Below are 141,479 nucleotides of genomic sequence, written 5' to 3' on the forward strand. Positions count from 1 at the left end.
GATTGGGTTTTTTTTACCTATTTGGCCGTTCGGCCGGAAATAATATCATCGCTAGCCAATATGCAAAAAATATACGTTAATGCTGTATATAAATTTACTGGCCATTATTAATTTGTTAAGATGCTATATAGTGCATAATTTCTTTTTGATTCAGACAATTTTAACCAACCCAAATTTAGTCTAAAATTGCCACTTGCCACCCTTGCAAGAAAGAAATAATAAATTTATTTTAACAGTCGAAGGACTGCAATGTCAATATCATAACTAGATATTTTTGGAGTGTCAAAGTGCAAGCCCATTGCCTATTGAAATGTGCGAGTGTCATGTTCAGTAACAATAGTCCGCATGTAATGTCAATGTCCCCTAAAAAAAAAATGTGTTTTTAGGTGTCAGGTGCAAGAACAATGCCTAATAACATGACAGGAGCAAGTGCAACACCTGAAAATGGCTGATCATACAATGAAAAAGCATATTGGTGTGGTGGACGATGTGCTCGTACCGGTCGATAAATTTATAGATTTTTTTATACTTGATTGTCCGATAGATCATGGATGTTGTAATCTGTTTCACGATTGGATGAAAAATACGTCATAATACACGGCAAATACTTTGAGAATCAACAATATAACTATGACCCACAAAAAAACAAATTATACCATATATTGTTAATGTATTTCTTTCTTGGCTTTCTTTCGAGCGCTACCGTTCCTATTCTCTTGGGCCTTGGGTCATGCATATTGCTCCATCTGTGTCCTCTTCGATAAGCTCGACCCATGAACTAAAAATTTAGGACAATTTTCATAAATAGCACTATTTATTCTCCTAATAACAAATTATGGCGATACCCAAAGGATGTCTGCAGCAGATGGAGCTGCTCCTCCCTTAATCAGAGGTCTCGGGTTCGAGCCTTAGATATGAAAAAATTCTTAGAAAGGAGCGCTTCCCCCGAATGGGCCTACACGGTGCGAATTCAGATTTAGCCGGGCTTCAGTGCGGGTACCGAACACCAGGTTGAAAACAAACAAAAAACAAATTATTGTAGTATTATTAAATTTTCAAAACACAACAACAAATTTTTTCCCCCAAAAGAACATCATATATACGCACATACACTAGTGGGCATACATACAGACAGTTAGACATGCATGCGTACATACACTAGCCATTGTAAGTACATTGTCACGCCCCGAACCATGGTCTGGGAGAAACACGACACTCAGTGTCTGACTGCATGTGACCGAGCGAACCACATGGCTTACTGAATCATCATGAGGCATAACATGAGTGGAAATATAACCTGAGAAAATGATGGGCTTTTAAGAACACACATGAAGTCATAAAAATTAATAAAATACTCGTTATAATATGAATGCGGAAATAACATGAGTTGAGCCAAAGATGGCTAAATGCCATGCATGTCTAACATAACTAAACTGACTAGTCTATGAAATCTCTAATCATGAGTCTTGACTGGAAAACATACTTGCTGGGACAAGGCCCCCAGCATAACTTTAAATGCATAACTAATAAAATAAAGATAACTGACTAAAACTCCGAATGAGATGGGGCTCACCAATAAGCTGATACGAGCGAATCCTACTGAGCAGATGTGGCGACCTGTAAATCCGTACCTGCATCGTGAAACGCAGCCCCCGGGCATAAAAGGGACGCGCACATGAACGTCTTTGGTATGTAAAGCAACTGAATGAAATAACATGGGACATGGAAATAACATAATAGAGACTGAACTGAAACATGATCATGAACATGAGTACATATACATATATAACATGTGTAAAGTATCGTGAGCAGGGGCGGATGCAGCCATTGCCCAGAGTGTTCGGGTGAACACTCTGGGCAAAAAATTACAGTGTATATTTAGAGTAAATTTTCTGTGTTTATGTACATATATTAACTTTTGAAAATCGTGAACAAATACAAAAGACTAGCTCAAGTGATTTAGTTGTTTTTTCCGAATAACCTGAATGAAAATCCTAGATCCGCCACTGATCGTGAGTAGGGAGAGCAGTAAATATAACCGACAACATCGTCTGGTACTTGCATCCTACCAGCAGAACACTCATACCTTGCTAGGGACATGAGATTTAATAATATTATGAAAGGATCCAGTCATTATGAGAGATCGTCCTAAGCATGGGTGGAGCGATCCTCATCCTACGGTGGCTATGTAGTTTTAGGCTGTTTGAAGCCTTTTCGGTAATTAATGCAACTCCCAAAAACATGAACATGGAAAATTGGTGGCACTTGAGCCCATGGTTTTCATAAATCATAACTTGCATGTACATGGGTATCACTTCATAGTATTCTTGCATGAAAACGTGTAAAGCATGTAGAGTATTTTCTTGAAAATAAACATAATAAATTATAACTTGCATGTAAGAACCCATCGAATGCAAAGTATGAGTTTTCATGGATTACAGATAGATTCTCAATAATCATAATGATGTATCAAAAACACAATGGAGAATTTATAACAATTTAATACATAATATAACATGGGGCATGGACCTAGGGTTATCATGAACATGGTTAAAAATCCTAGTTCTCGTAAAGCTTCATACTTTATGGAAGAAGAAGCGTGGGGAAGAACAATGATGTTCCCACACGTAGATAGCAACCCTAAATACCTGTAAATGCTCCAATCCAACGAACTAAATTGCTTCTCTGACGAAGAACACCAAAACTCTAGCTTTGAATCGCTTGAGATAGATTTACCTTGGAAATTCTATGTTTTGGTTGAAGAATCATGTTACAATTCAAGAATTAATGTTATTATTACTTAGGTTAGAGCGATCTTACCTTGACGTGGGAGGACGAGGAGAGGAGGAAAATGGCTGCTTAGGGCTTTAGAACGAAGTTGGAATGTCTGATAAATGAAATTTTGAGTTAAGTGTTGAATTTATAGCATGAGGCATTTTGGACCCCCAGGCTCGCCGAGCGCGGTCTATGGCTTGCCCCTGCCTCGCTTTGAGCGAGCTCCCTTGTCCATTTTACGCTTAGACGATTTTCTTGAAATTTTTCCACTTTTGGACCCCTACCTCACCGAAGCGCGGCCCCGGGCGAGCCCTTGCCTCGCTTTGGGGCGAGCTCAACGAGCTCCCTATCACTTTTACACTCGGTCAACAAAGATTCGGTAAAATGGGCATAACTCCTAATCGTGAGCCCGTTCGAGCTCCCAGAATATACCGTTGGAAAGATATTTCAAAGGACTACAACTTTCATGTTTTAAGTTTTCTCAAATTATCAACGGATTTTCCTGTAATTGGGATGGAAGGAAGACATATTGAAAACTTAGTCGATTCTACTGAATCTTAAGCACCTCTCTATTAGCCATTTTGAGATGATAATATCTCCTTGCTTCGAACTCCAATTGGCCTGGTCCTTATATGCCTGAAAAGATATTTCTATGTATACTACAACTTTCATTAGGAACCTCTTCCAAATTCTCAATGCATCAAGGGGTTATGGGTGCCCGAAATAGGCTTGTCAACCACTTTCATAATACGTACAAACTTTCAAATTTTTTGCTAAAACTCTAAAGATACGAGTCTAACCTTAGTTCTAAGATACGGGGTGTAACATACATACGGTCATATAAATACACTGATTGTCATACATACGTACATACATACAGTAAACATCTGTTATAAAATGAAAATCTAGCTATTTTTTGTATATAATTGAAAAGTATTGCTAAAACACGTAATTAATTGGATTAAATCGTTATATCACGTAATTTTAATTTATTAGTAATTTTAATTTATTAGGGTACTCAGTGAATACTCCATTATATTGAATCTGTGAAGCAAAGATAAATAAATCCAAGAAAGCAGATCACGCCTGGAAGTACAGACGGAAAATAAGTAATCCAAAATAAGGTCAAGTCACAATCTCAGGAAAAGGGAAGAATATGAATCCTGAAAAGTTAGATGGAAGACAAATACAAAAGTTCCTTGGAATTGATATCACCGTACATTGTAGAGATCTTAAACATTCTTACCTGCCAGTCCTAAGAGGGGAAGGACAATTAAGTCATGGAGGAAACATATTACTCATGGAGCTATCGTAGGTGTGTACGACCTCGGATTGTTGTCTCACACTTTTGGTTCGTCATTTGGAGATATACACATATGTTATTTCACAATTGAATCAATTTGAAAAATTTAAAAAGACCTAAAGTTAGGGATTCATCATAGGTAATGTTTTGCACCAATGCCATACAAGGAGACCATATTCGTCATACACAAAATCAACTTGGGAAACTCCACTCCCCGACAAGCCCAGACTACAACTAGAGAGTTGAGAATATAACATAAGAGCCTAATATAAGGCATGTTGAAGATGGAAAGAAGAAAAGAAGATCATTTAAACATAAAAAATGGGAAAAATTGAATACGTGGCGTCCATATAAAACTCCAGACACAAAAAATTTATTGTTGACTCGCCTCTTTTGGATGTAAATCAAGTGCATGTCAACTAAGTAAAGTGGCGTGTTAGGGGTGTTCACGGAAAACCAAAAAAACTAAAGAAAAAATCGATACTTTTTTTGCTTGGTTTGGTTTCAGCTCAAAATTGACAAAATTTAGTTTTGTTTTTGTTTTAAGCAAAAAAATAACTGAAAGAACCGAATTATTTATGTATATTTTTATATAAATTTCTACGGTACATATTAATCTTTTTCATTCTTGGTTCATAATCTACGTGTTTGTCTTTATGTTAATCAAAGTCTTTGCCTTTACTTTCTAGTTTGATTTATAGTCTTTATTTTGATAATTCACCAAGAATCTATTTCATGCTCAAAATAACTTGTCTTTGAGTAATATTCACCATTGTTTAATTCAATTATCGTCAAGATATCCTGGTAAGTCGCAACTCTTTAATTTTGCAAAAAAAAAAAAAAAAAATTCATTGTAGTAAATTTTTATTAAGGTCCTTGAAAATGGCTAAATTCTTGGACAAAACATAAGATTTGTTTGAGGAAGCTACATACTATATAATTAAATTGATTACATATATAGTTCCTCCTTTTTTTTAAAAAGTAATTTATTTGATAGTGTTATGAGTATAGTCAATCTAATATGTGCTTCGAAGTCTATTGCCATATATTTTAAAAAAAAGGACAAAAACCGAAACGAAGAAAAATCGACTGAATTAGCTTAGTTTAATTTCAATATTTAAAAAACCAACTTAATTGGTTTAGTTTCTTTCAGAGGAAACCAAATCCATGAACACCCCTAGTACTAATGTGTATTAGACACACTTTGAAAAAGTTAAATATGTAAAAGACTGCCCTGAACATTTATATCACGGGGATTCAATCTCAAAATCAGGGATAAACTATGTATGCTCCCTAGTTTTAAACATGTTCATCAAGAAAAAGTTGGAATGCATGCCTCCGATCCTCTCAAGCATTATTACTGGAGCAGTATTAGTACGGCTACATTTAGTGAAAGATTTTTTATATGAGTTACTATAATGTACTGCAGCAGCTTTTTTTCCCATGTAGAATCATATCATGTGACAAAAGCAAACGACAGTGAGCGCTTTGATCACGTCACATAGAGCCAAGTTAATAAATATTGATTCATTTTTTTTGTCCAGATGTGTGATGAATTGTCTCTCTTGATCACTGCAGTGATTTGGCAAGGCATGAATTGAGCAGTTTCTTCAAAGTCTCCATCAGGCAATAGACAGACACCTCTTCCATGAAGCATGATCTCAAACTTCAAAAAATGATTAGAAGCGGCATCCTATTGCCTATTGCTATAGGTACTAGGTAGCTGAAAGATTCTACACCTAGCTACCCACGATTTTAACTACGCGTTCATGTGGAAGAGGGATTGTTTTTAGTTTACTGCTCTATAAATAGTAGGGAGGAAGACTTGGAAGTCCTACACAAAAAAGAACTGAGAAATTTTTAGAGAAGTCTTGCTTATCTATATTTTGGAGTAAGTCAAGAGTGTGTAGATCTAGCGAGGAGCTCCTTTCAGTCCAACAACGAGGATCGAGGAGCGGCAAGAGCTGCCATGTCATGCATGTTGGTTAAACTTAACTAGCGTGCAATTGTTAAGAATAACCAGTTGCATGACAGGGGAGCAACTACTTCCGCTAACTTGATCCACTTATTGGACTGAAGGGAGCTCCTCCTTATATGTCATACAGTCCTAGTTAAACACCATAATTCACATATGATATCACGTACAACTCCCAAATTCCTTTGTCGTAGTTACTACGCACTATCTTTTATCTTGTATTGATTAATTGTTGTGTATATTCTGCTTGACGGCGTTAGTATTTAGAGGTATATGTATGTATTATCTCCCCAACAGTCTTAAAATCCTTTCTCACAAACCTATTTCCTCAATTTAAATATGTCTCGTATTCTTGTTAAACATGAAAGAATAACTAATTCAATTTTCTCTTATACTAGGAAGGAGAATGATTGTGGTCGCATTTCATTTCAAGACGTTGGAACCTGGAAGAGACATCAGCAATGAGTCGTGCGCTTTTGGGGAACACAAATTAATTAACCTGAGGCCAAATACTCCAACTAATTGCCACTCTAGGCCTCTTTAAGTATCTGCTCTTGCGGTCAATTTTGACACTTTCAGTTTTCCTTGTCCCAAATAAAGAGGCTGTGTTGCCCGATTACTTATTACTATTATAAATTTCTTTTGCTTTCTTCTCTAGTTTTTCAATCGTTTATGCTTCATATTTTCCCATATTTAGCCTTTGTAGTTCTTTCGGTCCATATTAATTGGGTATTAAATTAAAAAGAGAACAAGAAGAAAGAATCCATCAACTAAGGACTTGCTCTTTGTAAACCTTTGTGCTCTGCTTTATTGAAGTGCCTGTGTTGTACTCCCTCCGGATAAAAAAGAGTGTCCACTTAGCCATTTGCACACCTCTTAAAAAATAATAACTCCTAGATAAAAAGAGGTAATTTGATTATACTGCTCCTAATTAAATAGGTATTGGGATTTGATCACATAGCACTTAATAGGGGCAAATCTGGAAAAATAAGGTTAATTCTTTCGATTGATAAGTCTAACACTTTTTTTTTCAACAAAAAAAAGCGACACTCTTTTTGATTCGGAGGGAGTGTTACAAAAGCCCCATATTTAGTTGGAACTGAATGGAACAACTTTCACAAAAGCATTTACTATGGGTTTGTGCATGTGAGGTGTTTTTGGGCCTAGTCAGTATTTCTCGAGGCATTTGCCACCGAAACATTTAGATTTTTGGATGGATTAACACATACAAATGCACATTCAAAGCCCAACTCAGTGGGTTCTGCAGAACCCAGTCTTTACTACAATTGGATGGGATAGGAAACATGTTGAGAGCTCATCGAGTTGTGATCACATTTCTTTCTGGAATATAGCATCGTTGAACCTACACGTTTGACAAAGAAAATTTGTGCTAAATCCAAAGTCACTATACAGATTTAACTAGACTAGAGGAGAAACCAGTCGACATACAAAATAGAGTTAACTACGCAATAATCTGGGTACAGTCTTCATGTATTACCAGATTTGCATTGGACAAAAATTCGTACACTAAACCAAGAATAAAAGGTTTAACCAGAAAATTCAGAAGGCGGCAAACTTAGTTTATAATTATTGGAAAGAAGTTCCATGAGAAACAATTAAGAACCAATTACATTAACATATTAGTGATTTGCCAAAAAAAAATGTAAGGGGAAAAAATATTGATAGTTTGATACGAGCTATTTGGGTAAAGCAAAGATTAATTAAGTATTCTTAATTGCCAACAGAGAACGCTGTCCACATATATGTTGGAAATGACAAGTCGTATTTGTTTAGTTACCTAACTCTATTAAAGGTTAGATAATGTCAGAATATTTGTGATATGTTGCATGATACTGATGATTGATCAGAAATTTCGAAAAGAAAGTAGATTGATCAGAAAATTTGTGAAGGTCTCTAATTAACTAATAAACCAACTACCAAGAAAGTGAAAGCTAGCTAGCTATTGAAAACACACCTAAACATTATTCTAAACTTCCTAAGGTACATAAGAAACAGCTATATTCGAACCGAAGTTATCCTCTCAACGGTGTATAAAATTTCTACTCCCTATATTAATCTTGCCTTCACATCACTTGGTACCTATTTAGTTTATTCAAAATATTATCTTGAATGAATGTCAGGTCATTCCTACTTCAATTAACAAGAACTCGTGTGAAGAATAGAAACAGCCCAAAGTACCAGTATGTAAATTTAAACGATTAGAAAGAGCATGAATTGGCACGAAATAAGATAAAATAAATATGGCAATAAAACCTTTAAAAGTTACTCAACTTAAAGGTGCCAAGTGTTTAAAACGATTAGAAAGAGCATGAATTGGCACGAAATAAGATAAAATAAATATGGCAATAAAACCTTTAAAAGTTACTCAACTTAAAGGTGCCAAGTGTTTAAAACGATTAGAAAGAGCATGAATTGGCACGAAATAAGATAAAATAAACATAAATTAAAGGTGCCAAGTGACGATTAGCATGAATAGCACGAAATGTATTTGCAATAAAACCTTTAAAAGTTTCAACTTAAAGGTGCCAAGTGTTTAGATCATAAGTTGTGTTATAAAAATAAAAAATTTGAATTTAAAAGAGTATCAGTTTGTTATAAAAATAAAAAAAATGAAAAAAACATAAATAGCTCGAAACAACGAAAGGGCAGTCATAACTTCAGATCTGTATATTCACTTCTCTGTATCTAACATTCACATTCCACGTGCACCTCTTTCCCGCAAAAAGAATTAACAAAAATACAAACCTACTAGGAGTAAATATAAATAAACTCTAATAAACTAAAAACGACCTCACAAAAATTGGGGCTCACATAGGATTGTCTTAATCTTTAATATAAACCCGTCAAAACAAGCTCAAGCTAATCTACAGTCCCATTATACACGTGTCCTCATCCAAGCCAATCAGTTTCTTCATCAACGGCTTTACAACCCCAGCGTTAAGTCCAATCCAACATCCTCATCCAGCTTTACCGGCTCGGCTTCAACAGTTTCCACCGAGCCGCCACTTTCAGCATCACCACTTTCTCCTTGTTGGCTCAGACCCGAATCTCGGCTCGGCGATCCGACAACATCGTCATCCTTATGAGACCAACTCCACATAACCCGAGCCGCATCATCAACCTCAGGCGATTGTTTCCTCACGCGCTTGAACCGGGTTCGGGTCTTAACCTTATGTAGATCCGAACCAGAATCGTTTTCCTTTGACACGTGGCGAATATCACATGCTTTGAGTGAAGGGCTTGTGGTATTTGCAGCTGAGTCGGGTGAAAGTTTAGCGATCGGCGCGCCGGTTAGAACGGCTTCGACGGCTGCTTGACAAAGTTGCCAGTTGCCGGATGTTAACAAACCAGTTGAACCGTAAATTGGATTTACGATACGTCCACATGCTTCGTACAGTAAGGATCTGAAGATAGCTGCAAATAAGTAAACAAAATACGTTAAACACATACAGAAAAGAATATATTCTACTGTCCCAATTTATGTCAAGAAGGTGTACTTTTAAAACTTAGGATCGCTCGGCACGTCGACTAAATCAACCCGGCAATATAGAAGTATCTAAAGTTTTAAAAGTACACCTTCTTGACATGTAATTTAAATATCTAAAGTTAAATTATTTTTTGGACATAGATTTGAAATTATGTTTAGACATGTAATTTAAATATCTAAAGTTATATTATTTTTTATAGACATAAAAATTTTATAAGTTGTGAAAAATTATAAAAAAATTCTAATTCTTATATTATTTTTTATCAAATGAGCAAGTCATAATTCATAACAAAATTAATACGTTACTAGAAATTTTTTCTAAAAAATACAAAATTAATTGATCAAATTTTAATTCATTAAAATAAAAAATTAAACATAAATTGTAACGTAAATGCTCTTTAATATAATACTCCAACATGATTGATAAGAGTAATTTTGTTATAAATATATTACCAATTTATAGATCAATTAATTTTTGATATAAATAACTGATAAATATGATTGATAAATATATCTACTTATAAAATATAAATTTATGGGTCAATTTTTATATTTAAAAATTTAAAATTATGATTTGAAATTTCAATTCATACCTTTTTGGATAATTTAAAATTTCATGAAATGAAATCACATGTCCCAACACCAACGCTTACATGGTGTAGAGATTAATTTATCCCATCTCAAAGAGTGGGATAAAACAATACAAACAATTCAAGATTTAAGCTTGAGATAAAATTGACACCTTATTTAATTCAGGGAATAAATTTTATCATTTCTATGGTCTAAATTAAGCTTAAAATTTCAATAACCTGCCTATAAATCATTTCATTAAAAGAATAAAATAAAAAAATTAAAATTAAATTATTATTAAATATAAAAAAATATTATTTTTTTTGGACTAACTAGAAAGGAAAGAAAGAGTGTCACTTAAATAAATTGAGACGGAGCGAATAGTGCATTTAGTAGAAAATTTTGAAAAGTATGGAAATTAATTTACCAGGACGCAAATGATTAGGGCCAGAGTTGATGAGATTAAGGAGACCAGCACGGCCGTAAAATTTAGCGAGGAAGAGGGTGGCGTTGGATTGGGCTTCAGGTGATTTGATCCATTGAAGGCAAGGTTTAATTGAGCATTTTTCATTGCAACCTTTCCGGAGAACCCGGCAACCATTACAGCTTAAACGCATAGCTAATTATCACTCTCTGATTATTTTTTAGAATATGAGAAAGTTTTACTGGTTTTTTGGAGTTGCAAGTGAAAGAGTTATATATGGAGGAGGAGTTTCCATGTGAAAGGGAGTAGTTATAAGGGGCGCCCGCAAGTGGTTTTTAAATAGTGGTATCCTGGGAAATTTCAAATCATTTGGCTGATTCTAGTATTTGGGAAAGCTCATTCACCTACTTCTTCATTCTCCATTTTACCCCTGCTCCTTTGTTGATCAACTATAATTTGGTCTACTAATTGTTCATTTATATGGATTAGCTATGACAAACATTTTTATTATTTTAATAAATCTTAAGAATCAGAGTTTGATGTCTCTTTCATTAATCATCAGATTTTTTTTGCAATTAGGATGCTTATATGTTATTTATCTTGTTTATGTGAATTGTGATGTTCCAAAATAGAATTGTATTCTATCTCAACCTGTTCCTGTTATATGTTGCACAGAGACATCAAATATATCTACGAATGTTAATGTTGAGGGTACTTTGGTCATTTGTATGAGAAAAAACAAACAAAATTCTTTCAAAATCTGAAGAGAATGACATGCCAGTTGGTTCAAAACCAGGAGTTGTATGACAGTAACACGTGTAATGCCAGTCCAAAGGCCCCAGACTCATGGCGGCTCGCCACATACTCCTTCTTTTACCACATGTTCATTTCACGCGCTCTACAGTCGTTTGAATGGAAACAAGTTATCTCAGGATAATCCTGAGATTAATTATTCAGGGATTAGTTATTCTACTCTATCATAGAAATAAAATAACATTATAATTTTGGGATAACTAATCTACGAATTAGTTATACAATGATTTTTTTCCAACCAAACGTGAGATAAACTCATCACAAATATAATTTTTGGATTATTTATCCTTATCCCTTGTACCAAATGAGCCCTAACTAATTACTACTAGGTGGTTATCGTGTGTATGATTCTTTGCATTGTTCACTTGTTCGTATCATTTTTATATGCCTAAAATAAAATAAAATTCCTTTTAACTAGAAAAAGAACAACAAATTACTCATGATCCACTTTTTACATATTTAAGTAAGTCTTTGGGAAAATGTAGTAGTAAATTAAGGCCTAAGAAATCAGTAAGGGCAAGAGAATTTTGCATGATTCTTCCTCGACAAAATATGTGAGGCCAACTGGCCAAGGGTAATAATAACTCATTTTTTACATTTTCTTTTATATATATTTTACATGCAAGCAAGCAAGGTAGTCCCTTTTAATTTCATGTTTATGTTACAAATAGTCAAGCAACTTTAATTGATATGTTCACTTTCTGTTTGGTTCAGTTGTTAAGATAATAAGCTATTTAGAAGGCTACCTTAGTCTTGTTTATTTGATTTATATAGTAGCTATCTAGTTGTTGTTAAAGAGAGTCGTAGTAGCAATTACTTGCAATTTTTATAAACTCATTTTGGTTGAATCATGAATGTTTCCATCAACTTAAGTAGTTTTGAAATTTAATTTTCATATAAATTTGAAAGAGAATCAAATTTGAAAGTGTGTAGAGGAAGAAGTAGAGGATCTGCCTAAATCAATGATTAACGAGGAGGGTGAGAAAAGAGAAGAATGAAGCGCGTGGGAGATGGGTAAAGTCAAAAAGAAAGCCAGTCTCCCGGTTTAGTGGAATGGTTTTAGAGAAGGGGGGACTGGACTATGGGCGCCCTTAGGACTGCGTCTCTGGTTTTCCTCACCTTTCTATCTTCTTATCCTATTTTCCTGGAACTGACCCCATCCCCCATCATTTTCCTACTCATTTCTCTTTTCCCACCTGTTGCTTCTCCTCTAAACCAAATCCACTTTTCCAAATTATTTTTCCATTTCCCTTTTTTTAACTTCCATGCTTACTCAAATTGGTAAATATAATTACCTCACGTAGTATTTACATTAAATCAATCTAATTTATTATGATTAAGTGATTAATGAAGTAAACATATAAATTAACTAATTATGGTTCGGTGATAATTGTATATTCTAACACATGTAATATATTCATTGGTTCGATGTAGACACTGGTATGGGTAAATTTTTACCAAAATAGAGTAGATTGTTTTGACGTAGTAGATGAAATAATCACGGTATAAAATTTACATTATTGTTTTGTTGGAGCAGATTCGATCAACCTCATGATCAAAAGGAGTCTTTTTGGATATTAAAAAAATAGTCATGATAACTCAATTTGTTTGACAAATTTTTAACATATATTACCATCTGAACTTAATATGTTTCAAAATAAAACGATTCCTATCAATATAAAAAAATTGAATTATCTATGAATTTCGTGCTAAATTTCTCATAACTAATAACTTTTTTTTATAATCAATCGCTAATTAAAGTTATTAATGAATTTTGAAGTTTAACTACAAAATTTGTCAATCGCTAATTCTTATTTTTTCAAGAATCTTCTTCAAATTTGGGTTACCTTCTCTTTTCAATGTTTTTTGTTCATTTTTGGGTTTGCAATAAAGGACTATCTCTCCATGATATTGACTTGTATTACCGACAGTTCTTTAAAAAGAATTTCCATATATCACAATAGTGAAGTGAATACAGACTTACAAGAAGAAAAAATAATAATCACGTAAAAAATAGCATATATATAGGACAAACTTTTCTTATTATTTTTTGCTCTTTTGTATACGTACGAAGTAAAATGTATTCTAGTAGGCAGCTGACATACAAGCGCAGATTCATATCTGTACTTCATGTTTTTAGGGAAAGAAATTGTCTTGGGTTGAACCATGATGTAAATTGTCCCTCAACATTCATAGACTTTTAATGACACCCAAAGGTTACTTACACTATTTCAATGCTATGAAAAGTTGGGTCTTCAATCTACAACTAAAATGTATTAAAGTATTGGATAATTATCCCTTGTTTTTGTTGCCTTCATTCCAATAATTATCCCTTGTTTTTGTTGCCTTCATTCTTTTTCATCAGAACTGATCATGGTCTACATTTAAATATAATCAGAAATTCTCACAACTTTCCATATTTTTTCTCTTCCACAAGCTTAAACTAATCATAACTCATAAGTGACATTTCTTAGAAGTGTTAATACAATGTATGTTGAACAACTTATTTAAATAGAAATATAAAAAATAACGACTGAACGAATTCAAAATAAGTTGGTCTTCTCTGCTTGCAATGTTCATGGAACTCGTGTTGAATGTTGTAAAGGAAGGTCTGCTGAACTTTAAACTACTTTATTGATAGTTAAAATCACAACGATATGATGCAAAATATAACTCAGGACCACTTGAACAGCAATTCTCTTATAGCAGTAGAAGACATTTAACTAATGTATTCAACTATATATAGACTAATAGTTGATATAAAAAACAACAACAAAAAAAACTAACATAGACTAACATTATAATTGTTTTAACAAATGGGCAATTCGCAGTATTGCCCTTATTTTGGGGTGATCTTTAATTTTTGCCCATCAAAATGAAAGTATTTAACTTTTGTCCTTCGGCTGCTCAGGCGAAAATTTAAAAAAAAAATCGCTAGGCAGAAGTTGCCTACAAACCTTGGCAAACTATGCCTTAAGGTAGAGTTTTGCAGGCAAACTATGCCTTAGCAAACTCTACCTTATGGCAAAGTTGGGCAAAACTCTGCCTTGCGAAATCAAGTTCTACCTGGAGAATTTTTTTTTTTTAATTTTTAACTGAGCGGGTTCGAACCCGGAACCTAGGAGTTTTAGGCGAATGGCAAAAATTGAAGACCATCAATTTGAGGGGCAAAAATTAAAGACTAGTGCATTTGAACGGAACTCCACACAAAAAAATGTTAACAAATCCATCAAAAATGTAGGAACATTGGGTTGTAGCGGTAAGGTAAAGGAAGGGACAACTACGTATGTATACATCTTAAGGAGAAATATTTACGAAACGTGACGATAGTTTTATATTTACAAAACATAACATTACAAACCCTATATAAAACATGCTTTATATATATATATATATATATATATATTATTTTTTAAAAAAAATTATTTTTTTCGCTCAAAATTTTATGTATGAAATGTGTATATCTCGCTTAACGCTTAAAAAGTTCGCTCAAAATTTAGTGAATGAAAACGGTATAAAAAATGTAAGAAATATGTATATCTCGTTCAAGGATTAAAAAATTCGCTCAAAATTGTGTGTTTGAAAACAATATGAAATTTGTATCTCGCTTAAGTCTTAAAATTTCGCTCACATTTTTGTGTATAAAGTTCATGTTAGATTTCTGTAAAATTAATACAACTACAACAACATTATATGCAACTTTGATACAACATTCAAATATACAACTTTGATACAACATTCAAGACTTAAAATAATTTCTCAAATTTTTGTGTATGAAATGTGTATATCTTGCTCAAGGCTTAAAAAGTTCGCTCAAATTTTATGTATGAAATGTGTATATCTCAATCAAAGTTTAAACATTACGCTCAAAATTTTATGTATGAGAATGGTATGAAATGTCTATATCTCGCTCAAGACTTAGAATTTTATTCACATTTTTCGTATATAAAGTTCATATTAAGTTTCTGAAAAATTAATACAACTACAACAACATTGTAACAACTTTCATACAATATTCAAGGCTTAAAGTTTTTGCTCACAATTTTGTGTATGAAAATTATATTAAAAATTTCACTCACACATATACATTTCATACACAAAAATTTGAAGTAATTTTTTAAGCTTTTGAGCGGAAAAAAAATTAAAAAAATATATAAAAATAATTTTTTTTTTTAAATATATATTTTCTAGAAAAAAAATAAAAAATAAAATAAAAATATATGAAAATCCGTAATGTTTCGTAAGATATCGTTATAATTTATAAATAAGGAAAACTATTTATATATTTTGTAATAAATAATCTTAAGTACCCTGTGTAATTTTCCCGTAAAGGAATGGACTTGACATTGCTGGACTAAGAATTTGGAAGATGAAAGGACCTGTGGCCTATTTACTCGTTTGTAGTAAACTAGTAATACAAAATGTACAAACTAATAGATTCATATTTTCCTGTTAACTGAATTTAATTATTTAACAAATTTAAAATCGAACCGAATAACTGAATTATTTAAAAACTAAAATAATTCCCAAAGTTTTCTTATTTGTGAAAACCGAACTGCTCAGTTTGAAATATTTATGAAAGAGTGGATTAGTTTTAAACAATAGCCTTAAAAGTGACTATTGGTGTTATTTACTTGACCCAGCAACTGTCCTGTCTAAAAAAAAAAAAAATTCTCTCTTGTTCGCAAGCCCAATTGAACTGGCCCAAGTAATTAACTCATATAAGTGTTGGGTAAAAGCAAATTTAGACGGTGAAAGAACCCATATATACGGCCCACGTATCTAGTTTACGATGTTGCCCACTGTATCATCGTTGTATAGACAATGTATCTGCTCTTTATAGACATTACATATACTCTATATATAATGTATATGTTTTGTATAATCATGTATAAACACACGAAACCAACTCAAATTACAGTGTATAGATAATGTATGGGTTCTGTATAATTATGTACAAATAATGAATCCACACTACTATACGAAATCTAAGGTGAACCAGATTGTCTTCTTTTCAAATTTTCAGCTACTCGAATAGGTTCGAACAAGTTCCAATAGGGCAAACCCAGATTCTTCAAAAGATGCGATAATGAACTGTATTTGGTCTTTTGACATTTCTCTCCATTGAAAAGTCCCTTGCATTTCAATTTGGTCTACTTTATATTAGAACTTGGAGAACATTTTCAACTTTTAAAAAAAAAGCTTCAACTAACGAATTAATGAGCTACCTGGCTAATAACTAACGAATTGGATCAAATTTGATAAACTAGATCACTATGGGTATTGGGATCCCAATTTAGACTACTACCAGGCGATAGGCGATTTTAGGCTAGACCACTTAACGGAGTAAATTACTTTATAAGGAAAATGAAGGATAAAATTTACAAAAAAAGTCACATTTCAGCCTAATGGAAAAATAACCATCGTCACAGACTTCCAAATTTCGCAAATGAAACTCTAAGATAGTGTCATGAATGTTATGGAGTTCAACATGTAGAATTTGAAACTTTATAACAATTAATATTTTTCAAAAATAGAATTAAAAAGTATACAAAGGACGCTACTTATCGAAAATGAAGCAGGAGGCCACTCCATATGCCCAAATAATTTAGCTCGCAAAATGTTAGAGCCTTAAGAGGTAAAAACAAACAAAAATGACCTAATAATACCATCTAAGACACTATATTACAAAACATAAGAATATTGTTTCTTATTTACAAAACATAACAACTTAATTACAAATCATACAAGATCTGAAAAATTAAAAGCCCACTCTTCGCTTCCCTTTCTCCCCCCCTCTACTCAACCTTTGCTTCAGATCTAAGAATTATAACAGGTGACTATATCCAGCTATGTTAGAACCTCGATAAAGAAAATCGCAAGATGAAGGAAACACAGTTTTTGAAAATTGCAAGATGAAAGAAACATAGTTTTCAACTGATATCCAAATGTTGGAAGTGGCAGCAACAGAGTTTTCCAAAGGAGAATGTTTTAATTAGTACCTATAGCTGCTCTTTTTATGAACTACCTTCTCTCTCTGTGCATTTCATAAGAAGAAAATTTGTATTAAATTAATATTAATATTGTATGAAAGTTGTATACAATGTTGTTGTAGTTGTATTAAATTTCATCCGAATTTCGAAGCGAGATTTAAAATTGTGTTAAATTTGAATGAATATTATATGAAAGTTGTATAAAATGTTGTTATAGTTGTATTAAATTTTCAAAAACCTAACATGAACTTGATACAAAATTTATACAATTATATACATATTTCATACCTTTTTCATACATGACAAATGTGAGAATTCTAAGCTTTGAGCGAGATATACATATTTCATACAGTTTTCATACACAAAATTTGAGTGAAAATTTTAAGTGTTGAGCGAGATATACATATTTCATATACAAAATATTGAGCGAAACTTTTAAGCCTTGAGAGAGATATACACATTTAATCAGTTTTCATACACAAAATCTTGAGCGAAAATTTTCGTATATGTTTTGTAATAAATCTATCGTTATGTTTTGTAAACTAAAAAGTATCATCTTATTTTGTAAATATATCATATTATTATGTATATATACGTCATTCTCCCAAAACAAAATTCGTACTGTTCTGGGAATAATTTCATAAAGGATATAGGAGCCAATTCTGAGCCAGGTATGCGACACAAGCTTTTGCGCTATTACTCAACTTGTCCAAGCTGTAACCATGGCAATCTGGAATACAATTCTGTTGTTATTTCTATGGTAGTCAGTCATTTCAGTAACTTATGGTCAGTAATGAAGGAATTTATAGACAATTCTTTGTGCTAGTCCCATTCATGAGTTAATTAAAGAAAGGAATGCAAATTCTTGCCCACTATATAGCTGTCTTGCAAGTGTATGGTAACTCTTTTTCTATTCTAGCCAATAACTCAATATGCTCATTTTCTATTTAGTAAAAATGCTTCACCTTTTTCACATCAAGTTTTGTGGTCCAACAATTTCCCTAGCAAGTTGCCAAGTGTAAAATGTATGTCATAGACCGAGCAGGAAAGCCAACTCAAAAGACTAGCCAATTAGGTGAAAGTGCTTGTTCGACCTATAAACCAATACCAATACTCACCGCATCACTCTCCTCCGTTAAAAGGAAATATTCCGCCGATTTTATTTTCTTTTTAAAAAAAAAAAAAAAAAGGAAAAGGAAGCATCAGTGTAGAGCAAATAGAGGACGAAAGTGTGAATCATTTATTTAACCAAAAATAATAATTGTAGATGCTGTCGTCCATCTTTGACAGCACAAAAGCATTGATGCTTGCAAAATTATTAGCTATAACAGTGTACGGAGGATCTAGATTTGCAACCATATTAAGTAAATATCTTTGAGTAAAGTTGAGAAAGAATTGGAAGTAAAAAGTAGTGGGAGGGAATTTGGTAGTTGGCTAAGTAGCTGTCACTAAAAATGATAAGCAAAGTAAAAGGTAAAACAGCGTGAAATCCACCAAATTTAGCAAACTTTCTTGTGAAAAACACAAGGTGGCTACAACAACAACAACAAATCCGGTGTAATCTCATGAGTGGGGTTTGAGGAGGGTAAAATGTATTTAGATATAGAGATATTGTTTCTGATCGACCCTCATCTCAAATAAAGAAAAGAAAAGCATTTTTGACGCAAAAAGTGTCTATAGAGGCAAATATAAGACATGCTCCCTAGTGGTTTTTTCCTTTATATTGAGAAATTCTTGAAGATTGTGCACCGATTCAAAATTCAGTGAATAATGAGTCTATTCCTTATTTTTTTCAATTAAAATACCAGATTTTTAGTTAAACAACATCAACATGCAAATTAATTCATACATCATAGTAAACGCGTGATCCTAAACAGTGATATTAGAATCAAGATAATGAGTTTGATTTCCAGGAACATGTTGCGTGCGGCAAGTGATGAGAGGGAAATTGTTGGGTAATACCAACATCCTGCTTACGGCAAGGCCGAGGTGATGAGCCAGGGATGGCCTAGGCTGGAGCCATAGTCGAATATGGTGTTTCCTATGTATGGTTAAAAACTAAAGTTTGAGTCCTTACTATCAACTATAGCTTTTGATACGATGGTAAACATGTAAGTGTCAACAAACGCCATGTGCTATAGCTTTGGGGGCTAAGACATGTCCCTAGTTTGAAGCAACATTTGATAATACTACTACCTTACAAAAGCAAACACATGGGAACGATAATATCATTAGTGAATAGTGGTGACTCATAGTCGGCACACGGCATTCTCCACAGTTAGTTATTTGGACAATAGTTTGACAAGGACACTTCTTGGAAAGTGCAGAGGCCACCAATTTGCCATTCTTTTATTGTGTCTGTAGCAAAGTTATGACCAACACATGAGCAAAAGCCAGCCTAGTCTCTACACAAAACTAGTCAGCAATCAACAAAATAACCCTTTTATATTACCCTTTCATCCCTAAAATACAACAAATTCAAAAACATAATACCCCACGGTCTACCCAACTTTTCTCCCTTAATCTTACGTGAGGGTCCGTCTTTCACCTGACTAATCAATTCAATTATATCAAGATATCAAAGTTATGTAGTCTCCAATGTTTTCCCATCAAGTTGCCTTGTTCAACTTGGCATCTTCACTGATTCTTTATACCAAACAAATCTAATTAGATAAGTACAAAATCCTCGTGCTGAATCACATAGTTAGTGGCGATGATAACGCCATTAAATGGACTTTTTATAAAGCTAGCTATGACTAAAACATTATAATAACATCATTGATGATCAAAGCTTGACAATGAAATTAGCACTGCTAATAGTAGAATAATTACAAGATAAAAAGAATATGTCTAAGAAGACCATCTTCTCTTTTCCTTCAGGTTACAATTACAATGAAGGATAAGAGTGACCAACTTTCCAGTCACAAAGAAGAAGTCTCACTGTTTGACTCTCTCACACTACAATAGATACTCAATACAACCTTAGCCTAATGCTAAAAATAAGAACCCTAATTTAATCCCAAAGGAAAGTGGACAATCTTTTGACCTATCTTTCCTCTTTGAGTATTATTTTTCCGCGATATTAACTGAACACTCACTCATTCATCACCTAATAAACATATTCACAAACAGGATTTGAATGGTTTTGGAAATATAACTCATCGCGACTCTCTCTTTCTTTTATCACTCTATATATACAAAGCTAAAACGAATTCGTTTTGGTAATAACTCACCTCACCTCAAAAATCTCACATTTTTATCCATCTTTGGTTGATTTTTTCGTCAACTTAAGCTACAGCAGAAATGCTGCTGCGGCAATTGAAGCCTTCGATCCTCACAGTAGCTGGCTTGATCCCGAATTTCACCTGAGCACAGCTTCCTCCATTCTTACGAGTGGAGGCGGAGGGTGGTGGTGGTGAAGGTGCAGCTGGTCCTTCTGGAATTGCAAGTATAGGAACAAAATTGCTGTTGCTGAACTCTGAATCCTGAATTAAGGGATTCGATGCCCTGCTTGGTGGAGATCCAAAAAAGAACGGTGGAGATGAAGCCATATCAAAATTGGGCGTTTCCATATCATAATTCCCCTGTTTATATATAAAAAAATAAAATCAAAATTTGTCTACAGAAGTAATTGAATTATAAACAATTCACATCACAAACTCGAAGCGAAAGCTAAAAATTGAGAACGCATCATATTATGAAAAGCAAAACGCCAAAAAAAAAAAAAGGAAGGGGTTTTTTGATTTTTCATTATTGGGCCGTCCGCCGAAATTAATTACAGGCGCTAGCCAAAACATACAAAACCTATACACTGACCTATGTATATTTTGTGTATACCATATGTATATTTATACTTCATATACAAAACTTATAGATTTGTTGGCTATTATTCTTTTGAGCGGTCCAAAAATGTAATTATCCCAAAAAAAAGGGGGTTACCTTGGTGAGGATGATATCAAGAAGTTCAGTTCCGGCTTTCAAATCGCAAGGCTCAGATTGCTGATTACTGCATTAAACCAAAAGATAAAACGAATTAACAAAAGAAAAAAGAAGGAGAATTCATCAGACAAAAAAGATAAAAATGAATTAACATACTTGATTTGCAGGAATCGAGAAGGTCTGATTGGTTCATTGGGTTGAACATATGAAGAATTGAATAACCCGACCCGACGAGGTTTGGGACAAACAACACCATCACAACCCACCAAGGCCTTTTGTTGATAAACGCACCTATTCATTTTTTTTTCTTTACACAACAGATCTAAAAGCCTGAATCAACAAACAAGAAAATAAGAATATATTATCAAACACTTGAGATCTCTATAACCAAATCTACAAAAATATATTGGTATATATATGTTTGATATTACTAAATATAAACATGATGATGATGATGATAAGAAGTGAGGGAATATGCTTATGGAAAAATAATAGGATTATTAGAAAGACAAATATGGAAAGGGGGAAGGGGTGTAGTTAGTTACCTAGGTGGGTGGGGAAATTGGTGGTGCCTGTTAAAGGCAAAAATGGAGGAGAGAGATTTTTGGAGTACAGAGAGAGAGAGAGAGAGAGAGGAGTCAAGGGATTGGGGACACACCAGTCATACAGGTGCAGTAGGAGAGAAACATAAATAAAATGTAAGAAAAATTAATTAAAATTAAAAACTGTGTGTATAAAATTGTTTTGGTGGGATTCTGTACGGTTTTAGTGTATTGCACGTGGATAAGCTCACCAGTATTTTTCTCAACTAAACTGGTTGAAAATTTCAAATATGCCGGAACTACAATTCAAAGATAAACTTTTCTGACCAAAAAAACCCAATTTTTTAATAAATTATTCTCTGAGAAATTAACTTTTACAGATTTAACAAAAATAGTCTACGGAAACATTGTAAAATCTACGTACACTCTATCCTTCCAAATCCTATTTGTGGAATTTAACAAAAACAAAAATCCGATGCTAACTTGAAAAATGCTGAGAGTAACATTTTTTAGGCAACACGCACTGTTCGCCCCCAATCTGTTGCAGATAGATAACAACACAAGATCACATCAAATAACTCTTTGACCTAATAAATAGAAATGAAAAAACATCTTCGAAAGAGTGTCTAATGCAAACTAGATGGATTTTTGTATACTGGGGTATGCAGGATGGCGCATAAATTAGGGGCAATTTTAGCCCTTTTCCGCTATATGAATAATACTGTTTGCAATTTTCAGATGCTTCAAGAAATCAAATTCATTAACATTCAATATTATGATCATGGTGTGAAATATTTGCCATCAAAAAGATTTATCAACTATCCCTGTAGTTTGTTCGGTTCCATTCTGTGATACATTTCTGTTGTTCTTTGACTGTCTTATCTAGGTTCTAACCTGTTCTTCTATTGGAATGAGAAGTAGCTATGCTGGCCTGAAGAACAGCAGATTGACAAACTACACATTTAATTTTTTGATCAGATGCTTAGTGACAAGGTGTGTATGGGTAGCAGGGTAGGTATGTATTTACAGAATGAGTAAATTTGATTTTCCAAAAGTTATACTCCTACTTTATCTCTTCTTGGTTAATCCACCAACATTCCTCCCAAGTCATTTGTTTGTTCTCTTTAGTCTTCATGGAAATTACTCCATGATTACATTTAGGGCTTGTTTGGAAACCATACTGTAATTACTATTCTCCATCATCGACAGGGAAATATGGCTGTGTATTTGCTGTAAGCACATGCCAAAATTTGTTTGATATCAGGAATGTCTGGTAGAGAATCTAGAGATAGAGTTAAAGAAGGTAAAATATCATTCTTCCCTAGCCATATCATCCCACGATTGGGTACTGAATTTCAAACTCATTAGAAAAAAGGCGCTGCTAATAATTCATTTAGCTCATGTAATGTTTACAGAAACTGCTAGCTATTGAGAAATATTACAGGTCTACAATGTAATAGTAGTATTATATATTACAACAATTTATCTTGGAAAATTTACTGGAGGTTCCAGGCTACTGACAAGTATGCCGAGATCAATGTCTTTGTCTTCGAACTTCTTAATGAAAGGGTGACTCTGAAATTCATATTGGCGTAATGTGGGTGAGTCAACACATTTAAAGACAGTAACTAAAAGGAAAAACATGAAAGATTATGCACTGAGTAATACTTACCAAAAGGTCCAACGCTGAAGATCTATCCCTTGGATCCTTTTGAATGCTGTGTTAATAAAGCAATGCAGTTAGCTAGATTATCATTACCTAAGTTTAAATCCTTGCACAACTTGAGACACAACAATTAAAAACTTTAGCCTAATGTTTCCAAACAGATTCTCCTTAAATCAGGCAACACACATGATGTGAATAGATAATGAGGAAACTAGGAGCTCTTTTTCTTGTTTTGGGAAATTAAATTTAGGGTGAAAAATTTAGTCAGATGCCAAATTCTCAAAAACAATGAAGTATGCCGTCTTAATTCAATAATCGACAAGGTGATCGAGAAAGATAGCAACATAAGTAAATGTGGGGGGGTTGGGGGATCCATTATCAGCTCCATCTTTGCTGATGTGGAGTAAAATAATTGGTGAGTGGAGGGCCAAAACTCCAACATCAACTTGCTTCATGAGCGCTATTCAAAATGTTAACACATAAGCAAAAGAAATTATATCCTTACCAAGCAGAAACAAATGAACAGAATTCTGGGGAAAATTGATCTGCTGGAGCAGAAGGCGGTGGGCTGCTAACAATAGCCTCCAGAAGCTCGTAAAAGCTCGGCCGCCCTTGCTGGTCCTCCGACTGTATGTATGGGAAACGCCCAATAGCACATTCAAGGATGACCATGCCCAAGCTCCAGATATCACTCTTGTAGTCATAGGTACTTCCACTTATTCTTTCAGGCTTAATCAGGGTAAAGAATGAGTCAGTTTATAGTTAAACACATTCAATCGCGAAACTATCCGGGAAGGAATTGTTCACAAAATAGCTGAAGTGATACTGTATTAAAATAGCAAGTACCAGAGCACAGAATAAAACGACTCTACTTACTGCCATGTAATTGTAAGTCCCCACAAATGTATCCCTTTGACCCATAGAGCTGGCTAGCATTGCACTTACACCAAAATCGGTAATTTTTACCTCTCCTTTGTGGTTCACTAGCAAGTTTGACGGCTTTATGTCTCTGTGGATAACATGTCTCTCGTTATGCAAGTAGACAAGACCTTGTAAAACCTGAAAGAAAAGATTAATCAGTGAAGCAAATGTTCATCGTCTGGGGAGCAGAAACTTGTTCAAAGATTAGTTTCTAGAAAGCCAAGAACCTGTTTGCAGACAACAGCAAGATATGGTTCAAGAATAGTCTTGAGCTGCCCGATTACATCAACTAAAGATCCACGGTCCATATACTCCAAAACCAAAGATATAGCTCCATTGTGATAAAAAGAGTGGTAGCATACAACAACATGTGGACATTGCGATGCTTGATTTATTTTAAGTTCTTGCACTATCTGCTTACGAATTTCTTCTTGTATATTCATCTGGATAACCTGGATCAGAAGCAATCATCCATCAACATTAAAGGAGGTGACCAGGATGAAGTTAAATCAAAATACAACTTCAGTGCACCACTGCAACTAAAAGTGGCAATGGATCAAATTGCACCAAATGGCCAAGACATGAGAGTCAAATTGCACCAAATTGACCGTGAAGTGAAAGATTTTGTAAATTGTTATTCCAAGTAACTAAGAGACTTAAGACGCGTGTGCTTGTTTGGTTGCTTTATCCAAATGCTAAAAAGGTTCTCTAATAGGTTTTAGAATCTCTTTTTCACATTAGTGCAGTCAGTCTTGGATGCTACACCTTGAACAAGTAAAGTTTGTTCTTCTACAATTCATCGATGGAGGATCACTACCATAGCCAATATTGCATGATACCAATATGGGAGACTTTTCTTTATATAGTTATATGCACTGGAACTATATATTATTATAAGTTGCCTATATCGTCCTAATTGCAAGCAAACATCAGTAACCAATTAAATTGGAGAAAAGAGGCTTGGTGATTACTGACCTTCAGAGCAAACAAAGTTCCAACCCATTTATGACGGACAAGTTGAACAACACCGCCACTTCCCTTTCCAATGACTTTGATTGTTTCAAGATCTTCCAACGAAAACTGAAGATCTATCTCCTTAGTTTCTGAGGGCTGTGAACATTACAGCACAAGACATTGAAACTTTCTATCAGATCACAGAAATGTCCAACAGCGAATTCTCAATTAACCTAAATCTAATTATATATTTGCTCACTAACTAAACAATTAATCCTTAGATGAAGCTAAATTCAAATTTTGAGGAAATAATACATTAGACACAAATATCTCAAATCCACAAAAAGTTAACAAATTGAAGTTTCCAAAGTATAATGTCAAAGCAATTAGAGCTAAATAATAATTAAGCCATCTCAGGTTGGAGCCACAGCTGAAAATAATTGTAATACGAAAACATTAACTACAACAAAAATGGGGAAATTGCAAGAAAACTCAAAGTTATTTAAACTGAAAAAAAACTAACCAGAGATTCATTCTCTTCAGAAATCAATCTGAGTCCTTTTTGGTTCAAAAGTAAATCCCCATCATGAAAAGTTCCACTCGCAGTCCTGAATTATAAATACCAACAAGAAAAATCATCAATTATCACTTTTTTACTAAATAACGGGATTTAAAAAGAAAAAGAAATTCTAGTAGGCGTATGACGCATAGCATAAATTTACTAAAACTGCAATAAATAGTAGATATAAACCATAACTTTAAAAATATAACGGGTCCAATACTAATAATCTTAAAATTAAACTCATAGAGTTTAAATCCTGGATAATCATGTGTTATTAGTATATAAGTAGATTTGAGGAAATGAGTAAGAAAGGTAGTTACAAGAAGCTGGAAATGGGAGTATCTTGAGCAGGTACAGAGAGCTTAAGTTGCTTCAATGGCTTCGTCGTCTTCATAATTTGATTTGATCACCTAGGGTTTGTTTGGGAAATGGAGAGTTCAGATTTTGAAAAGTGAAACGAACCGCCCAAATAACCACTTATTTTTCAAACTCAAACCAGTGCGGCAGTGCTCATATAACGTATTCCCCAAATTATATATTCTATCTATTCTATTACAGAGTACAGACAAGTTAGAATTTTTAGGCTATAAATCTTTTTTGTAAAAAATAGGCAAGGGTACTAATGCACAACTACTTTAATCATTTTTTTATTAGTACTTTATTTAATATTATTTACTTCTGAACTTCTAATTTTTATTCTTTACAAGAAAAAAAATGTACTTTCTAGAGAACATACTGAATTCACAGTTAATTCTTTTTCATGTTAATCTATCAAACTGCAATCAACGGTTTCTTTAATTTGAAAATAAAAACCCAAGTCGTTCCATAATTTGAAAATAAAAACCCAAGTCATGCCCACTTATTTTTAGGCATTCTGACGTGAAATGGAAAATTGAGGCACAACTAGAAGAACATAACTATGACAAATCGGTTGGAAAAAAAGAAAGTAGAATAACATAACCATATATTAAAGGAAAAAGGGTAAAAAATGACACTAAACTATGACATGCACTTATGTGAGAATAAGTGCATTTCGCTTGAATTTGGACCTAGATATGCACTTATGTTAGTGGACTGACTCAAATTCTGCCTCAACTATGTGAGAATTGAGATAGAAAAAATTTGCCCTTTGTTTTCAGATATGTCATTATCATTGAAAAATTTGCTCATATTTGACCCATAAAAAAAATTGGTGTGTCAAATTTTTATTCACAACCGTCATATCCGATCCGACCAACCAACCAATTTACCCATATTTATAACCCGTCGATATCCGATCCAACCAGCTATTTGCCCCTTTTTGTCACTGAGCCACTAGTAGAATAAAGTAAACGTGACTTCTAAGTTTTGGATTTTGTTTCAAGTATATATGGCCTGAAATCAATTTGATTTTGTTTCAAGTATATATGGCTTGAAACCAATTTGATTTTGTTTCAAGTATATATGGCTTGAAATCAATTTCCAGCTGTCTAATCATTAGATTTTGCAATCTCAGGCTTTTGCTTTGGCTAGTAGTTTGAAGTTAGAACTCTGAATCGTGAAGGGGAATATACACAAAACAAGAATGCTTTTTCAAATCGCTAAGTGTATCTACATAAACATTACACCTCTTAAATCCCTCTTTTAAAATCTTACTGTAATAATTAGTTCCTTAGTAACCAAAATTACGTAAAACAAGAAAGGAGACGGTAGATCACATAAGGTAGTGCTCTAAACAGAATGACTATCCCCCCAACTGATCTTTCGTTGTAAACATGAAATGCTTTGATTGGAGCGGTTCGAACCTGCCATAGACAAAGACAAAAGCCTGGTAGAAGAATAGATGTGTGGTTATTCGTCGAGTTTCAAACTGTGCCATTGACCCTCGAGAATAAACCACCCCATTCTTCTCGATGAAGTCGTGTTGTGTGATGAACCACCTTCGCATGATGTACAATAGATCAACACATTACACATCCACAAAAGAATTGATGCATTCATTACATATTAACTTAAAAACAGCTATTCACTAAATAAGGTTTTATAGGCCAGGAGCCCGAGGACCAACTTGATGGTGTCTGCTTGCAGATTGCACAGTTTATTTAATGTAAATTGGCTCTTTACGACTGTTAAAAACCAGCATAAGATATCTAAACATATTGCTGAGCCATAAATAAATAAATAAAAGTGTCCCCCTCACTAAATGTTTAAACTTTTTAAAAAGGTAAAAAGTGGTGATCCGAACATTTCAATGTTATACCAGAGCAAACAGAAGAGTTCAAATCTAACAATCATATATCAACAAAATACTTCTACGAGCTTAACCCAAGAAAAAGAATTCGGTCTTCGCGTGGAAGGAGAGGAGGGCGTGTTGCAGCCCATAAAAATATATAAAGAAAAAAATGTCATCCTGTACCAACAAAACAGATGACATGGTGCCCAAAGAAATGGGAGAAAAAAAAAGATGCTGAGTTTCCGGCCTTCTCAAATATCAGCTTTGCTTATATAAATTTCTCACAGCAGATCCTGTTTCTGAAGCCTCTTCTAGAGGAATTTCTTTTCTAAAAGCTTTGGCTCATTAAAGCTTCCTAGGGGCTACAATCATAACTCCTTTTATCAACAGAAGCAACTAGGCTTAAAAATTAAGATCCTATAACAACGAAACTAATTTTACCAAGAAAAGTAAGGGGGTCGTTCTCCTGGTTATTCAAAACAATATATACATAATGCATGTAATCAAAACGGAAAAGGGCCAAATATACCCTTGTACTGTGAGAAAAGGGCCAAATATACCCCTCGTTATACTTTGAGATCAAATATACCCATGTCGTTATACTTTGGGGCCAAATATACCCCTCATCCGTTAAAGTTATCCAAGGTGGACATCCGATCTTACGTGGCTGCCACACATTTGATGAGATGGATGCCTCGTGGCATGCCACCTCAACACCCCTAACCCATTTTACCCTCCCCTCTATTTATTCTTCCGCCACTAAAATTTTCTTCCCCTCCACCACCATTACCGCCACCATGACCAACTCTCCATTCGTCCCTTTATCTATTAGATATTGGATCAGAACCATATTTTGACATAAAACTCAACATTAGATAGTTAGTTGTTCAGATGCTTGAAACAGAAGAACAGTGATTGTCCTTAAAGTGTAGATAATACCAACGAAGACTACTTTACCTGGGGGTTGAGGGTGGAGTAGAAAGGATATTCACCAAGAAAATCCCAAAAGAGAAACATCGAAGAGAATTCTTGTCCGAACGAAAAAGGCTTCTATTGGCTACATACTGAAGAAGAAACAAGAGTACTTGTTGTGGACTAAGGATAAAAACCCATCAGGATCCTTTTGTTGTCCTCTTCCTTGTCTCCCAATTATGTTCTTTTTTATACCATAATATATATGCAATGGTTCATATTCACCAATTATGAAAGAAATCAAAGAAAACTCAACATTATGTTCGTGGTGGCGGTAATGGGTGGCAATAGTAGCGGAGGGGAAGAAAGTTTTAGTGGGGAAGAACAAATAGAGGGGAGGGGTAAAATGGGTTAGGGTGTTGAGGTGGCATGCCACGTGGCATCCATCTCATTAAATGTGTGGCAGCCACGTAGGATCGGATGTCCACCTTGGATAACTTTAACGGTTGAAGGGTATATTTGACCCCAAAGTATAACGGTAGGGGTATATTTGACCCCAAAGTATAACGAGGGGTATATTTGACCACGGGGGTATATTTGGCCCTTTTCCGTAATCAAAATGTATAAATGTGAAACAATTCAACTGTAACAGGAGAAAACAGGAGCTCCTTACATTAGTATTGTTCGACTCCAGATTGTAGAAGTTCATCATATCATGTGTAAATAATGCCCCAGCATCCCATGTTCAATGATTCATCTATATAAACTTTGGACCTGAAATTCTGAGTCTGCACAAAGCTCAATTCACTTAATATCTCAGTAACTAATGTAGCAAACAATATTTGGAGAAATAAACACCAAAAAAGGGAAAGAGGACACTAAAAGGGGAAAATGAAATACAAAATCCTTGAGAAGTTGTAAGTCACGGGATTTGAAATCTTCTATATTAGTCCCATCTCACTGATAGACAGGTACTTCTTGTAATGGTCCTCAGAACACATGCATAGCTACATAATTTAAAAGGTTGCCAGTCAGCAGCTTTAGTTGTTTAGACACGTTCTGCATTTAATTAAAAGGAGTAGCTCTCCTCCACAACCATTAACTAATTTATCTAATGATGCAATCAGGTAAAGAACAAAGAGCAACCAATAAAACTTGCTGTTTATACGCTAACTTCATGGAAACAATTTGAAATTCTGTCTCCTTAGACAAGCCCTCCTTTGGTCTCTTTGGACCTGTTTTTATTTTTTTTGGAGGACTTTATTATCTTGAAGTGTTACATGTTGATTTATCTTATTAAAAGAAAGAGTCGATGATGCGATTTACATAACTGCAGAAAATGAACATATGAAGATACATTTCTTTCCTATTCAAGACTACATTCATTCCTCAAAGCGACAGACTTTTTATACAAACTAATGTTATCTGAAGAGCACTGCCCTGGGAATGCCACGGCTGAAGTCATAGATAGCTATAGGATAAGTTTAAAATCCTCAACCAGAATCACATACAAATGGTAGTGGCAATTATAACGCAATTAAATGCACCTTTCGTAAAGATATGTCGTGTGTGAAACAATACTATAATTACATCTTGATAAACAAAGCTGGACAGGAAACAAAAAAACCCTTATACATGCTTCCTCTCAACCATACAGCAGAAATAATAAACAAATCAGTAGCACGCAGGAAAAGAAAATAGCACTATTAGTAGAATAAATACAAGACGAAAAGAATTTGTAAAAGAAGACCATCTTCTCCTCCCCTTTGAATAACAATTACAATGAAGGATAAGAGTGACAAACTTTTCAGTCACAAAGAAGAAGCCTCTTACGAGTCTTTCACGCTACAGTAGATACTTATTACATAACTTAGCCTAATACTTGAAAAGAAAATCTGACAATCCCAATAGAAAGAGGGTCAATCTTTTGGCCTCTCTCTACTCTTTGGGTTCCTCGGTTTATTGTTTTCCCGATTTCAACTTAACACTCATTCATCACCTGATAAACATATTCACAAACGGGATTTGAATGACTGGATAACACAATTCATGGTGACCCTCTTTCTTTCACTCTATATATACAAGGCTAAAACGAATTTATTTTGGTTTCTCACCTCTCCCTAAAAGTCTCACATTTTTACAAACTTTATCTTTGTTGTAGTTGTTTTTTTATCATCTCTTCGACATGATTTACCTAAGCTACAGCAGAGATGCTGCTGCAGCAATTGAACCCTTCAATCCTCACAGCAGCTGGAACGCAGCCACCTCCGCTCTTACGAGCTGAGTTGGAGGTAAAAGAAGGTGGAGGTGAAGGTGCAGCTGGTCCTTCTGGAATTGCAAGTAAAGGAACAAAATTGTTGTTGCTGAACTCGGAATCCTGAATTAAGGGATTCGATGTCCTGCTTGGTGGAGACCCGAAAAAGAATGGCGGAGATGCAGCCATATCAAAATTGGGCGTCTCCATATCATATCTCCCCTGTTTAGAGAAAAAAAATCAAATTTGTTAGCGCGAGTAAATAATTGAAGTACTTATAAACAGTTAACATCACAGACTAGATCATTTGCAAACATGAATCTACTATCAGCAACAAAAGAAACAATTTTCAGTTTTCCACTTGAAGCGAAAATTAAGTAGGCGTTTGACCATAGATTCCAACAAAAGTTGGAATTGGAGACAGATTAGCGTTTGATTATACTTTTTGTAAAGGAGAGAAGAGAACTTTATTTGGAATTAATGAAGATTGAGTTGTAAAACAGGTTTGAAGCACTTTTCTAAATTTGAAATCCAACTCAAAGTTGGATTTGAAAATTTTATAACCAAAGAGCGATTTTGCAATAAAGTGAGAAAATATTCTGGAAAAATATGAATAATTATCATGGCCAAACGACTCATCATCCAGGAGTTACCTTGGTGAGGATGATATCCAGAAGTTCAGTTCCAGCTTTCAAGTCATAAGCCTCCGGTTGATAATTACTGAAAGAACCCAAAAGAGAAACACAAAAACGAAATAATTAACGAAAGAAAAACAGAGTAGAAAAAGGAGAAGATAGCAGGAACAAAAATAACATCTAACAGGTTACAAAGAACATACGTAATTTGCAGCGATGTAGAAGGTCTGATGGGTTTGGGGCAAACAACACCATCAGACACATAGATATCTCCCCGTCTAATTTCTGCAACTCCAACACAACCCTCCAAGGCCGTTTGCTGATAAGCGCACCTATTCATTTTTTGTTTTTTTCACAACAGATCTAAAAGCCTGAAGCAACAAATACAGACAAGAAAATATACTGTATCAAACACTAGAGATCTCTATGACTTATACCTACGAATATGTATTTGTTTATATATGTTTTATATTACTAAATATAAACATCATGGCAGAAATAGAATATTCGGATAAGAAAGAGCAATACGGAAAGGGAAAAGGGGATTTTACCTGGATGGGCGAAAATGGAGGAGATATATTGGGGAAGATACACACCACTACTGGTACAGCGTACATGAGAAAGAGATCTATAAAAATAATTTGCATGTGGGTAATCACCAACACAACACTCGATAAAACTTTCAGGTGTTAATGTACTTATGATATAGTTATTAATATATTTTTGAATTTTAAATTAAACACTTAACATATACTAATAATTTAGTTAAACTCCATATATTTTAAAATCAAATATTTACAACTTAATCAAACCCTAAGAACTCTTCAATCTCAAACATCTAAATTAATAAAACAAACACATAAAAACAAAAGGTATTGTTAATTTGACCAAGTTGTTGACTGTCCGTCCCAAGGTCTAAATCAGTACATACTATAAATTTCTTCACTTTTTACTAGTATTTTTAAATTATTGTTCGCTTTCATATATTAAGAGAAATTAATCTTGTTTTTAATTCATTAATTAACTTTATAATATATATCAATTAAGATGAGTATCATGATAAATTATAAATTTAATATATTTAAGGGATTCCATCACTAAAATTTAGTGGAGATTAAAATGAGTAGTAATCATAGTATAGATAGAAATTAATTTTTTTTTTTTTTGAAAAAAAAGTAGTCCTTGTTTTGTATCATTAATTAACTGAAGCTAACTATTCAAAGTTCAAACTAGAGTAGATTGAAGAGACAATAAATAGTGACGGCTAGTGCCAGTTTGTCAACCTCATGCGCTCATATTTCTCAATTTTATGAAGCATTATTGTGTAAACTTAATATATAAATAAATAAACTATTCCATCACTAATAATTTAAGGAGATTATTGCAAGTATGAAATTTAAAGTTCACAGCATTTAAAACTGCAAAATTTTGGCATTGAAGACTGAAGAGAAGGAGAAAAGGTAATGATCCAAAAAGGTGATGAAATGGTAGGTGAGCTTCCAACCTACCACCACACTTTTGGGTTTACTGTACACGGTTAGTCCAACTGTCGTGAATTTAATAGGTTTTACTTTCCTAATTTATGAATCACTCGTGAAATACTAAAATGTTAGTGATTGCTTTTACAAAAACACACAACCAATTAAAGAAAGAAAACTATACCTTAGGAGGTATCTGGCACACGTACATAGAGTGATAGGGTAAATGATTTTATGTAATTTAGTACTCCATGTTGTAATAAGTTGGCCATTGTATTTTGAACTAATTCTACTTAATTACTTTTGAATTCTATTTATAAGTTAATTTTTAGGTGGCGTGGTAGAGTATAGGATTTAAATCCATAGCCATGGTGACTTTCAAGTTCTTGATGAAGCCATTATTAACGCTTATACATTGGTGATTTGATTCTAGTAGTAGTAATTAGGTCAAATTAACAAAATGACTACCTTTTGGTAGTTTCCTATCATTTATAGCTATCTTTTAAAAATTATCATTTGTAGCTATGTTTTTTCAAATTAAGGTATTTTTTTTTTTTTATAAATTAGAAAAAAATAAAACATATCCCTTGATTTAATGCCATAACGGGGGGATCAATTAATTAGCTATTAATTAGTATTTTTTACCATATCCATCTACAAAATCAAATTTTAGATTACCTTTCCATAACCATTTTCTATTCCTCCATCCAATCTTCAAACATTCAAACATGCTGAAATCAAAAATTCAAAATTTGAAAACATTGGGAGTCATTATATTTGAAGTTTTCAATATTGTTCTTCTTGATTTACCCATGTATATATCAATTGAAGTTTTCAATCAAACCACATATATTTTATATATGATTTGTGTGTATCATGATAATGTATTTGAAGTTTTCAAATTAATTTTTCGTTTGATTTATTATTTGATAGCATCACCGTTTTAAATCAAACCCAACATATTTTTAAATTAAATCTCATGTATTTGTATGAGTAACAATTTGCATCACACAGTTGATGTCAATACACAAATATATAGAAAACACATGCATCACTCATGTATTTCTCAATTTTAATTTGAACAAAATACACAAAAATATAGCATTATTGTGCTATATCATATAACATACACAAATACATATATATATAAATAAATCAAAACAGTATTCCTTGTCAAAAGTCTTGACATTTACAACTAATTTAAGGAGATTCAAAGTTTCATTCTAGTTGGAACATAATAAAAAAGAAAATTGAAAGATTAATTGCCTTTTTAAGTTTAATTTTCAGCTTGAACTGTGGAAACTAAAAAAATTTGAGAGAGAAATACATTGGTGGTGGTTGATAGAAGGAGAGGAATTTTTTTAGGGATTTGAGAAATGAAAAATTTGAAATGGGTAGTGAGTGAGAATAGAGAAAGTCAAAAATTTATGAAAAAGGAGAAAGAATGGTAAAATATATTAAGTGATTAATATTGTTACTATTAAAATTGGGGGATATGGGCGCTAAATTTTATGATCCAAAAAATTTTAGTTAAATTGATTTAGTTATTCTTAGTAATTAAAACAAAAGGTGTACTAAAAGTAAACACGTAATTTTCCAGTAATTAAGGTGGTCTCGATGGGTTCTTTGAATACTAAAGACTTGTTAACCTTCTTGTCTTGTAACCCAATGCAGATGAAAGAAGAAGGAAAATTACGTGTTATAGCTACTTTTAGTACATAATTAGTGTACACTAATATAGCTACACGGTAATTTCGATTCTTGTGCACAAATACACCTAAAATTTACATCCCTAATCCTACATCCCCCCTTTAATGGTAATATTAATCACTTAATATACATTACCATTCTCTCTCCTTTTTCATAAATTTTTGACTTTTTTCCAACTTCTCAAATCCCTAAAAAAATCTCTCTGAATTTAAATTTTTTTTTTGATTTCCATGATTTCAAGCTTTATGGGACAAATTAAAAATAAGAAGGCAATTAACCTTTCCATTTTCTTTTTATGTGAATGATGTTCCAACCAGAATGATCATTCAATTTTATGAAGATGGAACTCGTGCATTTGATACGCTAGGGTTTTTTGGTGGTCTAGGGTTTTAGGGTTTTTGAGAGAGATGAAAAATATATATATTTGTGTATGTTCTATGATATGCATCAAGTGTGGTTGGTGGTGTATTTATGCAAGTTTTTCTATATTTTTGTGTATTTTGTTTAAATTAATTCCATCAGTTCACACACAACAAAATACATTGTAAGTTTCTATATATTGTGTATTTTGTTCAAATTAATCCATCAATACATGAAAACACAAATACATGAGATTTAATATAAAAATGCATGGGTTTACTGTAACTTCAAATACATTGGTTATGCTATCAAATACATGTGTAAATCAATATTGAAAACTTTAAATACATTACCGCTAAAATACATGCGTGATGCAGAAATACATGGGTAAATCAAGAACAAAATCAATATTAAAAACTTCAAATATAATGGTTGTTGAATGTTTTCAAATTTTGAATTTTGAATTTTTTGCTATTTGTGAATTTAAAAAATGGTTATGAAAAGGTAATCTAAAAATAAAGGATTTTACTGTAATTTATTTTTGAAAAATTACGTGTTATACTCTTTTAGTACATAATTAGTGATGTTAACTACCTTTTGTTTTAATTACTAATAATAACTAAAAGAATTTAACTAATATAGGCTTTCATTGTGCACAAATCACACCTAAAATTTAGCACCCCTAATCTCATATCCCCTTTTAATGGTAACAATATTAATCATTTAATATACATTACCATTCTCTCTCTTTTTTCATAAATTTTTTACTTTTTCTATTCTCACTCACTACCCATTTCAGATTTTTCACTTCTCAAATCCCTAATAAATTCTCTCTCTCCTTCTATCAACCACCACCACCACTGGTAGCGGCCGCCCCTCTCTCAAATTTTTCTTGGTTTCCATGATCTCAAGCTTTGTGGACAAATTAAACATAAGTAGACAATTAACCTTTCCATTTTCATTTTTATGTGAATGATGTTCCAACTAGAATGATTATTCATTATGGTTGTGGGCTTATCTCCCATTGTGGGCAAGTTGTAGCTGTAAATGTCAAGACTTTTGGGCTATGGACCAGTGCCCATAAATTTGGACTGAGTTGCATTTGATCTGCGGCTAGGGTTTTTTTGGTGGTCTAGGGTTTTTTAGAGTTTTGAGAAGATGAAAAGTATATGTATTTATGTATGTTTTATGATATAGCTACCAATTGTTGTGGTTGTATTTACGTGTTTTTCTATATTTTTGTGTATTTTACTTAAAATTAATTCCATCATTTCATCTAGTCTCAAATACACAGTGAAAATACATTGTAAGTTTTCTATATATTTGTGTATTTTGTTCAAATTAATCCATCAAATACATGGATGCAAATTGTTACTCACACACAAATAAATGAGATTTAATATAAAAATACATGTGGTTTGATTGGTAACTTCAAATACATTGGTTATGCTATCAAATACATGTGGAAATCAATATTGAAAACTTCAAATACATCCATGGGTGATGCAAATTGTTACTCACACAAATCAAGATTTAATATAAAATACATGGGGTTTGATTGGAAACTTCAAATACAAGTTATCATATCAAATACATGGATAAATAACGAAATCAATATTGAAAACTTCAAATATATTGGTTGAATATTTTCAAATTTTGAATTTTTTATTTTTTATGTTTGAATGTGAAAGATTGGATGGAGGAAGAAAATGGTTATAAAGGTCTCAGTTTCAAATGGTAAAAATACCAATTAATAACTAATTAATTGGCCTTAAATCAAGGGATATGTTTTATTTTTTACTCACATTATGTATTTATGCATCAAATACATCCGAAAATACCTTAATTTGGGAAAACATAACTATAAATGGTAATTTTTAAAAGGTAGAATGATAGGAAACTATCAAAAGGTAGTCATTTTGTTAATTTTACCTTTATTTTTTAATCGTGTTACTATGTATTTATAAGCATCAAATACAGAATTTGGGAAAACATAGTTACAAATGGTAGTTTTTAAAAGGCAGCTATAAATGATAGGAAATTACTAAAAGGTAGTTACTTTGTTAATTTTACCATGGAATTTTTACTCATTGTAGCTTCTTTTAAGACATAATTATTAATATTAACTATCCTTTTATTTAATTATATTTAGTAGCTAATTAACTTTTCTAAATTACAAACGGTAGCTATATAAAAAATACATATCCAAACACATATATCTTTCTTTTTTCCTAATCACTACCCATTTTAGATTTTTCGTTTCAAAAACCACCACGCACCCCGCCGCGCCCTCTCTCTTCTCCCTCCCTCGTGCTCACCCCCTCTCTCTCTCTCTCTCTCTCTCTTTCACTTTATCCATGCGAGGATGGGCGGGGGATCCGACCATGTATTGTTGGTAAATTTTTGAGGCGGCAGGAGAAGATGACGTGGAGGTGGAGAGAGAGAGTGGAAAGATTAGGGTTTTTTGGTGGTGGTGTCTCGGATTTTGGGTTTTTGGTGGTAGTGGTGTCGATTAGGATGGTGGTGGTGGCGATAAAAAAATCTAGTAGTGTGTATTTGTTAAAAGCCAAATACAAATACAATAAAAAATCTGCATCTCACAAATACACTATGTTTAAATGTATTTGTCTTTGTATTTTTTGAGTGTATTTTTTAGTGTATTTTGTTAATGCCAAACATAATCGTTTTTTTGAATGTGTTTGTCATGCATTTGAATTTTTTTCCCTGGAATGTATTTGTTGAAATCCCATTCAAATCAGAAAATTTAAATATATTTGGCTTCATATGTAGTTGGAATGTACACAATGTATTTGAAATATATCAAAAAAAGCTACTGAAATACATAAAAAAAAAATCAGTAAAATTTATCAAAAAAAAATCATTTTTATCAAATCAAAAAAAGAATCCTTTTTTTTTTTTTTTTCCCATGTTCTGGGTATTTTGACAAATACACGCGAAAACTTATACATAGCCAAATGGTAATATTTAAAAGGATTCTACAAATGAATAAAGGAGAAATTGCACGGTTTCAAATAGGCTGGTCTTTACTTTTTGTCCTTAGCAATTGAACTTATGCACCGCTAGCCTAGTGGAACATAAATTCCCAAAATATAAACTTAGCTTCGCGAAAAAATGGGAAAATGAAATAGGAAAAGTGCAAATGACCCCAGATGAATCAGATCACAGGTCCTGAACAATAAAATGAAGGTGGCCAACAAGGATCTTTTATATCAAAGACGGCCCATAGACAAAATCATAGCCATGAATTGAGATAATACTCAAAATACCCCCCAACGTTTGACCAAAATCCCAACTACACACCTTTGCGTGGTCCTATTTCTGACAAATCAAGAGATTAAAATGCCCCTTTTGCCCAATATGACAACCCCCAATTATTAACAAAATACAAGGTCGCCCCTGCCCACATACGACACATCTTTAATTTCCCCCATTTTTTTTATTAATTTACCTTTCCTCCATCCATCTACTCTCTTCTTCTTCAAAAAAAAAAAAAAAAATCTTCAATTTTTCATACTCCATTTTTAGTATAGGATCAAAACCCATACCCAATTTCTTCATCTTCATATCATCATCTTCATCAACATCATCTATCATCTTCTTCATTTGAAGAAAAAAAAAAATTCACACCAACTTCCTCAAATCTAATCCAAAAACCCAAATGTGAAAGGCAGAACAAAGTTCATCCATTAATTTGATCAAATAATTAGAAAACTTGGTGTTCTTCATAGCTTTCTCCAAAATTCCTATAAGTTTAATTTCCTCCCCAAATCAACTCAAAGAATTAGTGCTTATTCAACTCCAACCAAGCAACAAGAAAGTAACTCCAAACACGCAACTTCCACCTATTTTCTTTAACAAGATTAGATTTTTTTTTTTTCGCATTTTTTTTTTTTAATTTGATTTGGAAAAACAATGATTATAAGAATAATCACTATCCTAGCTCTAAATTTATAATGGGTATTATTTTAAACTAAAAATGGAGGGAATTTAAATAATCTTGCTCAAAAACAGAACAGCAAAAGGAAAAGTAGGACCAACGTAAAGGTTAAGCAGATTAGGATTTTGGTCAAATTCCATGAATTCGTACTTCTTTCAATTTGAAGTTTGTCTTTGCAGAGCCTAACTTTAGAAGCGAAAGTCTGAAATTTTCAACTTCGAGCCCGGAAATCAGTGAGGCAAGTAAACTTTAAAAACTTTATAACAAGCGGCTATTCCTTAAATATGAATCCTAAAAATGGCTATTGTTGCACTTCTTCCAACATATAATTGAAGAAAGAAAAAAATAAGTTCCATTGTAAAAATGATGTAAAATGACTATGTATAGAAGTGTCTGAATGGTACATTACATTTCTTGATCAATAGCATAATACTGATGATACAAATCAAGACAATCTTTCATAAGCTCTCCAGATGCATATGTCTCTCATTTGTTGATAATTTTGTTTATTTCCCTTCAAATTTCAAAAAAAAAAAAAAAAAAAGGCGATCAAATTAAGATCCTATATATATACCATGTGATGCTGCTACCTTTTACTTTTATTCTGGTGCACAATCTGCAGCTTTGCCTTTTAATTCAAACTTGGATGAACCCCTAATGTTTAAAAAGAAGTAAAGCTACGTACCCATGTCACTATATATCCTCATCCATCTTTTTTCTTTCCCTTTGCTTATACTGTAATTCACTATTTATCAAAATTGTTCATAAAATTCTCCTGTCATCCCCACATCATTCAACTTACTTTTAACTCTCCATGGGCCACCCTTATTTCTCTTTTTGTAGTAGTTATTTACAAAACAACATCTACTCATCAAATTAAAGTAATTTAACTAATGTTTGCTGGGAAGAACAGTGGTGAAGCATCTCTAAATAATTTGCCATCAGATACCCTGACTTTGCTCATTTTGTCCTCGCACCAATGCAACTGCTCATCATTCACTTCACTCATTCTTAATACTCTTGATACCACTTTTAAGTCTATTAATCCCATCAATATCTCCATTTCTTCTTCTTCTTTTAGTCTCCTTTTAGCCAAGCGGCATTTCCCTGCCCGACCAATATCCTTCACCCTTGACTTTTTCTGCACACACACATAAAATTTAATTTTCAGGTTAGTCACCTTAAAAAATACTAGGATTTAGAATCTTAAAAGTAAAACATGTTACCTGTGTAAAGGTGACTTGATGATGTAAAAATCCTTATAGTAATGGTGCATATAATTTAAACTCACAGGAGTATAAAATAGATACGTGCCTTCTTGTTTACTTTCTTGAGTAAGAGGAGAAGAGTAGGGTCAGCAGAGCCTCTTTTGTTTCTCTTAAAGAAAGCAGTCATTAATACTTGGCAAGGATTCTCCTTGTCCGCCTTGAGGAAATGCATAAATGTTCTGATTGCTTCTTCCATTATCCGAAGAAATGAATCTGATGATATTCTCGAGCACAAATTTTCCTGTCCTTTTTCCTCATCCGAATCTAGTCAACAATGTAGTAACACTAAACATCATTAATTATATTGTCACAAAATTATAGGAATATGTATTCATCAAAATTCAAAATTGTTTCTTTAATACACATAAGTTTTCATGAAAAGTGAGATTTATAATCTTAAAAATATGTCAGATTATCTACTACAATAGGTAAATGTGACTTGATAGTATAAAACTTCTTTACACTGACAATATATATAACTTAATAATTCCTTGGTCATCATTATAAAGCAAGATGTGTCTAGTCAAACAATGTCCACCATCGTGGCCCATGAAATGTTTTCACTGTTAGTATATACTACTCCCTCCGTTTCAATTTATATGAACCCATTTGACAGGACACGACATTTAAGAAAATATGGGCTTTTGAAACTTGTATTCAAAATAAGCCTTGAAAATTTGTGTGGCTATAAATCATTCATAAAGTGAATTTATTTCAAACTGAAAAGAGATCATTCATACTAAGTTCAAAAAATCAAGCGAGAGGAGTATTATGCAATTTTTATCATGCATGTTTTGTAGTTCATGCAATTGACTATTGTAGCAAGTTAAACACTTGTAAAAGGCTTTTAAGTGAGTACTATATTGTATAAAACATACTTTATACTATCACAGATTAAAATTAAAAAGATAGAAAAAGGGTTAATTACCTCGATATTCAGGCACTTGAAGCAATTTAGGAGCTAAGCTTCTCATCCTAGCATAAATCTCAGGCCTCTTACCATGTTCATATGGCTCATTCTCTACATATCTTTGTAAAAGCACTTGAAACTGTTGAAAATGCTGAGCTACGTAAGCAGGACAACCCGAATCCTCTTCAAGACGCGAAGCTCTTAGGCTTTTGAAGAATTTGTAATTCCAGCTCAGTGCCTCCCATGCTAAGCATACCTACACATGTAGGCCGGGGTATTCATGATTTAAATTTAGTAAGTTTCTACGTATATTTATTTATGTTTGGTGGGACTATACTGCATCCGCCTCTGCGTATGTACCTGTGCTACATAAGCAGCCTCTAATTCGTGATACGGGTTGTGTCGAAAATCCGATGATTTCCTGTTCTTTGTTGCTAATTTATAAACAATCCTGTCTGATATTGATCTTGGACATGATTGAATGGATCTTAGTGATTCTGAAAAAAGAAAATAAAGAATTTAGACAAAGTTAAAAGGCATAATTAAACAAATAAAAGTGTGATATTTATAACAATTAATTTAAACTTTTAGATAAGAAGGTCACACGTTCCAGTATCACCCATCATCCATTATCAAAAAGAACTTTCACGTGCTTGATCCGCAAAAAAAAAAACTAGGCCTTACTTGACAAGCTTGATAAAATAAGTGTAACAGCTTAAGTTTTTAGATGATCATGAAAAATGATGTCAAACATAATTAAAGTGGGTTAAGTTAAATGTTAGTACCTGTTTCATGGAGTTTTTGTACACTGATTCTATCTAAAAACAGCATTTCTTCATCATATTTTTGGAAGACCGTGTAAGATTCCCACTTGGGGCAACTTCTTCTTGAAGAAGAAGAAAATGGATCTTCACCCGAATCTTTAATGGAGCTTCTCCATTCAGATGAACTCTTAGAAGTGGAGCCAACACTATAAGCATCTCCAAATATTTCATCAATAGTATTGTCCTTCTTTTCTTGAAATTGAAATTTCTTGCTCTCTAACTTTGATGGTGCATAAACCAAGAAATTTTCCTCTCTACAAATTTTTTTACTCTTCATTACTTTCTTGTCCTTCATGATTTTCCTATAAACTTTTCCTGTATAAAAAAAACAAGAATTAAGTAACAAATTTTTCTTTAATGTGATCAACAAATTAATTAAACATCGTAATTAAGTACGTACCATGATTAATGTCGCTATCCATCATGTCCAAATCACACTTGTAAGATTTCAAATTGAGAATCTTCTCTTCAACATCATCATCATCACTATGAACAGATTCTGAAGCTAGTGATGCATAAATGGAGTCTCCTTCATCAGCGACATTGCTATTTAAGCTATATTCAGTTTTTCCATGTTCGCGAAATGCGCATGCTACATAATGATTTTCCTCATTTGTTTCAACTTCATTATGGTAATATTCACTTTCTTCATCCGAAAACTCTGCAAATTCATATGCATTATCTCGATTCCTGCAAAGTTCACAATATTTTATCAACATGAAATTTGAAAACATCGAATTAAACAAAAAAGAGGGTAAATGAAATTAAAATTGAAATAGGACTATATATATACCTCCAGAAAAATGGATTTCCACCAAGAAAATAGAAGAGTTTGGCAAGTAAAATGGAAGTGAAGTAGGAAAAAATGAGGACAAGTTGAAAGGAACTGGAGACATTGTAGAATAGCCTTGCAATAGTTTCTTCAGAACATTGCATTGTTTTTTTTGGTTGAAATTATGAAGATTTTTGAGTTTCTACTGATCCTCCTCTTTACTTAGGTAAAGCGCAAAAAAAAGGAAACCAAAGTAGCACTAAATATAAAAAGATCAGTTCTTTAATTGCTTTCGCAAATTTCCTTGTTGGTCAAGATGGTCCCTTGCTTTTTTCAGTTTACTTATATATTCCTTGCACTTGAATATTTCCTTACCATACTTTAAGCAATATAGTGTATGATTTTCTAAAAATATTTTTACTATGAGCATCGATCCTCCATAGTAAACGCACAACAAAGGGGGACAAGAGAGAGAGACCAAAACCCCGCCACACGCATCTGAATACAACTTGCTCTTTACAAAAGAATTAGTAGTATTAGAATACTCTGGTGCAGCCAGATTTTAAAAGGCCAAATCTTCAAAAGTATTTATGAAGTATGAAGGCCATATAAAAAATAAAAAAATAAAAAAAAGAGTTAATTTAATCGAGTGTTAAGCTCAAGTGTTTTGTTGGAGCAGTCTAAGATTTTTATTCTTTGCATCCTATAGGAAGAAAGAGTCAGGAAAATAGTTAACAATACATTTTAAGCTTCTCATATCGACTTGTATTCTTAGAATTAGATTATATACTTTGACAATATAATTTACGGGTAATGTTTTTAACTTGTTATAACAAGTTATTTACTTTATTTTCTATATCAGCGATCAAATTAATTTTTCTATAAAGAGTTATCTATTATTGTTGGTCTAATGATGATGTAAAAAAATAATAATCTTGAAGTGCATTAGTTAAACTTTCATTTCAATGTATGGCCCATGGTCGCATTAGCTAAACTTTCATTTCAATGTGTGGCCCATTGTCTCTAACTTGGCCCCAAAGATTTGTCTGGATTACAAGTAGGATGTAGTAGTTCGTTGTGGGACAGCATCATATCCTAACCGTGTTTAATGAAAATTTATAAGATCCTTCAAATAAACAAGTCAATGTTAATTAAATCCAATACTATTGAATGCTAAAAGAAAGAGGAAAGGAGTTGGTCTAGTCATGCAGATAACTAAGCAGGAGTTTGGAGTTGGTCTAGTCATGCAGATAACTAAGCAGGAGTTTGGAGTTGGTCTAGTCATGCAGATAACTAAGCAGGAGTTTGGACACGCATTTTGAAACCATGAGATGAAATCAGCGTTTGGATATGCATTTCATCTCATGGTTTCAAATAATGGTTTGAAATCCCAAATTATCCAAAAAAACAGGATTTGGGTTTCAAACGATGGTTTCAAAATTTTTAAATATAAAACTTATCCCATAAGTTTATATTTTGTAAAAAAAGAACCATAAGTTGGTAGATATTTTTAACAATTACTCCTACCAACCATTTATCAACCTTTATCTACCAAGTGGGAGAATTATACTAAAGAGTAGTTACATTAGTTAATTTTTTTTTTATTGAACTAAAGTTTGATCAATTGATGTTGTATTTTTTAGAAAGGCCTTCTAATAACGTATTAGTTTTGCTATGAACTATAACTTGCTCATTTGGTAAGATTGTATAAGAATTGAGAATAATTTGATAGTTTTCACAACTTGTGGGGTTTTTATGTCTATAAGAAAAAATATAACTTAAGAAATCCAAATTGCATATCCAAACATGATTTCATCTCATGGTTTCAAACCATGTCCAAATGGCTCCTAAGCTAGAGTCAATACCTTAACTAAGATTTTATGGTGAAACCTCAAATTAAAGCACTTGTGATGTATGACAAACAAAGTAAAAATGTTTTTGAGTGCCTACAAAAGAAAATATGTATATTCACGGTAATTGTCATATTATCATTCAGGGGTTAATTTACTATCAAACATTCACTTTAAAGGAGTAATCAGAACAAAAATAACTCAGGTATGCACAAATAAACGGGTGACACCCTATAACCTTTAAAACTATACTAAATTAAGTAAGAAACTATGTAAAGATGGACCAAGGGACAAATGATGAGATTAAACACAAAGACGGAACAAAGTAAAAAGTTGCATATTTTAGTTTCTTTACATAATTAACTGGAATGTCATATTATTTCTTTGGGACTATGAGAAAAAATTTACTCTAAACACCATTTCATGACTCAATCACTTAAACTAGAAATAACCGTAGGATCTATAATTCTTGTATAATATATGAATAATGTATAATAAGTATATAACTGTGTATGATCTATATATAATGGGGCAATTTGCAGGATTGCCCTTCGCTGGGGTGGTCTTTAATTTTTGGCCCTCAAAATGGTCTTTAACTTTTGGCCTTTAGGCAGAATTTCGCTGCAAATTCTGCCTTAAGACAGAATTTTGGGATAGAATTTGCAAAATTCTGCCTTGCATGGACAGATTTGCAAAATTCCGCCTTGCGATTTTTTTTTTTTACTGAGCTAGAGTTCGAACCCACAACCTCGGGGTATTAGGCGAAGGGCAAAACTTAAAGACTACCAATTTGAAGGGCAAAAATTAAAGACCACCCCAAATGAAGGACAATCAAAAAAAAAAAAAAAGTATATAATGACTACTGAATAAATTTAATTGCACGGTTTGTCCTTTAATTTTTATTCTTCAAATGGGTTGGTCTTTAATTTTTGCCATTTAAAATCGAACTTATGCCTAGTAGAACATAAGTTCTTTAAGTACGCGGGACATAACTTGTGTGACATTATGATGCAAAAATACCAAAAAAGTTGTTTGCCTTGAGGACAAAATTAAAGACAAGCACAAAATAGGGTCAAAAGTGCAAATGACCCTACTGAAAAATATGTGTGGCCCATTTTATCAATTTCCAATAATGGGCTATTATGATGGGCCAACAAAATGGCCCATGAAATAAGTAGCATCAATCTCCCCCTTCTCTAAAAGAATGAAAAATTGCAAAGGAGATTTGAGAGTTGGGTGGAAGAATTGGGAGCAATGGCAGGTGATGGCTTATCGGCGAATATGGCTGGAATGTCCAAAAATCAGCTATACGATATTATGTCTCAGATGAAGGTAACTCATATATTTAAACGTGTGTAATAATAATACATACATAATTTTCGTTGTTGAAGATTAATTCAAGTACAATTGTCTTTCATTTTGTTTGTTACTTGTATTCTCTTCGTAATAGATACTTGATAAAAAATTGATGTAAATTGTTATGGGCATTTTTGTAGGCGCTAGTGGAACAGAACCAGCAGCAAGCAAGGCAAATTCTCATACAAAACCCTAACTTGACTAGAGCACTCTTTCAGGTCTTTTTTTAGCCTTTACTCATTCTTCTAGTGTTACTCGTTTGGTTTACTTCCACCTAATTTGTGTAAGTATTACTTTTCTTGGTTCTTACTCTGCTCGTCCCAATTTAAGTGTCGTAGTTTGATTGGGCGTATAATTTAAGAAATAAATGGAGACTTTTGAATCTTGTGGTCTTAAATTAAAGATGTGTGTAGTCCTTTAAATCTTGTGGACTTAAACTTGCCATGTAGAATGGCTGAATAGGAAAACTTACTAATTGTAGAAAGAGACACTTTTTTTTTTTGAGACAGTCCAAAAAGGTAAGTAATACACTTAAATTGGGACGGAGGGAGCATCTCGTTTTGCTTGTTACTGGTTGTTACAATACTGAAATTAGTGTTTTAATTCCTCTAATTCTTGTAAAAGTGTAATTACACAGGCTGGTGTTTTCAACATTCTTGTCTTTGGATACCTAGTGTGCACTGAAAAAGCGTGGTTTGGTTTAAAACTTGAATTCAAATATCCATGAGTAATGTGGGGGATCATAAAGCTTAATATTTGAAAATTGTATGCCTTGATTTTTTAAAAGTTTGACGTCTTATATAATTTAACATTTAGAGAAGTGTGATGTTTTAAGAATTGCTGTCTGTCTTGTATTATGAATAAGATTCTGGGAAGATTGGGATGATTAGCTTTCACAATAGGAACCCAACATATGAATATGGAGTTTTTTTGTTGATTTCTCATTCTCTAATCTGGTTTTTACAATGATGTGTTTACCAGGCACAAATAATGCTCGGGATGGTGCAGCCCCCACAAGCAGTAAGTTGGTGTACATATCTTTTTGACCTTAATGAAATATCTATTTTCCATGTCTACAATGCGATGCAGTTGCTGATATTTACTTTTTTCTACTTGTAGATTCCGACCATCCAGCCGACAGGAGCATTGAATCCTCAGCCATCAGCATCTCAGCTTCCACAGTCAAATGTTCAGACCACTCCATCGTTGCCAGGGCAAATTGGCATTCAGGAACAAACAAGAAAGCAGCAGCAGATTCAACCTGCTCCAATAGTGCCATCCGCTTCTCTTCCACCCTCGAACCTTCAATCCCCATCCTTGCCATCTCATCAGTTGCAGTCGGTGCAGCAGCAGAAAGGACATATTGGTCAAGCCCCACCAATCTCTTTACCACAAACCTCTCAAGTTCCTAATATGGCACCACTTCCTCGTCATTCTGCTGCACCACTGCCATCTCATCTTCAACAACAGATGCCTCCGGCATCCCCCAAGTTGGAGCCACCAATGCAAACTAGTGGAACTCAACACCTGCCTATGCAATCACAGCTACCACCACAAGTGAGACCACCGATGCAACCCTTCCCTCATCAAGTTCATCCTCACATGGGGCCCAATGTTGGTTATCAGCCGCAATCTGGAGCAACTCAGCACCACCATTCACAACCTCCTTATCATGTAATCATTATGCCTTTAGTAAATTTAAGGTTTTCCTATTCCATGAATAAGATGTAAATTTCCTTTTTATCATTCAGCCTGCTATGAGGCCTCCAGCAAGCATGGGACCTTCTTTTCTACCGGGACAACCACCAGGTCCAAGTCAGCTGCCACCCCAGTCTCTATATCAGGTGACCTAGTTTTTAAAATCTACGTGACTGAAATTTATGCTACCTTTGGATGGTCTTATGTTAGCCTGACCATTCTGTTTCTTGCTATACTAAACTTGGTTGATGTTAGTAAGGACCATTGTTAAACTTTAAGTGCCTCTTAATAGTTACCACTTTACCAATGCATGAGTTCCGTACCAATTTTGCTGTTGAAGATTTTCTACATAGCCGTATTAAATACGTTAATGTCATGATAATTAGTTATGTGGGATAATGAGGTAGGATAGGCTTAGGGGTTTTTTAGTCTTAGCTAAAAATAGTTAATAGGGATAGATGTATGCTATAGTCCTTGTTTGCATTCTAATGTTGCTCATTTATGACGTGAATGATGTTTTACTGGTGCTGCTTTGTTTTGACAATTTTGGGTTACAGACTTCCTAACATCCCAAATCATTCCTACTCCCTTGATCTCTCCTGCCCAAACAAACTGTTCTATTCTGACTTCTATTGTCAGTATTATTATTTGACTATCAAAAAAAAAAAAAAAAAAAGGTTAATCTATTTGGTATGTGAGACCAAAATGAAGTATTTACTGGTACCTCTACCATATTGTCATGGACTCAAAGTCATTTATCAGTTTGAAATATTGTTCTCATTGTTTCTTTTGACTGTACCTACAACATTTAAGTTTGATAGATTGTGAGACCATCTCATTTAAGCTGCTTAAACCAACTTAGTTTTATTTTTAATATGCCCCTTTAGGTTTGATTCACAAGCACGTGGATATTATTTTTATGAAGGGTGGTAGTTAGACGCGAACTAAGGACCTTTGCCTTTTCTAATACCATGTCAAATTGTGTGAACACATCATATAAAAGTTGAAGATGTACAGACGGCACACTTCATATAATTACTACGTTCAGTAAAGTTCAAACCTTGACATAGTATAACTTGATAGTCATTTCCAAATCCTCTTTCTGTAACATGGTACTTCCAAGGCAGTCTTACATGTTAATCTTGGCAATGGTCCAGCACAGACGATAGTTTTTGGTGTCTATTGTTTGAAAAGAGAATTCCTAGCTCTTACTCATTTTAGAATTTATGTCAACTGCTATTATCATAGGATTGACATGCTTTTGTATGTGCATATATCTAGATGGGAGGTTCACATTTGAGACCAGAATTCAATCAAGTTGGAAGTTCAATGCAAGCAGATCGAGCATCTCCTTGGATTCCCAGCTTGCCAGAGAATACATCAGGAACACAGCTCCCAGGACCACCATCATTCCCTGCACAGATGGCCCCGAGCAATCAGCCTTCTAGACCGGCAGCAGTAATATCTGAAGCCCTACTGTTTACGTTTTAGTTTGAGAACAGACTGTTGGTTTTACTTTCGGTTTCAGACAGAATATAAGTTAATCTTGTTGATGTGCAGCTGTCCCCGGAGATGGAAAAGGCACTTCTTCAGCAAGTAAGGAGTCTGACCCCAGAACAGATTAACATGCTACCTCCGGAGCAAAGGAATCAAGTGCTTCAGTTGCAGCAAATGCTCCGTTAATTAGAAGCTAGTGTTGCAAAGGACAAGTTTGCGAAGAAATTGGAATCTTACTGACTGGCTGATCAGTTTTTCTATTTATGCATTCCCATTGGGTGGTGTAGATGGACAGCGCGCCCCTTGTTAAATTGTGTGTTTCCTCCTTTGTGAAGGTTATTTTCCTTAGCTCATTTAGGGTTGCCTGTCATGTTCCCAGTAAATCATATGTGTTGCGTATAGGCGTTCGTGAAGCTCCTTTGGTGCATATATATCCATTTTTCCAATCCTGGAGCCTCTCCTTTAATATCTATGGTCGCTTACATGTAGTATGGTACTGTATAAGCATAGCCTAATGCAACTGAAGTATGAGATTGTGAAACAGTAGTCCCTCCCCTTTATCTTGTATCCCAAGTTTCCAGAAATATTTGGATTTGCGGATGCTTGTTACTAACAGTTAGCTCAACTTTGTGGAAGCTATGGTTAGATCTCATTTTAGGGGTTGTGAATGACGTTAAGGATGATATCTGTTGTGTTTCATATTGCTCATGCTTGATTCCCTTATATCACTGCTATATATAAGGGAGAATCCTCGACTTATGTAGTGTTCATATGATATATTTTTTTTTGGTCCATTTTACCCTCAAATGAAGCTTTAATTACCTTAAAAGTTATTACCTATTTTTGTAAATTTGAATAACTATATGGACTTTTTAATATTACAAAGAGTGATGATGTGTAAAAGGTGATAGTGACACTACAAAAAATTCATTTATTCAACCAAATTTAAATAATTGTTATCTATTTCACCCTAATTGAAGCTTAATTTTGATAAATTTGAATAACTATTAGTGCTTTTTTAATGGTAGAAGGAGTGATGATGTGGAAAAGCTGATAGTGACACAATAAGAAAATTTATTTATTCAACCAAATTTAAAATTGATCAAAATGTTTCTTGTCTTTTTTTTTTTGTTTGATGTGGAACTTCAAATTATTTTCCTCCTATAAAATTTATTATAGACAAGTAAAAAACCATTCTTTTTCTACCTCAGTATATGCTTAATTATTAAATTAAAAATTATTTTATTATATAACTAAAAATATTTGACAAAAGTAATCACATACACGTTTAAGAAATTAAAATATAAATTTCTTTTAAAAAATAAATTAAATTAAGAAAAACTAAAAATATATCATTTCTTAACATGTCTTTTTTAAGGAAAGGAAAGATTAAAGTGAGAAAAGAAAAAATTATAAACTTTTCAGTTTCTTTTGTATAATTTAATTTGAAGAAACATCGACAAAAGTATTTCGTCATATCAAGACTTTTATTTATTTAATTTTAAATGCTATTTTTATTTATAAGTTAACTTCATTAACGTCATCATACAACAAGGTGTAGCATCAAATATTTTTGTATATCCGTAAATATTTTATTTTCCCCCAAAAATGGGTTAGCCAATATAAGTTTAATTGAGAAAAAAATAAATAGGTTAATCCAACATAAAGTAAAACTCAATTTGAATCATTAATGTCTTTAACCCAAAAAATTTCAGTATAATAAAAAGTAGAAGAATTTTGGTGTATTCATTTGTTTGAAAATTAAAAGGAAGTCTAAATATACTCTAAGAAAAATAACTTTTATATGACTCAATATTTTAGAAACATTGAGAAATTATCGAACTACCTTTACATAATATAGTGTTATAAAAATAAAACAAAAAACAAGAGTAGCAAAAAAAAAAAAGGTTTATAAATAATATAATCTGAGCCTGGACTCAGCACAGGTCAAATGACACTAGTAATATATACAAGTTGTACGCAATGATTTTCTTTTGCCACTGTGTCTACACAATGATGTCTAAACTCTGGATGTGTGTTTGATCAGTTATATTTTTAGTTTATTCGATTAGAATTTGATTAGCTGTGACAGCGACGTTGCTGTTTTAATCTTAGATTGCTTAATGAGGTCAACATTGTTTCTCACCTTCTTGTAGCCTATATATTGACCAAAATCATCCCTACTGTTTCACTATAACTTAAACAACATCCTTATCCTTATGATATTTTACTTCACTGAAAACATCCTTTTAAGTTTTTCAAACTCATCCAAAAACATCCCTCCGTTATGTCTTCCATCCATTCTAACAGAGCTTCTCCCAAATCAGGTAATCCTCCTTTTTTTTCATGTCTATACAAATTCCCTCCCTTATCCAATTAAACACGAGATAAAAACTTCAGCTATCTTAGGTCTTCCCCCCAACAAAAAATTGGATATGTGATTGATTTGAATCTATAAATTCTAGAGCTTCTAAAGTTTCATGAGCAGGTGTGGGAATTGATCGGAGATGAATAAGTTGACGAAAGATATGTTCGTTAACCTATTGAAGACTATCGTCTCAACTTTCTCTTCAAGTTATATAACCTTCTTCCGTTCTTCTATAGGAAATGCAAAATATGCAATTATTAAGTGTAAAAACGTAAGAACTCTACTGCAGAGTGCAGATTATCATGTGCAACAGTAAGATACTAAAAAAATATAATGCATAAAAACAAAAAGCCTAGAATGAAGGAAAACATGCCGAATCTAGGAATATATGTGCAGAACTAATGCAGGAAAACACGTATATGTAATGCAAAAAATAAGGTGCTGATTTCAGAAAGTGTAGAAAATATGAGCAGAAGTGCAATACACAAAAATGTGGTGCAGAAAAGAAAAACATGCACTGAAAAAAAGAATTGCAGAATGTATTTTAAAATGCCAAATGTAGCAATGTGAAATAGTACCATCAAATCAACTGTAATGCAAAATGCCAAAATTTGCCAAAAGATGTAGTACGTCTGATGTCATTAGGTTATAACTGAAAAAGATCTTAGGTGCTTGTGGAAAAATAAATAACAAGAGTGTTTGGAGGAAGACCTTGAAGCTTGAGATTGTTAAGAATACATGCATTTTGTGTTCGTTAGGAGAAGGAAAAAAGAAGGGAACAATCATTAAAAGAAACTTCCGTTAGAAATGGATGGAAAACATAACACGGGAATGTTTTTGGTCAAGTTTGAAAATTAGTGAAGTGAAATATTATAAGGATGTTGTTTAAATTATAGTGAAACATTAGAAATGATTTTGGTCAAAAGCTCTCAGAATCCTCTCTCTCTTATTTTCGCATAGTATGCATCATTGCCTCATTGGTTAAGGTCAATTTTAAACTTATTAGGCTTGGTTCTTTAAAGCAAAACCGTCGTCCGAGAAAGGTTCTAATAATACATAAGCACAGGTTACCTAATTTGTGGACTAGACTGAAGCCTAGTAAGGGCAGAAGCTTTCATACCCAAGAGATGAAAAACTTTTGAACACGAAAATCAGACATTCATGTCCATGGATACTAATCTAATAAGTTTTTGAACAAGAAATTCAGACATATAACAAGTATATAACAATTTAACCGTCGGTACATGCTTTACTCACCCCCCCCCCCCCCCCCCCCCATCATGATATATGCAAAATGAAGCTGAAAATGTCACTTTTCGTTTCTTAATAATCTTCTAATGATCAGTATTAAACATTTGAGTAAAGGCTCGACTCATGCCATAGTGGAGGCTTCCCCACGGATTTCATGAGCCACAAATTAATATCATCCCGTAGACAGCAATTAGAAGCATCCCAACTGTTGTTAAAGCAGCATAATTTGTAACATTCTTGAAATCAGTTAGAAATAGAAAACTAACTTATTCATGTAATCTTTCAGTTTTCTTTTTCATTTCTCCTTGGATATGTGATTCATCCTTGTCAACATTCGCTCTATAATTCAGCACAGTAATTACAAAAATGGGAAGAACTAAATAGGATGATTGACAAAGCAATTAAATCTAAAAGGTCCAATCGCCAGAAGACGAGCACTCCAGTTAATTCCTCCATGTACAATTAGGGTCCGTTCATTCTTCCACTGGGAAAAAATGAGCTTCGATGAGCACGACGTGAAAGCCCTTCCACAATTTGAGTCGACCAGTGATTCAAAGGCTCCATCAATGGCCATAAGCAAGTAATCGAGAGATTCATTCACCTCAAATTATGATCCAAAACCTCAGAAAGATGACTGTAGTGGCTGCAATGATACAGTGTCATACTTGGTCAATAAGAACATATAGTTGTTATCAATAGGAACAACTTTCAAGAATGATGAGACCGGCGATTACCTCAATAGGACTACGGCCATGATACAATGCAATTGTTCGTAATTAGCCATAAAGTGTTGTTATCCTGTTTCATTGTCCTCGAGACTGGAGTATTCTGAATCATCATCATTTTCCCATTCAGGATCTTCATCCTCGTCACTATCAGACTCTAACAATGACGCTTCATCTTCCCTCTGCAGACCGAATAAAAATTTAGTAAATACGGATTTATTGCTATACTGATCCTATTCTGAAATAAATAAAAAAACACCCTTCCTTCCTCCCCTGGGGACCCCTTCCCACCCTTCAACGCAAGGAACAAATTAGCAGCTTAAACAAGAGAAAGCCCTCTAAGTTGTCAGTTAAAGAATAAGAAACCTCCCTGATTTCCTATACAGCCAGAGGAATCGTGGTACACTCACTTGGAATTCTGAGACATGATTGAACTGATCAAGCACCTCCAGATTGCTAGATTTAATATCCGTGTTACCAAAATCACCCTATGGACGAACAAGAAGAAAATTCAGTTAACATGTATAGAGAGTTGGAAACCTTCTTTGAACTTCACAAGTACTGATGAAGAAACATTGTAGCTGCAAATATGATATTGATCATGCCTTTGAAATATAAATAATATAATAACACTCTGATCCCACATTAACTTAATTTCAACTTGCTCCATAGTTGATACTAGAAAGATGCAAGGATAGATTATGGACCTTTCAGAATGGATCCAGTTAACTTTTTATTAAAGCTAATAGAGTTGGAAACAGAAGCCTCCCAAAAGGTTTATAAACTTCCGGGAAATATTTCAATTAAAATGTTAGAATTTGCAGCAGGATAAACACCAAGAAATGAAGCACAAACCATTGGACCATTTGCTGGAGTTGGGACTACAAATTATCATGATACATGAATATAAGTTCAAGCAGTACAAAACTTAATACCTGACACACAGGCACAACATCTAAAGAGCCCAAATCAAAAGGAAGCAGAGTGAAAGATAATATGAAAAACGGTAAGGTATATTAGCGAACTGCATTACAATAACACATCCAAGCTCAGGATTTATGTCTTACAATTTGCCTTTTCGTTTGCTCTATCGACGTCTCCAGCTCGGATATATGCTGACTGAGAGCCTACAGACAGCATTTGGGATGCCAAGTAAAACAAGTAGATTATCAGTAAAAGGTGAGATAACATTATTTTAAAATGGGACAGCTGACTTGTATAAGATGAAAAACCTCGTAACGCTGCAGCGCCACTCTACGTTTTAGTGCTTTTGCTTTTGTCAGAAGGTTCCTTGGCCTGAGGCTGATAGGCCGCCTATAATTTTTCCCACGGTAGAAAATAAGCGCATAACCTTTTGGCACTCTATCTATTGACACTAAAATCCCACCACTTTCATATTCCAAAAGTCTAGCTGTTTCTTCAACAAAAGCAAGTTGCTTTTCTTTTGATATTAACTTTACAAGTTCTCTGTGTTTCCAATGCAGATGCATGTTCTCAATAACACCATCAAAGACACCACGGATACCTGGTAGGTAAGCATATACATGATTTCTCAGTTAAATACAGGATGTGCAATCAACAGATTGACCACAGTTTATGGTTTACGTCCAAAAACAATGAAAGCTCACCAAGTGGCAGGTATGACTTCATTCTTAATCCAACTCTACGGAACATGACCCTTTCCTCCTCTGTTATTGTTTCCAGGTCATCAGAAGGACCAGCAGGAATCCAGGATTCCACAATCTTAGCTAAAATTTTCTCTGCTTTAAGCTTCTTAGTCTGGGACTGTTCATGCATCACATAGAAACTATTACTAAAAGGCAAAGGAATCACTAAAATAAAAAATGAGACAAGACTAGGCGAAAATAACTTTGGAATCGAAGATTTTGAGAAAAATTTAAAAACTTCTCTTGGCAGGATATTTTCAGAAGAGCCAAACATTAGAACAAAGAATGAAATAAAATCTGAAACTCTACAGAGTCAAAAAACATGAATAAGCAAAAGAAATTTTGAATAAACAAAAGCCTATACACATATAAGGGTATAATGAAGAATTCCAAAGACACCAAAACTAAAGTAAAGAATTCTATAGCTCTTCAGTTGATACTTTCCCATAGCTAGATAGTATCAATACACCCGGGTCACACCAAACTTTCTTCTTCAAAATCAAAAGGAAATCTGATGGATTTAAAAAAAGACAAACATTTGCAACAGATTGCTAAGATAAAGTGCAATAAAAACAATGGGTCATCATGAAAAAAGCTAATGTGAGAAACCTTTAGAAGTGCTTGTTAAATAGAAGGAAAAGAATATACTTACAATCTCAAATTTATGTTCAAGCCGCTTGACTACTCTGGCCGTCTGAACCATAGCTGCTTCTTTCAACATTCTCTCACGTTCTTCAGCAGATATTTCTCTCCCCCACCGAGCCTGAGCCTCATAAAATTCCGCTAAAGTACCGGCAACAGCCTGTCCATCTGTGGACAATGGTGCCACTTCAGCAGGCCCGCTCCGCATTTGCTCTTCGACATCTTGGATCTGTTTTGTCAACTCTTGCCTTTCGGATAAAGCAGCCGCAACAGTAGGTGGGACAAAATCCTTTCCTCGATAAAAGATTATGTAATATTTGTTTCTCAGAAGTAGGACTCCCCCTGTTAACATCTGAGATGCAGGTGATATGTTAGTATCCAATTTTAAGGGCACACGAGTATTATGTGTTGGTCGGTTATATACCTTTCTACGCCCTAATTCTTCAATCCTTAAAACAAATGGGAGGCATGCTTCTACAATGGTTTCTCTAATTTACCAACAAAGCATAGTCTTTCCATTCATACAGTACAAGAACTCTCACAGAAGCTCATATCCGGCAAAAAAGGCTAAAAGAACCTTTATATCTGAAAATCCACGGAAGAATATTGGTATGAACTTCATTATTAGAAAAGGAAAAATTATAAGAACTTCCAACATTCCTGGAAAAGCCGAATACCATACCACTGTATAACTGAAATCAGCTGATATGTGATTCCAAAATAGGGGCGCGCCCATAACTCAATGGTGATTATTTTTTAAATTGGTAACATGTAACTCAACGGTGATTATTGAAATATTGTGTGGAGTGAATAGCTTATGATGACTCCCAAGAATCACATATGACAGGATAGAGAACATGAGCTTTTTGGGCAAAAAATCTGTACAGTCAAGTCTCAAGCCATGATGGGCTATGGCACTTGAGAAGTAGCAGAGGGAACAACTAAGATGTATTCTAAATTCACACATAAACAGGATCAATTTTTTCTTCGTTCAACTATATCAGTGGTGTCTGCAGAAAGGAAAAAGAAATGGAAAACACAAGGAGAGCCAACACTTTCTCCTGGAATGTGGAATTATGAGTTATGACCACTTTAGCTATCAAGGACTCTCTATAAGTATTTACTTGTAGACAAGAAACATCGGTGATATGACTAAAAGCCTTAACACAACCTAATTTCATGAAGTTAAAAATGACACTGGTATTCCCTTTGAGGGAGATAAATAGTACCTCCTAATTCATATGGCATAGCACAAAGACTCAAAGCAGTAACAAACAGAAGCAACTAACATATCAAGACATTTTTTCTCTATACTTTTATTTGGGATAAAATCATATCAAAACATTCTAACACACCTTTAACTCTTCTGCCATCAGCTTGTTGTTTGTGTTCTGAATTCCACGTTTGACTGCAATTTTCACAACTAAGCTTTTCTCCCACAGCTTGATTATAGCAGCAGCCAGCCCTTGGTGATTTCTATTTCTCCCTAAAAGGGATACCAGGAAGATAAACCATGTTATAACACAAAAAGATAAAGCAGTAAATGGTACTTAAAGGGTCAAAACTTACCAAGAGCAAAATGACAAGGAAGTGATTTAGCAATTTTCCGCAAATTAGTCATTTCTGCATTTGTTAGGCGTGATCTCATTCCAGTAGGAAGAAGTCGGAAAGGTGTTTTATAGCCAGGAATTGTCTGAGGGAGCAAATCGGCATCAACAGGAAGTACTCCCGTACCCCACCAATCCTCAAAACGTGGGCCTAAACCATCAAGTACCCTATTGAATTCTGCTTCCTCCTCAGTCATGCTTCGGACACGATTAGGATGAAGTTGGTTTAGATTTTCAATAACTGGATTAAAGCTTTTGTTGTCTTTTGCAATAGATTTGTCAGATGAAACATCAGGAACAAAGAGAGCATTGCCTTCCTCATTCACAGATTGAGACCTTGAAGAAGGCCCCTCATAGTTACTTCCTCGATACACCACCATCACACTCCCAGCCCTCCATATCACAAGCCCTCCTGTCCGACGCTGACAACCAGAAAAAAGAAAGTTAGCAAACTTCAAATTTTCTTGCATAAAACTACCAAACGAACTCATTTCATCTTTGCATGAGGCCCTCAATCTGTAAAGGAAACTTGAGTTCAGTTTCTAAAGTTATGGAGACCCTCAATCATTTCAGCGATGTTACAGGACTTGTAGCAAATTTGGATAAGTCCAATAATTTTATAGCTGGAGTAGATGACAATACTCGGAACGCTATCCTTAGCAGAACTGGTTTTCCTTTTGGATCACTGCCTATCAAATATGTGGGATTGCCACTTCCAAGAAGTGGAATAACATGGACTGCCAGCAGCTAGTGGATAAGATTACCAGTAGAATCAAAGCTACTTATGCTAAAAATTTGTCCTATGCTGGTAGATTACAAATTATTACAGCTGTGTTATTTTCAATATACAACTTCTGTGGTGCAGGAGCATCTATGGGGAGCTTCTGAAGAAACCAGGAAAATAGCTTTGGTGGCCTGGGATAAAATATGTATGCCTAAGAAGAATGGTGGTCTCAACATTAAAGGGTGTAATAATTGGAATATTGCTTCAGGAGAACTACTATGGCAATTGGCAAGCAAAAAGGACATTCTGCGGGTGAAATGGGTTAATGGCATCTATTTGAAGTCTGAGGAGAATATAGGGGAACATATTCCACCTGTGGACTGCAGCTGGTACTGGAAGAAGTTAAACTCCCTAAAAGCTCAAATGATTGACTGGTATCAAGGAGACAGGTACATTCTTTCCTCAACAGGGCTTATTCTGTTTCAAGGAGTTATGAGGCTATGCTTCAATCCATTCAATTTCTATCTTTTTTGAAAGGAGGTTTATGCATTACTACCTCGCGATATGCAACTAAGTGTTGATATGCTATGTCGGACGAAGGGCATGTGAGTCGCGCCGTGGCATGCACGATAAGTGCTAAGTTCGGTTGCAACAAATGTTAACACTAAGTCCTAGAATTGTGAGATGCCAAAGGCAAAGCCAATGCTTGGCCGATTGACGTGTCATGTCCTGGGTCGCATGCAACTATAAAAAAAGAAATAAAAAAAAAAAAAAAAAGGCTATGCTTGGGACTCTATCAAGGTTTGGAGAAGCTGCTCTAGTATGGAGCAAAATCATGATGCCTAGACAAAGAATGATAGTTTCGCTGGCATGTCTAGATAGACTGCTCACTTGGAGAAATTAACAAGGTTGCACATACATGTTGATGATCAGAACTGCTGTCTTTGTAATGAAGCAGTGACAGAAACTCAGAAGCATCTGTTTGCTGATTGCAAGTGAATTTCCAGAAGTTAGAGACATATTAAGCATGTGGATGGGTATCAGTATACAAGACAGGGGAGTACATGACACAATTAGATGGATCAAAAGAAGATGGAAGCAGTCCCAGAAGGAGATAGTTGCAGCAGTTTGGGGTGCACTGATCTACTATACATGGCAAGCAAGGAATTGGAGGATTATCAAACAAGCAACAGTAAATAAAGAGTTTGTTATAGCACAAATATAAAAGGAGATTAGAGAAAGATTAGGCATGTTGAATAGTTCAAAGAGAGCACACAGATGTCAAGTTTTAATTCAGCAGTTATGTACCTGGTTTTCTGGTTCTGTTTTTTGAGATCTAGTAGTTTTACGCATCCTACCTAGAAGGTGGTCAAGAACTTTAGAGGCTCTTTAGGTTGTTTAGTTTATTTTGTTTTTTATGGTAATATTTCACATTTTATTACCAAAAAAATAAATGTATAGTGAGGAGTAGTGAAGGCTCAGATCAACTTGTTCACAAAAAACTTTTAGGAGTTTGCAGGGACAGTCCTTTTGGTTGACTAATAAATCCATCCTTATAAAGCCTATTACCAAAATGCTTGGAATTAAACTTGAGGTTTGATATGCAACCATAAGAGTTCAATTGGTTGTTGCAAATGGGGGAGAAGAAAGGAAAAGGAAAGTATACATTCCCAAAATATATTGCTTCAACTATGTTACTGGATAATTGCTTGTAAGTGTACTCTTTATCATTTCCTTGAAATGGAGTAGCACTATTTATCTTTAACAAGACAATAACTGTATTTCAAAATCAAATTCAAGTAACTTTACATCTATATGGCATCCTTATGGAAATCATAGTGATGAATATTGTTCTCATTTAAATTGAGACCATTTAAGGTCAAAGAGCAATTTCATTTCTAAAAGAAGATACATGAATAGATCTCTTTCTTCAAAGTAATGATGATTCTTATTATTAATTCACAAGTGTTATCTAATCTGGTCAGAACTTTAGTTCAAAATGTAACTAGGACTATTCGTCGTAATCTTGGCCAGCTCAAGGACATTATAAGAAGAATGAGTATTCTGGACACAGATTCTGGAAATTACTTTAAAGAACCAGATACTCATACCAAAACAACGCAAGACAAATACAAAGCACTACACGAACTTAAAGCTTGTTTTGATGGTTGTTACATATTGTTCGTAATGTACTGTATTGTACTGTATAGTTTTGATGACTACAACGTTTGAATAGATTGTATCGTTTCCTATCGTTATATAATGCCACACATCAACAATCCGAAGAATAAACATACAACATTATAAAGAAAAATAGGGTATGGGGTAGAATTATTATAAAAAAGGTAGGATAAAGAATAAAATAGGATTATTAAACAATAAGCAACAAAACAGGAAAAAAGATACGCCAACATTAAATGGGACTTTTCGTCGTTACATAACGATGTATTTAACGATACGATACAATAAAATATAAGTAACAATCAAAACAAACATTGTATTTAACGTAGCAATACGATACAATACAAAAGGTAAAGCCAAGGGCACCAACCTCTACAATCTCGTGTCCGGTCCTCATATCATTAGCCAAAACCTCATGAAACTTAAGCCTAACAAGCTCATTCTTCCTCCACGAATAATGAATCTTTTCCAACACAGCTCCAGTAACCCCAGCTTTAGGTACATTAATCCTTTCTCTCAACGTCATACCATTCCTCCTCAATCTCCTCAATTCCTCATCCTCTATCGTCAATTCAGCCAACGTCGGTGCCTTAACCGCTCTCCTCTTCCCTCCCTTTTGTTCCTCCACCACCTCATCATCCTCCACATTCCGCTCCCACGGTAACAATGCACTATTATCTCCTTCATCATCACTCTCTTCTAATATCATATCCGGTCGTACCCAATCTCTCTTCAATAAATCACCTAATTTCTCTTCTTCGCTGTTTTCAAAATTCATTTTTTCTTCTTTTTCGTCCTCCTCTTCTTCTTCTTCATCATCAGAACCTAAACCTAAGTTTCTTAACCTCAATACAATCCTATCAATAGCAGTAGTCCCTACTCTAGTGTCTTCATCAAAATATCTAGTTCGTGTTTCCGAATCAACCTTTCTCGAATGTTCTACTGGAGGAGGTGTGTTTGGCCATTTGTTTAACCAATTAGAATTGGAATTCTTTGATTTAACAGGGGTAGAATTGTAATTTCGGTTACGTTGTTGTTTACGGTAATCGTTGTTGTTGTTGAGACTGATATTGCAAGGAGTGATTTTGCAGCGACGAAGTGATGATAAGGGTTTAATGATGAGAAAAAATGAAGGTTTAATTGAAAAGGAAGATGAGAGCATATTATCTGGTGGTGGCAATTCTGTGAATTTTGGTATTAATAAGTCCATTTTTGAATTTAGCTTCTTGTTGTTCCAGTTAGCTTCATAGTGTAATGGGAAATATTGGTATCAGTTGACAGAGGTTGACGATAAGAGATATCAATGAGGATATTTTCTATTTTTAATGGACACGTCAGCATTTGAGTCATAAGACCCGACCCAAGTGTTTGTCCGTGATCCGCGTCCTGACACATCGGCCCGCAAATATAAGGAAACCCAATTTCTGGGCCCAAAAAATTTCACTGATAGTCGATTTTGGATTCTATTTAGGGTCATTTGCACTTTCAACCCTATTCTGTGTTGGTCTTTATTTTTTCCCTCAATATAAGTTTTTATGCTTTTATATTAGTTTTTCACAATATGTAGATCAATTGACCAAACCATATGTCTTTTTAGTATCTTTATTTTGTCATCTGACTTATCATTGTTGACCAAACCAAGGTTTTTAATCTTTTCTTTGTCACCTAACTTATCATTATTAAAGGCGTACGACGCCTAATTATTTCGATCCAACAAGTTTATATTTTCAAGTCATAATATTTCACAAGTTATGTTTCACGTCCTTAAAGAACTTATGCTCCTCTAGGCATAAAAGTTTTATTTTGAAGGGAAAAAATTAAAGACCAGGCCATTCGAAGAACAAACCGTGCAATTTCTTCTTCGATTAAGTCATGACCGAAGTTAATCAATTTCTATAAATCTAACTACTTTGGCAATAAAAGTTGCAAAATTTTGCATCTGAAACTAAAAAAAATTGTTTGAAATTGAGAGGTCACATACATGACGGACCAGGGAACTTCAGGCACTAATGCATGAAGACTCCACCCTTAATCAGAAATCTGATTTGGAGTGTTTCCCTTTAGATGGGTGCCACACGGCACTAACGTGAATTAGTTGGGTAAGTGGATTGATAACATCCAATGATTAAGCAAAAAAGAGAAAAGAAAAAGGATACATTTGAAAAAAAGGAATTGAGATGTCTGCAATAACATAAAAAAGTAAGTTGAGCATCCACTGAAATAGACGTTGGAAAAAAATATATAAAGAGTTTAACTATTGTTCACCGTCAGTCGGACCTTTTTTTACACGGTCAGTAAGTCTTTGACTTATAACCGGTATAAGGTTCTCTATTATTTTCATCATTTAATTTATAAAAGTTAAATATTAAAAATGGTAGTATGAGGGAAGGTTCTCTATTATTTTCATCCTTGTATATACAACCGTAACGTTTTTATCAACCGAAGACGAAACTTGACCTTTATGCGTCTGCATTACAAAAAGTTAGCCTGTTGTTCAAGTTCAACCACTGGCTTCATTTTGAAGGCGTGTGAAGATATTTGTCTTCCATTTAATATACACGATAATCAATTAAACATCTTCAAAACAATTAAACATCTTCAAAAATTCAACAAGGTCAATATGGGCCTATGACCAATCCATTTACAAAAAGGATAACAATGAGGTAGTATCTGTTCAGTGGAAAACAGTTCTTCTACCCAAAGCATGGGAGGTGATGAATTAATGATTTCCTGGCCAAGCTCATTTATCTTGTTGAGCAAAAGTGTTTGTTCAGTCTCAAGCTGGACCGTAAACTCTTCTTGTGTATCATCATTTGTTTCATCTGATACAATCCATCATTCAAGATGGCAGGTTGCAGTTGATCAAATGTAATATGCCAGCTAGGGATGTTCATAGTTTGGTTAAAAATCGATTCAAATCGAAAACCAAAACCTAAACCGATATGTAGTTGAGTTAGGTTTTGATTTTGAATATTTAAAAACCAATAATATTTGGTTTGGTTTTGGTTTTACTAAAAGCAAACCGAAGAAAAAACCGAACCGACAAATTTTATACATAATTTTTTATAATTGTGTATATACAATATATTAATTTTTATAAATACTTTTAAATAATTTATATATTTTTTTAAGCAAAATTTTATTTATCTTTAATAGGCTAATGAACTTTATATCTTAAGCCGATTTTAAAAGAGAAATCCATGAATTCAACTTATTTATTCAAAGAAACAATTATATGAGATTTACCTAGATTTATGTTTTGTATTTCTTACAAAACTTTATTTACTTAATGAAAATCATATATCCGAAGACATTTTCTCCATAATACAAGAAACTATAGCTACCAAAATAAAAAGGTAATAACGGATTATAAGTTGAAAAAGGATAGAATATTCTCCAATAATTGTAGGAAAAAAAACATGAAAGAGAGAAATACCATTAATTTTCTTAAAAACCGAAAAATCGACTCAAACCGAACCAAACCGACTATAACAAAACCGATGGATATGTATTATATTTGGTTTGGTTTGATTTTAATAATTCTAAAAACGGACTATATTGGTTTGATTTTTGTTTTAACCCAAAACCGACCCATGAACACCCCTTATTGCCAGCAAATGCTCAAAGAATTTGAGCGTGTCTTTAGAGTAGGTTTAACACCTCAATAGACTAGCCTTTGATATAATGCAGCTCCTCATAAACAATTAGCCATGAAATGTTGTTATCCTGTTTCATCATCCTCATCACTGGAGTATTCCGAATCTTCGTCATTTGCCCATTCCGAATCTTCGTCCTCGTCATCATCAGACTCCAGATATGAAGTTTCATCTTCACTCTGCACACCGAATGAAAATATAGTTAATATAAATATTTCACTATCGTGCCGATGGTCTAACGGAAACAGTCTCCCTTCCTCCCAAGGTAGGGGTAAGGTCTGCGTTCATTATACCCTCCTCAGACTCCACTTTGTGGGATTTCACTGGGTATGTTGTTGTTGTAGTATAAATATTTCACTATCTTTCTATATTGATCTTTTCGTTTAATTAAGTATCTGCTAATTTATCTTTTCCCTGAAGTACAAAAAATCACCCTTCCCTCCTCCTCTGGGGACCCCTTTCACCCTTCACCGCAAGGAACTATTAACAACTAGGACAAGAGGAAGCCCAGCAAAGTCGTAGTTAAAGACAGTTCTCCACTCTAGTAAAAGAAGCCTCCAACATTTTCCCTACACAGCCAGAAAAAAACTGTTGTACACTCACTTGTGAAAATCCTGAGACACGATTGAACTGACCGAGCTCCTCCAAATTGCTAGTATTTATGTCCGCATTACCAAAATCACCCTATGGACAGACAAGAAGAAGATACAGTCATCTAACATGTACAGAGAGTTAAAATATGCACTTAGAACTTCAAAAATAACGGTGAACATGGTGTAGCCGCAAATATGCTTCACATTACAAATAACAAATTTAACTCAGAGAGCAACCTCACGTTTTTCCAGCATCTATTTTTGGCTTCACCTCTCTTGAAGAAGAGGTAACTAGTATGGATAGTTCTTAACAAATATCTCAATGTTTTTTGTTCTTAAATAAGGAATAATTGTCCCACTGATAGACAGAGTAAAGCTGGGAAAAGATGAACTTGGCTTACCGATGTTAAAAAAATCCAGTTAGTACATACAATTTTGGTTTTAAAGAGAACCACATTTTTGTGCAGGTTCTCCACTTTTATATACCAGGTCCCACGACATCAATAAATTCTTACTTTATCCAGAGAATGAAAAGGAAATTTCTCTGCTCTTAGATGTGATCGTTCTCCAGGGATTATGGTTTACAGAGATCAGATACGTACCCCTTTGCTGCATCTCTATGAGATTCTGACTGAATAATGTAAATAAATCTGAGTTTAGTCAACTTTTACACACTAGGGTTTGGTCTTCTAAAAGATGGCAATCTTAAATTAGGAACATTTGTTTCATCTATAATATTCAGAAATATATTTCTCTGTAAAAACTATTATATGGCGTTTATAGGACATCAATTTTAGAAAAAAGAATATAGCTGGTTTCAAGAATATCTTCAACAATGCAAGATTTCGCCTTTGAATGAAAAACAACAACAACAATATGCCCAGTATAATCCCACCAGGTGGGGTCTGGGGAGGGTAGAGTGTACGCAGACCTTACCTCAACCTTTTGAGGGGTAGAGAGGCTGTTTCCGAAAGACCCCCGGCTCAAAGAGAAATGAAAAAGCATCAGGAATAATAAACAGTAGTAATAAGCAGTAATAGCATCAAGATAATACGACAAATAACATAGTAAACGACATAATCGGAGTACAAGCAAAGACAAGGACCTACCAGGCCTTTGAATGAATAATATATTAATATTCTGATCTCACTTAAATTTAGTTCTCTATGCTCTGTAGCCGATACTTGAAAGATGCGAGGATAGATTATGCACTTATAAGAACAGATCCAGTTAATTTTTTTAAAAGCTAACTGAAAGATTTACAAACCTCAGGGAAAATATCAAAGGAACAGCTGGAATCTGCAGCATGAAGTAGAAATCTAAGGCATGTTAAAAAATTCTATAGCTCATCTGTTGACACTTTCTCATAGCTAGATAGTACAAAAACACCTAGATTGCACCAAACTTTCTTCTCAAAATCATAACAGGAAATTGAATGAATTTCAGACAAGACGAACATTGCAACAGAATTCTAAGATCAAACATAATAAAAACAATGCTTTATCTTCTTTTTTTAGAATGGTAACATAAAAAATGCTTTATCTTGAAAAAAAACTAATGCGCGAAACTTTTAGAAGTGCTATAAGTAAAAAATGTGCTTTTCAACTAGAAGTGAAAAAATATACTTACAATCCCAAGTTGGTGTTCAAGCCGCTTAACTACTCGGGCCGTCTTAGCTCTAGCCGCTTCATTTAACATCCTTTCATGTTCTTCGGCAGCTACTTCTCTCCCCCACCGAGCTTGAGCCTCATAAAATTCTGCTAAAGTACCGGCAACAGCATGGCCTTCTATAGCCAACGGTGCTGCTGTGGCTACTTCAGCAAGCCCAGTAAGCTTTTTCTCTTCATCATCTTGCTTCTGTTTTGTTATTTCTAGCCTTTCTGCTAAAGCAGCTGCAACACTAGGCGGGAGGAAATCCTTTCCTCTATGAATGATTATGTAATATTTGTTTCTTAGAAGGAGAACTCTCCAGTTAATATCTGTCATGCAGCTCACATGTTAGCAATAAAACTCGACATATCTCCAATTCAAGGGCATGCAATTAATAGGTGCCACTCAGTGATGTTATAACCCCCCCGGGAATGGGAAGGATCCTAATGCACCATCAAACAGTTTAATAATGGTGATAACTGAAACTTATTAGCGTAAAAAGCTTACAATGAGTCCCAAGATCACATATGATGCATAACATGAATATTTCAGGCGATTTTTCTTTTGAGCAGTCAACTTAATGGGTTAAATAAAGCATTTTAGAAGTGGCAGAATGAAAAACCAAAGATGTCTCTCAAATTTTAAGATATTCTCTGATTTTCTTGTCTTCGAATTCATATAAGCAGAATTAACTTTTACTTATAAGCAGAATTAACTTTTACTTCTTTTTAGAACTAAAACAGCACCTGCAGAAGGAGAGAAGAAGAGACCACAGGAGCCAATATTTCCATCTCAAAGGTGGAATAATGAGCTATGACAAGTTGAGCTATCAAGGACTCCTTAACATTATTTAGTTTTAGACAAGAAACTTGTGATATGACTAACAACCTTAACATCCTCAAATTAAAGATGAAACTGCAATTCTCTGCAAGGAAGATAAATAGTACCCACTACCCAGTACTCCCAATTCAAATGGCATTGCACAAAGACTCGAAGAAGGTATGTCATAAACAGAAGGGATATAATCATATCAAACATTCTAACAAACCTTTAACTCATCAGCCATGAGCTTGTTGTTTGTGTTCTGAATACCACGTTTGACTGCATTTTCACAACTAAGCTCTTCTCCCAAAGCTTGATTATAGCAGCAGCTAGCCCTTGATGATTCCTATTTCTCCCTAAAAGGCATACCAGTAAGACAACCCGTGTTTTTCACGCTAACAATTAAATAGTATATGGATATTTAAATGGTTCAAATTTACCTAGAGCAAAATGACAAGGCAGCGATTTAGCAATTTTTCGCAAATTAGTCATTTCGCCATTTGTTAGGCATGATCTCATCCCAGTAGGAAGAAGCCGGAAAGGTGTTTTGTATCCAGGAATTGTCTGGGGGAGTAAATCGGTATCAACAGGAAGTACTCCCATACCCCACCAATCCTCGAAACGTGGGCCTAAACCATCTAACAGCTTATTGAATGCTGATTCATCCTCAGTCATGCTTTGGACACGACTAGGATGAACTCGATTACAATTTTCAATGATTGGACTATAGCTTTTGTTGTCTTTTGCAATAGATTTATTGGAGGAAACATCTGGAACAAAGAGAGCATCACCTTCCTCATTTACTGGTTGAGATCTTGAAGAAAACCCCTCATGGCTACTTCCTCGATACACCACCATAGCGCTCCCAGACCTCCATATAACAAATCCTCCAGTTAGACGCTGACAAAATTTAAAAAAAAAAAAAAAAAAAAAAAGGAAGTTAACACAGTGACAAAACATAAAACGAAATAAAATAAATAAACAGATAGTAAGGATACTGAAAACTCAGATCAACTTGTTCATGATAGGACTTTGCAGGGGCATCACTTTAAGTTGACTAATAAATCCATTCTTATAAACTATTACTTAATAGATTGGAATTGCACTTGAGGTTTGATATTCAATCATATGAGTTGAATGGGTTGTTGCAAAAAGGAGGAGAAGAAGGACAACAAAAGTAACTTCATCAAAATGTCCGGCTTAGAACTATATTTACCAGATACTGTATCTTCACTATCTTCAACAAAAAATTATTGTAATTCGACACAAATTCAAGAAACTTTATATCTATATGGAATCCTTATAAATATATGACATTAATTCGTTGTGATACTGATAAATATGTAAAGTGACAAAGATATTTGAATAAAACTCTTTCTTCAACAGTCCCAATTCCTATTAAGTGTTATCTAATCTTGTTGGAACTTTACATATTATATCCGTGTTGTAGTGTATTAAAAACAATACATGATTATAGTATCATGGAGAGGTGAAGTAACTCAACAATCATGTGGGCAGTCTTCATATCACAAGCCAAATCGTCATGAAACTTAAGATTTACAAGCTCATTCTTGCTCCATGTATGATGAATCTTTTCCAACACTAGTCGTGTAATCCCAGTTTTAGGTACAGTAACTGTTTCTCTCAACATCATACCATTCCTCCTCAGCCTCCTCAACTCCTCATCCTCAATCGTCCTTTCAGCCAACGTCGGTCTCCTCTTCCCTCCCCTTTGTTTCTCCACTATCTCTTCATCCCATGTACTATTATCTCCTTCACCATCACTCTCTTCTAATATCATATCCTTTCTAACCCAAACCCTATTCAATAATTTCTCGTTTTCGCCATTAACCAACACACTCGAATCCAATTTCAAATTCCCCTCTCCTTCTAAACCTAACCCTAAGTTTCTTAACCTAAGTACAATCCTGTCAACAAAAGAGGTCCCTACTCTAGTGTTTTCATCAAAATATCTTTTCGAACGCTTGGATTTTACAGGGGTAGAATTGTAACTGTACCTTTTCCGGTAATCATTGCCGGTTCTGAAATTGCGACGGAATGATAACCAAGGTTTAAGAAAAGATCGAGCGGAGGAGAACATAACTGCTGGCAATTCGCTAACAAGGGTTTGTCTTTGCTTTGCCAATTATTCGGATTCCTACTTATAGGTTAGCCTCCGAATCTAATGACCCGACCCGAGTGTTTCTCCTGATCCAACTCGGGTAATTGTCGATCTAAGAGCCCGTTTGGATTGGCTTATGTTCGTTTTCGCTTTTTTTTTTGGTTTTTACCACAAATTAAAGCCATTTTGCGCATTTTTAAAATAAGCTCAAAAATAATTGGGCCATTTGATTTAAATTATCCAAAAGTTTTATGTTCGAAAACAACTTATAAGCCAAAAAAAAAATAAGTTAGACTACCCCAACTTATTTTTTTTTTAGCTTTTATGTTCGCAAACAAAGCTTATAGGCATAAGCCCATCCAAACAGGCTCTAAGTCCTTCAAAGACCCTAGTCTTTAATTTCTGACTCTCAAATTGTTGGTCTTGTTGTAAATATTATTTATTATGAGCCCGATTGGATTGCCTTATAAGTTGCTGAAAATAGCTTTTCACCTTTTTTTGTGTTTGACTCATTGCCTTAAACCGTCATTTTGTGCTTAACATAAATCCAAAAAAAATAATTATGCCCGTTTGGCTTAGCTTATCTAAAGCAACTTATAAGACAAAAAACATAAGTTGGGGTAGCCCAACTTATTTTTTTTGGCTTATAAGCTGTTTTCAGCAACAACTTATAAATTGCTTTTTTTAAGCCCATCCAAGGGCTCTATATTGTGAATGTCTATCTCTACTTTGGGACCAATTTAGTTTTTCCTATATGAGGTTCTCTCCATTGTATATTCATCCCTCAAAGAGAAATAAAAGAACTCTTCTCTCTTTCTCTATAATATTTTTGTTCTTGTTTATTAGTTTATAATACGTTATCAGCACGAGTCTCTACTAATTGAGATAGAAATTTCAAGATATTGTTGTAGTTATAAAATTTTCGATCTTTTGTACAGTAGCCCTAAAAGTGGTATGCTCCTTGTCAACAAAATCCCTTCGAGGAAAAGGTATGAATTTGCTGTTACCCTTTACGGCTTCAAGATACTGTTCTTACTCCGTATTTGATGTATATACTAGAAAATTTATATGCGCTTCGCACAGTCTTAAATAACATCCCTTTATATATGAATTTTCTAACATTATCTTATTAAATTTCAATAAAATGTAGGCATATAAAAATAAAAATTTAGTAGCCTTTAACTTTTGAAAGTGTTTCATTAGTAGCATTTACATACCTAGATATTAATTTTTCTTAAACCAAGATTGGAAACTGACATTCAGATTTACAATATCATTCTTTCACTTTAATCCTGATACATTTAGATTATTTGTTGAAGGTAGTATTAGAGTTAATATATACACCACCTCTTAAATACACAACAAAAACAACAACAACGATTAGAATCTCTAAAGAAGGAAAAAAATCAAGAGTAAAATTTATCCAAAAAAATAATAAAATCTAAATGAAAAACAAATATTATAACTTTAGTTTCAATCGTATATATACATATGTTTGATGTAAAAATATAACGATGAAGATTAGTATCATTAAAGGAATTTAATAAAGATATTAATTAATGGGGTTATAATAAGGGATATGAAAAGTTGAAGCAATATCAATTGTTTTGTTTGAGAGCATGTAGACATGTTTATACTTTCTGAATTCTCTCGCTCTTTTTTAATTGTAAAAATAACGAAAAAATAACTAAAATCTAATGTAAATTTAGGACAATTACTCCTACAATTCAAAATAAGAATTTTACGCCTAACAAAAGGCAAAGTATTATATTTAAATTAGCATTGCAAATTACAAGCCGGCAACAAATTAAAAGTATAATAATATATACATTTATCGACTACAAAAAAAATACATATAACTTTTTTTTTTTTTCGAGTTCTTCCGGAGTTAATTCCTTTTCGTCTGATGCTGCCGCCGCCTATCAAAAACTCATAGATATTTTAAAATCAAAACACAATAACGAAATAAAAGAAACTCTATCATAATATGCCTCAGACAAAATACCTCGAGAGACTCTTATTTCCTTTTTGCAATTTTTCACTGTCTCGTGTGATTTACCCTCCAGCTCAACCTACAACCATTTTCATTCACATAAAAAAGTACATAAATTTTGGATTTTAAAAAATGAAATCAATTAGTACATGAAAAAGCTAACTATAATCGGTTATAGAAAAATTGAAGATAGATGTACTAAAAAGAAAAAGGCATGATATGGCAATAAATCCAATAACTGGGAAAAGGGCACCAAATAAGAAGAAAAAACTTTCAATGCAGAGATTTTAGAATGAGAAGAGGAAAAGTAACTTTGTATGCCATGAAAAAATGTTATCATTCACATAAAAAAGTACATAAATTTTGGATTTTAAAAAACGAAATCAATTAGTACATGAAAAAGCTAACTATAATCGGTTATAGAAGAATTGAAGATAGATGCACTAAAAAGAAAAAGGCATAATATGGCAATAAATCCAATAACTGGGAAAAGGGCAAACCAAATAAGAAGAAAAAACTTTCAATGCAGAGATTTTAGAATGAGAAGAGGAAAAGTTACTTTGTATGCCATAAAAAAAATATGCTCTAATATCTATAGTAGGCAATTCAATTTGTAAATTATGAGGTAATACAATAGGAAGAGTATTAGGAGCATTAATTATCACAAAACTGCAATCAATTTACCGTATATGTTACTAAAAGGAAGTTTTGGGAAAGTTAAACTTGAAAACTTAAGATTGGAATATGAAAAGACTCCATTCTGCAATGGAAAAGGAACTTATGCAACAGAAAAGACATTTATGCAATTTAATGGCCCATCATAACGTCAATTAAACGTTGTAACCACAAGTTCATTAGTTGAATTGTTCACGTTCATTAGATGAGTTTAAAAGAAAAAAATTGTGAAAAATGAGAGAAAAATTCAAAAAAAGGAGAAAAAAGATAAATGGCTTTCTTGATCATCTAGGGGTGCCACATCACCTCTCCTATGCCTAGCTTTATAATATATATAGATATAGATTTTGAATATAAGAATTTTGTGTGTCATGACAATTCACCTATCTTAATTACTAATAATTATTTGCCAGAAGCTTAATTAGCTATTATGTACTAAGGTACCTTCTTGTTGGTGTTTGGCCCTTTAACGTAACAATAATGCTTAAGTTGTGATGTAGATAAATTGCTATGCGGATGGCAAAGTGAAGCGTTAAATTGAACAAGAGAATTGACGTTTGCTGCCTTCTGACCAAAAACAAATAATTAGTCATCAGAAGTGGCATTCATATTTATCAAGTCTATATAACTAAATTTATATATATTCATGATGATCAGAAGTGATTATCTTATCATAGGCTTATATTTTTTTGGTTATGATTGAAGATCCGTTAGAGAAAAATCTCTATTATATTCATGCTTAGATTTGCTCCTGAAGTTGCAATATCTTAAAAGAGGTTATAAGTGATCATAGTTTGATATGATAAAGGCACGTTCATAGAATTATGCTCCATTCCTGAAGAATGAGAAATTTACAAATACAAATCCATTCCCTGAAGTGAATGTGACGGTATGTAATAAAGCTTATAAATACAGACGTGCGTTTGGTTGTGAAGTTATCACGACTCATCTCCAGAAGAGCATGTCAGGGTATTGTTTGATAGTACAAAGTTAATTAAATGCTCCAGAAGAGCTAACTATTTATCTAGAAGATCATGACTCTAGAGTGTCCAAACAATATGTGATTATGGAGAATAAATTAAAGGCTCCTAAAGAGCTTATGTAGTATTATGTCATTCGTTCACTGTAATATACGAAGGTGTTATAATGGAAACACCAGTTATAGTAAACCCGAAGTTTACTAAAATAAATAGCTATTATGTTGAAGCTATAAATGATTGGAGGATATCTTCAAAATTACAGTAAGTAAGAAATATGTATATGAATGGTTACCCTCTTTTATGAATGGTTACCCTCTTTATTCTCCAAATTATATCGCACAAATACAAGTATGATGAAATCACATGTCATGGTAAACCAGAAGTTTATTGCTACAAAAAAATAATTCATGTCATAGTAAACTAGAAGTTTACAAAAACATATAGCACATGGTATGGTAAATCTGAAGTTTACTAGTATAAATAATTTTATTAGTCGGCATGAGCGATTTGACCATCCCGATTCAAATATGATGTGCAGATTAAGTATTTGACATATATTGAAGAACTAGAAGATTCTTCAAGAATTTATTGTTGTTTCTTGTTCTCATGATAAGTTGATTATACTAGCTAAAGTTGGGATTGAGTTCTCTAAATTCTGAAAAAAATATAAAAGGTGAATATGGGCCCGTTCACCTGTTATGTGATGTCTTAAATTGATGCATCGATAAGACGATCACATGTGCGTTTATTGTCAACCCGCAATTTGACATATGCAAAGTTACTTGCTCAATATAATTGAGTTGAGAGCACAATTTTCAGATTATGTAATCAAGACAATTCATCTTGATAATGCTGGTTTATATCCAAGCTGGTTTAGGGTAAATGCCTATGATATATGGCTAAACTATTATTTACGAGAACAAAGCTTCATCGAATCAATAAATTACGATAAATTCTCCCTTCACAATTGGTTCAGGGTCAGGAACCAAATATTTTCATCTAACAGTTTTTATGTGTGGTATATGATTTATTAATCTACCATGATGTACAAAGACGAGTTCTCCCAAAAAAGATGAGATATATGTTAGTTTCTCTAACATGGGGGGAGGGGGGACAAGGAGCTATGAAATATGTTATAAATTATCATCAGTATGATCTTCATTCAAAGATAATTCAAGTCAAATGCTGGAAGTAGGGGTGTACATGGACCGGGTTGGTTCGGATTATTTAAACACCAAACCAAACCAAATGCGTCGGGTTTTTAAATTTATAAACCAAACCAAACCAATAAAATTCGGGTTTTTCAACTTTGGATTTTCTCGGGTTATTCGGTTTTTTTGGGTTTTTCGGATTTTTTTTTCGAAAAAGTCTTCATACAAAACATATGACTTTTACTTCAAATATTTCTTTAGTCCGGGTAAAATACAACTATATAACTAAGGTGTTTCTTAAGAAAATAGCACAAAATGTGAGATGGGTGATGACATCGTATTAAAATATTCAACAAAAAAGATAATAAAATCGGTTAAAATAAGTATTGCTAATTAATAAGCCATAAAGAAAATGACTTTAATATAAAGTTATGCTAAAATAAGTACGGCTAATAAGTATTAATTACAAGACAAAGAAAAAAATTAAGCTATATATTTTTACGCTCTAAACCAATTATGCAAAAATTAAAGAATAGATACCCAAAATTACCGTCATTCCTAGTGTTAGAATTGAGTTTCTTTTGTTAGCATTAGTATTGATTTGGTTTTGGATTAGTCTTTATTTGAGTTACAAACATCTATGGGTTAACTTATTGGATCATTTAAAATTCTAAGTATAAGCTTGAAATAATATGTTAAAAGACAAAAACTATGAAAAAATTTAGGAAATATTTACAAATTACATTACAAATAAATATTTTTATGTATAAAATATTTTAAAAATCGAATACACGTAACGTCGGGTCGGTTTGGTTCGGTTTGACTTTTTTTAGGTAAAACCAAACCAAACCAATTATGGTCGGGTTTTTTTTTCCAACACCAACCAAGTCAAACCAAACCACTAGTCGGGTTTTTTTTTCTCGGTTTGATTCGGTTTATCGGTTTGGTACGGTTTGTCAGTTTGCTTTGTACACCCCTAGCTGGAAGCATTTGCTGACATAGAACTAATGTCATGTTTCAGCTGAAAAATGCTCTTATAAAATCAATGCCCTGAAGGACAGAGTCTACAGCATGCATGAAGCGTGGTAGACCAATCGGTTCCAAATGAAATAATCCTTGAAAAGGGAGAGGAGCAAATGATCAAAATGATTATAATAAGGAGGCAGTGTGCTCGTGAAGAGCCTACGACGTAACACTTTATTAAACCTCATCAGAGGTTAAGGTACCTGAAACTAATGAAAGTGATGAGATCTCAATAAGTTATGTCGCATTATGAACTTATACAAATGATATATTATCGACGATATCTTTTAGTACAATATAGCGCAATATTGTAAAAGATTGTCAGGATTTAAATTCTACGTCTATTAAAACATGCTAACGTAGAAATTATTATCAAGTGAAATGCCACATCTTGTAAGTGTAAATGCTTATTGGACACGGGTCCAGGACATTTAAGATGTCACATCATTTTAATGGATATTGTCACTTGACAAAATTTATATGAAAATTCTTGAAGAATTTCGAATGCCTGAAGCATATTCAGGTTCTAGAAGTTTGCTCATTATTCTTATATGATTTAAATCAAGCAAGGTGAATATGATTTAATCACCTTAATGAGTATTTAATGACTAAGGGTCTATTTATCCCTACGTCTTTGTGGAAATAAAAGTCTGTCATATTATTAGTGCAAATTGATGACTTGAGTATTATAGAAACTCTTGAAGAGTTCTCAAAAGCAATATATTATCTTCTGAAAGAAGTTGAAATGAAAAACTTGCATAATTTTTTGGTCCTGAAGTGCCATATCTTTATGCAATTGGTACATTTATATATTTTGCTATGACTACGAGGGATTACCATCATACGATATTGTTCTACATGACAGTTAAATCATATTACGAAAACATTTGTTTATAAAGCAAGTCAGGAATACACTTGAAGTGATTTCAACAATATTATATGCCGATGCAACTCTATTCAAAGATTGAAGATGCAACAACATAATAGCCCAACTAAAGAGTGGATTCATAAAAGGATAAAACATATTTCACCAAAATTGTTCTTCACACACGAGATTCAAAAGAATGGTGATATCAACGTGCAACAGATTCGTTCAAGTAATAATATGGTTGATTTGTTCACTAAGTCTCTACCAACTACAACTTTCAAGAAGATGGTGCACAAGATTGGAATGTGAAGACTCAAGCACTTGGACTGAAGTTCTTATCAAAGGGAGTTAATACATGTTATACTCTTTTTTCCGTACAAGGTTTTGTCCCACTGGGTTTTTCTTGTAAGGTTTTTAATGAGACAACAAAGGGCGTATTATTAGAAATGTGTACTCTTTTTCCTTCACTATAATTTTTTCCACTGGGTTTTTTCTAGTAAGGTTTTAACGGGACACATTATCTACCAAATAGACATTCAAGGGGGAATGTTATAAATATTATTTATTACATTGTGAATGTCTATCTCTACAAGGAAAGTTAGGGTTGGTAACTTTAGGACCAAGTTAGTTTTCCCTATGTATAGAGAGGTTCTCTCCATTGTATATTCATCCCTCAACGAGAAATAAAAGAACTCTTCTCTCTTTCTCTACAATATTCTTGCTCTTGTTTATTAGTTTATAACAGGTCTTTAGTTTTTCTTTTTCAATTAAAAAAATAGTCAAAAGTAGCGAAAATAGTTTGGGAAGGGCATGGGCAGGTAATTAGTTAGGGTTGGGCCGGGAATTAGTGATGTTTTCCCTTAATTTTTCCCATGCTTCTCATCGTTTAATGAAAATTTCTGGGCCAAAGTAAGCTTATTCGCTTGTCTACGAAACTAGAGATTCTGAGTTCGATCCCCAACAGAGTCGGGAAAAAAATCGCAAAGCAAAGTTACATAGAAATTTTGCATTATCCGTGAAGTTATCGGGCATAAGTTGTGTAGTAACTACTTCGCTCGGTATAAGTTTATAGAAACTTTGCTTTGTCCCACATAAGTTCTGCCTTGTCCCACATAAGTCCTGTAAAAATGAAGTTATGTCGGATAACTTAATTCCTACATAACTTATGCTAGACAAGGCAGAAACTTTGTCATACGAAATAGATCATAGATAAGGGTAGACCGAATTTCTTTTTTTCTTTTTTTGAAATTAAAGACCATGATTTGAGAGACAAAATTAAAGACCACCCCAAGATAGGGACATTCGTGCAAATTTCCAGTTTTTTACTTCAATACATTGTGTCCTTAAATTCATTTTTCTAGTTAAAAACTTCATAGCATTGTATTGTAAAGTTCAGTTTTCAGTTTAAAACTTCAGGATATTGTGTCTGAAGTCTAGTTTTTTCAATTCAAAACTCAAGAAAATTGTGTCCTTAAGTTTTCAATTCAAACTTCAAGATTTTGAGCTTTGGCCCGTTTGACCATGAAATTTTTTCACTTTTTCCCGAAAACGTTTTCACTTTATTTGGAAATCAATGTTTGACCATGGAGAATTTAAAAAACTCTAAAAAAATTGTTTTCACTTTCACTACATTCAAACAACCAAATATTCTTTGCAAAAACTATAACCAAACACAACTCCAACTCCAAAATAACAAATAAAGTGAAAAATATTTGGTTTTCATAGGCATAGAAACCAAAAACTTTTTCACTTTTTTTGCAATTTTGGAGTTGGAGTTGTGTTTGGCCATAGTTTTTGCAAATAGTTTTTTTTTTTTTTTGAAATGTACTTGTTTTGGTTGTGACAAAAGTGAAAACTTGAAAAATAAGTTTTTCTTATTTTTCAAATTCCAAATGCAACTTCAAGTTGTATTTGGAATTTTCATGGCCAAACACTAATATTTAAAAAAAGTGAAAAAAATTTCCAAAAAAAAGTGAATAATTCTTTGGCCAAAACGGGTACTTTTCAGTTTAAACTTATGGGACACAGTGTCCCCAAGTTCAAATTGGGTAGTTCGACTTCAGGCTTGAGTCCTGAAATAGTACTAGATAAACTTTAAATAATTACAAACACTAGTGAAAACTTAAATAGCAGCCCAAAAGATGGCTATCCGTGCACTTCGCCCAAAACTGTCTCTGTGGATTGTTTATTGAAAGAAGTTCACTTAAGTGAATATTTTTCCGAATAACAAGAAGTTTACAATGTCCATCAATGAATGTGGTGGGATGAATAAAATCCCTCCACCCGTAATTAGAGATCTCGAGTTCGAGCTTGAGAATAGAGAAACTTCTGGCAGGGAATGCGCTACGCCACAATAATCAGGTTTGGTCGGACCAGAACACACAGTTATCAAACACACACACACACACACAAAAAAAAAAAAAAGAAGAAGAAGAAGAAGAAGAAATTGAGATATCTACAATAGAATAAAAACTAAGTTGAGGATGCACTGTAATATATGTTGGGAAGAAAAATGTAATTCTATCTCCTTGTATGTACAAACGTAGCGTTTTCATCGACCAAAAGAGGAAACTTGTCTTTTATTCTTCCGCATTACAAATTACAAAAGTTAGCTTGCTGTTCAGCCACTGGCTTCATTCTGAAGACGTGTGAAGGTATTTTTCTTCCGGTTATATACATGCAAATCAATTATACATCTAGAAAAATTCAACAAGATCAATATGGGCCCTATGACCTATCCAGTGAAAGAATATATTAACAAAAAGGATAACAATGAGGCAGTATCTGTTCAATGGAAAGTAGTTCTGTCCAAAGCATAGGAGGTGATGAATTAATGATTTCCTGGCCAAGCTCATTTATCTTGTTGAGCAAAACTGTTTGTTCAGTCTCAAGCTGGACCGTAAACTCTTCTTGTGTGTCATGTAGGCTTTCCAATTCATACAGCTATGCTGAAAGTCCTTCGAGATCATCGTCTTCGATTAAAGACTGGAACTTGATCATCATTTGTTTCATCTGATACAATCCATCATTCAAGATGGCAGGTTGCAGTTGATCAAATGTAATATGCCAGCTTAGGGTGTTCACGGTTTGGTTAAAAACCAAAAACCAAAACCTAAACTGATATTTAGTTGGGTTAGGTTTGGTTTTGAATATTTAAAAACCAATAATATTTGGTTTGATTTTGATTTTACTTAAAAGCAAACGGAAGAAAAAAACCGAACCGACAAATTTTTGTGCATAATTTTTTATAATTGTATATATACAATATATTATTTTTTATAAATACTTTTAAATAAATTATAAATTTTTTAAGCAAAATTTTATTTATCTTTAATAGGTTGGTGACTTTATACCTTTAAGCCGATTTTAAAAGAGAAATCCATGAATTCAAGATATCCATGAATTCAAGCTCATTTATTCAAAGAAACAATTATATGAGATTTACCTAGATTTATGTTTTGTATTTCTTATAAACTTTATTTACTTAATTAAAATCATATATCCTAAGACATTTTTACGCATAATACAAGAAACTATAGCTATTAAAACAAAAGGGTAATAACAGATAGGGTTGTTCAAAACCGAACCGCAACCAATAACCCAACCGCAAAATAGGTTTATTGGTTTATTGGTATCGGGTAATTGGATTAACGGATGGGGAATGGTTTGGAATTTTATAGTTAACGGCTTAACGGTGCGGGGGACGGTTTCCTCATTTTTCTTATCGGTTTAGCCGTTAACCCGTTAAGAATAATTAAATTATAAATATATCCCTATGTATATAAAGTCCTAAAGATTAGAGATACTAATCTTTGAGCCTAAAACTCATTTTTCTTCCCGCAACATGGTAGCAGTTTCTCATTTTCCTTATTGCTTTTGCTTGTTGTTTGTTTCTTATTATCTCATGTTACCAACTAGAATCATTCAAAACATTTTTACTTTCCTTGGATGTTTCTTCCCTTTTCTATGGTGAAGATAAGAACGAGATAGAATTACTAGTGGTTGTTTGAAAGAAATAAGTTTCTTATGGACATTGACACACTCTAGTATGAAAATCTATACTTAATGCGCACGAGTTGTTTATTTAATAACGATACTTTTTTAGTGAAAATTTAATTCGTATTTTATAATTTAAAATCATGTGTCCCAAGAATACCCATCATGAGTAATACATCGATTTAAATCTTGCGATGTGAAGCAAATAGGGTCAAATGTGAGTGTGCAACCTATACGCTATCAATATTGAGCCTTTTGTGTTTTGATAATTTTGTATTGATGCAATAGTCCGAGCAATAGAAGGAAAAAAAATCTCATATACCTTATTGATGAACCGATAAACCGACCGCTAACCGACCGTTAACCTATTAAATCCACACCGAACCAACCGATATCTTATTGGTTGGTTGGACGAGATATTTAAAAACCGATATCCTATAAGCCGAACCGTTGAGCACAATTATCCAGCTGAACCGCCCGATAAGCACCCCTAATAACAGATTATACATTGAAAAAGGATAGAAAATTCTCTAATAATTGCAGGAAAAAAACATGAAAGAGAGAAATACCGTTAATTTTCTTAAAAATCGACTCAAACCGAACCAAACCGACTATAACAAAACCGATGGATATGTATTATATTTGGTTTTGGTTTGGTTCTAATAATTCTAAAAACCAACTAGATTGGTTTGATTTTGGTTTTAACCCAGAACCGATCCAAACCGACCCATGAACACCCCTAGCCAGCAAATACTCGAAGAACTTGAGCGTGTCTTTTTTTTTTATGACATGGGAACCCGCAGCGGCTACCCTTCGGGTACGCATAGGGTAAAGTCAGCTCCTGTGCAATAGCTCGCAAACCACACAGAAGAGGTAACTCGCACTAGGCAAGCCTCGTGCGACGAGCTCGACCCGGAGCGCAAATCCGTGTCGTAGGCGGGGGTTTCAAACCTGAGACCTCCATTATGAAAGCCCCATGCTCAACCAACCGAGCCACCCTTGCGGGTAGAATTTGAGCGTGTCTTTACAGTAGGTTTAACACCTCAATAGACTAGCCTTTGATATAATGCAGCTCCTCATAAACAATTAGCCATGAAATGTTGTTATCCTTTCATCATCCTCATCAATTGAGTATTCTGAATCTTCGTCATTTGCCCATTCGGAATCTTCATCCTCATCATCATCAGACTCCAGATATGAAGTTTCATCTTCACTCTGCACACCGAATGAAAATATAGTTAATATAAATATTTCACTATCGTGCCGATGGTCTAATGGAAACAGTCTCCCTTCCTCCCATCCTCCCAAGGTAGGGGTAAGGTCTGCGTTCATTATACCCTCCTCAGACTCCACTTTGTGGCATTGTTGCTGTTGTATAAATATTTCACTATCTTTCTATATTGATCTTTTCGTTTAATTAAGTATCTGCTAATTTATCTTTTCCCGGAAGTACAAAAAATCACCCTTCCCTCCTCCTCTGGGACCCCTTTCCCCCTTCACCGCAAGGAACTATTAACAACTAGGACAAGAGGAAGCCCAGCAAAGTCGTAGTTAAAGACAGTTCACCACTCTAGTAAAAGAAGCCTTACCTAGACAGCCCCAAAAAAACTGTTGTACACTCACTTGTGAAAATCCTGAGACACGATTGAACTGACCAAGCTCCTCCAAATTGCTAGTATTTATGTCCGCATTACCAAAATCACTCTATGGACAGACAAGAAGAAGAAGATAATACAGTCATCTAACATGTACAGAGAGTTAAAATATGCACTTAGAACTTCAAAAATAACGGTGAACATGGTGTAGCCACAAATATGCTTCACATTACAATAACAAATTTAACTCAGAGAGCAACCTCAGGTTTTTCCACCATCTATTTTTGGCTTCACCTCTCTTGAAGAAGAGGCAACTAGTATAGATAGTTCTCAACAAATATCTCAATGTTTTTTGTTCTTAAATAAGGAATAATTGTCCCACTGATAGACAAAGTAAAACTGGGAAAAGATGAACTTGGCTTACCAATGTTACAAAAACCCACTTAGTACAAACAATTTGGGTTTTAAAAAGAACCACATTTTTGTGCAGGTTCTCCACTTTTATATACCAGGTCCCACGACATCAATAAATTCTTACTTTATCCAGAGAATGAAAAGGAAATTTCTCTGCTCTTAGATGTGATCGTTCTCCAGGTATTATGGTTTACAGAGATCAGATACGTACCCCTTTGCTGCATCTCTATGAGATTCTGACTGAATAATGTAAATAAATCTGAGTTTAGTCAACTTCTACACACTAGGGTTTGGTCTTCTAAAAGATGGCAATCTTAAATTAGGAACATTTGTTTCATCTATAATATTCAGAAATATATTTCTCTGTAAAAACTATAATATGGCGTTTATAGGACATCAATTTTAGAAAAAAGAATATAGCTGGTTTCAAGAATATCTTCAACAATGCAAGATTTGGCCTTTGAATGAATAACAACAACAACAACATGCCCAGTATAATCCCACCAGGTGGGAGTCCGGGGAGGGTAGAGTGTACCTTCGCAGAACCTTACCAACCTTTTGACGGGTAGAGAGGCTGTTTCGAAAGACCCCCGGCTCAAAGAGAGACGAAAAAGCATCAGGAATAATAAACAGTAATAATAAGCAGTAATAGCATCAAGATAATACGACAAATAACATAGTAAACGATATAATCGGAGTACAAGCAAAGACAAGGACCTACCAGGCCTTTGAATGAATAATATATTAATATTCTGATCTCACTTAAATTTAGTTCTCTATGCTCTGTAGCCGATACTTGAAAGATGCGAGGATAGATTATGCACTTATAAGAACAGATCCAGTTAATTTTTTTAAAAGCTAACTGAAAGATTTACAAACTTCAGGGAAAATTTCATAGGAACAGCCGGAATCTGCAGCATGAAGTAGAAATCTAAGGCATGTGAAAAATTCTATAGCTCATCTGTTGACACTTTCTCATAGTTAGATAGTATAAATACACCTAGATTGCACCAAACTTTCTTCTCAAAATCATAAAAGGAAATTGAATGAATTTCAGACAAGACGAACATTGCAACAGAATTCTAAGATCAAACATAATAAAAACAATGCTTTATCTTCTTTTTTTAGAATGGTAACATAAAAAATGCTTTAGCTTGTAAAAAACTAATGCGCGAAACTTTTAGAAGTGCTATAAGTAAAAAATGTGCTTTTCAACTAGAAGTGAAAAAATATACTTACAATCCCAAGTTTATGTTCAAGCCGTTTAACTACTCGGGCGGTCTTAGCTCTAGCCGCTTCATTTAACACCCTTTCATGTTCTTCGGCAGCTACTTCTCTCCCCCACCGAGCTTGAGCCTCATAAAATTCTGCTGAAGTACCGGCAACAGCATGGCCTTCAATAGCCAACAGTGCTGCTGTGGCTACTTCAGCAAGCCCAGTCAGCTTTTTCTCTTCATCATCTTGCATCTGTTTTGTTATCTCCAGCCTTTCTGCTAAAGCAGCTGCAACACTAGGCGGGAGGAAATCCTTTCCTCTATAAATGATTAAGTAATATTTGTTTCTTAGAAGGGGAACTCCCCCAGTTAATATCTGTCATGCAGCCCACATGTTAGCAATAAAACTCGACATATCTCCAATTCAAGGGCATGCAATCAATATGTGCCATTCGTGAGGTTATAACCCCCCCGGGAATGGGAAGGATCCTAATGCACCATCAAACAGTTTAATAATGGTGATAACTGAAACTTATTAGCGTAAAAAGCTTACAATGAGTCCCAAGATCACATATGATGCATAACATGAATACTTCAGGCGATTTTTCTTTTGAGCAGTCAACTTAATGGTTAAATAAAGCATTTTAGAAGTGGCAGAATGAAAAACCAAAGATGTCTCTCAAATTTTAAGATATTCTCTGATTTTCTTGTCTTGAAATTCATATAAGCAGAATTAACTTTTACTTCTTTTTAGAACTAAAACAGCACCTGCAGAAGGAGAGAAGAAGAGACCACAGGAACCAATATTTCCATCTCAAAGGTGGAATAATGAGCTATGACAAGTTGAGCTATCAAGGACTCCTTAACATTATTTAGTTTTAGACAAGAAACTTCTGATATGACTAACAACCTTAACATCATCAAATTAAAGATGAAACTGCAATTCTCTGCAAGGAAGATAAATAGTACCCACTACCCAGTACTCCCAATTCAAATGGCATTGCACAAAGACTCGAAGAAGGGATGTCCTAAACAGAAGGGATATAATCATATCAAACATTCTAACAAACCTTTAACTCATCAGCCATGAGCTTGTTGTTTGTGTTCTGAATACCACGTTTGTCTGCAATTTTCACAACTAAGCTTTTCTCCCAAAGCTTGATTATAGCAGCAGCTAGCCCTTGATGATTCCTATTTCTCCCTAAAAGGCATACCAGTAAGACAACCCGTGTTTTTCATGCTAACAATTACCCACCGCTTGGTATTGTATAGTATTGTACTTATAAAAAAATGGATCTTGGGCCTAACTCAACCCCAAAAGCTAGTTCATGAGGGGAGGATTGCCCAAGTCCATATAAGGAATCCAAACACCCATCCCACAACCGATGTGGGAGAATCAACAACCCCTGCACGCCCAAGACTGGACATCTGGAGCGTGGACAATGTAAAAACACTAGATGATCATACTATCATGGATAGGTAACCAATTGAACTAACCTCAACAATCTCGTGGGCATTCTTCATATCATTAGCCAAAACCTCATGAAACAAAACTTAAGCCTAACCAACTCATTCTTCCTCCACGAATAATGAATCTTTTCCAACACAGCACCAGTAACCCCAGCCTTAGGTACATTAATCCTTTCTCTCAAAGTCATACCATTCCTCCTTAATCTCCTCATCCTCGATCGTCAATTCAGCTAATGTCGGTGCCTTAACCGCCCTTCTCTTCTCCTCCTTCATATTCCGTTCCCACGGTAACAATGTATTATCTCCTTCATCGTCACTCTCTTCCAATATCGTATCCGGTCTAACCCAAACCCTATTCAATACATGCCCTAAGTTCTCCTTTTCTCCAGTGCACAACACTCTCAAATCCAATTTCAAATTCTCCTCTTCTTCTAAACCTAATCGTAAGTTTCTGAACCTCAGTACTATCCTATCAAAAGCAGTGGTCCCTACTCTAGTGTTTTCATCAAAATATCTAGAATCGAGGGTTCTAGAATTCGAATGCTTCTATCTTACAAGGGTAGAATTGTAATTTGAGTCTCTGTTACGCTGTTTCCGGTAATTGCTGTTGGTTCGGATATTGCAGGCAGTGAATGATGACAAGGGAAACAAAGAATGGAGGTTGAATTTTTGAAAAGGAAGAGAATATATATGGTTAGCAATTCTGTGAATTTCGCTCTTGACAAGTCCATTTTGTTATTTAATTCAACTTCTATGTTGTTGTTTGTAATGGATTCGTATTTATAGGTTAGCCTCCGAATTGTAATGACCCGACCCGAGTGTTTCTTCCTCATCCAAGTCGGGTAATTTTCGACCTTTGAAAACTTACTGAAACAACAACAATAACATACCTAGTATATTCCCACAAGGTGGGGTCTGGAGGATAGAGTATACACAGACCTTATTCCTATCTTGGAAGGTAGGAAGACTGTTTCCGATAGAACCTCGCAACTTTAAAAAACTTATTGCATTTTAAGAATTTTTTTGAAAAACATTTCATTTTTTGAAAGAAAAAAAAATGTTCAAATACTGAAAATCATTAAAGTTTTCTCGGACAAAAAACAGAAGGCATTTCTGAAATTACATTCACGTAGCCATATTTTTTATTTACGTCTGCATAGCCACTTTTTCACGGTATACAACATTATACAACAATATTCAACTTTATACACTTACTATAGACAATGTATCAACCTTGTATAAAAGTGTATAATAATGTATAAGAGGTGTTTATACACATTTTTACACTAGTATACAATATTATACAAACTTCTATTTTGATTTTAGTTCCTGAAACGTCACCCTACTAGCACGTATCCATGGCTCCAGCTCCGCCCTTACCTCCTGCGACACTCCACCAACATCGTGAAACAAGAAATGAGAGCAGGAAAAACCAGGCGGGGTTTTGGGGTGGGGTGGGGGCGTGGGTAGGGTTAGCTCGAGTAAAAATATAAACATGGGCTAAAACAGGTCATCAGTTTGCTCCTAATTGGCATAGAGTGTAAAAGTCCCAATTCAGTAAGTCATTAGGGTATAATAAGAAAAAGAAACAAGAATACAACGGAAACACACCAAATTGGTTGTTCCAAACGATAGACATTTTCATCTTACATGAGGATGGAACAATCGAAACAAAATTGTATTTAAAGAAACAATACAATACAATAAAGAGTAACACGTGACAACCATCCACACAGGGGTTAGTAAATTATTTTTCCGAGGTATAGACGTCTAAAATGCCCTTGTATAACGAGTATGAACTAAACAGTAGTAGTATAATTCAATTAGCTCTTCTCTTCTCTGTTAAAATAAATATATGTGGAAAGAAAAAAGATAACTAGATATCCGGAATAGAATAAAAAGTAAGTTGAGCATCCACTGAAATATATGTAGGAAGAAAAAATTGTACTATAGTGACTCCTTGTAATACAAACGTAACGTATTTCATCCAAAAGAGAAACTGATTTTTCAATGTCTTTGCATTACAATTACAAAACGTTAACCTGCTGTTCTATTATGGGAAGCATGAATGTATTTTCTTCCAGTTAATATACACGATTGATCAATTATACAGCTTGAAAATTTCAACAAGATGATTACAGAGGCCTATTACCTATCTAGTGGGAGAATCGAATATTAACAAACAAATAAAAGATACCAATGAGGTTTGCAGTTTGTTCAATGCATAGTAGTTCTTCTATCCAAAGCCAAGGAAGGTGATGAATTAATAATTTCCTGGCCAAGTTCATTTATCTTGTTGAGCAAAAGTGTTTGTTCAGTCTCAAGCTTGACCATAAACTCGTCTTGTGTTTCATGTAGGCTTTCCATTTCATGCAATGATGCTGAAAGTCCTTCGAGATCATCGCCTTCTATTAAAGACTGGAACTTGATCATCATTTGCTTCATCTGATAGAATTAATCCATCATCAAGATGACAGGTACAGTTGATCAAAGGTAACATGTAAGCAAATGATTGAAGAATTTGAGGGTGTGTTTGGGATAATGTTAAATGACTTATTTATTGGAAAAATGTCTTCCGGCGTTTGGTTGGAGAGTGGAAAACATTTTTCTTAAGAAAACATTTATGAAAGATTGATAATATATTAGTAAACTGGATAGTATTTGATGAAATAATTGAGTATCAGACATTGATAATAATGTCCAAGAGTTGGCCAAAACAATGATACGCAGCTAAGAGCTAAAATAATTGTGAAGAAAAATGATTTCTGCCCAGAAGAGGGATAAGTTACCTTTCCTCTTTTGGTGGAAAATATTTTCTGATACCCAAAAGAAAACATTTTCCAAAAAATAATTTCCGTCAATACCAAACACACTCATAGTGTAAAGTGATCTAACACAATATAATGACATAAGTAGCTGCTTTTACCTGGTTAGAAATTTGGCGGCGTGCTTTGGTTACTGAGGACTCAGAATCCAGGCTTGATTTTTTTTCCAGATCGGGTACTTTGCGTGTGATCTGAATATGGATCTCTCCCTTCTTTACATTTTGAAGGGGTATCCACTTGTCAAACATTTGATTTGGCGGCAACCTCTGGTACTCAACAACACAATCACCTATACTTGATGTTGGTAGTAAATGGTTGTGGTCCTTAACATGCAACTCCAGGGGACTCCCATCATCAGGAAATTCTAACGTCTGGTGCCACTGAGGACTCAAAGTTTTATACATAACCTGCGAAGAATCCAGGATGGATAGAAAATGACAAAAAGATCTTGAGCATGAGACTGTCAATTTAGCACATATATATTTCTAATAGTATCAGTAGTCTGCAATTAATTTATTTCTAAACTCTTTACCTTAGTTCTTCTCTTCAAGTTCCCATATTGTACCCTCACATAAGGATCACTGGTTCCTCGGAGATCAGCAGCAACAAGGTCTTTTGCCTCAATGAGAGCAAGTTCAACCCAACCATTTGAAGTTAAACCCTAAGAAAACCAAAGATAGAAAGAAAGTGGAATGAAAATCAAGAACATGAGCATGTAAGTGCCATAGTTTTCCTTTCTCTAGCACACAGTGCTTACTTTCGGATATTCTTTTGTTTAAAATTAATCTGAAATTCCTCTTCGAAGTTCGAACAATAGCTATGGTAGAGAATACCTTGGATCCTTCATAGTCCTCAACTTTGACTGCTTCAATGTGGAGCCGCAATTCTCCAGAATTCACTTTTTCAAGAGGAATCCACACATCCCTTAGGGAACCTTCTGTAAGTCCTTCTAAGTTTACTCGTGCACTACCAATGTTCTCGTCTCCAAACATCTCCTCAATGAAGCATTTTATCTTCAGATATTCACCGCCACCTATTTCATCAAACTCAAACTTCTGATTCCAGATAGGATCTGAAGTATGTGGAACAGTTCTCGATCTTTTGAGAGCCTGCGAAAAAGTTTTAAGGATCACTACAAATTCGCTCAAGCTCCCTTGTATTGTAATATTGAAAAGTTAATTTAAAAAAGCTTCTAGCATTCCATTTCTAAACCAATTCATAAAAGTCAACAATGATAGACATATATGGGATTTTTGTTCTGGAGATATGATATACCTTTCCATACTGGAATTTCACATAACAGCCAGAACCAGGCTTTCCAAATTTATCTTTTGACGGAAGATCTTTTCCTTCAACTATTGTCACATAGATTTTTCTTCCTGTTCTAGGTAGAAAACTTGATGTGCCGTTGAGTGAAGGCTGAGAGCTGATAGGCAAACCATTTGAGCTATGTGAACCATCAGCAAATTGCCATTCCTTTAAGACGAGTTTCACTGTCAACTGAAACAATCATTTAAAACAAAGAAATTAGTACTACAACTTCGTACCTACACCAAATAAAAACACAAGAATGAATATCACTTTGTTTTTCATTTCAATCCTTCTAATTCAGGTGGAGCATATCCTAATAAGGTAGTCTCACGCGTGAAAAAGAAGTTGTTCAGTAGAAGCAGGACAAAAAACTAGTTATGTGGTACATATTAACTAACCTACAAATTGTAATTGGTTGAAGAAAAACAGTTAGAAGGGACATAATCAAAGCATTAACTATAGAATGAAACCCTTTATGAAACTAGACTTGTGAAGGTCCTTGTGGAAAGAGGAAAAAAAAGGGCAAGGACTATTTTTGAATTGATTTGAACAAAATGCAAGAAGGCTTGTATAGGAGTTGAGAGTACATGAAAAGGAAACTTTACACTAAATAAAATACGGAATCTATTTCCTTATATTGTTAATTACCAGGATAAAACTTCCCATATTTTACACTATGAGAGTCTACCTCTGATGATCAAAAGGAATCTATGATACCACGAATGGGTGCAAATTGAGCAAAACCATACTATGATGATAAGAATGTGAATAAAACCTTCTTTTTTGTGTGTGTGCGCGCATTATCATTATCAACTACACGATGTGGAAGCTCAAACGAAGACAAAGTATGGTAATTATAGAGGCGCAACTTTAATAAGACCATAGTTTAAAACTAGATTCTTACCTCCCCTGAATTAATTCCCTCAAATGGAACCTTCATTTCAATTTCTTTACCACAAAAGTCAGCACGCCCCGCTATTGCAGTGGAGTCAGCTCCCGTCGCCCAAAATATTGTTGAATCATCTGTAACATATCTCATCTGTTTCATAAAGCCACATCATGTGACAAATGTCACTACAGAGTGTTAGAGAACTAATAACTCTTTAAGCCCGTAAAATGAGTGAACAGACAAAATATTGCAGTAAGGCTCGCCCCTTTCTAAGATGGTAGCATACGAATCTACACATATTCACCTTTATTTCACAGCTTGTCAGAGAGTCATATTTTACACTACCAGGAGTGCATTCAAATAAATTGAACTTAATTGTTCCTGCATCCTCGTGTAGAGTCATATTGAATTTTGAGTCCCATCTAGGGCAGGATCCTGGTTTGACATCTGTCCTCCTGGTTAATTCTTCAACTTCAACCTCAACAAACGTCCGCAAATCCTTGTAATCATTAGAATTCTCCATATAATTATCTGTAGTTGAGCTCTGTTGTTTCCTAGAAGGGACAGTCCTTAAATTACTCCTTGACAATTTGCTGGCAGATATCACAGTGACCGAAAGTACACCGGCGACAGCCCTTTTGAATAAATTCACCGCGGGCAAAGAAAAACAATTACGACGAGGTTCAACCATCCTCTTAGCTAAGGAGTCATTAACAAGTTTAACCTGTGTAATAAAATAAGCAAAATAATGAAGAAATTAGTAACGAATCAGAATGCTACTGTAAGCTGAAGCCAGAGAGAAAGGTCAATAACATAGAAGCACAAAATTCTACTGATGGTAATATAGTAAATTCAGTCACACACCAGCCATGCAGAAACACCTGGCAGCTCAGTTGCTGGAAGGGATTGGCTTCCACCACTTCCAAACGCAACACCTATCCTAACATCCGGGGACGTCACGAATGAGTATAAAAATGCTCTTCCATCTAGAACTGGCACTAACCGGAGCTGAAAAAGTTGGATTAAAGAACTGTCAAGTTAACCATCTTAAGTAAATTATTGTGCAGCAGAGCTGTTTGAGCAAAGCTGCCCACTTCAGTCCTAAATCCGGGTGTAGAAGGTAAACATTTATTGTATAGTTGGAAGCTTATGTGAACCATAAATACCAATAAAAAATAACTAATGAAATGCTTGCACCAAGATCATTCTTCTAGTTACTTTCATGTTTTCCAAGAGGCTGAAAAGGTAAATTGTACATACATCACCATTGATGTGGATACTGTTAATAACTATCCGAGCGGTCCCCATTAATGGCATTCCCAACTTGGCAAGCAACATGATACTTATATCGGTAGTGTCCCAGTCAAAACCAAGATGCGCAATTCGCTGTCCACGAAAGTAATAGTTAGAATACAGATCTTCTCCATTTTTAATACAAAGTAAAGAAAAGACAAGTTTATGATTATAAATTAAAAGCTCAAAACAAGAACTATGCCAAACACCGACGGTATATTCTAACGGTCAACAACAACATACCCAGTGTAAATCCCATAAGTGGGGTCTAAAAATCCAGCAATCAATGAAACTGAAATGGAGATCATGCAGACCAGGTTTTAAATCCAGCGGAGGTAAAAAAACTAAGTAGTTGATTTTTTCCAACTGTCTAAACTTTGGAGGGAAGAGTTACCTGAGTCGGCTAATATACCAAGCAAGTGGGGCCTTTGCTTTAGGCCCCTCAAAATTTGAGGCCTCGAAAGATATATGTAATTACTTTTGGTTTTCTATTTAGTAGTAAAAAGTTGAGATCAACGGACCATGAGAATTTGAAAATATAATAGTCACTCTAATGACAGCTTAGATTTCTTTTAGGAATTAAAAGTGCTAAAAGAATTGTGCAAATAGAAGATGATACTCTAATTAATTACTCGATCAGATAAAAACAGATGGTTAGAGTTCAAACCATGATTATGGTGGGAAGGATACGTGCTATGCCGGGATTATGATTACGTACAACCTTTACATCTATCCCTGGTTGTTCAGCCATTAAGCTAAGTAAAAACTTTTTTTAAAACCCATTAATTACCAAACAAGGTACTCAAAAGGAACCAAACCTGATCATTGGAAGTTGACCAGCGTATCCCACGAAGCCCTAAAAGTGGAGGTTTAGAACCAAGTGAAAATTCTTGTAATTCAATCTTTTCCTACAATTATGATCAAATCTGCTATCAGTTCTTGTAAATTTAGGCAAAATTTAGTAATTCCAGCACCAACTATGAAGGGGTGGACAAGAAAACTCACAATCAACTTCGGTCTTCGTTGTTTCAAGCGTCTCTGTGTCATAACAATTAAAAGAGAAAAAAAGGGAAATTATTTAGATAACATAACAGGAACTTGAATTTGTGTCAAAAGAAAAGCAGTGTCATTATAAAGCATCACATATGCATTATATTTCCAATCCTTTGAAACATAAGTAAAAGATTAAAGCACAGAAAGCATTTCTCAGTTATCAAAAAAAAAAATTAAAGCACATCAAGCATAAGCATAAATCACACATGAAGCCGTACACACATCAATCTTGTTGAATCAATCAACTATATGCATCATGCAGATGCGTCAATCACAAGTTAACTGGTGGATCAATCTTGTACTTCAGGAAGAAAAAACAAAGTTAAGCTTCTATCTACACTAAGGGGCAGCAAATTGGAATCCTTTACTGGTTTTCTTCTAATTTCCAATAACGATCAACTGAAATGGTGGAATTTATCCTAAAGTTGAAGAGGATATCTGACTCAAAGTTGAAGAGGACATCTGACTCACTAGACACCTAATATTTATCCTATCCACTAGTTCCATCAAACACTCAACTTTCAGGTAAGATTCTGCTGCTTGTTGAGCAAAATGCAAGTACCTGCACGTACAGAGAGAGATAGAGAACAAAGAAATTTACCTCGACAATAGAAGAGAACCTCAAAGAAAGCCTCGGGCTAATATAATTAGGCCAAACTTCAATTAATAGCTTATTCAGCCACTCACACTGCTCCAAAGGTGTTGTTGGCTGTAAAAGAAAGAGCAAAATGGGAGTAACGGATTAACCCCAACTTGTCCGGAGAACAGTGAAAAAAAATAAAAGCAAGGAAAATGAGACAGAAATTACTGATGTCTCTAGCAACACTTGCATCCATTTCTTATTCAAGTCTTCTGCAAGAAGTTTGCGCTGGTAACTTCCATACTGCAAATCGAAAGGTTGGTGTTTGATTAGAGCCTTAATATATACCTTTGTCTCTATCCAAAACATAAAAGGACACAAATTCTGGGAAAGAAAGGGACACCAGACTATACCTGGCTTGATAAACATTAACTAATTAAAGCTATCACAATACCAACAGCAAAGATCAGTTTTTTCATATTGAAGAAAGACACTTGATAAAGTTTCACTACAATAGTGATCTTGCACTCATTGATTTAGGGCCCGCTTGGCCATGCAATTTGGGTAAGTTTTGTTAGTTTTAACAAATTATGGGGTTTTCATGTTTATAAGAAAAAGTACACCTTTTGAAATCCAAATTTCTATGTCCAAACAAAATTTCAACTTCAATTTAACCTCTACCCAAATCAAGTAATTTCAAATCATGATTTCAAGTTCATATCCAAACGTCTACTTAGAAATAAACAAGAAAAAAAAACTTGCTTGTCGGTGGAGACATCAAAGTACAAAACAAACAGATGACATCAGAAGAAAAAAAACAACATAAGATCAAGCAATATGTCACCAGAAACAAATAAAAATATAATCTTTCATGCCATATAGATCCAAAAGATCAATATAAAAGTAAAACTGTTACCTGAAAAACTGCCCAGATAGCCACAGCAAGAGGAACCCAATTAGTGAGAGAGAAAAACCACTTCTCTATACCCCAAACAACTAAAAATACAGGAATTACAACTGGAAGAAATGGCTTATCAGCAATCAACTGATTCAAGAAATCCAAAACTTCCCTCACATCCAAAGAACTTGCTCTCTTTTTCTTCACCATCTAAAAAATGCAACTAACTACAGTATCCAAATTCTCAACGCTTGGTCAACTTTAACTTTCTGTAGCATTCCCAAAAAACCCAAATATTTAAAGACTCTGTCTTTTTCACTTCTTCTTTGTTCAAGAATTTAACAAAAGGAGAAAACGGAAAGACCCACAGAAACAGAGAGATGACAATTTTTTCTTTATTTTCTTCGAAATATAAGAAAGGACAAGAATATAGTATGTCCCTATTGATCCGTTAAGGGAATTAAGAGAGACGGCTATTAAGACTTGGCAAATTTTGCGACTTTTTGCTTCACTGTCCAAAATGGAGAGCTGGAAGATTGGAAGCCAAGAAGAAAAGTCCAAGTCAACTTAGCCTCCTAGGCATGCTATAGTACTTCAACATGTTTAGATTTTACTATTATATCAATGTCAGCTTCCGTCTCTTCAGGTAATTTATGTGAGAATCATTTTTTTTTAATCCTTATCAAAAATAAATGATTCTTTGGTGGTTTGGAAAAATGTTTCTTTTATGAAATAATTTTAGCACATAAATATTCAAGATTTATTTTAAATCATAAATTTCAAAAAAATTTATTCTTTCTTAAACTATAAATTGAAACGGATTGAGTAGTATATTATGCTAGTTTAGAATGTAGGCAATGTCAGCTTTAGTTTAACTTGTCAGGTAATTTTGAGTGAGAATCAGAAGTGAGCTTTGCGTAAGTTTTTTTACCCTATATTTTGCTTATTAAGGATCAAGGTTTCTTCCCCTTTATATTACTCATCCGTCCCAATTTATGCCCTTTTTGATTTTAGTCTGTCCCAGAAAACATGACATTTTTTTTTATTTGATAATAATTTAATTTTAAATTTTATTTTTTACGCTTAACGAGATGATTTATAACCGTATAAATATTTTAAACTTATTTTAGACCAACAAATGCAAAAAAAAAAAATTATTTTTTAAACTCTATGCTGAGTCAAATTACGTCACATAAATTGAGACGCTGGGATTGCTGGTTTTTTTTAACCGGCCCTTTATTCAATTTATCCAACGAATTTAAAAGTATTACTCCATTTTGGGGTAATTTATTTGAAGAATACCCCCTTGGAAGTTGTAAATATTTATCTGCATCTGTTTTTTATATAGTAAATTATGCTACTTATCATGATTAAATAAAACATTAAGATTAGAATATGTATTATTAACAATAATTATTAATAATAGAGTAAGTTAAAACATGTGTGGTATATTCCTCATTGTATAATGATTACTAATACAAGGAAATAAGGTTATACTAGTTAACTTCAACATGCCCTTAGACATGTAGGTTAGCTATTAGGGCAAAATTTAAAGACCAGTCCAAAAAAGAGCAATCCGCGATATAAATTGTATATTATTGCTACCTTAAGGATCAAGGTTGATATTTAAATAATATTTATCCGTTATAGGTAAAAAAAAGATCATAAAATCTACTTTTTCATTTTTAATGTCCCAAATTCTAACTTAATCACACTTTGTATAATGAAGGAAAATCGTTTAATAATAATATATATATATATATATATATATATATATATATATATATATATAAAATATTTGCTTATTGTAATGGTATATTAAATGATCAAATATTTGGTCAAAGTCTCTTTATTATTTTAATCATTGATATTCTATTTTTATAAAGATGGTTAATTATTATATTACCAAAAAAAGAAGATTTGTTATATAGGGGTTAATTTTATAAAGTATTACTCCATTTTGAAAGGGTAATTTATATAGGTAAAATCTTTATTATAGAGAAGTAAAATATAATATAAAAATCGGTTTAATAAAATTATTTTTTACTTATCATGATTAAATAAAACACTCTCTTAAGATTAGAATATATTATTATTATTCTAATTATTAATAATAGCCTAATTTTTCGGAACCAATCTTTTATGTTATATTTTAATGATTACTAATGCAACAAAAATTTCTTATACTAGTTAACTTCAACATGCCCATATGCATGTTTATAACAAAGAGCGTTTTGTAAAATTTCATATGTTATGAAATTGTTGTTATATATCTATAACAATATAGTAGTTAATTATCATTATAAAAAATAGAATATATATGGTTACCAATAATAAAGTATCAGATTTTGATCAAATAGTTAATTTGATACTTTAATATATATATATATACAAAACATTACGTATGAATACATATTTGTAATCTAAAAATATCATTGTCTTCTATAACTTTATTTAATATACATGTGAATATCATTGTTTTATTACAATAAATAAAAGAGCTTCATGGAAAAATATTTAATTTGATATTTTAATATACTATATTTCTATAGATTTAAAATATCTGTCTTAGAGCTTAAAACTTTATACAGTCAGTTATGAATTTATTGAAATTGTATTAACTTTCTTAAATGTTGAGTTAGTGAAGTATTCATATCTTTGAGATTTAAATTTTAAATAATTTGTTATTTTTACAACATTAACAATAAAAAGCATAGATCTTTTTTTATTTTCTTTATGTTTGTTATTATTCAGCTATTATTTTGATTAAATCTCAGTAAAACGGTCAAACTTTATTAGCTAATGATATAACAAAAAATTTGACAAGGTATAATAATCTTTTAATACTTGTCTCAAATTGTATGTACACACATGTATCTTGCGAAACATAGTGAATACATGTACACTACTATAGATTAGTAAAATATGTTTAGATACCACCAAAAATGTTTAAACACAGTAATAATCGACAAAAGATCGGAAAGGTCAATAACAGACCATAAATCTTTTTTTTTTTTCTCCTTATGTCTTGTTATTATTCAGCTTTAAGATTTTAAATGATTCAGTAAAACGCTCAAACTTTATTAGCTAATGATATTATAAAATTTATGACAAGGTATACTAATGCTTTTAAACTTGTCTCAAATTACCAGCTACACACATGTACTTGCGGAAACATAGTGAATACACCCTACTACTATAGATTAGTAAAATATGTTTTAGAACATATTTTTAAATATTATTAAATATATTTTAGAGATATATTCTGAAATAGATTGTACAACTTCTTTTTTTATAAAGTGTACAACCTTTTCATTTACATTCACAGTGGATACGAGATGGTTGATGTTTGATTTCAATTTTATTAGTAATGGTCTTATAGAATCCAAGTGTCATTTTCAAAAGTGCAAGATTTGATTCTCGCCAAATATTTCTCATCTCATTTTTCCCTATCCAAAAGGGACAAATTAAAAGATTGGTGCAGTTTAAAATATAATCCTATAATTCATTAAAGAGAACATAAACTCGTATATTCTTAGTATTTTAGATCGGGTGTAAATTAAAATTATTGTTGGAAGTACTTGTATTTATAAAGTTAACTAAAAGTGGGATACATTCAATTCATACTATTTTCTTAATTATGTTGTCTTTTCTGCCACCACGAATAAAAAATGTTTCGATGTGATATAATAAAGAAAAAATATGTATAATATAATTTCGTAACTTTGTAGTTAGGTGCGCATATAGAGAGAAAGATTCTTCATTGCAGCCAAATTATATTATTTTCCAATAATTCACCTACAAGGTTTATGTCCCACACACGCGGTTTAGTCCTTTACTATGTGGGGCAGTTTAACTTCTGACATTTTTAAGACTTCATAGTGTCAAGATATTAATAATTTCGTTAAAGAGTCCTAGCTTTTAGAGTCTGTTTGGATGGGGGCGTATAAAAGTAGAGCCTGTTTGGATGAAAATAGCTTAAATTAAAAAAAAAAGTTGGAATAAGTTCGCTTTTTTGAATTTAAGTAAACAATGCCAATTTATTTTTTAACTTATTTTAAGACAAAATGTTTACTACCTGATCACTTCAAACATTCAAAAAAAAAAAGAATCCTTATAAGCTAAGCCAAACTGGTTCTTAGTTTCCTTTGAAAGGAACTTACCGAGGTGTGACAGCTCCGCATAATTGAACTCTTTTTTAAAAAAAAAATTGATTGACTTGAATGATAAAATAAAAATTCTTTCTTGTATAGTTTTATTATTATATGCCTACTACTCAGGGGCGAATTTAGGTAGGAAAAATGGATCACGTGAACACATGATCGCCTAACTAAATTCGGTATATTATATATATAATTCTTAAAATATATCTAATATTAACTTAAGGAAAATATGATCAAACAAGATTGAGTGAAGCACTGATTAAGTGCTGACATTAAGGTCTTGGGATCAAACCTAATTAAATGCACTTTTGCTTTTTCTTTTTTCTTTTTTTAAAAAAAATCTTAATAGTAATAATAAATTCATCTTTCTTAAAATCTTGAATTCGCCTTTGGTACTACAAGAACAATATATTGATGAGCAGCCAAAGAAGATCATTGTTGTCACACATGACATCGGCACGTCGATCGTAGAGAAATAATAAAAAAAAACTTTTGATAAATGGATGAAACATGCACCGTTAATTTGTAAACTGCTTGGGGTCCCATTATAGTACTTTTCTTCCATTTTTCCTTGCATTATTCTTACAAACCTTATTAAACAATTGACTCGTTGACTGCAATCTCATTCATTTCCCTCTCCTCTTTTGTCTTTTTATTTTCATAGTACGATTGAGATCAATATTATCATTTTGTTGCTCCTTTTTATGTATATGGTTACATCATGTCCAATTGTGGTCTGCAGAGGATTATGAGCCTGTTTGGATGGCAAAAAATAAGTTATGGTAGGCTTGAAACAATGGCCAAAACAAAATAAGTTGGGATAGTCAACTTATTTTTTTTTTATAAGTTGTTTTCAGTTTATCGCTAGATAAATGTGCTAAAAACTTGGCTCAATTAATTTTGATCTTATTTTAAGCACAAAATCAAACTTTAAAATTTAATAAACAAAAAAAGTCGAAAACGAACTTATAAGCAACTTATAAGCCAATTCAAACGGGCTCTATATGATAAATTAATTAATCTTTTGGTTTAGATAATCAGAGGCGCATTAAAGATTAAGAAAAATCTAACTAGTTCAAACCTTTTGGAATCTTATATCTGAGCTCATCACACATTTGAAATTAGGGGTTGGAATTTAATACTTGCGGAGATTGTAGTACTCTAAAAGCTATCGTTTGTGGTGCATTAACATTCAAACCTTTACTCTAAAGGTTCGATTCTCCGAATATGTATTCTTTTTGTTGTGAGCGTTTTACCCCTCTGACAAGGGCTTCACGCAAATTCAGATATAGTCGGGTCAATACGAGTATAGAACATTGAGTAAGAAACCAAAAACATATCCACGAGCTTGATCTCATTATAATTAGTTTTCAGAAAAAGTATACATATATAATACTGCATCCAGAAACCGTTTCACACGTTAATATGTAGTAACCAGAAGCCATGATGGACGCTGGTCGAGAAAGGTGGCAATTGGCATAGACATTTTGGTTAATTTATGGTCAACATGGAATTGTTGTTTGCTGTTCTACCGATGCTTTAACTAATGCCTGTTTACATCGTATTCTAGATTAGTGGCGGACTAATTAACTAGTAGTAGTAAAAGTTCTTCTTTCTAGAAAATGGGGAAAAATTAACCTAAGCTACTAGAACAACTTTGATATTTCCTCGATAGGAGGCGAAATTGGAAAATTAAGGAAAACAAGAAAAGCACCAACGCTAATATACTTATGTCGATTTCACACATATGATTTTGAATTTTGATTACCTAATCTTAAATGCATTATGTGTAAAATATTTCCTAAATTGCAGCAGAACATAGTAATAACAACCTTTGAAAAAATCAAACAATTAGAATAAGTAAAAGGGCTCCTCAAATCTCAAGTTGGAGTAATTACTAGGTGTACTCTAGTTTCAGGACCACCTCAATTAGCATCATGGAGAACTTTTGATCGATCACCAAGAAGCTCATAGTACATTTCTCTGCCATTATTCGAGATTCTTGTCTGCTTATATAGCTACAAATCTACAATAATAGTAAAATTATGTTAAATACATAGAAAAAATATTATATCCATTGTAACTTGCAACCAAAGCGGATGAAAGATTATTCATATTTTGATAGGTTCACACTTTAGCTAGGTTACAACTGAACCAATAACATTTAAAAAAATATTAGTTCAAAATTTAATTTTAGTGATACATATAATACTTTTCGAGAATATTGGATTCGTTTGAATTCTTTAGTTATACACTTACATTCGCCGCTGCTTACCATGCATGGCCATCACTTACAGGTAGAGCTACAACAAGTGATTTAGCTATATAGACTAAAGGGTGATGAGTTGAACGTAATATCCTTCATTGTAAAATTATATTATTGTGTATGTGTGTGTCAAAAAGCGCTTTTTATAGATATATATTATATGTTGAACATTGTTATATATGAAATTCATTGTTTCGTCGCCGACTACAACTACCTTCTAAAAGAATGGAATTCGAAGAATAAGTATTTCGATTGACACTATTAATAAACCGGGTTAATGATTAACACCAAAAGATTAATTAAGATATACTTAGCTTCAATTTAGTCGAATGATCAAACTTTACAACATTGACCGTAAACTTTGACATAAATTTTTCAAGTTTGTAAAAACAAAATTTATATATTTAGAAACTACATAAAAAGTCTTATAAGTCATGATAATTTATAATTCAAATAATTTAGAAATAATATAAGAAAAACGTGGTCAAAGTACCACCTCGTATATTTTCTAAATAGTAATAGGTTCACATAAGAAATAGAGGAGAGGGAGTATCACTTATATATCACACCAAGTATCATTCATCAAGTTGATTGTGCAAGCTAGCTAGTTTATAATTTTTAATTAATAGAATGAGACGGGCACTGAGGAGAAGGAAGATCTGTTTAATATTTCTAATTTGTTCTATTTAATTCTTGTTTATCATGATTACAAACAGTGAAATTTAGTTGGGAATATCAATCTAGAAGGAATAAACAATGTAACCCCACCATTAGTGTAGTGGATTTACTTTTGTGATCAGTGAGAGTACGACTAACACGAAAGAAGTGATAGGACTTGGGAGGATATGTAACAGCAGCCACAGCCTAGAAAAGAATATTCTTTAAACTGTTGGTAAAATGGATGTACAATATTCGCGTAACGTGATACACGCATCTAGGACTGTTCACGATTTTAGTTAAAACCAAAATTAATTAAAAAATTTAATCAAATCGAATAAAAAAATTGATATTTGGTTTGGTTTGGTTTGATTTGGTTTTAAATTTTAAAAAGAAGATAATATTTGATTTGGTTAAGGTTCTATTAAAAAATAACCGAATAAATAACCGAACAAACCGATAAATTATATACATAAATTTTATAATTATTTATATGTATAATATTAGTTTTCATAAATAATTATAAATATTTTATACCTTTTAATCATTAATTTAATTTTTTGTCTATTTATTTCACATGATTGTTTAAGGCCCATGTCTTTAAGAATATGTCCAAGCCCATGTCTTTAAGTCTTTTAACTCTTTTAAGTGTTAAGTGTAAACCTACTAACAGAAGCTCACGTTAGAATCTAATGTCTTTAACTTAAATTTTTATCCTTTATTTGTCAGCCATTTGATTTTAGGTTGTTTCTTTTCTTGTTTTTTTCAAATTTATACCTTTTTTTTTTCTTGTCAGAAAGGATCCTAAACTTCTAATATTTTTCATATGAAAAGGAAAGATGTTGTAGATTTGGAGGTTCCTATAGAAGATACTTCAGCAACATCAGCATTTGCTGCAACTCGAACACATGGTAACGCCCTAATACTTTTTCCGTGGGTAATCCTCCTAAAAAGCAAAAAAGAACAACTCTTTATAGTCGAGACCCTGCCCTTGGGGATAATGATAGAAAAACATCTGAAGTTTGGATCATTACACAAAGTTTTTTTAATAAAATGGGAGAATTGAGGGCAAAATGCAAGTACTGCCCCAAAGTTTGGGATCATTACACAAAGTTTTTTTTTTATTTCATATATTTTCATTTTAATTTTAGGTAGTCTTTATGTTTAATTAATATGTATGTTTTTAATAACAACTAAAAGCTCCTATGCTCTAGGAGCTCTACTTTATTTCCAGGTATGTGTATTAAGATGACGAAAATGGTGCAGCCACTACTAAGCTGCAACGATGAAAAATAACTTACTTCATGATAAAATGAAATTAATTATCTTTTGCTCTTCCAAGTTGATGTCACTATGAAGCTTTATATTTTATCTTAAAAACAATGATAAATCCATCCTCTTGAAATCGTGGATTCGCCTCTGAACATATGGGCATGCATTTATGGTGAATATGAAGATCCATGGCCTACATTCTCTTTCTAGTTTAATTAGCACCAAAGTCAACTGCGATAGCTTTACAAATATTACGTATATCGCAAGCCAGGCACTCATTTCTTCTTTAATATGATTTTGTATATTGCAGTATATTTCTTTTCTTTTGTTTTTACACTGGTTTAACAATGCTGGTTTACCGAGTGCATGAAAAAGTGAATTCAGCTAAAAAGCAATGCATGGAAGTATAATTATTGGGTTCATCTGAGCCTGAATTTTTTTGACGCGAGTGCTATAGATTATAGATATATATGTGAAAATTTCTTGAAGTTTTAATAAATATTAGACTCTAAACATGTTCATTGTTTCTGCCTTAAAGCACATACTTTTTAACGAATTTTTTTTTTTTTGTAACTATTGATTAAAAGATTGCAGTATGCAATTCCAATATTTGTTGGCTTATAGTTATCAAGAACTAAGAAACTTGTGCATTGGAAGTCTTTTCATGTAATTGACTCTGCATTATGAATATTATATTGTCTGACAGCTATTATTTTTTCTACAAATACTACCAAAAGCTGAAAATGTTTTAGTTGTTCGCCGGATGTAGCGTGAAGAATTGAAGAGTATTAGACTGGCTAATTCTGTTCTTTTCCCGTTGTTAAAACTGATGATCATATGGGTTGGTCCTGTCTTATAGCATGTTTGGCCAAGCTTCTAAAAATAGCTTATTTGAAAAAATATTTTTTTTAAAAGTACTTTTAGCCAAAAACGGTTTGTATTTATCAATTAATTTAAAAATCTTTTGAGCAGCAATTAGTGTTTGGCCAACTTTTTAAAAAATCTTCTATGTGTATTTTTCTCAAAAAGTACTTTTCAAAAAAAGTCTTTTGGGCAAAAAAGCTATTTTTTTGGCTACGAAAAATTACTTACGCTACTCCCCAAAAGCTGACTTATTTTCTCCCAAAACCTTGGCCAAACACCTCACTTTTTTTAAAATAAGCACTTATTAAAAAAATAAGTACTTTTGGGGGAAAAATAAGCTTGGCGAAACAGGTTATTAGATCATGTTTGGCCTAGCGATTTTGAGGCCAAAAGCTTCTTTTTTTTTTGGGAGAAAAAGCACTTTTTTGAGATATTTGAGCTGTTTGGCCAATTAGTAAAATTGCTTTTAAGTAGAAGGAGAAACAATGCGGTTGGGGAGAATTTTTGCTTCTTGAAAAAAGCAGAAGCAGAAGCAAAAAATTATTTTTTAAAGACAAAAATATCCCTACCATAAATATATATTACCAAGTATATCCCTCATTAATCCACTAATTTTTAATTAATAATTCTTCTTTTTATTTTCAGTAGTATAAAGTTAGCTTTCACGTATATAATAGACTTTTATAATTTGTGAAATGATTTTGAATTTTATTTTGGTTGTAGATTTTTAGTATATTTAAATCACCGTGCTGATATTATATCAATATATAATATATATTTTTTTGACTCATATATGTATTAATTGAAAATTTTAACGTGTACTTTTCAATTTTAATTAAGTAAAAGTAGAAACTTAATTAAAATCTTTCATAATAAATATTTAAAATAATTTCTCTCTGTAAAATGATCTTGATAGTAAACGTTCATTAATAATTATCTTTTTTCGTGATTTGACACTCAAAAGCACTATTTTAAGAAGATTAACCAAGCACAATTTGCTTATTAAAAGCAGTTAAAAGCACTTTTCAAATGAATTATCTTATTAAAAGATAATAAAAAAACTGCGGGGATTACCCTTCATATGGACTGCTCTTTAATTTTTGCTGCTCAAATCGGTGGTCTTTATTTTTTCCCCATACTTCTCATTTAATAAAAGTTTGGGCCAAAGTATTCTTATTTGCTGGTCTATAAAATCAGAAATTCGGGTTCGAACCCCAGCAAAAGCAGCAAAAAAAAAAAAAAAACAATTTCGCAAGGCAAGATTTTATAGCAAAATACGCCTAGTGGGGCAAAAGTTATGCCTCAAGGTATAGTTTCTCTAGTTTCTATGTAGTTCTGTTTCCGGCATACTTTTGTAGTATAACTTAATTTCTACGAAACTATGCCGGACAAGACAGAATATAGAAACTATGCCATGTGATATAAGTTCTGTAGGATAACTTAATTTCTGCAGAACTATGAAACTTAATTTTTTGCAGAACTATGCCTTTAGACATAACTTTTGCTCGAATAGACATAGTTTGTTATGAAATTTTGCCTTGCAAATCTTTTTCTTTTTTAACTCTGCTGGGGTTCGAAGCCAGAATCTCAAGAGTATTTTCGGCCACTTTTTTATTACTTAAAGCGGTGAAGGTCAAAAATTAAAGACCAGCAAATTGAGGGCCAAAAATGAAAGATTACCCCAAAAACAGGGCGATCGAATTGCCAAAAGATAAGCATTTTTTTGTGCGGATTGTCCTTCAAATTTGTGGTCTTTAATTTTTTCCCTTCGCCTAATACCCCGAGGTTCTGGGTTCGAACCCCAGCTCAGTAAAAAAAAAAAGAAAAAAAGAAAAAAAAAAGGATTTCGTAAGGTAGAAATTTGGATTCGCAAGGCATGCAAAACTCTACCTTAAGGTAGAGCTTAAAACTCTGTCTGAGGCTAACTTTGGCCCGAATAGGCCTAACTTTGCTACGAAACTCTGCCTTGCATTTTTTTTTTTTATTGTAGAGGGGTTCGAACCCCTCTCTCATCGTAGTATTAGGCAAAGGCCAAAAATTAAAGACCGCCAATTTGAGGGACAAAAATCAAAGACCGGTGCCTTTGAAGGCTAATCGTGCAAATGACCCAAAGATCATGGACCTTGCTGTGGATGATCTTGTGGGTTGTTCGTATCTCATTGGGTTCAAATATTTCCTAAAGCTCATCAAGGGTTGAATGAACATTTTTTCGCGCAGATTGTCCTTCTTTTGGGATGATCTTTAATTTTTGGCCCTCAAATTGCTGGTCTTTAATTTTTGTCCTTCGCTTAAAATGGTGGCCGAAAATACCCCGAGGAAGGGTTCGAACCTCCGCTCAGAAAAAAAAAAATCGCAAGTAAGGCTTTGCAAAAAGTCTGTCTTATGCGACAGACTTTGATTAAGGCATAACTAAACGTCTGCCGGAGACGGCAGACTTTGCCTTATACCAAAGTCTGCCGGAGAAGACAGACTTTTCCTTAAGGCATAACTAAACGTTTGCCTTATAAGACAAAGTTTACCGTATCTGGCAGACTTTTAGTTATGCCTTAAGGCAAAATCTACCTCGCAGACTTTTTGCAAAGCCTTGCCTTGCGATTTTTAATTTATTTTTATGATTACGCTGAAATTGGAAGCCAGAACTTAGAGGTATTTTAGGTGTAGGACAAAAATTAAAAATTAGCAATTTGAGGGGAAAAAAATTAAAGACCACCCCCAACGAACGACAATCGTGCAAATTGTCCTTGAATGAAGGCAGCTTAACATTTTTAGGATCTTTGGTTTCAACAAGTTAGACTCTGCCTAAAGGACACAGAATAGAAGAACTCCTAAATTTTAAAAATAAAATATTAATTTCGTAGACAAACAAATGATGCAATTTGTCTATGCTCATGTAGTAGGGCAACATGAAGCACCATAAGTTTCCATTTTTCTTAATTAGGAGGAAATGATCTCATATACAAGTTATAATTCGAATGGAAGAAAACGATCTTAAATCTCATGTGTGTTATTTACGGATCGCATGTGTTATTATTTGCTACTCTCAAGTAAAAAGAAACATATAACTAAACTAATATTTATAATGACCATAAACTAATCACCCTAAGCATCCATTGTTAGAGAGATTACTTGTAAATTGACATTACCCTATGTAACACTTGATAAGAATTTTATTCAGCTCGTTTGGTTGATTGAATAAGTGAATTAATCCATATATAAATTTCAGCATTGTTATATGGGAAAAGAGTCAAATATACCCCTCGACTTTAGTTTACTAGTTAATTTTGCCCTTTGTTAGCCAAAGTAGTCAAATATACCCCTCCCGTTACAAGTTGGGGCCAAATATACCCCTACCTTTAGTAAAGTTTCAAAAACACCCCTCATTTCTAACATGTTTCCACATAAACAAGTCTAGTCATTGGAATTAGGTGACATGGATGCCACATGACATTTAACTTATTCTATGTGATGCCTACGTGACAATTTTTTTTAAAAACAAATCTGTTAAAAATAGCTTTTATTAAAAATCTAATTTTTATTTTATTTTATAAAACCCGCTTCTTAAAAAAATATTTTGGAAAATTGGATTTTTTTATTTAAAAATCTAGAAAATGATTTTTTTTTAAATCAGTTTTTCAGATTTTTTTTTACATTAATCCAGATTTTTTTTTAAAAAAAACTTTACAGTTTTTCAGATTTTTAACCAAAGTATCCAATTTTCGAGAATATATTTAAAAAAAATGGGTTTTATTAAAATAAAAAAGTTTCAGATTTTTAATAAAAACCAATTTTTCAGATTTATTTTGAAAAAAATTATTTTTCAGATTGTTTTTTAAAAAATTGCCACGTAGCTTTACATAGAATAAGTTAAATGTCATGTGGCCTATGTCCACCCAATTTCAATGATTAGACTTGCTTTATGTGGGAATATGTTAGAAATGAGGGGTATTTTGAAACTTTACTAATAAGAGATATATTATATTTAGCCTTAGAATCTTAGAAAAAGATATTTCTTTACTTATTAATTAGCGGAGAAACCAATAAACTAAAAGTAAAGTGGGTATATTTGACCCTTTTCCCTTGTTATATATATAATATTATTTGACCACTCTACTTATTTCCATTCCTCATGGTACTTTTTTCTGATTAATTTTTACAATTTTATTTTATTAGTAATACAGGGGGAGGTTAAACTAAGCTAAAATGACTAAATCACCCTCATATTCTTCGAAACTTATTTCTTTTTCCCTTTTTTTTTTTTTTTCTCCACAAAAGCTACTCAACAGCTCCAATACTCGGTGGATTAACAAGAACGAAAGCCCTTTTGCTGCTCAGTTTCAGGCAAAATCACCACTTCGATAAAAGGTATCGTTTTATATGGAGGTTATATTTTTCTTAATTAAAAACGTAGGTTTCCTGTTTTTCTTTGCTCCATTTTTGTTTGATTGATTTGAAATCGAAATGCGTTAATGTTGTAATTTCGATGAATTGGAATTTTAATTTCTTGACCAGTTCATGTTTAGCTATTCTAACAATATATCTTTTCGCTTTACTAAGATAATGACTTTACCAAATATTTCCAACAAATACTAACTTTGTGTTAGTAAACGACTCCTTAGGGTTTGAAGAATTGGAATATTGCAATGAATCCGTTGACGTTAGTGAAGCGTATTCAGAATATTAATGCAAAAGAAGCATCTCTGGGAATCTCTGATGATGCTTCCTGGCATGCTAAATACAAAGATTCAGCTTATGTATTTGTTGGTGGCATTCCTTTTGATCTCACTGAAGGTGATCTCCTCGCTGTTTTCGCGCAGTAAGTTATCTTATACTTTGCCTTGCCACTTTGTTTTTGTTAGAAAAATAGGGGCTTTGACGTGATACCACTGTTTTTAAAGATTTCTCATTGTCTTTGTTACAAGTAATTCCCTTGTTTTTGTCTAGGGGGTTCAAAATATAAAAAAGTAAACACACGAAGAAGTCTAAGGGGGTTCAACATCTACTATATATACATAAAAAATAATTTTAACCTTGTAAAAACAGTGTTTTTTTCCGCCGAGGGGGTTCGGATGAACACCCTCGGCTCTATGTGGCTCCGCCACTAGATCCAACAAAGCCCTAGTATACTTCAGATTTTTCTTAGCCACTTCGTGTAAGGTCTTATTTATAGAGTTAGAAAAGTGACTATTCTGAATAGTCATCTTATTTCATGAACAGATATGTCCATTTAAATTCATTTTTAAGTAAAATCTGAAAATACGAAATATTTAAAGCCTTCAAGGTTCAAACTCATTTTGCTTTCGTTTGTGGGTCAATCCCACTTCATATATATTACTACAAACTATCTAACAGTTTTCATATAATAGAATGTCTCTTGGATTCTTTGATGTTGATTAGGTATGGGGAGGTTGTTGATGTCAATCTTGTTAGAGATAAAGGTACAGGCAAGTCAAAGGGCTTTGCTTTTGTTGCTTACGAGGATCAACGGAGTACAAATCTCGCTGTGGGTCTGTCTCTCTCTCTCTCTCATTTTTTAAGCTTCGACATTAAAAAGAATAGTATAAGTGAAAAAAGTGTCCTTTCTTTAATCGCTAAGCTTTTAGATAAGGTCACGTAGTTCAACATATTTTAGCTATCTAACTCACTTTTCTGGGATTGGACTTGCAGATAACTTAAACGGTGCCCAGCTTTTGGGTAGAATAATCAGAGTTGATCATGTTTCCAAGTATAAAAAGAAAGAAGAAGAGGATGAAGAGACAGAGAGGAAAAAGAGGGAGGAGCGAGGGGTCTGCCGCTCTTTCCAGAGGGGTGAATGCACTCGTGGTGCTTCGTGCAAGTTTTCTCACGATGAGAAGGTTTGTTCTTAGTCTTCCCTTTGTTCTTGTATATCGTCTTGTTTCTTTATGTCATCTTCTATGTATTGGTATTATTATTATTATTATTTTGTTTTGTTTTGTGATAGTAGTTTGGAAAGTGTTGTCACTTCTGAATTTGTATAATGCATGTTGCTTGGCTTCAATCTGTATATAGTTTGTGTAAGTTGAGTTCAATGCAAATCTAGCCATATGCTTGACTGGAGGTGTTAGTTGCAATGGCTCCTTTTAGTAAATGTTAGGGATGGAAAACACACTCCTGCCGGTTATAAAAAGAACACACTCCTCTGTCAATTGTTATGACTTTGGCATGTGCACTGGGAGAATGATCGAAAATCTCTTCAGATTGTGTAATTGTAGATGTTGCATTTAGGTGGTAGCGTTCCCATTTTATAGAACTTCAGTATGAGATGTACTGAAACTCCAATAGTCCTACTTTTGAATTGAGAGTTGTCTGTCCTTCTGCACTCAAGGGTGCGAGTAGTGTTAGCAGTCAATGAAGTGGAATCAAAACTATGGGAGACCAAGATTCAACTTCCAGCAGAGGCAAAAAATGTTTGGTGATTTCTTCTCATCTGCCTAAATTTTGGTAGGCAGAGTTGCCCAGTAGTTTGATACCTGTGCTGGTTAGAGGTAGCCGGTACCCGGTGAAATAGTCGAGTGCGCACAACCTAGCCTAGACACCACGATTGTAAAAGATGACCGGCTTTTGTTCCATAGGTAGGAGTTTGTCTCATTAACTCAGCAGGAAATTTAGCCATGATCACTTCCTTCCATAGTGCATTTTCCTCCCCATTATATCTCCATAGCCACTTCATCACAAGACCATTGTTTGTCTTAGATTTCTGATTCCCAATCCACCCCTTACTTAGCTAAGAATTACTTTATCCCATTTCACCAAACTGTAACCCATTCCTTCTTTGCAACCTTGCCATAGAAATTTTCTCCTTAGCTGGTCTAATTTTTTCACTACTGTTGAAGGAATAGGAAATAAGGACATCACATTTGTAGGGAGAGAATCTAGCACAGAGTTAATCAAGGTTAATCTTCCCCCAAGTGACAAATATTGTGCTTTCCATCTTGCAAGGTTCTTCTCAGTTTTCTCCACTATACATCCCAGATCTCTAGTGCCTTATTCTTGCTACCCAGTGGCATACCTAGGTAAGTTGTAGGCAAATTCTCCACTCTGCCTCTTAATATGCTTGCCAGTTCTTGAATATGAGGGACTTCTTTGACAGGGAATAGACTGCTTTCCCCCAATTGACCCTCAAACCTGCTACAGCTTCAAAAACTATCAACATCAATCTGATATAGCAGATCTGTTTAGCCTTTGGTTCACAAAAAATAACAGTGTCGTAAGCATACAATAAGTGACAGATCTGCATTTCCTCCCCAGCTCTACCACCAATTTGAAATCCCTTGATCCATCTATTATGTATTGCAATTCTCATCATGCTATCAAATCCTTCCATTGCCAGAATAAAAAGGAGATGGAGGGTCACCCTGTCTCAAACCCATCTCAGATTGAAAAAACCCCATTCTCCAGCTTTCTTTTGGAGGTTAAGTAATGTAATTTTTTTTTTGAAGTTAGAATCACCAAGGAAGTGGTACCTTGATACAAACATGACTATCCTTTGATCCCTTCCCTTAAGAATGCAGAGTCAATGCATTCCACTATGTTTTAAGGATCATCTACAAGCTTTATATCACATTCAGTAGATATTTGAATGTACAAAAGATAAGGATAAAGCTCTATCCTCAAAGCATCTATGTTCCTTGCAATCCAACTGTCCAAAAAATACGTGAAGGAATATCTATCCAAGCTTTTCATTATCATTGACCATTGGAATTATTTTTGAACAGGATAATTATTCTTAATTTTTGAAGTTTCAGATGTTCCAAAACCCTCTAGACCTCTTCTCCTAGCTTCTTTCATTTGGAAGCATTCTTGCAAAAGTTAAACCTTAAAAGATTTGCTTGGTCTTATATGCGCTGTAGTATACTGTTTATTAAGCCCTCGGTGAGGTGTTATGTGTGAGAAAAGTGTTTACTGTAGTGTTTTGGTTCTGCAAAGCCCTCACATGTTGAGGCTGCATGCTGACAAGCTCTCTTGAGTATGAAGCTATAACTTACCCGAAAACAACAATTTCTTGGGATACATTTTGGCTTATGAAATTGTTAAAGCGATTTTAGTCACTTCACAAGTAGGCAGAGAAGCAGCGTCATTTTTTTTTTCTTCAAAATTTTCTGCAAATTCTTCTCTTAAAACCTTACTAATTAATGTGATCATACGAGTTTCCAGTAAAAGTGAGACAGCAAAGCAGATTTTTTATTTTCTCGCCGTGTTTATTACATCTTGACCCACTTTCTCCATTTGAAGTTTTCAGCTTTCTAAAATTTTAAGATCTGAAGTTCATTTTTCATATCTTTAGGGAACTTAATGCCTTTTTTATTTTTTTGGTTTTTAGAGAGCTGCAAACACAGGCTGGGGTGCTGAGGAAGATCGAAGTTCAAAAAGATGGTCGCATGACAAGGTTGAGGATTCTAGGAAGGATAGTAGATCTGGTCCATGGGGTCGGCCTCCACGGCCTGATTACCAGGAAGAGGTCAAAGTCTCTGATAAAGATCCAAGAAATTCTAAAGCAAAAACCAGTGATCTAGAAAGGCGCTATGAGCAGAGAGATTCGACTGCAAGAGATCATTATAAGAGAGATGTCGAGCAGCACAGGTCAGAGCGGAAGGAAAAGGGAAGTAGTTACAAAGACGATGATCTGGATAGGTCATATGTGGAGCGAAGATCTAGGAGGTATGATGATGTACAAAACTCAGGGGAAAGTACTGAGAGAAAATCTAGGAGGCATGATGATGTGACCTCAAAGGAATATGATGATAGGAGAGATGAAAGAAGACAAAAAAGATATGAATCTGAATCTCAGAATGCAGAAAAAAGAGATAGCAGGGAACGGGAGAAACGAGCTCCGCTCCACCGTGATGGAAGGGATGAAGAAGATCGGAGCCAAAGATCACGTAGATAATGGTAGCCTGATTTAGAACTTCAGGTTTATGTCTTGAGCAGGTGCATAGATGACTACTGAATCGTCTTAAGTTTGCAACTTCAGTTCCAATTTCAAGTACAATGCCTTATCTGACAGCCAGAGGTGATCACCTAGGTTAATGGTGTTTGATCCCCTAGCTTAAAAGTCCCGGCACCAGTATGTTGTGAGGACCCTACATTAAGGAGCTTTCTCACAAAGGGGCTACTTAGTACTCATAAGCAAGGCCATTTGGAAATCACCTGAAATAGAATCTCAGCTTCTCGTGTGCTGTACTAAACAAGGGATCGCGGGTATTAGCATCTCAAATATTGCAATGCAATTACAGGCACTTGCTAGAAGGATACAAGTGGCCGTTTGCTGTACTTATAAGTTGATTTTGTCTCCATTTTCACTTAAAAGAGCAATATTCAGCTGTTGAATTTTTCCATCTCATTCGATTTTCTCTTTTAAAATTTCCATATATTTTGGCTATTTGATGGTTTGATTGTTCATGTCAAGAACCCTGAAATGAGCAATATACAGGGATGCCTTTTTATTATTGGTTATATTCTGAAAATCAAAGGAAGAAACGGAAAGAGGAAAAGCCTTGGTAGTCCATCTACACTGCCTAGAGGAAATCCGTGTGCATGGTATGTGGTTCCCTGTGGTGGGGCTTTGGCAGTAATGAACTCTACTACCGAAATGTTACACTTGGTTTATACCATTACCTTAACTTTCTTACCAATCACCTAGCCTTTCCAATTCCATGCTATTATCTTCACCTTCCTATGATGATCCTTTTGCAGAATATGCTTCTGCAATCATACATAGGAGTGAGACTGATAAGTGATAAGCTTGCACTGCTAGATTTCCGGTACCACTTCATGATGGGAGTCTTCCTTCGAGTTCTTGACCTCTTTAGACAACTGCTTTTATGGCGATTGACCCGACTTCAAACTCCATGAACTTGAGCTTCAACCTGTTGGATGATGAGATCCCATTTGACCTGTCTCATTGTTGTAAAACTTCAAAAAAACTCACTGTTCTCCGTGGGCGTGATACTTATTAGCTGTCCAGTTATTTAGCTGATCTAGGTTGGGTTTAGCTGTGGGAGTGCATTTATTTTTATGTGCAAAACTTTGCTTTCAAGTTTGCTGCTTTTTTTATGCTGTGATGCTGCTTCGTGGACTCTTGTTTTTGCTTTGTCATGATGATCAAATTGTGGTTAATCGTCTAGCTACTCTCTTAAAATTCAAGTGGGTAAAGAATAACGCAAAGGTATAAGAGATTGCACTACATGCTACACTCTATTTTGAAGAAAATAGACTGAATTCTAGTCCAGGATAAAAGGATAAAGTCGTCATTTGCCAGATTGAAGATATCTAGTAGTACATCTTTGATTAAAAAAAAGATAGCAACTCCATCTAATATGAGCTAGCACACACACACTGCCAAGAAATGAGTCAAAAGAAATTCGACTTCCACAAATACCTCTAAGATAACCAATCCTCAAGCTTAATATTAGTGCTCATCTTTTTTCTTCCGTCGAGCTATGAACAACACCCAATGGACTCAATACACAGCTGAAGAACAAAGGAAGGAACACCTTGAGGTTTAAAGAGCAGGTCCACATGATGTGGGTTCCGGGAGCGCGGGGTGGGGGGGGGGGGGGGGGGGGGGGGCGAGGGGAGGGAGTGATTGGATAGTACATTTCCAACGATTTGCGTCCTGTCATGTAAAACCATGTCTGTTCTAACAATACTTAATGGTCTAACAGCAGTTAACACAGAACACTGTTGTTTTACCCCCCTCGACCAGAGTATATTACATATTCACTCATCTCATATCAACCAAAAGAGAACGAACAAACAAATCTTTGACCTCAGTGTAACGGTTTCTGCAACCGCATATTGACTGTTATCATCTGAAATTAGATGTCAGCGTCAAGAAAATTCCCTGAAAGCGTTACCTGACAAAGAAGGGAGAGAGTGAGTGGTATCAGATTTTCGCCAATCACAATGCAAACAAGAACATAATAATGAAATCAACCAAAGATTTGGTGAAAAAGCAAACATCAATCATATATCAAACCACTAGAAAAAGACTTGTCATTATGCTGCCAAGTGACGACAGATGGAGAACTTGAATGTCTATTTATGGCCATATGAAGATGCACCACAATGTCAAACAACTCAAATGATCAAGTAAAAAACATAAACAGTTTTACCTTTATATCAATCGAAGTTAATAGCAAACATCCGACAGGGTTAATCTCATATTGTGTTTCCCAAACATCGGAAGTTTATAAGCCCTACATTCAATTAAAGATAACACATATAGCAAGGCCCCACCTCTGTGCAACACTTCTTCGACGTGTTCTCAAAGTTATAGTACATACAGTACATGGTACGTGCCTCTTTTTTTGCCCCGTTCCTCTTGTATATCAAAATACAATCAATTTTGGTAAAACTTTTCACAATGAAGACTGGAGTCATTACTATAAAATTTTAGCAATTGTTGCCTTCGTATATACTGCAATCTTTTTTTTGGTAAGTAATAAATATATTAATGGATTCTTATTCCTGTAAGACACAACCTCAGAGAGAAAAAGAACAGAAAAATAGCTTGTGCTTGACATGTACCTTTTCACCAAGTTTGAATGGAGGAAGACCCTTATAAGGGCATGTACTGCAACGGAAAGCATCACCTAGACCACACTGTAGACAGAGAGACATGTCCCCAAAAAAAAAAATTAAAAAGAAAACCAATTGCAAAACCAAACACAGATCAACAAAGGTAAGGTTCAAGAAAAACCAACTAGTTGTTCAGTTGTCTGCTAATCACACTATAAACATCAATCAACTACCAAATGACACGAATTTAGCAACAATGACAACCAACACTAGATTTTTAATTTATCTGCAGAAACTATTCAACTAATGTAATCAGTGCTATAAACTGGAGTACCCCTTGCCCCAAAATAGGTCAACTAGTTTAAAAAATGATAAATGTATTAGAGTTGCACCCCTAGCCAAAAGTTATCAGAAATCCAGAGATAATAAAGACTTGACTATAAAATAATTTATAAGGTGAAGAAACAAAGTAGGTAATTGAAGGCAACGTCATGAGGTCCCAGTTAGTATAGACAATGTATTTCTTTTTAGAAAAAAATATATTTTTGTGTAGATTCTTTACTTTTCTTTCCACAAGTACATATCAACATCACTTTGATTCTTCGGAAGAGAAACTTCCCCTTCAAGGAGGTGAAGTGTTTGAGAGAGTGAAAATTATGCCAAATAATTTTCGGAAACAAGAGTAATCTACTACATGACACAAATCAATAGAAAAGAAACCATACACTGCCACAGGCAGACTGAGGATTGTCTAGTTGTTCAGCAGTTGGTCCAAGTTGCACTTTTGTCTCAGCTTCAGCCCGTCCGCACGTACAGTTTTTGCATGCTTTCCTTGTTTTACCAACTTCACAATCATCACCTACACCAGCAAGTGTGCAACAAATTGAGTTTAATTTACTACTGAAAAACTAATAATGTCAGAGATAAACAACCTTAGTGCACTTATCATACCACTTGGTAATTGAGGTTTCTTCAGATCTTCTTCAGTAAGAAGGCTATCCTCATCTATGAGATCTGAATCATCATCAATCTGAACTTTCGGTAAACTTTTTGTGACTTTCTTGAGAGAGAAGGATGAACCAACTTTCCATGAAGGTTTCTTTGCTGTTATCTGTTCACAGGTTAAATTAGCCACACGACTTTTTTAAGTCAAGATCAATAACTTCAGGGCTTATTTACAACCTCTATGCCCCCAAACCCAAACTAATTGGGGTGCACTTTGTGAATCCTTTAATTGCATTCCGCTTCCTGAAGCGTTTCATTTGACTGCTCAAATTTATCATTTAGGACAAGCGGAGGTTCTATAAAACTAGGGGTTCTCCAAATCTCACACATATCCCTATGGCATCATAGAATATTTAACCAAATAAGACTCTCATAAAAAACTAGATAGTATCCCTATAAAGACTAAACTTCTACGCATTCTTAAAGAACATCAGCATATGAGAGCAGCATAGTACGCGGTTGAAAACAAAATAAAGATCAAAACTGCATTATCACTATCAGTGCCTAGCGTAGCACATTATTGCCACACCAGTAACGATAAATTCATGAATGACTCAAATGCCATGAAATAGCTGTTAAGAATCTTATGCCAAACTTCTATATTTATAAAAAAGGTGTTATCGCAATTTTTTTTAAAAGGAGACTAATATTGAAGTGAGGATGATGCAGAGGAAGACAAGAAGCAAGATAAGTGCACATGGATGAAATACTAACCACCATAGAGTGGCCGGCTTCAGATGATTGTGCATCAGAGAATCCAGCCAACAATAACTTGCGCTCATGGGTGGAGTTTGCCTGCAATTCAGATGGATAAGGACAATTCACAGCCCCATACAAATTCTCCACGGAAAGAGTATGTACAAAGTGACAATTCACTCACCTTCGAGACTGATTGAGATCTAAGTAAGACTGTTCCACCTGGCTTCAACACTCTTGAGATGTCCCCACACAATTTATCGCTAGGACACTCAAGGGACCTACAGATGAGAGCAACAGTATCCATAGATGCAGACTCCACTGATGCCAGACCTGTAATAACCAGATGTTAACCCAGGAAAAAGAATATAACGGGCCTCTAGCCAAGGGGCAAGCACTTATCAGAGAGAGGTACAAGATGCCGCAGGAAAGCCAAAAAAAAAAAAAGAATATGAAAGGAGACTAGCTCTCTCTCTTTCCTAGCCAACTTGAGAACTTCTTTCTCTGCACATGCCTCTCTCTCTCCCTCTCTCTCTCTCCCCCCAGTCACTTAAAAAAAAAAAACTAATTTCCTACTCCTAATCACTAAAAAATTAATTATAACATTCCTTAACAATTAATACATCACTCTACCAGCTATATTAGTGTTTACTGCTCCCCTCTTAAAGAGGGAGCCCATGGGCGACGAGACACGACCTTGTTGCCTGCAATAAAAGTACCATCTGAGAGAAGCGAAGCGCTCTACCTGAGCTTTGCTTTGCTTCAGGGCGTAAGCGTGCCTGCAGCAGACACTACTAGCCCTTCGATGTATTAGAGGGGACAAAAAGGCCAGCCTAACCTGCTTGAGAGTTGAGAAGTTATTGAAGGCTTATTTATCATTATGCCATTGAAAAATCAAGAAGTATTTGGATATAATGCTGCTGCATTACCCTTTAATGGTTTCTACTTAAAAGTCTACAGTTTTCACCACTGAGGCACTGACCAATCATTCGCCCACCTTATAAAATATTCCTACCTCATCTCTTTCATCAACTAATCCCAAAAACAAATTTTACATAGAACTCTTAAGCTAATAAAACCTAGAAAACCATAGCAGCGTTCTCTTTTTTTTTTTTTTTTTTTTTTTAAATAGGTGTAGACATAGAAACAAACTTTATCTTCGATAGGTATAAACTTATCAACGAACTTAGCAAGAGAGAAGCCAAGAGCATCATAAAATCCATATAGACTCGCAAACAGTATCTCATGTGTGAGATAAAAATCCGACTGCTGACAATGAAATGAGCAGACTATTGACATAGTATACAAAACGAGTCACTCATGGTCACAACATAAGCAGGATATAGAAGTATCAGTTCAGCACATATGAGGGAGAGTATTTACTCTGAGTTGAAGCTTGAGTAACAATCTTAGGGTCCAACTTCTCAACTCCCTCTTTCTTCAAGGTACTGATTGCATTGTATATTGCACTAATTGGTACCATAACATCCTCGACAAGCACCAATATACTACCATCTCCAACTTGGCCGTCCTACAAAAGAATGAAAACCTGAATTTAGAACAAAAGCAATCATACATTTTCAAAATTAAGAACTAGAATGAGTTTGCTAGAAAACAACTCATTCCAACCCCCTCCCCACCTTCCCCCCAACAATAAAACAACATACCCAGCGTAATCCCACAAGTGGGGTAGGTAGGATGTACGCAAACCTTACCCTACCTTTGTGGGGTAGAGAGGCTTTTTCCGGATAGATGACGGCTCTACCTAAATGAAATAGTGAATATTCAATCCGCAGAAAACTCAAACAAGGAAACTAATTCAATCTCCTCCACACTTTAAAATTTTTATGCTCCAGGCACATAAATGTAAAGCCCAGAAAATTTAACAAGAATTACAGGTGGTTAGTCTGGTGCAAACACACATCCTAAAGAGTAACACAGGCATGTAAAGGTCGGCTCAAGCTAAGACTCTGCTCATTAACTAATGATATGAGCCTACCATAATGAGTTGAATATTTAACTTCAGAATAAGAACTGATAAACATTTAAACTTTTTTTTTTTTAAACTGATTCTTTTATTTTTATTTTTTAATGGCATGCTGGAACGTCGCTGCTCAAGCAGGGATCCAACCTAACCAAACAAGCTGAACACCGAGCAGCGACCCAACCTAACCACACAACCCAAACACCACTCACGTGTCATACGTACCATTTTTTAAAATGATAAACATTTAGCAATTAGCCCTATGTAACTAAACTTATTGTTAATCTTCAAACTCAAATATTAGGGCTAGTCCATTTTCCTCTTCCCCCCTTACCCTTTGTTGACAATACTCACAGCAAAAAAATAAAAAATAAAAAAAAAAGAGGAGAAAACAAAGAGGAAAATACAACGGAAAAAGACCATGCGAAAATAAACTTCCAAGAAAATAAAAATTACAAATTTCTTCCACCCATTATTTTTTTTCCTGATATAACTCTAGGCACACTAAAAAAAAAAAGAAGGAACATAAACATGGAAAACCTAAATTTCCGAAAAGAGAAGAAAGTTAATAGTTCAAGAATTCACTAGAAGACTATACATTTGAATTCAAATAATAAAGCATCATTCCCAAGGTAAAAATTCAATTTCGAAAAAGAAAAAAAAAATACTAGAAGAAGTAAAAACTGACCATAGTGTTTGAGAAAACAGTTAAATCGGAAATACAGAGAAAAGAAAACAAAACGGAAAACGACCATGGGAAAATAAAAGAAAAAAAGGAGAAAACAAAAAGGAAATCGACATGGGAAAACAAATTTCCAAGAAAATAAAAATTACAAATTTCTTCTACCCATTAATTTTTTTCCTGATAAAACTCTAAGCACACTCACGGAAAAAGGAATAAGAAAATTAAATTTCAAAGAAAAAAAGAAAGCTACTTGGTCAAGAATTAACCGGAAGACGATACATTGGAATTCAAATAATAAAGCATGATTCCCAAGGTAAAATTCAATTCCGAAAAATAAAAATACTAGAAGAAGTAAGAACTCACCATAGTGGTTAAGAAAACAGTTAAATCGGAAATACTGATCGGAGATGGGAGTTGGGCGGCGGTGAAAACACAAATGGAAATGCGTGCCGGTGGAAAGTGGAAATACGTCTCTGTTTTTTATTCGTCTTCAAACCTATTTATACTTTTCTTTTTTGTTTTATTAGTATTTACTAGTACACGTACCCGCGCGATGCGCGGTTTATTTTAAAGAAAAAAAGAGCGGAGAGAGATAGTAGAAACAAAAGTATATGAACCAGGTGTGACGTATTGCTGATTTTAAATTTATTTTTTAAATCGATTTTTTATAAACTAACATTTTCTATGGTATATATAGCTGCTACTATTTCATTACTGAACATTTCTTCAAACATTATACAATCTTTTATACTTCAGGGGCCAATATCACAATAAGAGGAGACAACACAAACTTAGGGATTATTATGGACATACTCAAAACATGTCTTTAATATTTTTTCTCTTTTCTTCTTTTGTACTTTGTTTTGTTTTTTATGCAAACTAATGCCTCCAAGCTAGTGAGACTGAAATCAAAACAAAATGCAAAAGAGCGATTAAGCATCTCAGAAATGATATGCACTATAAGCTTACATATACGGAGGGCGATGACTTCCAATTCTCTTGCCACCACCGTAGAGTCCTAGTAAATTTCTAGCCATAGAAGCTTTAAACCATAGATTATTATCAAATTAAGTATTCATTTTTCTACATGCACAAACACAAAGTTAAAGGAAGTAAAAAGTTTAGACATCATGATGAAACAATAGAGCCATTAAATATATTAGAAATGATGACATCCAATTACTGTAATTGCGAAGTTCTATATATGTGGACAGATAGATAAAAATGTGAACAAATGTTTTTGTCCTTCAAGTGCAAATAACTACTTTCATGACATTTTTATTTCAGAGAGTCTTAGTATATTCTACCCTTTTTATTTGATCCCTTTTCTTTCAATAGAACAATGTTTATTGTTAATGTAATTTTTTATTAGTTAAGTTAAATTGTTGAAGGACTCCAAAAGGAAAAAATATAGAAGATTAATTCCACAAATTAGAAAAGTTAAACATACCATGTAATAATTGATTTTGGAGCCTCCTTTTTGTGTAAATCTTGCAAAAGCAAATGCCAAGTTCTCAATATCCAAATCTAGTATATATAGCTGCAAGAACTTCAAAAATAAAAAATTATAAGACTTTATACCAAGGAGAAGTTAATGTTTCTCAGTTAACCATGTACTTTCCTTAGTCTTGCACAAGTTCTTTTATCTATTTATTTTCTAGAGAACAAAGGAAATAAGACCATATAGAAAATATGACTAAGATATAGCAGAAGCCGAAAGTGGTAGCAAGCAACAATGACTTACTTCCTTTTTTTTTTTTTTTTGGGGGGCTTCAATAAGAGCATCTTCCTGAACAGTTAGATCTCCTCTTCTATAAATTTCTATTCTGCTTCCTCATGATGCCAAAAAAAAAAAAAAAAAATTAGACATGCATTTTATGGTTCTTTTAGAAAAGAATTCGGTTCAGGTCTTATCTAATATCACTAACATAAAACATTTTTTAGTTAAATATCTATCCTTCAACTTTAGAAGCACCTCAAATTTAAATGAAAAGAAAAATTTAATATCAATTTTATTATTTGACAAAACGTGTGTTCTTCAAAGTTGATATTGATAAAATATATTTAATTTTTATATTTTAGTAATCAAATAAATCCACTCAGATAAACAAAGTTTAAAAGTTGATATTGAAACAAAACTATCCTTTATCGATATTATCCCATTCCTTACTCCTGTACCAAATACTATTGTATGCTGCCAGTAGAGTTCCATCCTAGCACACTATGACACAACATCAAGAATAGATAAGTGAATAAATAAATTATTCCAACACTAATTCAGAAAGTATTGTTATATTCAATATAAATCTTAATATTTCAGTATATATATATAATGTTTATATTGTTATCTTGAATACATTTATATAGGTGCTTAACCACTCTTTGATTGCATTAAATTATATTGAGCTAACAAATGTCTAACTATTATCCTATTTTTCAATGCAATATATTCAATAACAAAAAATTATAAAATTAAAAGAGACAAATTATATAAAATACAATCATCAAATATTTTGATCGATGAACTTCAAATATCATAATTACATACAACACAATCATATGGCAATTATGAATATTGCACAAAGAGAGAGGTTTAAAAAATTCATTTTTCAAATGGTTACAATTTCTTTTTCAAAGTTTCACCAAAAAGAGAGAGAACAGAGAAAAAGAGAATTCACTCACCACCGTTTAAAAAAATCATTTTTCACTGCTAAAAAGAGAGAGAGGAAAAGTAGATCCAGATCTTTAAAATTTCAGCCATGAAGCATGATTAAAAATATTGAAAAACATGATCCATGTAAACCTCTCATCACACACAGCAATACCATATTCCCTATCATTCAATTAACTCTGCAATTAATTTGTTATTTAATGTCATCACTTCTATAATGTAATGACTGGAAAATGCCTAAAATATCAAAATGCATTAGTGGTAAATATCATATAAACAACTTAAACTTTCAAATTAACCAATGAAGTTAATTAAAATGGCAAAGCCTAGCTAATAGATATTGGGACACTGCAAGGACAAAAAATCTCATTACATTGTACACAGAATCAGATTGTACTTGAGACTGCAAAATGGTTGTTGACGCATGAAATCAACAATAAAAGAACCTGAAACGTATAAAAAGAAATGAATCATAAGATTAGCAAAGGGATAAGAGCAATATCAAAAAGTGCGAATTTGCTTGTGCATTTGAAGGTGCCGATGCCTTTGATTGTGGTGTAGTGCACAAATAAAGGGGCGTGGGGATTTTTTTTGGAAAATGTGGGGAAAGAAATGTCAATCATATTCTACTCAATAAAAAGGAAGAGCGTAATGTGCTATACAAATTAAACATTACCTTATCCAAATAAGGCCACATGAGTTCGATCATTTTATTAAGGCAATCAAGCTGCATGTACAAATGCAGTTAAGAGTAAAAGGTTGTTATGCAAAAACAAAAAAAAACAAAAAAAAAAAAAAAAAAATTCCTTCTATAGTTTTTGTGCAGTTAGAAATAAAATGACAACATTACGCGATCATAATCTTGATTTTTAACCCAGAGTGGTAGCAGCCGTTGCAAGGTTTCATGTATCTTGCTCCGCCAAGGGCCGAATATTAAGACGCTGAAAAGAGAAAAGCCCAAATAAGATTATTTGTAGTCTTTTTCTTTCCAGCCAGCTTGCTGATATTGATGCGATGAAGGCCAGGCCATATACTCCAAAGTTTGAAAACTAAATTATAAACTGAAAATCTTATTATCATATTTGCTAAATCGGCAAGGCCACCTTCACTTAAACTACAAGCTAAGTAGGCAAAAAAAGTTTTCCTTCATTATGCTACGGAGTAGGAATCACAGAAAGAGAGGCCTTTGATTTAAGCTACATACCATGGTTCCCATAGCCACGGTTAGCCTTTAAACTTTCTGCTTCCTAGCAAATTTCCTTTCCAACATTTCCTTCCACGATCATAGCGTCTTATCTATCTCAATATGAATTCAAAAATTGGGTTTACTATGTTATCAACATTCAACACCTAGAAATTCTACCCATCAAACCAATACTGTATAGATTAAACTCGATAAAACCAATAATTAAAAGGCTCTCCTATTTCAAGTTTTAAGGCTTCAAAAATGAACATGTCTTCAATATATTACTACTATCTACAATTCAAAATGATAAGCACTAAAAATAATTAGGCTAATACAAAAACTCTAAACCGTGAAGTTTTGCTTCAAAATAAATGCATGGAAACCAAAGAATAGATTTACCTTGATTGCAAACTAAAGTTAAGAAGGCTTCACTATATATGTTCCCGAGCACGCTTTGTTAACATGGTACGTAAACACAATTTTTGAAAATAACCATAGTAAAGGGGTAGAATATAGGTTAAAAAAATCAACTTGATATCCACAATGTAATCCATTTGTATAAATTCTCGGCACAACTTGATTCTCCAGATGATTGCTCTTCTGATCTTGTAAAGTGGATGTGCTTAAAAAATAACATGTATATATACATATATGCCTTCTTTGGCCACATCAATAAATGCATTTAACTATTTCATACTTAATGGTATTAGAAATAGATAAATATATGTAGAACTATCTTGTGATTCACAGTGGTAAGAGACTAAAAGTACAACAACTAAAACCAATATACTATTACCATTTATGCTATGAAACATTAAAAAAATGATTGAAGAAGAAGAAGTGACAATGTAAATTTTAGGCTTACATATTGAAGAGGTTAGAGATAAGAATGGAGAGCTTTCTTGTATATGTTGTATATGTTGAGAAACTGATCGTGAGGAGGGGGTATGGAGGAAGTGGGAGCAGTTGGTAACTAAACTACCCCATTTCCCCCTAAAAGTCTACTTCATTCACCAAAAACCCACCCACGTCCCTTTATTTTCAAAGCTTTAACCACAGTACAAAAAAAAAAAAAAAAAACACACACAAAATTCAATCCCAAAGCTCAGAAGTTACGTAACAGTTTTGTTCTCATGGTAACTTCCTATTCAAATTAGAATAAACCTATTTCCTTAAAAAACTATAGATATTTTATTGTTTTTACATTCAAATTTAAGAACAACAAAAACTAATCATTAACTAATTAACTAATTTTTGTCTTAAAACTAACACATGTCATAAATTTATGCTGCCACTTGTCAAAATCCTAGGGCAAACTATCCTCTTTTTAATTATATATATAGATTATTTTAAATAAAAGAGGTCGACGTGCCGCCTTTGTGGTGTAAAACGGGTTAGGTTTTTAACCGACCTGGACTAATTGGATCGGCTCTAATATGCCTTCTTTCTTTTTCCTTTTTTTTTTTTCTTTTTCTTTTGCTTCCATAAATCAAAAAGACCGATCGCGCACAGCAAGCCCCGTTATAACGATCTCATATTGATTAATTAAAATATAAAAAAGATTCTCAAGAGGTTGATTATCGTTAAGCTTTTGATTTTGGAAAGAGAACTCGCTTCACATTTGAATAGCGTAGGAGATCTTCTCATCTTGAAGTTAATCTCCAAAACAAGCTAAAATGAGTACGAAATTGTCAAAACGGGAAAAATCAGCTTTAATACCCTCAAATAAACTATTCTATGAAAGGAAATTGTAATGAGTTGCTGTTATATAATATATGCAATGAAGATTAAAATAAACTGTATTACATACCTTACTCAAACTGCAAAATTGCTACATTGTTTTGGCATGTTTATTGCCACAAAATTTTAGTGGTACTAATATCAGTATAACATAGTATATTTTCGATTAAAATTAAACAAAATTGGGTGTAAAACTTATCGTTTCTGCATGAAGTTTACCATCTAAATATATTAGCAGATTAGTAGCTTCAGAAAAGAAAAGAAAAAATAACTTTTCTTGGCTTGATGAGACAGATTTGAATAAAGCTTATCGCAAGCAGTCTTATAAGAGCATAAGAATCTCAAATTAACTCAGCCAATCTTTCTCTAGATGATTTTAAAGTTAAAATGTTGATAAAAAATCCCATCTATAACCCATGATTAGTAGGATACAACACACAATAAGTTTATAATATCCAGAAACAGTGATACAGTCCCAACAGCAAACGTTAATGGAGACCTCATCAAGGCCAGTTGTGTTACATCTTTAAGTTCTCTCATATAATACAAATTTACAGCCACAGACATTCTAGTAGGATATTGTTGCGTGGATGGATCTTTAATTATGTACAATTTTCGTCGTCATCTTTTCTTTTTGTCTTCTTTGGCTTTTTCAAGAACTACAGGAGCTGCCGGGATACTGAACCACCATTCCCTTAGTCTCCTAGTCCATCTTTCTGTGCTTGCTTTCCGAATAGGTGAATATCTAGTGAAGACTTCCAGGAAAGTCAGAAGTATTATGTACCTCGAAGGTATGAATGCCAGAACTACTGCCGAGACCAAAAAAGCACCCACTAACTTCTCGCTTGCCTGAAATGATAGTAAGGAACCTCTAATTACTTAACAACTTTCCTAATAAGATTGTTCTAGTCATAGAAGGAAAGAACTAAAATTTGCACAAACCTGTGGGAAGATGGACAAGAGTAAAGCACGGAATTTGAGTAGAACGATGTTTCCATCCTGGATTAGTTCTTCAGCTTGAGATATTGCAGTTTGAACAGCCAAAAGTTGCTCCATGGCATTCATTGGAGGTGGAGCTATTACTTTTAGTTCATCAACTGTCTTGCCTTGACTAAAACAGCGAGTTATTCCCAAAAAGACAGCAAAAAAAGTGAGCAATAGTGCAAAGGCATAGCACAGCCATCCCCTGCCACCAACAAAAAGAGAAAGAAAGAGGACGTCAGTGAATACATTTCAGCCACCGCGTTTTCAAGAAATTCCATTCATGCAAGGGACTTTTAGTTGGAAATGCTACAATTAAGGGAACGGAGCAATAAATTTTGAGAACCAAGTTTCTTAGGACTTCAAAAGACTGAATAACTAAAGAATCTAGTCGGACAGAACGAAAACTTGATGAGTCACAGAGCATTCAGTTGCTTTTCAGTTTCCTCTTTTCAAGGGCCAATATACAGATGATCCAGATATGCTTTGGTCATAAATCAATCCATGTCACAAGAATTCTATCTATAGTTGGGATTGACATACTCAACACCAATTAAATAACTGTTAAATGACAGCGAGCATGATGAAGAAAGCATTAAAAGATCGTTTTTCATTTCACTTGTATTTTTTAGTGGGCAAATTTCTGTGGGTAACTAGGGTTGAGTCAATGAGCAAGTGGTACATACTTATCAAAAGAAAAAGGACCAGTAGATGATACTTTTTTTTCTTTTTTTTCTTTTTAATCAATGGAGGTTAAGCCACATGAAATTAGATCAAATGGTATGCTCTTGAACTTCTTTTTTTTTTTTTTTTGGGGGTGTATACACACGGATGTAACTGGTGTAAATCTGTATTTCTGTTTCCTGAGTTTTGCATAGGGGTCTTTAATACTTCTGTAATTATGCATCTTCTGGATGCCATTATCAATAAAGTATCTTCACTTCACCATAAGGAAAAAAAGGAACTAGAGCAGAGGTATCTTATTTTTGAGAAAGGTCAGTAAGAACAACAATAGCTTCTTGTCATTACATTCCACCAAAGAACTCCGACCACAATGATATCCACCTGAAATTACTTAGCTAAGAAACATAAAACTGCAATGTACACACGATACATAAAGCTCACACCAAGTCCAATAAAAAACCCAAACGTGCAATTCTCAAATTTGGAGAAGGTGAAACAATCAGCAACAATATCACTACTCTGAGTCAAGGTAGAAAAATGTGGCTTAAAAGCCTATCGCTTCCTAAAAATAAACCTAAATTTACGGAGAAGAGATGGGAGGGACTTTCTATGGGACAAATTCACGCTACCAGCCTCTTTGCAGAAATACAAGGGGAAGATTGCGTAGAGTTTACGGCCACTCTCCACCTACCCCCCACTAGACACGAGCACTTCATGCCCAGGAAATCCCTTTTGCTGAGAGAAAACGACCATTATATCTGAAGAAGCAATCAGTTATTTGGAAATACCCCAGAAAACTGCAGGTTGATGATATAGTGGAATGCCAGAAAAAATCATATGCAAATAAGTCCTCTTTTTGTTTATCAGATGGCCCATTACACAGATAAGAAGAGTCAACTACCACCTTACCTGACGATAATATATGAGAAAACCGAGCAGAAAATAATGGACTTCAAAGGATCTTCCCAGTAAGCCAGAAAAAGAATCCAATTACCGAGTTGCATCATTGGAGAGAGCAACTCCTGCATGTCAATGAATTTTAAGTATTAGAATGAGAGGTAACACAATTTAAAGATACAGCTCATAAAGAACTGAAAAAATTAATTGTAAGAAGTGACTCCAATTATGTTCAAAAGATTGAGCCATGAAAATATCAAGGCAGCTTCATAAAAGTTCGTAAAGATCCACTCCTGATTTCTCAAAAGAAGGTCAAAAGTTATATTCAATTTATCCTCTTTCACCTTTCTTTTTATTTAAAGCCACAGTAGTTGTTATATGTACCTTCATCACTGCCAAGTTGGTGTCAAGCCCATCAACTTTCACTCCATCAACCGTAGCTTGTGCTTGCACTACCTTTCTATAGTTGCTTCTGGATTCCTTAACTGCTTTTTCCAAGGGAGTCATCTCCCCCACAGCAATTTCACCCACAACAATTCCTGTCTCATTAGGAACATGAGAACTTGTCCCGAAAACAAACCCCAGGTTGGAAGCCAAGGCTGAAGCTGAAATTGAGTACATTCTGCTTCTAGGTTTGGGAGAGTTTGTCCGCTCCAGTTCCCTCACAGTTGACCTATTTGCAATTGTTTCTAGTATAAGGTCTCCTCCGGGAAGCTGATCACATACATTGAACATAAGAAGATCCTCATAACAAAGTGGATGTTTAGAGCTCATATCTTTTAGGGCTTGTACTCGCAATATACCAAATATAGCTTTCAGAAGTGCCTCATCACGCTCTATTCCAGTAATCTGGAATTTATGTATGAACTGATGCACATGTAGAACTTCCCGAATAATGGCTAACCAATAGTCACGACGTGTATGTCCTTTAAGCTCAGGAAATTCCATTATAACAGGTTCTGACCTACAACATTTTCAATAGACCATTAACAAATTTGAAGGCAGCTTGAACTAGAAAATAGTCTTACAGGATAGAAGAAATACACAAGATTCTGCAGAGAAGTATGACCCACACAGGAGTCATCATGTCTCATGCCTTACAAGGAAACTGATTTGTACGAGACTGCTTTATCAAAGAGTCTTGTGCCCCATGGTCCAGTAAGATCGGGTCTGACGATCTGGTTTAGATCATCAGACAGATCATATATTTTTGCCTTGTCATAAGACACAACACGAAGTGCCTCAAAGTAGAGAGCATGATCTGTCAAAGTTAGCCGACCTGAAAATCACAAGTACATGGAACTATATCAAAAAGACTAATAGATGCACATAATCCGTGATATCATTCCTGTCTGCTCCGGAGATAAGAATTTCAAGCAATTAAAACCATTACTACCGCAAAAACATACCAGGCCATGCGGAAATACCCACGTGTTCGAGCACTGGCTGGGTTGTCACAGTCCCATCCAGCTCCAGAATTTTCTCTCCTCTCGCTGTACGTAAGGCAGACAGATGAGATGACTCAGACTGGTTCTTAAATTTTTTAATTGCCCTGAAAAAATTCCCAAACAAGCAACATTCACAACCGAGGATTATGGATGGGCTGCTCATAATGGTAATGAAACACTAAAGAGAAAAGATGCCTTACGAATCACTTCACATCACTGCAATTTAAAGTAATTAGAAAGACCACAAGTATTACCACCCCGGTAACATTAGCCGACAATAATGAACTACAGAGAACCCCAATGCAGGCGCACATAGGCTTATACAATAAATCTTCAAGGTCAAACTACCCATGCTACTACATTTAAACTTAGCACTCCTCTCTCAACTTGAACTTAGGGAAGACATTAATGATAGGAAAAGAAGCTTATATCTACAATTTAAACATTCCTAAAAACTCAGTAGGAGTACAAACAGAGGGGCACTTGTTCACTTATTTTACCAATGTGTATCCAGGGAAAAGTTTTACCAATCTTCTTCCTGTAAGCACATACTCATTAAACATCTTAAAGCCGGAATGAATTCCAAGTACAGTAATCTAGTCATTATGAGGGGCCTTTTCAACCAATTCAACAATGCACTTTACAATATACAGATCTACTTGCTGCTGTTAACAGCATACCACCAACGGCAACATGCAGGATGCTCAGAAATTGGCAACATGAATGCAGTTTATGTAGTACCTAAAGCATGTAGATGTGTAATAACAGGGCTTAATGGCATTATATGATCCCTTAGTTAATTCGAACACCTAAGTCATGTGTTGGGAGAAATATAGATGTCTGTGTTATTTGCCTAGATTACGTTACACAGGTTAGAAAAGAAAATCTGTCAGTAGAACCTATGATCAGTTAGAAGATGTATTCCTACATTGTCAAATAATTGCACATCTGTGGCACATGTTCTTTTGTATCCTAGGGGTGAAGTGGGTGTTACCAAGATCAACTTTAGAACTCCTATGCAACTGGAAAGAAATTGGAAGAAGAAAGGCAAAGGAAGATTGGTGGCAGTCCATTCCAGCTTGTATTTGGTGGTCAATTTGGAAGGAAAGAACCTCAAGACAATTTGAAGATAAAGCTAACTCCATTCAGATAGTTAAAATGAAGTGTCTTAGTCTCTTTTATTTTTGGTGTAAACAAGATATAGTGGGGGAAGTAGGTGATTTGGTAGATTTTCTAGGCAATGTGTAAATTGTAACTAGCATCATTACCTCCTGGCCACTATTTTTTGTGGCTTTACCAGTGAAGTTTTAGATCAGCATATTCAAATGCTGATACTTTTGGATGGAATACAAATGTTACCTTATTTTAAAAAAAAAAAAAAAAGATTCAGTTAGAAGATGAGCCACATACTGAGGCCCGCACAAGCATAGAGATGAACAGAACTCGAAAAGCATTTAACAAAAAGCATTTGCAACTAACAAAGCACCAAAGTTGGTAGTACCTTTCCAAATAAGTCAGGTACTTATCATAGACTGAGAATAGAAGTCGACCGCCTGTTGACGATGTAAGCACACTGAAAATGCTCTCAGTAACTATCACATTGGCAATTATAGGAACTGCTGAAGCAATACGGGAAAAAGCCTCTACGCCAGCAGTTGCATCTTCATCCATCTACAATTAAATGAAGAGTCAAATAACAACCCAGAAGACAGAGTACAACAAGCAATGAGTGACTAATGGACCAGTCATGGATTTCATGAATATTCTGCATAATCAAGGAAGGTTCGGTGGTGTTCAACAACTCATGTCACTAAATAATCCTTCTGCAGAATGAAGGAAACATGTAAAAGTAATTCATACACTGGCAAAAGGCTGACTAGAAGCTGCTGGAAACTCCCATGCGACCATCATGTCAAATGTAAGGCGTCGAAACTGTTTGTCGCCAAGGTAACCATTTACTTGTATAGACAAAGCAAGAGCCCTGAAGCAACAGTATTCCAAGAAGTTCCTTGCATACTGAGATTTATGCTTTATGGTTTCAGAAGCCTCCGCATCAAAGTTTTCTTGAAGTTGACTCATGGAAATACCATGGATTCTGCATACAATCAGATTTTAGTTATGCACATCACACAATCTAAAATATAACTTGACAACCAACTTTATGCTTTTGTTCCAGCTAAATGCAACCGTCAGCTCACTTGCTGAATCTATTAAAGGCGATCAATATTGGTAACAATTAGGGGTCATTTGGTTACTGGTTAGGAAGTGATTTATTCATGTATTGACACCAGCATAACTGGTACTTATCATGTTTGGTAGCATTTTAGTTGCCATATATAAAATTTAGCAAACCAAGTACATGTTTGGTTACTGGTTTACAATCCCGCATAACTAATACATATGTAAGTTATGAGGGAGTCTATGTGTTATTTATGCAGGGTAAAACCAAAAAAAAAAAAAAAAAAAAAAAAAAAACCAAAAAAAAAAACTCTAAACCCTGCATAACTAATACTTGCATAACTCTAACCAGCAACCAAACGAACCCTTACTTCATTGTTTGATGCATTCTTTCAGTTAAACAAGATGGAAGGTTAGTTTGGTATTTAGCAGATTATATTCACAAACTGCAGAAGCCTGAAAGACAAGAAAGAATAGGAAGCTTACTTTGAGCATTTTCGGATAACTACATTTGCTGCAGGAGATAGCTCTGGCAACCAGCTCTTTCCAGTGGATGACTCATCTAAATCTTCATCAAGTGAACTCGGGGTTTTAGTCAACCATTTAAATGACCCATCTTTAACCAGACCCTCCAACATATTTCTGGTTTTGCTAACCATAGCCATTTCAAAAAGACCTCCTCCTCAGATCATTTGGAGTTCACGACTTCACCCCACTGAAATCCTTACACAACCACTGCATCAAGGAAAATAAACAATGTGAAATACCCAAAAAGCCAAAAACAAGAAATACTAGGTCACGATTTCTCTCGAAAATCACCTCATTCACAGACTGAGGGTGCCAATAGTCGAAAATAACAGTCAAAGACTAATTCTTGAAACTCTACAGGTCATGATTTTCTCTCGAAAATCACTCACCTCATTCGCAGACTGAGGATGCCGATAGTCGACATTAACAGTTAAAGACTCATTCTTGAAACTCTACAGGTCATGATTTCTCTCCAAAATCATTTCATTCACAGATTGAGGGTGCCGATGGTCGAAAATAACAGTTAAAGACTAATTCTTGAAATTCTAAAGGTCGTGATTTCTCTCCAAAATCACTTCATTCACGGCTTGAAGGTGCCCATAGTCGAAGATAACAGTTAAAGACTAATTTTTGAAACTTACAGGTCATGATTTCTCTCCAAAATCACTTCATTCACTTATTGAGGGTGCCCATAGTCAAAAATCACAGTTAAAGACTAATTCTTGAAACTCTAATGGTCATGATTTCTCTCCAAAATCACTTCATTCCCAGATTGATGGTGCCTATAGTCGAAAATAACAGTTAAAGACTAGTACTTGAAACTCTACAGGTCATGATTTCTCTCGAAAATCACTTCATTCACCGGATTGAGGGTGCCAATAGTCGAAAATAACAGTTAAAGACTAATAATTGAAACTCTACAGGTCATGATTTCTCTCCAAAATCACTTCATTCACAGATTGAGGGTGCCCATAGTCGAAAATCACAGTTAAAGACAAATTCTTTGAAACTCTAAGCAACTATTAGAACGATGAGCACCAATTTCCTTGCTATGGGTCAATTCAATTCAATAATTAACAGGTTTTATAAGAACCCTTTACAGAGATAACCCCCAATAAACTCTTAAATCAGTGACAGACAGTTTAAATAGCTAGCTGAGTAAAGAGCATTTACCTGTCAAATAATGGCAGCAGTTCCAAAATCAGGTCTCAAACAAAAATGAGGAAAGTTAAGTCTGCAAATCGGGCTGTGTAAAAGCAAATATTCAGTACCACCGCCTCAAATACAAGTAATAATTAATTACTTATTATACTTTTTGATAAGAGAAAGAGACAGAGAATAGATGAGTGGGCGTGTCTTCTTTTAGATGAAAAGAGACAAAGGCTAATCAGATCGAAAATGGTGTCGTGTTGTGAGAGTAAAACTCTGAGATGAAACAGATAGCAAGTACGGTTATAATAAAGATAACAACTACGGCACTTGAATTCATCGTTAGTTTTAACGGCAAGCTAGCGTCATTCCATTAGTTAGACCAAATGTGCTCAACTTCAGCAAACTTAGGGGTCGTTTGATATACATGTATAAGGAAAATAATCATTGTATATAATTTGGTATAACTTTATCCGGTGTTTAAACAAACTTCATACACCAACATGAAATAATTAATAATCTATAGATAAAAGTATCAAAAGGACAAAACTACCTTTATTTTTTTCCTAGAAATTAATGAAAGGTCAAATCATTCAAGGGTATGATACTAAACTTAGTACTTTTTTATTTAAAAATATTTTAAATGATTCTCCATCTTACATATTCAACATCTAGGTGATGAAAGGCCGTGCTAGCACGAGTTCAACACAAAAAATAATATTATATTTTTTTTTAGTCTGTCTAAAAAAATATGATATATTTTTATGTTTAGAAATCATTTAACTTAAAACTTTCCCTTTTACCTTTAATGAAATGATTTAAATCAACATAAATATCTATGGCTTGTTTTAAACCACAAGTTTCAAAGATCTTTCATTTCATAATCAACTATTTTTTTATCCCGCGTGAACATATGTCATAGTACTGAATATTTATCTTTTCTCGTGTATGCACTTCAATTTTAATTCTCCGATACATTTATTTCCTCCGTACACTTGTACTTGTTAATTTTTTACTTTTTAAGTTCCTTAAGAATTAATAAATGAAGTACTCCTCCGTCTCATATTACTTGGCCACATTACTAAACTACTTTTTTATCTAGGTGGACATATGTCATAGGACTGAATATTTATTCTCTCCTCATGTATACAAGTATGTACTTCAATTTTAATTCTCCGACACATATTTATTTTCACCGCGCACTTTTACTTGTTACTTTTGACTTTTCACTGTGTCACATAAATTAGGACAGAAAGAGTACCTTTTAGTAATACAATTATGGAATTTTTATTATAGAAAGTATTATAATTCAATTAATTGAAAATATCAATAAATTATTTTACTTAGTCCGCTTCTCCCATATATGACTTTCCTGGTTTGGTTTTCCAATTGAAAGATTTGAAATACACCTTCTCCTACCGAGTTTCATGTCATCATCTCATTCTACTCAACAACACTGAAAAACGCTTTTATGTGTTAGCATCTATCGTAGCCTTAAATTTTTAGGTGTAGACCAACTTTATCATTTTAAGAAAATATGTGTATACGTTTCTTGACCGTTTATACTTCGTCGTCTTGATGTTATTCCTCATTATTTGTGCGTAGACGATTTACGTGTCTAAAATTAGTGCATTTTTATCCTTACCCATAGGTATAAGTTTTAAATCTTTTGATTTTATGACTTCTTTAGCTGTTTTTGTGTTCAATTTAAATTGTTATTTCTTTTTTCCTGAATTTCTATTCTTTAAATTTTCTCTAAGCGTACCTTTACCATTTTCTGAACTTATTATCATTATTTAAATGTCCTATTTTTTTATTTTTTATTGTGCAATTGTCTCCTATCTTTTAAACTATTAGGGAATTTATCTATTACAAATTAAAAACTCTATCCTAATAAAATATTTGGATCCTACCATTGTAAAAATATTGAAGCACACAACTAATCATTTCAATTTTTCATATTACTATTATAGGCCTAATTCGTTATATTTTTCACAAATTGTTGAAAGAAAAAATTCTATCTTTCAAAATAAATATGTTGTACTGTTTATAAGGTATTAGGTTTGTAGGATATTTTGTTTTTAATGAAACATTTATTAAGTCATATAAAAGTAAATTCATTTGATCTAGAAGTTGATCAAATTGACATAAAAAATTGAGCTTAAAATAAATTTTGATAAGCAAATATTTGAAATTGGTAAATTAGCGAGGTGATTCTTGTCATTAACATGATTGAGATGTTGGATAGGGTGTAATACAATTTTCTTCATTATAGCTCATTATTGAATTTAGTTTTAAAAAAGGGAATTTGTCTATTACAAATTAAAATTAGAAATACTGAAAAGTAAGAGATAAATATCGAGAGAAAGATGCAATCAGCATAGGCACCGTCATGATTAATTTGGTTACTAAATTTAGTTAATCTTTATGATTTGTATATTTTGCAAAGGATACCGCGATTCTCCTTAGTGAGTCTTCATGTTTTTTTTCTTTTCGTCTTATTTTTTCCCTTAATTTCTTAATTATTGTTAAAATTTGTCCTCATGTCAAGTTTATAATCACAAGAATAAAAGGATATTTTATTATATTATACACATTTTTAATTTAGAACCACAAGATAGTCTATCTTTATTTCTTAAACTCCGTGTTTAGTCAAATGTAGACATTTAAATTGAGTTAGAGGGAGAATATACCAAATGAAGGAAATGAAAAAATTACATAAATATTATTAGTGGGGACTTAAAAAGTAAACACACAAGAGGAAGTATTAATGTTAAACTTCTGAAATGTACACATGTTAGTCCTGGCTTAGAATACAATTTCAATTGCTTTTTGTACAACTCATTGTTTCTTTGTTCATCCACTTGGGCGTTTGTTGTTAAAAAATAAAAAAAGTTTGTCTTATTTTGGTTATGTCCGCCTCTTTTTATATTTAGTACGTTGACAATTCAAATATCCTAAATGTCAAATTTATAATCACAAGATTCAAAGAATATTTTATTATATTATACACATTTTTAATTTAGAACCACAAGATTTGAAAGTCTTATCTTTATTTCTTAAACTCCATGTTTAGTCAAATGTAGATACTTAAATTGAGATAGAGGGAGTACATGCCAAATGAAGGAAATGAAAGGACAATTAAGACATTGCGGACCTGTGGGGACTTAAAAAGTAAACACACAAGAGGTAGAATTAATGTTCAACTTCTGAAATGTACACATGTTAGTCCCTGCTTAGAGCACAATTTCAGTTGCTTTTTGTACAACTTATTGTTGTTGTGTTCGTTCACCTTGGGCGTTTATATATAAGAAGAAGGAAAATATAGAATAGAAAAATAGACATATATTTTTAGTAATGTGGCCAAGTAATATGGGACGAAGGGAGTACTTCATTTTTACTCCCTCCGTTCACTTTTACTTGTCCATTATTCCTAAAATAGATTTTCATTTTTACTTGTCATTTTTCACATATCAAGATAAAACATTTTTTTTCTATTTTACCCTTAGCATTAATTACTCATTCCAAATCATTTTTCAAATCCAATACAATTACTCTAACAATTAATATGGGGCATTTTGGTAAAATATACACTTTATTTATTATTTCTTAAACAGGGTGAAAAGTCAAAAGTGGATAAGTACAAATGAACGGAGGGTGTATTAATTCTTAAAGAACGTGAAAAGTCAACTATAGTAATGTGGCCAAGTAATATGGGATGAAGAGAGTACTTCATTTATTAATTCTTAAAGAATATGAAAAGTCAAGTAATGTGGACAATTCATATGGGACGGAGGGAGTACTTTATTTATTAATTTTTAGATAACGTGAAAAGTCAAAAGTGAATAAGTAAAAGTGCACGGAGAAAATAAATATGTGTCGGAGAATTAAAATTGAAGTGCATATGTGTATACTTGAGAAGCGAATAAATATTCAGTAATATGACATATATCCACGTGGGATTTATTAATTCTTAAAGAACGTGAAAAGTCAAAAGTGAACAAGTAAAAGTGCATGGAGGAAATAAATGTGTCGGAAAATTAAAATTGAAGTGCATACGTCTATACATGAGAAGGGAATAAATATTAACTATGACATATGTCCACGTGGGATAAAAAAATAGTTGGGTAAAGTGTACAAGTTATATAGCTTATAGTACAAGCATTCATTGCGTGTACAATTTATAAAGCTTTTGATACAAGTTGGTGATGCTGTGTTTGTCCTCCCACCACACTTATATATAATAGAAACGTGAAAAGTCAAAAGTGAATAAGTAAAAGTGCACGGAGGAAATAAATATGTGTCGAAGAATTAAAATGTGCATATGTGTATACTTGAGAAGGAATAAATATTCAGCAATATGACATATATCCACGTGGGATTTATTAATTCTTAAAGAACGAAAAGTCAAAAGTGAACAAGTAAAAGTGCACGGAGGAAATAAATGTGTCAGAGAATTAAAATTGAAGTTCATACGTCTATACATGAGAAGAGAATAAATATTAAGTACTATGACATATGTCCACGTGGGATAAAAAAATAGTTGGGTAAAGTGTACAAGTTATATAGCTTATAGTACAAACATTCATTACGTGTACAATTTGTAAAGCTTTTGGTACAAGCTGGTGATGTTGTGTTAGTCCTCCCACCACACTTATATATAATACTAGCAATATATGCCCGTGCGATGCACGTGCCGTACATGTTTATTCACTTTAATTAGCCAGTCTTTAAGGTTTGTATTTTGAAAATAACTTTTAAAAACATTCTAATTGTTATTATATATAGCAACATATATAAAATGTATTTTATGTACCATCACTTTAGTTATAATTAGAAAATGGAGTTTAAAAATTAAAAGCATATGATGGAATTAAGTCTTTGAGATGGAAAGAGTTGGATTTTTTTTCTCATTGTTATGACAATGAAAGTTGTTCATCGATGTGAAAAATAAAATTAGTAAGAATATGAAGGAAAATTAATATTTTGATTCTAGATTTTTTCTTTTAAATTCTTTAATATATTATATGTATACCGACGGATTGATATCCATCTCAATTAACTAATTGTTCAGATCTAAACATAAAAACCCATTGTTGTATATATTGATTTTTTTAAAAGCAAAGAATAAAATATTTTTATTAAATTAATTAAAAAATATATTATAATTTTTTATATTAACAATTATAGATAAAAAAAAATTGTTACAAAGAAATCAAAATTAGAAAGATATATGTTATATCGTAAATCACCAAATTTTAATTCTGAAAAGAAAATATAAAGTAATACATTTTATAAATGTAAAGAAACAATAATGAGAGATTGCAAAGGAGAGTAAAATAAGTAAAGTATTGACAAAGAAGAAAAACGGGGATAAAAGTCACTCCCTCCCTTTACTTTTACTTGTCCACATTGACATATCAGGAGAAAGAATTTTTCTTCTTATTATTTTACCCTTCACATTGATTACTCATTTTCAAATCATTTTATAAGGCTATTGAGACTATACACCAATAAATATGGATATTATGATAAAATATATACTTCATTTATTAATTCTCAGAGAACGTGAAAAGTCAAAAGTGGACAAGTAAAAGTGCATGGAGGGAATAAATATGTGTAGAAAAATTAAAATTGAAGTGCATATGTGTATACATGAGAAGAGAATAAATACTCCGTACTATGACAAATGTCCAAGTGGGATTAAAAAGTAGGTGTTTAAAGTGTACAATGTATATAACTTTTGGTACAATTTCCATTGCTATTGTTCGTCCTCTCCTCACGTTTAAAGTATTGACAATGCAGAAAAACGGGGATAAAAGTCACTCCTTCCGTTCACTTTTACTTGTCCTATTAACATATCGAGAGAAAGAAATTTTTGTTCTTATTATTAATTTTACCCTTCACATTAATTACCCATTTTCAAATCATTTTCCAAGGCTATTGAGACTTACACCAATAAATATGAACATTATGGTAAAATATATACTCCCTCCGTCCCATATTACTTGCCCCTTTCCCTTTTGGACGCCTTTTAAAAAATCATAAATAAAATATGTATTTTACTATCTTACTCCTATCTCTCTCTAATAAATACATTCTAATCAAAATTGATTATTTTCAAGAACATTTATTACTAAGGGTAAAATGGGAAAGATTTAATTAATGTTATCTTGATTTTGTAAATGAACAAGTAATTTGGACATATATTTTTAGTAATGTGGTCAAGTAATATGGGACGGAGAGGGTAAGATGGGAAAGATCTAATTAATTTTATCTTGATTTTGTAAATGAACAAGTAATTTGGACATATATTTTTAGTAATGTAACCAAGTAATATGGGATGGAGGGAGTGCTTTATTTATTAATTCCTAAAGAACCTGAAAAGTCAAAATTCAAAAGTGAACAAGTAAAAGTGCAAGGAGGAAATAAATATGCGTCAGAGAATTAAAATTGAAGTGCATACGTGTATACATGAGAAGAGAATAAATATTCAATATTATGACATATGTCCACGTGGAATAAAAAAATATATTTTAGTAATGTGGCCAAGTAATATGAGACGGAGGGAGTACTTCATTTATATATTTTTAAAGAAATTGAAAAGTCAAAGGTGAACAAGTAAAAGTGCACGGAGGAAATAAATATGTCGGAGAATTAAAATTGAAGTGCATATGTGTATACATGAGAAAGAATAAATATTCAGTAATATGACATATGTCCACGTGAGATAAAAAAATAATTGATTAAAGTGTATAATTTATATAACTTTTGGTATAAGCATTCATTGCTGTGTTCGTCCCTCTTGGACAGTTATATATAATAATAGAAGAAAAGAAAATCTAATAACAAAGCAAAGAAGTAGCAATGGAAAATGGAAAAATGAAGTGAAGCAAATAGGCTATCCACAGGGGAACACGTGTACCAAAAAGGCAATGATGAATTGGAAAGTATTGCTTGACAACAAATTGTACGATTTTGTATGCAGTGTTCGTCCCTCCATGGAGGAAATAAATGTGTCGAAAAATTAAAATTAAAATGTATACGTATATACATGAGAAGAGAATAAATATTCAGTATTATGACATATGTCCACGTGGAATAAAAAAATATTTTAAAAATATGGCCAAGTAATATGAGACGGAGGGAGTACTTCATTTATATATTCTTAAAGAACTTGAAAAGTCAAAGGTGAATAAGTAAAAGTGCACGAAGAAAATAAATATGTTGGAGAATTAAAATTGAAGTGCATACGTGTATACATGAGAAGGAATAAATATTCAGTAATATAACATATATCCACGTAAGATAAAAAAATAGTTGATTAAAGTGTACAATTTATATAGCATTTGGTATAAGCATTCATTGCTGTGTTCGGCCCTCTTGGACAGTTATATACTCCCTCTGTTTCAATTTATATGAACCTATTTCTTTATTAGTCTATGCCAAAAAGAATGACCTCATTCTATATTTGGAAGCACTTTACCTTTATGCAATGATTTATAGCCACATAAAATATATGTGACTTATTCAGGATCACAAGTTTAAAAATCTTCTTTTCTTTCTTAAATTCTATGTCCAATTAAATTGGTTCACATAAATTGAAACGGAGAAAATATAATTGAAGAAAAGAAAACCTAATAACAAAGCAAAGAAGGAGCAATGGAAAAATAAAGGGAAGCAAATAGGCCATCCACAAGGAGACACGTGTACCAAAAAGGCAATGATGAATTGGAAAGGATGCTTAAGAGTTAAGACCGCAAATTGTACAATTTTTTATGCAGTGTTGTACCTCCATCCCACTTATATATATAACATAAAATAGAAAAAATAATATAAATATAATAGATAGAAATTCATACATTAAGGACCAAATGGAATCAAAATTTATACATTAAGGACCATTTTTATCATTTCTCGGTAAGTATTCATCACTGTTTAATAGGAGTTGATTTACTTGTGATAGCAATTACCAATTACCAGAGTGATTGTCTAGTATTGGGGCTAATGGGACATTCAAAGACTAATCGCCATGTTCGGAACAAGAAAAAGGAACAATCTTTCTTCAATAATCTCACAGATGAACTGCTAATCCAAATATTTATTAGATTACCAAGCAGCAAAGAAGCAATTCGATGCAAATTGGTTTGCAAACACTGGTTATCCCTAATCTCATCTGATTACTTCGTTAATACTTCTGTAATTCACCATCAAAATAACGGTAAAACACTGCCCCCTTTTACTTTTGTTTCATCTGATGGAAAATTTTATGTAAAATATTTGTTAGAGTTTCAACCTGAAAAGGGTTTATCAAGAAGTGTGGATTTAAGGTTTCTTTATATTTATCGACCTTATCGTTATCGAATTCGCTTAAAAGAATCATGGGGTGACTTAATTTTATGTTCCGGAAGATCTTCTGGTATTGATTATTATATTTGTAATATTGTTACTAAGCAATGGATTGTGCTTCCTCCTACTCCTCAAGAAGAGTCACATTTTCCAGAAAGTGAAGGTGCTGGTTTCTTGATTGAGCCTAATTGTTGGTATCTGGTGTTACGATTTATTCCTTTGGGTGATTACAAGTTTAGTGTTCAGATGTTTTCGTCTGAGCAAGGAAACTGGACCAAATTGGTTGTTATGTCTCCGCGGAATTTGAATATTTTAACTCGTAAGACTTCGATTGTTGCTTGTGGAAGGATGCTGTATACATTTACGTATAAGAGAAGTGATGTTGTTGATTGTGTTCTCGCGTTTGATCCGTTCGCTAATGATCCTGCTCAGTTTTTGTGTGTTATTGATTTCCCACTTGAGGCTTGTGATATTCGTTGTTTGGCTTGTAAATTGGGGGTGTGTCGAGGTCGTCTAAGGTTTGCTCAACTAATTCTCCAACCAAGTGGATATCCTTGTATAAGTATATGGGAACTTGAGGATGATTATAGAATGGGGAAACGGACATTGGTGCACAAGAGAATCCCTACAAACACAGCGTTAAGAGTTTGTAATGATGGCATA

The 141,479-nt window shown here is 33.7% G+C and overlaps 15 protein-coding genes and 1 long non-coding RNA gene across 20 annotated transcripts in view; 4 read left to right on the plus strand and 12 right to left on the minus strand.

Annotated features, from left to right (window-relative positions):
- Positions 1-5,978: 5,978 nt before the first annotated feature.
- On the plus strand, positions 5,979-6,694 carry LOC132058103 (uncharacterized). Its single transcript, XR_009415183.1, has 2 exons — positions 5,979-6,322; positions 6,452-6,694. It is a non-coding gene; the product is annotated as an uncharacterized LOC132058103 (long non-coding RNA).
- A 2,024-nt stretch (positions 6,695-8,718) lies between these two features.
- On the minus strand, positions 8,719-10,833 carry LOC132055517 (LOB domain-containing protein 41-like). Its single transcript, XM_059447385.1, has 2 exons — positions 10,559-10,833; positions 8,719-9,488 (listed from the first exon to the last, which is right to left on the minus strand). Exons 1-2 carry the CDS (start codon positions 10,746-10,748, stop codon positions 8,998-9,000), a joined length of 681 nt encoding a protein of 226 aa, XP_059303368.1. The 5' UTR covers positions 10,749-10,833; the 3' UTR covers positions 8,719-8,997.
- Positions 10,834-20,143: 9,310 nt separating this feature from the next.
- On the minus strand, positions 20,144-21,995 carry LOC132055519 (uncharacterized). Of its 2 annotated transcripts, XM_059447389.1 has the most exons (4): positions 21,846-21,995; positions 21,457-21,630; positions 21,301-21,367; positions 20,144-20,945 (listed from the first exon to the last, which is right to left on the minus strand). In XM_059447389.1, exons 2-4 carry the CDS (start codon positions 21,597-21,599, stop codon positions 20,649-20,651), a joined length of 507 nt encoding a protein of 168 aa, XP_059303372.1. In that variant the 5' UTR covers positions 21,600-21,630; positions 21,846-21,995; the 3' UTR covers positions 20,144-20,648. The 2 variants fall into 2 exon arrangements, with proteins under 2 accessions (XP_059303372.1, XP_059303371.1); XM_059447388.1 differs by having other exon boundaries at positions 21,457-21,972.
- A 1,175-nt stretch (positions 21,996-23,170) lies between these two features.
- Positions 23,171-26,461, minus strand: LOC132055518 (mitogen-activated protein kinase kinase 6). Its single transcript, XM_059447387.1, has 8 exons — positions 26,266-26,461; positions 25,907-25,991; positions 25,405-25,539; positions 24,657-24,881; positions 24,385-24,567; positions 24,014-24,237; positions 23,515-23,560; positions 23,171-23,417 (listed from the first exon to the last, which is right to left on the minus strand). Exons 1-8 carry the CDS (start codon positions 26,337-26,339, stop codon positions 23,325-23,327), a joined length of 1,065 nt encoding a protein of 354 aa, XP_059303370.1. The 5' UTR covers positions 26,340-26,461; the 3' UTR covers positions 23,171-23,324.
- A 4,286-nt stretch (positions 26,462-30,747) lies between these two features.
- Positions 30,748-32,655, minus strand: LOC132055520 (uncharacterized). The gene is made up of 4 exons (XM_059447390.1): positions 32,510-32,655; positions 32,162-32,329; positions 31,977-32,043; positions 30,748-31,545 (listed from the first exon to the last, which is right to left on the minus strand). Exons 2-4 carry the CDS (start codon positions 32,296-32,298, stop codon positions 31,264-31,266), a joined length of 486 nt encoding a protein of 161 aa, XP_059303373.1. The 5' UTR covers positions 32,299-32,329; positions 32,510-32,655; the 3' UTR covers positions 30,748-31,263.
- Positions 32,656-39,854: 7,199 nt separating this feature from the next.
- LOC132058104 (uncharacterized) lies at positions 39,855-43,483 on the minus strand. Its single transcript, XM_059450667.1, has 6 exons — positions 43,260-43,483; positions 42,867-43,156; positions 42,428-42,781; positions 42,003-42,139; positions 41,661-41,898; positions 39,855-40,996 (listed from the first exon to the last, which is right to left on the minus strand). Exons 1-6 carry the CDS (start codon positions 43,400-43,402, stop codon positions 40,752-40,754), a joined length of 1,407 nt encoding a protein of 468 aa, XP_059306650.1. The 5' UTR covers positions 43,403-43,483; the 3' UTR covers positions 39,855-40,751.
- Positions 43,484-46,272: 2,789 nt separating this feature from the next.
- On the plus strand, positions 46,273-50,291 carry LOC132055521 (cleavage stimulating factor 64). The gene is made up of 7 exons (XM_059447391.1): positions 46,273-46,420; positions 46,585-46,662; positions 47,426-47,464; positions 47,564-48,118; positions 48,196-48,288; positions 49,424-49,600; positions 49,703-50,291. The coding sequence occupies exons 1-7, from the start codon at positions 46,343-46,345 to the stop codon at positions 49,823-49,825; spliced, it is 1,143 nt and encodes a 380-aa protein (XP_059303374.1). The 5' UTR covers positions 46,273-46,342; the 3' UTR covers positions 49,826-50,291.
- A 3,451-nt stretch (positions 50,292-53,742) lies between these two features.
- Positions 53,743-62,101, minus strand: LOC132055522 (CRM-domain containing factor CFM3, chloroplastic/mitochondrial). The gene is made up of 10 exons (XM_059447392.1): positions 61,175-62,101; positions 57,862-58,321; positions 57,648-57,778; positions 56,303-56,644; positions 55,612-55,768; positions 55,216-55,508; positions 55,051-55,110; positions 54,394-54,471; positions 53,993-54,165; positions 53,743-53,901 (listed from the first exon to the last, which is right to left on the minus strand). Exons 1-9 carry the CDS (start codon positions 62,012-62,014, stop codon positions 54,052-54,054), a joined length of 2,475 nt encoding a protein of 824 aa, XP_059303375.1. The 5' UTR covers positions 62,015-62,101; the 3' UTR covers positions 53,743-53,901; positions 53,993-54,051.
- On the minus strand, positions 60,558-69,758 carry LOC132055523 (uncharacterized). Its single transcript, XM_059447393.1, has 2 exons — positions 68,951-69,758; positions 60,558-60,600 (listed from the first exon to the last, which is right to left on the minus strand). The coding sequence occupies exon 1, from the start codon at positions 69,624-69,626 to the stop codon at positions 68,997-68,999; it is 630 nt and encodes a 209-aa protein (XP_059303376.1). The 5' UTR covers positions 69,627-69,758; the 3' UTR covers positions 60,558-60,600; positions 68,951-68,996.
- LOC132055525 (CRM-domain containing factor CFM3, chloroplastic/mitochondrial-like) lies at positions 64,314-85,013 on the minus strand. 2 transcript variants are annotated; one of them, XM_059447396.1, is made up of 5 exons: positions 84,812-85,013; positions 68,317-68,425; positions 66,683-67,881; positions 65,064-65,144; positions 64,314-64,639 (listed from the first exon to the last, which is right to left on the minus strand). In XM_059447396.1, the coding sequence occupies exons 3-5, from the start codon at positions 67,037-67,039 to the stop codon at positions 64,526-64,528; spliced, it is 552 nt and encodes a 183-aa protein (XP_059303379.1). In that variant the 5' UTR covers positions 67,040-67,881; positions 68,317-68,425; positions 84,812-85,013; the 3' UTR covers positions 64,314-64,525. The 2 variants fall into 2 exon arrangements, with proteins under 2 accessions (XP_059303379.1, XP_059303380.1); XM_059447397.1 differs by lacking the exons at positions 65,064-65,144; positions 68,317-68,425; positions 84,812-85,013 and having other exon boundaries at positions 66,683-68,108.
- LOC132055524 (chloroplastic group IIA intron splicing facilitator CRS1, chloroplastic-like) lies at positions 81,393-84,800 on the minus strand. Its single transcript, XM_059447395.1, has 4 exons — positions 84,627-84,800; positions 83,582-83,932; positions 81,957-82,037; positions 81,393-81,548 (listed from the first exon to the last, which is right to left on the minus strand). Exons 1-4 carry the CDS (start codon positions 84,642-84,644, stop codon positions 81,420-81,422), a joined length of 579 nt encoding a protein of 192 aa, XP_059303378.1. The 5' UTR covers positions 84,645-84,800; the 3' UTR covers positions 81,393-81,419.
- A 1,973-nt stretch (positions 85,014-86,986) lies between the features above and the next one.
- On the minus strand, positions 86,987-94,458 carry LOC132055526 (synaptotagmin-4). The gene is made up of 14 exons (XM_059447398.1): positions 93,894-94,458; positions 93,206-93,280; positions 92,999-93,106; positions 92,350-92,382; positions 92,163-92,252; positions 91,312-91,437; positions 90,916-91,059; positions 90,356-90,775; positions 90,067-90,201; positions 89,127-89,351; positions 88,685-88,960; positions 88,384-88,512; positions 87,953-88,258; positions 86,987-87,471 (listed from the first exon to the last, which is right to left on the minus strand). The coding sequence occupies exons 1-14, from the start codon at positions 94,083-94,085 to the stop codon at positions 87,244-87,246; spliced, it is 2,487 nt and encodes an 828-aa protein (XP_059303381.1). The 5' UTR covers positions 94,086-94,458; the 3' UTR covers positions 86,987-87,243.
- A 12,853-nt stretch (positions 94,459-107,311) lies between these two features.
- On the plus strand, positions 107,312-112,547 carry LOC132055527 (zinc finger CCCH domain-containing protein 25-like). 2 transcript variants are annotated; one of them, XM_059447399.1, is made up of 5 exons: positions 107,312-107,459; positions 107,714-107,910; positions 108,492-108,601; positions 108,762-108,949; positions 111,436-112,546. In XM_059447399.1, the coding sequence occupies exons 2-5, from the start codon at positions 107,738-107,740 to the stop codon at positions 112,000-112,002; spliced, it is 1,038 nt and encodes a 345-aa protein (XP_059303382.1). In that variant the 5' UTR covers positions 107,312-107,459; positions 107,714-107,737; the 3' UTR covers positions 112,003-112,546. The 2 variants fall into 2 exon arrangements, with proteins under 2 accessions (XP_059303382.1, XP_059303383.1); XM_059447400.1 differs by lacking the exon at positions 107,312-107,459 and having other exon boundaries at positions 107,715-107,910; positions 111,436-112,547.
- Positions 112,548-113,341: 794 nt separating this feature from the next.
- Positions 113,342-119,527, minus strand: LOC132055528 (anamorsin homolog). Of its 2 annotated transcripts, none has more exons than XM_059447401.1 (8): positions 119,369-119,527; positions 117,720-117,867; positions 116,521-116,669; positions 116,355-116,435; positions 115,587-115,746; positions 115,361-115,494; positions 114,645-114,719; positions 113,342-113,971 (listed from the first exon to the last, which is right to left on the minus strand). In XM_059447401.1, exons 1-8 carry the CDS (start codon positions 119,369-119,371, stop codon positions 113,933-113,935), a joined length of 789 nt encoding a protein of 262 aa, XP_059303384.1. In that variant the 5' UTR covers positions 119,372-119,527; the 3' UTR covers positions 113,342-113,932. The 2 variants fall into 2 exon arrangements, with proteins under 2 accessions (XP_059303384.1, XP_059303385.1); XM_059447402.1 differs by lacking the exon at positions 119,369-119,527 and adding an exon at positions 119,009-119,028.
- Positions 119,528-124,992: 5,465 nt separating this feature from the next.
- Positions 124,993-132,752, minus strand: LOC132055529 (uncharacterized). The gene is made up of 10 exons (XM_059447404.1): positions 132,492-132,752; positions 131,277-131,525; positions 130,473-130,707; positions 130,114-130,283; positions 128,574-128,716; positions 128,266-128,443; positions 127,549-128,128; positions 127,177-127,289; positions 125,545-125,788; positions 124,993-125,451 (listed from the first exon to the last, which is right to left on the minus strand). Exons 2-10 carry the CDS (start codon positions 131,453-131,455, stop codon positions 125,224-125,226), a joined length of 2,070 nt encoding a protein of 689 aa, XP_059303387.1. The 5' UTR covers positions 131,456-131,525; positions 132,492-132,752; the 3' UTR covers positions 124,993-125,223.
- A 7,722-nt stretch (positions 132,753-140,474) lies between these two features.
- Positions 140,475-141,479, plus strand: part of LOC132055193 (uncharacterized) — a 1,272-nt gene continuing 267 nt past the window's right edge. Inside the window, exon 1 of the mRNA XM_059446902.1 lies at positions 140,475-141,479. This exon is cut by the window's right edge and continues 267 nt beyond it. Within this exon, the coding sequence (XP_059302885.1) occupies positions 140,475-141,479 (1,005 nt within the window).

Source organism: Lycium ferocissimum, chromosome 5 (genome assembly GCF_029784015.1).
Source record: "Lycium ferocissimum isolate CSIRO_LF1 chromosome 5, AGI_CSIRO_Lferr_CH_V1, whole genome shotgun sequence".
In the NCBI taxonomy this organism is placed as follows: domain Eukaryota; kingdom Viridiplantae; phylum Streptophyta; class Magnoliopsida; order Solanales; family Solanaceae; genus Lycium; species Lycium ferocissimum.

Excerpts from the sequence above, each read along its gene's own strand:
- LOC132055517 (XM_059447385.1), bottom strand. The coding sequence starts at position 10,748 with ATGCGTTTAAGCTGTAATGGTTGCCGGGTTCTCCGGAAAGGTTGCAAT. Across the intron at positions 9,489-10,558 it reads CCCTAATCATTTGCGTCCTG|CTATCTTCAGATCCTTACTG; the intron begins GTAAATTAATTT and ends ACTTATTTGCAG.
- LOC132055519 (XM_059447389.1), bottom strand. The coding sequence starts at position 21,599 with ATGAATAGGTGCGTTTATCAACAAAAGGCCTTGGTGGGTTGTGATGGT. Across the intron at positions 21,368-21,456 it reads TCTCGATTCCTGCAAATCAA|TAATCAGCAATCTGAGCCTT; the intron begins GTATGTTAATTC and ends GGTTTAATGCAG. Across the intron at positions 20,946-21,300 it reads TTGATATCATCCTCACCAAG|GGGAATTATGATATGGAAAC; the intron begins GTAACCCCCTTT and ends ATATATAAACAG.
- LOC132055518 (XM_059447387.1), bottom strand. The coding sequence starts at position 26,339 with ATGAAGACGACGAAGCCATTGAAGCAACTTAAGCTCTCTGTACCTGCT. Across the intron at positions 25,992-26,265 it reads ACTCCCATTTCCAGCTTCTT|GACTGCGAGTGGAACTTTTC; the intron begins GTAACTACCTTT and ends TTTATAATTCAG. Across the intron at positions 23,561-24,013 it reads TGTTCATTTGTTTCTGCTTG|CATTCAAAAGGATCCAAGGG; the intron begins GTAAGGATATAA and ends TTATTAACACAG.
- LOC132055520 (XM_059447390.1), bottom strand. The coding sequence starts at position 32,298 with ATGAATAGGTGCGCTTATCAGCAAACGGCCTTGGAGGGTTGTGTTGGA. Across the intron at positions 32,044-32,161 it reads TCTACATCGCTGCAAATTAC|TAATTATCAACCGGAGGCTT; the intron begins GTATGTTCTTTG and ends GGGTTCTTTCAG. Across the intron at positions 31,546-31,976 it reads TGGATATCATCCTCACCAAG|GGGAGATATGATATGGAGAC; the intron begins GTAACTCCTGGA and ends TTCTCTAAACAG.
- LOC132058104 (XM_059450667.1), bottom strand. The coding sequence starts at position 43,402 with ATGCAATGTTCTGAAGAAACTATTGCAAGGCTATTCTACAATGTCTCC. Across the intron at positions 41,899-42,002 it reads AGGCTGCTTATGTAGCACAG|GTATGCTTAGCATGGGAGGC; the intron begins GTACATACGCAG and ends CTACATGTGTAG. Across the intron at positions 40,997-41,660 it reads TCAAGTGCCTGAATATCGAG|ATTCGGATGAGGAAAAAGGA; the intron begins GTAATTAACCCT and ends ATTGTTGACTAG.
- LOC132055521 (XM_059447391.1), top strand. The coding sequence starts at position 46,343 with ATGGCAGGTGATGGCTTATCGGCGAATATGGCTGGAATGTCCAAAAAT. Across the intron at positions 47,465-47,563 it reads TGGTGCAGCCCCCACAAGCA|ATTCCGACCATCCAGCCGAC; the intron begins GTAAGTTGGTGT and ends TTCTACTTGTAG. Across the intron at positions 48,119-48,195 it reads ATTCACAACCTCCTTATCAT|CCTGCTATGAGGCCTCCAGC; the intron begins GTAATCATTATG and ends TTTATCATTCAG.
- LOC132055522 (XM_059447392.1), bottom strand. The coding sequence starts at position 62,014 with ATGGACTTATTAATACCAAAATTCACAGAATTGCCACCACCAGATAAT. Across the intron at positions 58,322-61,174 it reads CCGGACACGAGATTGTAGAG|CGTCGGACAGGAGGGCTTGT; the intron begins GTTGGTGCCCTT and ends TCTGGTTGTCAG. Across the intron at positions 55,509-55,611 it reads GAAGTCATACCTGCCACTTG|GTATCCGTGGTGTCTTTGAT; the intron begins GTGAGCTTTCAT and ends CTTACCTACCAG.
- LOC132055525 (XM_059447396.1), bottom strand. The coding sequence starts at position 67,039 with ATGACAGATATTAACTGGAGAGTTCTCCTTCTAAGAAACAAATATTAC. Across the intron at positions 65,145-66,682 it reads TTGAACACCAACTTGGGATT|GGTGATTTTGGTAATGCGGA; the intron begins GTAAGTATATTT and ends GTCTGTCCATAG. Across the intron at positions 64,640-65,063 it reads GTGTCTCAGGATTTTCACAA|AGTGAAGATGAAACTTCATA; the intron begins GTGAGTGTACAA and ends TTCGGTGTGCAG.
- LOC132055523 (XM_059447393.1), bottom strand. The coding sequence starts at position 69,626 with ATGTTCTCCTCCGCTCGATCTTTTCTTAAACCTTGGTTATCATTCCGT.
- LOC132055524 (XM_059447395.1), bottom strand. Across the intron at positions 82,038-83,581 it reads TTGAACATAAACTTGGGATT|AGTGATTTTGGTAATGCGGA; the intron begins GTAAGTATATTT and ends GTCTGTCCATAG. Across the intron at positions 81,549-81,956 it reads GTGTCTCAGGATTTTCACAA|AGTGAAGATGAAACTTCATA; the intron begins GTGAGTGTACAA and ends TTCGGTGTGCAG.
- LOC132055526 (XM_059447398.1), bottom strand. The coding sequence starts at position 94,085 with ATGGTGAAGAAAAAGAGAGCAAGTTCTTTGGATGTGAGGGAAGTTTTG. Across the intron at positions 91,060-91,311 it reads GTATCCACATCAATGGTGAT|CTCCGGTTAGTGCCAGTTCT; the intron begins GTATGTACAATT and ends CAACTTTTTCAG. Across the intron at positions 90,202-90,355 it reads TGACAAGCTGTGAAATAAAG|ATGAGATATGTTACAGATGA; the intron begins GTGAATATGTGT and ends TTTATGAAACAG.
- LOC132055527 (XM_059447399.1), top strand. The coding sequence starts at position 107,738 with ATGAATCCGTTGACGTTAGTGAAGCGTATTCAGAATATTAATGCAAAA. Across the intron at positions 108,602-108,761 it reads GAGTACAAATCTCGCTGTGG|ATAACTTAAACGGTGCCCAG; the intron begins GTCTGTCTCTCT and ends TTGGACTTGCAG. Across the intron at positions 108,950-111,435 it reads AGTTTTCTCACGATGAGAAG|AGAGCTGCAAACACAGGCTG; the intron begins GTTTGTTCTTAG and ends TTTGGTTTTTAG.
- LOC132055528 (XM_059447401.1), bottom strand. Across the intron at positions 115,747-116,354 it reads AAGCCGGCCACTCTATGGTG|ATAACAGCAAAGAAACCTTC; the intron begins GTTAGTATTTCA and ends ACCTGTGAACAG. Across the intron at positions 115,495-115,586 it reads GAAACCTCAATTACCAAGTG|GTGATGATTGTGAAGTTGGT; the intron begins GTATGATAAGTG and ends TTGCTGGTGTAG.
- LOC132055529 (XM_059447404.1), bottom strand. The coding sequence starts at position 131,455 with ATGGCTATGGTTAGCAAAACCAGAAATATGTTGGAGGGTCTGGTTAAA. Across the intron at positions 130,708-131,276 it reads GTTATCCGAAAATGCTCAAA|AATCCATGGTATTTCCATGA; the intron begins GTAAGCTTCCTA and ends GATTGTATGCAG. Across the intron at positions 127,290-127,548 it reads CCAACTTGGCAGTGATGAAG|GAGTTGCTCTCTCCAATGAT; the intron begins GTACATATAACA and ends ATTGACATGCAG.